Here is a 143,325-nt window from a genome sequence, read left to right on the forward strand (position 1 = left end):
AGCCAGGATGCTTACAAGGTCTCCATTTCACACTCCGACCTCCATGAAAGGTTGGCTGGGGAAGGGAAACAGGAATCCACCTGAGGTCCTGTGATCTCCACGTTTACCAACCAGGTGATGGGCATCCAGGGTCCCTGGGCAGAGAGGGCACAGGTGCAGAGGGACAGCATGCTAGACACCTGGACACCTAGAAGTCCCTTCTCAGAGGAACTCAGAGGCTAAATCGACTTACAAGAGTCAAGGCACTTTGTACTCAGTGACCTAAACAAACAGAAACCAAAACATCTTGCAGTGCATCTGGGGCAGGAAAGTCTGAAAAAACTGGCACATTAGGGATCATACCTAAAACTCATCAGAATTCACTTTTCGGATGTCAGATGGTCACCATGGTTACCAATACGAATGTTATTGTTTTTGTAAATATTGAAGTCAGTGTGCTGTGGCTCAGAGGGAGAGCGCTCACCTAGCATGCGTGACACACTGAGTTCAATCCTCAGCACCATGTAAAGTAAAATAAAGACACTGTGTCCACCTAGAACTAAAATATATATATATATATATATATATATAACTTTAAAAAAAAAAAAAGAAGGCAGGCAGCAATCACTGTGCCCTTGGGATCAGGCCTCATCCTCTATGAGGAACCAGGTAGCAGCCTCCTGGCTCTGGAAGCTTTCCTTCCCAGAGCCATTTCCCAGGCTTGGGTTCTGTGGCATCAGTGGTGACAGCAGAGGGAGGACTGATCATTGTCCTTGACAATTGCATGTTGTCCCACGGATCCTCATTACCCCCAGCCTTGCTGCCTGCTCAGATGCTGGCTCCTCCACCAGGCCCCTCCTGCTCTCTGCTTTCCTCACCCCTCGCCCGTCACGGCCAGGTCCACTCACACCCATCCCTGGGGTCCTTGTGCACTCTGCCCAGCTGTCACCTTTGGAGAAACTAGTTCACATGCTGCTGTGGCTTGGGAGGGGTGGAGGGTCCCCCATGCGTGGATTGTGGATAAAGGCTGGGTCCCCAGCTTGGGAGTATTGGGAGTAGTGGGAGCTGTGGATGGTGGGGTCTGGTGGGAGTCCCTCAGGTCCTTTGGGGCAAGAGGTACTTCTTGTGCCCCTCTCTTGCTGGTGCTTGCAGGAGAGGGGCTATAAAAGGAGCCACGGACACTGTGTCCACCCAGTCCTATCAGCAACTGGTTCCAGAAGAAACCACTGTCTTCCACAAGGGTCCCCATGGTTGCCAGCACCATTTGCCATGATGTCCTCCTTACAGCAGAGCCCGTGTGGCTGCCAGGCCCTTCAAACTTCACAACTATTAGCTGATCTCTCCTTTCTCCAAAGGTGGCCTGTCTCGGGCCTTTTATTACACTAATAAAAACTTGACTGATATGCATGGTGGGCGCTATTGTGTGTTCTTGAGGCCAGAGGTCCCTTGAGGTCAAGGACAATGTCGTGGTCATGATGTTTACCCTCATCCTGCCTTGAATCGACCTTGCAACACACCAGATACTTAATCCATATTTATTAATCAATGATTGAAAGAAGAAGATGGGTGCCTAGATATTTTCCCCCTCACCCACAAGCCCAAGGCAGAGAATTAGATACACATGTGTGCACAAAGCCTGCACAAAGATGTCCCCCCATAAGTATTCAGGAACACACTTGTTAAGGAGGACCTTGGTGCTAAAATTAATGTAAGATCCCTCTCCCTTTAGCAGAAAAACAGTGTGACTCATTGGGCTGAATCCAAGGGTGCAGTGCAGGGTGTGAGCTGGGGGAGACCTTGCCCTCAGCTTGTCAGGAAAGAAAGGAATCAGGTTATGGAGGCAGAGAAGAGGCAGGTCTTCTTTTTGCTGATCTGCATATTTGATCTCATTTTTTGTATGTAGGGGGCTTGGAGTCGGGTGGGAATCCTCGAAAGTCACTTCTGACATTCACATTGACCTGAAAAACAGGCACCCACAAGACACATCACTAAGGATGAAAGGAGACAGGCAGGTGCTGAGCCCATAGGTGTCAGGGCCCTTCTGCCCCCGGGCAGGGAGGAGGCTCTGAAGACCCCTCTAGCGTTCACCTAGCGGGGGTCTCTCCACCCACTCAGGAGGCCCACAACTCACCTCAGCGGAAACACTTATGTTCACACAGAATGTGATAACACAGGCAGCGAGCACTGCTCCAAAAATGATTATTTCAGAGAGCTGGAAGCAGACGGGAGGAGAGGCCATGAGGGCAGCTCTGGGACCCACACGTCTCAGCTGGAGTCGGGTCTCATGATGGACCATCCCTGGCTCCTGTGAAATCCCTGTCCCCTCCCAGGCTCAGGGGAGAATGTCTCCTGGGGCTTCCTGAGGCCAAGGGGGTGGAAAGAGTCGCTCTCTGACCCCTCAAGGCCAGGGCTACAGCAAGGAGAGGATGTGGCTGCTGGGCCAACACCTGGATGGTGGCTTCAGGTGACAGGGGGAGGTCTCAGGGAGCAAGACAGTGACCAGCTAGACTGTCCTGTGTGGGCAGTGAACAGGGCCCTGAGGGTGTGGACCAGTGACAGCGAGGACATGGAGATGGCGAGAGCAGAGGTGGCACCCAGCAGCGTGGGGCGGGCGGAGCTGCAGAAACAGGCTGCTGGGGGACTGAGGCACAGAGCAGGGTGGCTGGTGTTCAGGGCTGGGCAGATTCTGCCTCTGATGGCAACCTCCCCTCACTCTGAACCTTCAGGGAAAGTGGGCTCCTGAGACAACCTCGAAGTGGGTGACAGTGGCGTTTTGTTGGGGAAGGGATTAGGGCCACCACTCTGCCTTTGGAAAAGAGCCAGTGAGGTGGTCCCCATCTGAAGTCACTGAGCAGCAGCAGGAGGAGCCAGGGAAATAGAAGCCCTCTGCCTGTGGTTCCCGGGGGCCCAGGAGCTCGGGGTCCCCCCAGTCCTGGGAAGAGAGTTTGATTGGAATCCATTTTCCTCCGAGAGGCCAAGGAATGGTCCCAGTTGTCATTTGGGTTCCCCTTATATGAGGTAATAAGTAGGAGAGAAGCTCTGCGTGGCCCAGGGCAGGTGCCAGTCCCCGATGGCAATGACATCCAGTGGCATTGCCAACAGCCAGGAGCTCAGGACTGTCCAGCAGGCAGAGCTGGAGCAGTGGAGGCATCTGTGGGTACAGATGGGCAGGAAGAGCACCCAGGAGGCCAGTCTACGAGGGAGACGGGCACAGATGCGGATCATTGTAACTCAGAGCTGCCAGAAAGGGGCATAAAGGAGAGGGAGGGAAAGGAACCTCAGGGCGCTGGGAAAGGCAGGCGAAGGCGGCTGAATGAAGCAAGAAGGTTCACAGCAGAAGGAAGGACCCTTGTCGATGATGCAGGTGTTTTACAAATAGTTTTTAAACAAAATTCTTCTATTCGTAAAGGCTTCCGTGGGAATGGGGTCCTTCATGCCCTTTGAGCTTTCTTATTGGATGGGAAATGATCCAGGCCCGACACACAGTCCCAGAGCCCCCATCCTTGGGTGTCCCTGGGCACAGCTGTCCTGCAGTGCACCCTGTGCTCAGAGGGGACGACCTGGTGAAAGGTGGGGCTGGGGAATGCTCTCTTTCCAAGGTCAGGCATGGGCAGAAGTGGCGTTAGAAGCCACGTTTTCTGATTCCAAACTTCCTGCTGTCTGTGCCTCGTGACACTGACCCATGCAGGGACTTTGCCTGTCCCCAGCCTCCCCCGCTTTCTTCTCCTCAACTAGTGCTGGCTGCAGCATTTCTCCCCCTGGGCAGCGGGGCAGCCCTGGTGGGTCCCTTCTCAGCGGGGAAGTCCCATAGTCTCCTGTGCCCCGCTCTCTCTGGAAATGGGAGTCACTGAAGCCAGGGTGAGCGGGAGAGTGTAAAGGAGGAGCCTGTGGGGCCCAGTGGGACAGAGCCAGGCCCCTGGTGGGTGTTTAGACCTTGACCCTGGGAGCCATGGACTGTTTCTGGAATGGGAGGAGCTCCAAGCTCTTGTTCCTGAGAAATGACAGGGACTTGGTTGGTTGGCTCTCTGTGGAGGAGGAACATTGGAGGGAGACTGTCCCCAGGCGACCTTCTGGTTGAATACGAATTGCAGCTAATGTCCTCCCTGTACTCGGGACACACTGGAGTTGGCAGGAGCATTCGACCATTTGATGAGGTGGATTAGGAAACAGCAAACCTGTGCCAGCCTGGCCCTAGGAATCTGAGCTAGGACCGCGCAGGAAGCAGGAGACTCCTCTGCCCTGAGGAAGTCAGTCCCAGTGAGAGGAGGCAGGAGGTGAGCAGGACGTAAGTCCACGGGGTTGGGTGTGAGAAGACTCTTAAAGATGGGTAAGAAAAAAACAACAACACCACCACAACAAACAAACAAAAAAACAGAGAAGAGCAGGGTGCTGGGTGGATGCTGGGGATTTTAGGCACAGTTGTCAGAGTTTTCCGGTGTCCTTGCTGAGAAGGCAAGTACTCAGGAAGGACGTGGAGGGGGGAGGGCGGCAGACATGGTGGACCTGGGGGAAGAGCCTGCCGGTCACAGGGAACATTCCAGGCCTGGAGGTGGAGAGATGCCCCGGACGTTGAGAAACCTCAGGGGTTGAAAGCTGCATAAGTGGATCAAGCCAGAGGAGGGCAGTGGTGTCCAGGGCTGGAGGGCTCTGGGTGGCCAGAGTCTTGCGATTTGGTGAGGAGGTTGGCTGTGTTTTCTGAGGAAATTAGCACAGTGGAAGGTTCTGCGTGAGTGGAGAGCTGTTATGATCTTGTGTGTCCAAGTGTTCCTGGTGGGTGCTGAGAGGAGGCCAGGACAGAGGGAGGAGCAGGCGAGACTGTTTCAGTGAGTGACATGAGACTTGTCAGGGCATCGGCCAGCATGACCATGAAGAAAGTGTGTGTGTGTGGGAAACGGCTGGATTCTGGGTGCATTTTGATAGATTTTGATGGATGCACCAACAAGATTCCCCGAGTTCGTGTGTGTGTGTGTGTGTGTGTGTGTGTGTGTGTGAGAGAGAGAGAGAGAGAGAGAGAGAGAGAGAGAGAGAGAGAGAGAGAGAGAGATAGGGAGGTGTCAAGATTTCAAGCCTTGCCCCCAGCAACCCAGGCATGACATTGCCTTTGACTGGTCTGAGGGAAACTGAGTAGAGAAGGTTTGGGAAGTGAACCCTGGAGATCAGATCTGCACAGGGGAATTCTGGGCAGAGGAGTTGAGTCCGACTGGAGTGTGGGGAGGATTCAGCTGGAGCCGTGCATTGGGATATCACTGTCACGGGAAGATTGTTCAAGTCCCCACATTGGATGGGAGGGATGAGGCAGTGAGTAGAGAGAAAAAAGGAGAGGACCCAGTGGAGCCCAGGGACTGGAGAGGAGGGCCAGAACAGATGGAGCAGAGAGCGGGGGCCAGGGTGGGTGCGGAAGCCACATGAGGTCCTCAAGAGAGGGGTTGACTGGGACCTGGAGCAGAGCAGGTGTTGGGGAAGAAGTGAGGAAGTCTGATTTGGTCCCCAAAGGCTAGTGTGAGGCTCCCTGGCCAGGGCTTCCAGGGGCTATGTTTTGCTTTCAGTAGGTAGCCACGATCAGGAATGGGCTGTTCAGGTCAGTGCGCAGTCAAGGTCATAAACATTTACTTGTGAGCAGGCGCCCCCTAATGGAACCTGTCGGCAGTGCATGTTCTCTGGACTGTGTACAATATATAAAGGGCCTATGGAAATGGTCAGGGAGCTGGATGACCACCATTCCCAGCATGCCTTGGATCTTCATTCAACTGCCAGAGCCCCAGACCTGCTTCCTGGCCTGAGCCTCACCCTCTGCCCAACAATCAGGTTCAAGATGAAATAGGAGAGTAGAGAACTGGGCAGACAGTTCTTTTTGAACGTTTCTTTTCTTCTTCAAAGAGGATTTAGAAAAAAAGGGTGGTAAATGACAGAGGGGATAGAGAATGTGGTTCGCTGGCTTTTTGAGATGGGGAAGCACAGCGCACCTCTCTGCTGGCGGGAAAGCTCTGGTGAGCAGGGCAGGTGGACAATGTGGAGAAGAGGCTGGGGGTGGGGAGGAGAGCTCCAGTAGATGGGAGAGGACGTGGGAGCTGTGCAGGTGGAGAGACTGAAGTAACAGGGACATCAGGGGCCCACATATAGACACACCTTCTAGAAAAAGGACCCAGGTCCTTTCACAGGACACTCTCATACCCCCCCCCCCCCCAGCCCAAACCTATAACCAAGTCCTGTGGACACAGAGGGAGACACATACTCTGCCAAGAACTCACTGTCTCCCACAGAAAACTGAGTTTTATAAGAGCAGGTGTTTTTTTTTTAGGGGTATACTGGGGATTGAACTCAGGGGCATTCCACAACTGAGCCACAATAGCCACAGCCCTATTTTACATTTTATTTAGAGACAAGGTCTCATTGAGTTGCTTAGTACCTCACTTTTGCTGAGGCTGGCTTTAAACCCACGACCCTCCTGTCTCAGCCTCCCGAGCTGCTGGGATTACAGACGTGTGCCATGGTGTCCGTCAGTTTTGTACAATTAGAATGCGTGCACAAGCTTTCAAAATTGAGGCTGGTGCTCAGTCTTTCTGACAGCAGTAACCGGGACCGAGCCCTTCCAATGGGCAGTGGACCTGGTGTAGATTTCCCCTTAAAATTCCAGAGGCACTTACCATAGTCATCCTGAGGTGTTGGCTGTGTGTCAGGCGCCTGCTGATCTGCCTGGCCTTGGGTGCGCTTGCAAAACATGAATTGATAAAGATATCAGTTCAAAATAAGACCAAATCTTTAAAAAGTTCACCTAAGTAAGTAGCAACTCATGAACTGTGAAATACCAAGTTCAACACAGCAGAGCGTTCCGGCGAGGAATGGCCAAGAGGAAGTGTGGAGACAGAGGACCCTTTCCCATCGGGGTAAATGCGAAAGCGAAATGAAGACACTGCTGTCTGGCTGCACTAACACCACTGCCTTTTTTGGAAAGTCCCTAGTTTTCTGTTTGACTTTGTGGCTGTGACTGCCCAGGAAGTTTTCTCCTAACAGAGCAGTTCATAAAAACAACCCAAGTTCAATTTCACGTACATTTCCAGCTTCTGAAAGGTTAAGGCCTCCTGGCCTGATTGTCTTTGTTTACTCCAGAATTCTCCTGGGCCGTCTGTTTGAGTTTTGTTTTAACCACGTGACTTCTGAGAATTTCGCTGTTAGTTCCGTTCTGCCGGCTCAGTCCTTTAGAGACCCACCAAGCACTGACCAAAACCGAAGCCTGAGAAACAGACATTGTGACGGGTGATTCCTTTCTCAGGAGAGTTCAGGGTTATGAGTGAAGGAGGAGAATGGCTTTTGCACGTTCTCGGAAGGTGGTCTGGGCTAGACAGGTCACCTTGTCAAGAAGTTACTTCTGCATAAAATTAATAAAACAGTTATTATAAAATTAATAAGAGAGTTATTACAAGAAAAATGAGGTTGAAAGAGAGCAGCCAGGAAGTTTTGGGAACTGGATAGTTCTCATCTCTGCTGTTCCAATCAGTGCTGTGGTTGTTTAACCCTATCACTTACCAGTCCCGACTGATTGACACAGAAGCAACATTTTTCCCCCGAGGAAGAGTAAAAGGCCACCTCTGTCAACAGTGAAGAGATCTAGGCCTCGATGGTTCTGCAGGATGTCAGATGCCAGGGAATCTAACTGATTTTGTAAAGTCAATACTGAATTGGTGACCTGTTGGATATCTTCAATAATCTGCACTGACAATTTTTTCCTTTTTTATTATTAAATTTTAAAAGTTCTAATTTGTCACATAGGATGGCAGAATGCAATTCATTTTATATTACACATATAGGGCACAATTTTTGAAGTCACTGAATGTACATAAAGTATTTTCACAACATTCCTGTCTTCATACATGAACTTAGGGTAATGATGTCTAACTTAGTCCACCATCATTCTTACCCCCTTGCCTCCTCCTTTTCCCTCCCTCCCCTTTGCCCTACCTAAAGTTCCTCCATTCTTCCCATGCTTCCCCCTCTTCCCCATTAGGAGTCAGCATCATCATATCAAAGAAAACATTCAGCCTTTGTTTTTTTGGGATTGGCTTGCTTCACTTAGCATTATATTCTCCAACTCCATCCATTTACCTGCAAATGCCATGATTTTATTCTTCTTTAATGCTGAGTAATGTTCCATTGTATATATATACCAAAGTTTCCCTATCCATTCATCTACTGAAGGGCATCTAGTTTGGTTCCATAATTTAGCTATTGTGAATTGTGCTACTATAAACATCGATATGCCTGTGTCCCTATAGTATGCTATTTTTAAGTCCTTTGTGTATAAACTGAGGAGTGGGATAGCTGCTCCAAATGGTGGTTCCATTCCCAGTTTTCCAAGAGATCTCCATACTGCTTTCCAGATTGGCTGCTCCAATTTGTAGTCCCACCAGCAATGTATGAGTGTGCCTTTTCCCCACATCCTCACCAAAACTTATTGTTGTTTGTATGCATAATAGCTGCCATTATGACTGGAGTGAGATGAAATCTTAGGGTAATTTTGATTTGCATTTCTGTATTTGCTAGAGATGTTGAACATTTTTTTTCATATGTTTGTTGATTGATTAGTATCCTCTTCTGAGAAGTGTCCGTTCAGTTCCTTGGTCTATTTATTGATTGTGTTATTTTTTTTTTGGTGTTAAGGTTTTTGAGATATATATATAAAATCTCCTAGAGATTAGTGCTTTGTCTGATGTGCCTGTAATAAAGATTTGCTCCCATTCTGTAGGCTCTCTATTTACCTCACTGATTGTTTCTTTTGCTGAGAAGAAGCTTTTTAGTTTGAATCCATCTCATTTATTGATTCTTTGTTTTAATTCTTGTGCTATAGTAGTCTTATTAAGGAAGTTGGGGCCTAATCTGACATGAAGGTGAGAGACCCCCAGATCCCCCAACCCGGAATGGACCACGCGAGACACTGGGTGCAAACAGCAGGAGGATTTATTCTCACACAGGCGCCCGTGGGTGCACAGCAAAACCTCAGCCGGAGCTTCGGTGACTGGCACACCCGGGCTCGGGGGTACAGAGTTTTTATAGGAAGCAGGGGGCAAGGTTTCAGCCTAGCACAGTAACAGTTATTCTATTGGCTTATCTAAGTTCCTCTAGGTCCAGCCCCTTAGGTCACCTGGGGGGTAAACTTGTTTTTTTCCACTTTATGTTCTCAGAAAAGAAACCCATAAATTGCATCCTATTCTTTTAGTTCCTGTTTTTACTCTATTTGCTCAAGCTTGGCCTTCCCAGGATTATCTATATGGAACATCTGGTGGTGGCATTGTATAGAGCTTGGAGTGTTACGTGCAGCTGGGAAGTGCTACGTGCAGCTTGTGGGGTTTTAACATGGGGTTGTACATGGGAACATCCTGTAGGGCACAGGGGTTAGAATTCCTAACATTGGGTTTGGGGCCCTGTAGTCCTTCAAAGGAGATTTGGGCCTACTTTTTTCTTCCATTAGGTGACATTTTTTTTTTATAGCAACAAATAGACATTCCTAATCTCACTGTTCCCGTGCCAATCCCAGCAGATATCTCTAGACCTAGGAGTAAAGGAATAAACCAAAGGGCTCTCTTGTTTCTGGTGTGTGCTGTTATTGGCATAGGCAAACTTTGGTTGTTAGGTAAAACATCACTTCAAGGAGCAAGAGAGACCAAGGTACAGAGGCCAGTACAATTTTTGGTAGGCAGGGTAACTATGAGCCTCACAAAGGAAAAATGCCTCAGAATTTGGGGGACTCCAGGGCTGTGGGGCTGATACAAATGCATGTCTTAAGTTCTATTAAAAGAGCTATTGTCTTTTTTTTTTTTAAATGCCCAGAAATGGCTGTACTTTGGTTACAACTGTTTTTGCCAGGTGTTCAAGACCAAGCAGTTAAAATTGACCTTACTCCTATCTACTGTTCAAGAGTCATCTGAGTTTCCTGCCAGGGTCAATCTTGGGAACTTGAGAGCAGCCTCTTATCCTTTGGTGCCATCTGTCAGGATAGGTCAGGGTCTATGTGACAATGAGGTTTCCCTCGGAAGCATCAGGGATGTCTGCCTTCTTCAATGATCCTCTTTTTTTTTGCAGCATGTGCACTGGTTAGCTTTCTGTTCCTCAGGGTCTCATTGTTCCCCCTAATTGAGAGGTTATATGGCCCAGAATTGCAAAGCTCTCAGAAAAGCCCCCTGGATCCCTGGGTTCAAACTGACTCAGAGGGCAAGAGCTAAATATTAGCTATTTTCTTTCTTGGCCCTTTTATTTCCTTAAACTTTAATCCATAGGCTTTGGTCTAAAACCTCCCATCATATATGAGTCATTAGTAAATACTGGGATGGATTCTCCCGTCCACACTGCTGGGTGTACTAATGGTGGGTCTGGAAAATATGTCCAGTAAGTTTCTCCCTGTGTCCCAGTTACCTGGCAGCACAACAGAGCTAGCATTGCTACAGCATCAATGCTGGAGACTTAGTTCTTTCTTGTTGCTGGATCATCAGCTCAGTCTGCAGTGTCAGATTCTTCAACAGCTTCCATGAGGGTAGCTTCACCGTTGGGTTTCTCTGTGCCATCTTCTTTTCCCTCATCATTTGAAGCTTCCTCTTTTTGCTGGGAGTCTGGGCTGACATCTCTGGATTGATCCTCAGTCATTTGAACCTTGGCTTTAGGTCCTCGATGTCTGATGGCACGTTCAGGTACCCAAGTAGGACGAAATGCACCTTCTAGGAAAATATAAGCATGTCTTCTACCCCATATTATTACTGAATCTGATCCTCTCCATTGACCTGTTTGTAAATCTTTCTACCAAACTTGGCCCAAAGGACCTGTTGCTGTGGAAGACGTGTGTCACTCAGCTGCAGTGTGACCTTCTGAGTCACAGTTTAGACAATTTAAAACAAACAAGGAATGACTAAGGTCATTTTTGGGGGGTCCTATTTCCCCCTTTGTGTTTTTGTAACTGCAGCTTAATAGATAAATGAGTTTGTTCTACAATGGCTTGACCTTGAGGGTTTTAAGGAATACCTGTTTATGGTCAATATGAAACTGTTGGCACAACTGCTGAAAAGAAGAGCTAGTATAATCTGGTGAATTATCAGTTTTAATCTGTAAAGGACATCCTAATACTGCAAAGACAGCTAGGCAATGAGAAATAATATTCACGTATTTTCTTTTGCATGGGCTGTGGCAAAGATGAATCTGGAATAAGTATCTTCAATTACATGTACATAACATGGTTTGCCAAATTGAGGAATGTGAGTTACACCCATTTGCTATATCTGATTTGGTTGTAACCCACAGGGATTTACAACAGATGGTAAAGATGGAATATATATAACCCATTGTGGGCCTTGATGTACAATTTGACAAACTTGCCCTCTAGTAATATTAAATTTTTTACACAAACTAGAAGCATTTCGATGATGCAAAGAATGTGAAGCTTGTGCATGTCATACAAAGACATTTTCTGAAAAATAGCAACCAGTTTATCAATCTTATTATTATCTGATGTTATCTTATTATTATCTTATTATTATTAAAGGCCCTGGGAGATTAGTGTGGTCCCATATATGGCCTATAAAACATGGATGTGGACATATTTGAACTGTCTTCTGCAAGGTATGAAACAAATCAAATAACTCTTGTGATGGTATGTACCCAATAGTTGAAGTTCCAATAGTTTTTGTAACTCCAACTGCATATAAACTATCAGAATAAATTTTAGTTGGCCCGTTTGTAAAATGACTTAAAGCACAAATTAGAGCTTGAAGTTCTGCTCATTGCGCAGAAGTATATGGTGTTTGTATAACCTGTGTATGAACATGGCTATAAAAAACCTGCTTTACCTGAACTTGCTTGACCCATCAGTGAACACTGATAGTGGCCCTACTATTGGTTGGTCACACACAATTTTGGGGAAAATAAATGTAGTTACTAAGGCAAATTGAATAATTTTATCACCAGGATAATGACTTTGTATCTGACCAGGAAAATTAGCAAAAGCCAAGTATTAGAAGTTTGGAAAAGCCAATCATTCTGTTGAGTAGAATAAGGGATAATAACAACATTAGGTTCTGATCCAACCGGCTGTAAAACTCGCATCCTGCCTGAAATAACCAACTTAGCAACAAAATCATGAAAAGGAGTCAATGACTTTTGAGGAGAATGAGCTAAGTGGATCCATTCAATAACTCCCAACGATGGCCATATGGCTCCTGTAGGAGCATGAGCAGTGGGAAATATTAATAAATCTATGGGCTCCCATGGGCTAATTCTGGTAAGCTGAGCATTTTTCATAGCAAATTCAACCTTCTTTGAGGCCGTTTTTCCTTCTGTTGTGAGCTGATGAGGAGAAGTCAGAGAAGGTCCCCCCCCATAAGATCTGAAGCGAAGGATTCAAATCGGCAGTAGTTAGTTTTAAAGATGGTGTCAGCCAATTAATATCACCTAATAATTTTTGAAAATCATTAAAGGTATGTAATTCTTTGACTCTTTGTAAGTTTTGAAGACAAATTGTGCATCCTTCTATTATATTACCTAGATACCAAAAAGGAGATATTTTTTTGCACCTTTTTAGGTGCTTTGCACAAACCCATTGCAGTAAGTGAATTTTCTAACTGAGCAAAAACTTTTAAAAGTACATCTGTACTAGCAAAAGCTAAAAATCATATCATCCACAAAATGAATAATAAATATATGTACCAGGGAATTTTCCCCTTATAGGCATGATAGCCCATGCCACAAAATTTTGACAAAGAGTTGGACTATTACACATACCCGGAGATAAAACTTGTGATATTCAGCAACATCTCTTATCTGGTTCTTTAAAATTTATTGCTGGAACACTAAAAGCAATTTTTTTCACCATCATCTTGATGTGAAGGTATTGTGAAAAAAAAAACTACCTTTCAGATCTATCACCATTAGATGATAATCTAACGGAAAGGCTGTAAAAGAAGGAAGTCCTGGTTGTAAAGCTCCCATGGGCACAAGGCCATGATTAATTGCCCTGAGATCTTGCAACAACCTCAATTTACCAGACTTTTTCTTCATTAGAAAAATTGGTGTGTTCCATGGACTAAAAGTAGGTTCTATATGGCCAGCCTGAAGTTGTTCCTGGACCAACATATTGGCTATTTTAAGTTTCTCCCCCTGTTAAGGGCCACTGACAAACCCAAATTGGCTCTTCTGTAAGCCAGTTAATCTTTTCTGCTGTTTTTTGGGCCAGGAAGAAAGTCAGTGTCCCTACCAAAAATTTTAACTAGTCTTCGCTGGGGAGACTGGGTTATAGGTAAATACCTTCATGTGAATTCCCTCCAAATTTCCTAGGAGAAATAAATTTTTGATTAAGTCCCTGAGATGACACAATGGAGTTTGGTGTTATTAATAACAAACCCAAGCTGCTTAGAATATCTCCACCACATAAATTTACTGGCAAGATGTCTAGGATTTAGTTTAAAGACTCCAGAATTATCATCTTTATCCTCCCACTGAAGATATTGAGTCCTCTGTGCAGGTTGAGAAATTTGGCCAATCCCTTCGAAGCTGGCAGGTGCATTGGGTAAAGGCCACTTCTTTGGCCAGTATCTGCTAGAAATAACTGACTTGCCTGCTCCAGGATCAAGCACACCTCTGAAATTCTTAGGGTCAATTTTAAGATCCAATAGAGGGCGCTCCTGTCTAACCCATTGAGCCTAATACCCCTGGTCTGGGGACCCAGAACTTGGGTTTTCACCTGGGCCATTTGAGGAGTGACAAAACAAGAATATTAATGGTGCTATCACATCCCTTGGAGAAAGCTGAGTAATGCAGTTTGCTTGAACTATCATCTTCATTTCTCCTTCATAATTTGGATCAATCACACCTGGCAATAACCTGAATTCCTGTTTGAGTTAATTGCTTCATCCCAACACTAGGTGTTTTGTGGCAGCGGCCCGTGAATCTCTGTAGAGATTTGTCCTGGGCCCATTTCAGGAGTTAAAACTAGTCCCATGGCTGGCCAGATTCCTAAGCCCCTGGCTCCTGGGGTGGAAACATTCTGGAAGGATAGCAATGCTGGACCAGCTGGGCTAGGCTTGATGATGTCTGACTGTGTGCCTGCGGCTCCTCTTCTGGTGTAAACTGCGATGCTCCCACTGGCGGGGTCCCAGGTAGGCCCTGCCTCCAGTTTCCTGGCAGCGGGGGAGACCAAGCGGAGCCACAAATGGTGGCTGGCCACTTCTGCCATGCCTGCCGGAGCTTCACCATACCATGTGGTCACCTCTCCAATGGCGCCAGTGCAAATGAGGTGGATCTCCCTGGCTGCATGGTGACCCACAGTCCCTAGCCATGTTCCCACTCTTACTACAGTTAAAACAGTGCCTCTGAGAATGGCGTCTCCTAGATTGAGGCTGTAAAACTTGCTTTAAAGCCGCAGCGATAGTCAAACCTTGCAATTGCATCGGATCCACATCAAAGCAAAGGCGAATAAATTTAGAAACAGTTCCTTTTCCCCTGGCAGACTTTATTGGCATTTTCAAAAGCTAATTGTTTGACCAAAGCCTCAGATACATTTGAGTTACCAATGGTTCAATTAGCTGCTTGGTAAAGGTGTGCTACAAAATCTGAGAATTTCTCCTCTGGTCCCTGCTGGATCTGATTGATATCTACAATTTTTTTTGTCTTAACTTGGTAGTTCTCTCTGGGTTTTCCTAGCACATGAAATAATCTGAACATAAATTGGTAAGTCACAATTTAACTGTTGTTCTAAATCTGCAAATGGTCTGGTTCTAGTTAACATCTCTACAGGACTATCAATACCATGTCTGCAATTCTTTTTGTCTTGTTCAGTGCAAAAATCAGTCCAGTTTGATCTCCATAATAAAAAAATCACTTCCATGCATACAGGCTTTGGCTAGCCCAGATACACAGGCTTTGGCTAGGGTAATCCAGTCAGGAGGTGGTGATGGCTCACTACAGATTGATTCAGTCAGGCTCTGAACAAAAGGCAAACTTGGACCATAAGTGCAACAAAGCATTTTTCAGTTTCTTCGTAGTTAAAACTATGAACCACAGTGTAAAGATGCTGGTTTTGCTCATCTACCTGCTCAAAAACAGGAAAAAGCTGGAAACCTGTAACGTCTTCTCACTTTCTCCATCGGAATGGGAATCCTCCAAATCCCGGAGTTCAGCCTCTTCAGAATTTCTCCGTTCAGTTTCCTCCCTTCCATCTCGGATTCCCTTTCCTGAAACTCCATCCAGCCTGGTTCCCTCTCTAGCACGTGCCCCTGCCAAGGAGTTTCGAGCTGCTGTAACTTGAATAGTCTTAGGTCTCGCTCTGAGGCTTTCTGTCTGAGGTTTCTGAGCTGTGGACTGGGCATGACTTGACTCCGCCCTTAGTCCGCCCACAGAGAGGGAAATTTGTCTCGGAATGGCACAAGGCTGTTTGTCATGTTCAAAGTTCCTAATTGCATTTTGCAGCCCTTTCAGCAATTCCTTGGAGGACCAGTGGTCCTCTTCTTGGTCCATGAAAAGACACATTTCTAAGGCAGTCCAGATTTCCTGAATCTTCCCTATTGTGCTTCTAGGTAGTTCAGCAGAGAGGCAACCTTTAAACAGCTTTCTACTAGCCTCTCCCAAATATGCAAAGTAGGCGAATCTTCCTTCCCAAACCACTGGACAGATATCATTGACTATTTTTAGGAATTGAGTGAGTTGGGCTCTCTTGATCTGTTTTCCCCTAGGATTAATTGACATCTCCAGGATTATGAAGTAGATCTCTCTCTCTCTCTGAAGACTATGAATTCCCCATGATACGATTAGCGTCCCTTACTCTCCATCAGCAACCTATTTTCTCTCTCAACCCAAAAGACATTACTCTGAATTTTGTAAGTGCATTTAACCAATGTCTCCCCCCCAAATTCACAACCAGTGCCCCTTGTTCAGGCGCCAATCTGCCGCCCCCATCTAGTGTGGGCAACTGAACCAAAGTCACTCATGTAAATTTGGGGTGACACGAAAAGACCATGCAACACTAAATACCTTTCTATAAGCTTCAGGATGGCTTCCCCAGCTTCCAGCCTCAAGCTCCCACAAGTGGGGCAAGAGAAAGGCACAAGAAGCTGACCAGAGAAAGGGAGCGCATGTTCTGAAGTTGGCTTTCATTGGGGGACGCTGTTTCTTAGAACATCTATCCAAAAATAAAAATAAAAAAGGGCATTGGGTAGGCTTACAAAGCAACAGGTGAGCTTCATTCAACACCACGCGCCCCCCCGCCCAATGCCTAGAACCATGCCTCATTATCCGAGTGGAGGTAAAGCCCAAGTTATTGCAGGGTGCGATAATTGTTCAGTATCTCTTGCTCAGGATTTAAGGGTGTGCATTTCCAGAGCGGCTCCCGACACTCAATGTTGACAGCAGTACAATGTGCAATAGCAAAATTATGGAATCAACCCAGATGCCTGTCAATAGATGAATGGTTTAAGAAATTATGGCATATATATGTATATATATATATATACACATACATATATATATATAGATATATAGATACATAGATGTATATTCTATTCAGAACACTATGTATGTATATATGTACACACTATATATATGTGTGTGTATATGTATGTATATATATATATATTATATATCATTTACATTCTACTGAGTCATAAAAAAGATGGAATTATGGCATTTGCTGGTTAATGGATAGAAATGGAGAACATCCTCCTAAATTAGCCAAACTCAGAAACACAAAGTTTGAATGTTTTCTCTCATCTGTGGAAGCTGGAGTAAAATGAAGGAAGCGGGGAGAAAATGATAGGATAGAGAGCCAATAAAATATAAATCAATAGATGAGCCAACGAAGTCTAGTAGAGAAGAGGAAGGAGAAAAGGAGAGGGGAGAGAATTCGAGAGGGAAAAGAAGGGGGGGGTCATGACCGATTTTCATGCAAGTATGTGTTTGTGCAAATGAACCCAAATACTTTGTATAAATATAAAGGTCAAATAAAAAAGGAAACAATTTAAAATATACCAAGGAGGAAGAAAAGGTGACTAAGTAAAACATAAGCCACAGCCAAAACTCCTCCCAGTTATTGACAATGAGTGGGGTCACAATGGGTATCATGGGGCTTTCACCTGTGAAAGGAAATGTCAACCCTATGAGGCTGGAAGAATTGGGGACACAATGTCCTCAGGCAGCTCACATTTGAAACATTTCAGTTTCCAAGAGACTCCATAGGAGAATTCAGGAAAGACTTGGAAATTGGGTTCAAAATGGGTCTTGCAGGATGAATTAGATGGGGGCACAGGCCAGTTCCTCTGATCTACAATCTTCTGGAATATTCTGGCTTTGAGCAGCTCTAATTCAACCCTCCTCTTACTGTCCAGCCTCAGCTGGGTGTCCCATTCAATGCCAGCCACTCAACAAACCTCTCAGGACCTGCCAGCCCTGTCACACACCTGCCAATCACTTTATCACTGATAATCTGGCTACATGTCCCTAGCCCTGTGTGTACCTGTTGATGGTCACATCCTGTCTTGGCAATCATTGTCAAGTTTGGAGTGCTCTTACAGTTTGATCTGGAATGTTCCCCAAAGGCTCATGTGCTGACTTTGAAACCAGTCTTGAAAATCAGGGTTGGTTCCTTGTTCCTCCAGTGTTGAAGATTAAACATCCGAGAAAATCTGTGGCAAGAAAACTAGTTTAAAGTAGGTGCTCAAGTGAGTGTGGGGGGGTGTCCTGCCCCGTTCCCTCTTTAAAGTTTAGGGTTTATTTTTTTTATGCCCCCTCCTCCTCTTGTCTTGCCTATGTGATGACTAAAAGGCAGGAAGAGACATGCAGGGGGTCATTGTTTGTGTTGAAAAATTCGATCCCTCCCCTCCTCCTCTTGTCTTGACTTTGTGACCAAAAATCAGCAAAGGAGCCACCCAGGGGGTACTCATTAACAACTTCTTGATAGGAAAAACAATTTCCTGAAGGTACAGGTAAACTTGGTACCAGATTGTGGGGAGGGAGAAATGTTCTGGAGTATTAGCACTTTATTTCATTTTGAAATAGCCCCCATCTTCCCAACCCAGTCATTCATTATCGACACTACCTCTCCATTGCCTTGTCTCATTATCCCCACTGATTAAGGGAACCCTTACTGCTGTAAGGGGAAATGGGTGATGACCACTCTGGCTGCTTCAGGTGAAGGGGGCGGGGTAACCAGGGGCAAGCAGCATGGGTTTCCCTTTTTGGGAATGTTTGGGGTCAGTTGAGGGGGTCCATGGTAAAAATCTGGCTCAGTAAGAACAGATTGTAAAGTCATCTGGGAGGTGGGTGCTTCTATGAGAGAAACAAAAAGACCTGAGAACTGGAATGAGATTAACACAAAATAAATGTTGTAGCATCTGGAACATCAATAAATATCATGATGATGATGTTAGAAACCAGTAATTTTCACCAAGATGTGCAAGAACTAAGAAGTGTTCCATGACAAGTCCATTTAGGATATAGCCTCTATTTAGGAGTGTCAATCTGTAATGATATTAGTTACATTGCCAGAGTTATCAGGAATACAAATATAACACTTAGTTCTTCTAATGTCACAGATGCCCTCATAAGATGTAGTTAAGCTATCTAATGTCATCTGATTTTTGTAAAATACCTTTCTATTGGCAAAACCTCTATGCTTAGTAGAGAGCCTTTTATTTTCTTTATTTTTTCTTCTAATTAGTTGTACATGACAGCAGAATGCATTTTGGTACATCATACATATATGGAGTATAACTTCTCATTTGACTGGTTGTACATGATGTAGAGTTACACTGGTCATGTAATCATATGTGCACATAGGGTAATAATGTCTGATTCATTCTACTATTATTCCTACCCCCATATTCCTTCCCTTCTCTTTACTCCCCTCTATTTAATCCACAGTACCTCTACTTTTCCCTAGCCCCCCCACCCCTTACTGTGAATTAACATCCACATTTCAGGGAAAATATTTGGCCCTTGGTTCTTTGGGATTGGCTTATTTTGCTTAGCATGATATTCTCCATTTCCATGCATTTATCAGCAAATGCCATGAATTCATTCTTCTTTAAGGCTGAGTGATATTCCATTGTGTATATACACCACACTTTTTTCATTCATCCGTTGTTGAAGGGCATCTAGGTTGGTTCCACAGTTTAGCTATTGTGAATTGAGCCTCCATAAACATTGATACTGCTGTGTCCCTGTAGTATGTCAATTTTAATACAGAACACTAGGATTTCTTTAATTGCTAGAGATGGGTCAACTGGTGGTTCCATTCCAAGTTTTCTGAGGAATCTCCATACTGCTTTCCATACTGGTAGTACCAATTTGCAGGCCCACAAACAATGTGTGAGTGTACCTTTTCCCTCACATCCTCACCAATATTTATTGTTGCTTGTATTCTTTTTTTATTATTATTATTTTTATTTTTTAGTATTTGGCAGACACAACATCTTTGTCTGCATGTGGTACTGAGGATCGAACCTGGGCCGCACGCATGCCAGACGAGCACGCTACCGCTTGAGCCACATCCCCAGCCCTGTTGCTTGTATTCTTTTTTTTTTTTTTTTTTTTAAGAGAGAGTGAGAGGAGAGGAGAGGAGAGAGAGAGAGAGAGAGAGAGAGAGAGAGAATTTCCAACATTTTTTATTTTTTAGTTCTCGGTGGACACAACATCTTTGTTGGTATGTGGTGCTGAGGATCGAACCCGGGCCGCACGCATGCCAGGCGAGCGCGCTACCGCTTGAGCCACATCCCCAGCCCCTGTATTCTTGATAATTGCATTCTGACTGAGTGAGATAGAATCTCAGTGTATTTTTTTTTTGTGGGGGGAGGGGAGGGTGAGGTGGGTGCCAGGGATTGAACTCAGGGGCACTTAAACACTGAGCTTCATCCCCTGCTCTTTATCTTTTGTATTTTAATTAGAAACAGGGTCTCATTGAGTTGCTTAGCACCTTGCTGTTACCAAGGCTGTCTTTGAACTCATGATCCTCCTGCCTCAGCCTCCCGAGCTGCTGCAATTACATGCATAAACTCCATGCCTGGCTCAGTGTAGTTTTGATTTGCATTTCTTTAATTGCTAGAGATGTTGAACAGTTTTTCATATATTTGTTGATTGATTGTAGTTTTTTTTCTGTAAAGGGTCTGTTCAGTTCCTTAGCCCATTTATTGGTTAGATTATTATTATTTTTTTGGTGTTTAGATTTTTGAGTTCTTTATATATCCTATATATATGCTCTATCTAAGTTGCATGTGGTAGAGATCTTCTTCCATTCTGTAAGCTCTCTCCTCACGTTATTGATTGTTTTCTCTGAATTCTTATTTTTCCAAATGAATTTATTGATTCTTTATTTTACTTCTTGTGCTTTAGGAATCTTGTTAACAATGTTGAAACGGTGAAAATTTGGGCCTACTTTTTCTTCTCTTAGGTGAAGAGTCTCTGTTGTAGGGCCTAAGTACATGATCCACTTTGAGTTGAGTTTTGTGCAGGGTGAGAGGGTTTAATTTCATTTTGCTACATATGGTTTTCCAATTTTCCCAGCACATTTTGTTGAATAAGCTATTTTTCTTTCTTTCTTTCTTTCTTTCTTTCTTTCTTTCTTTCTTTCTTTCTTTCTTTCTTTCTTTCTTTCTTTCTTTCTTTCTTTCTTTCTTTCTTTTTGTGGTGCTGGACTGAACTCAGGGCCTTGTGCATGTGAAGCAAGCACTCTACCAACTGAGCTGTATCCCCAGTGAAAAGGCTATTTTTTCTCCAATGTATGTTTTTGGCACCTTTGTCTAGTATGAGATAAATGTATTTATGTGGGTTTATCTCTGTATCTTCTATTCTGTACCACTGGTCTATGTATCAGTTTTGGTGCCAATACCATGCCATTTTTGTTACTATGGCTCTATAGTATAATGTAAGGTCTGGTATTGTGATACCTCCTTCTTCATTGTTCTTGTTAAGGATTGCTTTGGCTATTCTGGGTCTCTTATTTTTCCAAATGAATTTCACAATTGCTTTTTCTAGTTCTATGAAGAATGTCATTGGGATTTTAATAGGACCTGATTAAATCTGCATAACTCTTTTGGCAGTATGGCCATTTTGGCAATGTTAATTCTGCCTATCCAAGAGCATGGGAGATCTTTCCATCTTCTAAGGTCTTCTTCAATTCTTTCTTTAGTGTTATGTAGTTTTCATTATAGAGGTCTTTTGCCTCTTTTATTAAGTCGTTTCCCAAATATTTTTTTGAGGCTATTGTTAATGGGGTAGTTTTCCTAATTTCCCTTTCAGAGGTTCATTACTGATGTATTAAAATGTATATGATTTATGGATGTTGATTTTATATGCTGCTACTTTGCCGAATTCATTTATTAAATCTAGAATTTTTCTGGTGGAATTTTTTTTTGATTCTCTAAATATAGAATCATGTCATTGGAAAATAGTGATATTTTGAGTTATTTGTTTTCTATTTTTATCCTTTATTTTTTTCTTCTGTCTAATCACTATGGCTAGAGTTTCAAGGACTATGTTGAATAGAAGTGGTGTAAGAGGCCATTCTTGTTTTGTTCCACTTATTAGTGGGAATTATTCTAATTTTTGTCCATTTAGAATATGTTGGCCTGGGGCTTAGCATAGATAACTTTTACAATGTTGAGGTATATTCCTACTATCCCTAGTTTTTCTAGTGTTTTGAACATGAAGGGGTGCTATATTTTGTCAAATGCCTTTTATGCATCTATTGAGATAATCATGATTCTTATCTTTTTTTTCTGGCTTCAAAATACTTCAGAGTGGCAATTTTTTTGAGCCTAAAAACATTTCTATTATTAAGGACAATTATTTTAACAACTACATAAGATTTTCTTTTCTTTTTAAAATTTGTTCTAATTAGCAGAATGCTATTTTGATTCATTGTACACAAATGGAGCACAACTTCATTTTTCTGGTTGTTCACAATGTAGAGTTGCACCACATGTACAGTCAAACATGTATCTAGGATAAAGATGTTTATCTCATTTCTCCATCTATCCTATCTCATGACCCTTCCCCTTCCCACCCTCCCCTTTGCCCAATCAAAGTTTCTCCATGCCTCTCATCCCCCCAATTTTGGGTCAGCATCCACTTATCAGAACATTCAGCTTTTGTTTTTTTTTGGGATTGGCTTACTTCGTTTAGCATGATATTATCCAACTCTATCCATTTACTTGCAAATGCCATAATTTTATTCTCATTTTTTGCTGAGTAATAGTCCATTGTGTATAGGTACCACATTTTTTTTAATCCACTCATCTACTTAAGGGCATCTGGGTTGGTTCCATAATTTAGCTATTGTGAATTGTGCTGCTATAACCATTGGTATGACTGTGTTCCCTGTATTATGTTGTTTTTAAGTTCTTTGTGTATAGATGGAGGAGAGGGATAGCTGGGTCAAATGGTGTTTTCATTCCAAGTTTTCCAAGGAATCTCCATACTACTTTCCAGATTGGTTTCACCAATTATCAGTCCCACCAGCAATGTATAAGTGTACCTTTTATCCCACATCTTTGCCAACACTTTGTTGTTTGTATTATTGATAATTCCCATTTTGACTGGTGTGAGATAAAATATTAGAGTAGTTTTGATTTGTATTTCTTTAATTACTAGAGATGTTGAACATTTTTTCATATATTTGTTGATTGTATATCTTCTTCTGAGAAGTATCTGTTCAGCTTGATTTTATCTTTGAGTCTACTGACATGAAGAATTATGTTTATTGAATTCTGTATGTTGAAGCAACCTTGCATCCCTGGGATGAACCCCACTTGATTATGGTACACTATCTTTTTTGCATGCAATTTGCCAGAATTTTATTGAACATTTTTGCATGTATGTTTATCAGGGATATTGGTCTGAAGTTTTCTTGAAAATATTGTGCATTCCTTTGGTTTGTATCTTTGTGCATTCCTTTGGTTTGTATCTTTGTGCATTCCTCTATCCCTATAAATCTTAAATTGGGTCTTTTCATGTTATCCCATAATTCTTGGAGTTTCTTACCATATTTATTGTGTGGTCAACTTTATTTTTGAAATTATATATTTTGTTTTCATTGTCTGAGGTTCTGTCTTCTAGTCTGTTGGTGATGCTTTCTATTGAAGTTTAATTTGGTTTATTGTTTCCTTCATTTTAAGAATTTCTGTTGTTTTTTTTCAGAATCTCTGTATCTTTCTTGAAGTAATTTTTTGCTCTCTGATTTGCTGTCTTATCTTTTTATTGGAGTGATCATTTATTGTTTGTAGTTGCTTATATTTGCTGTCTTTATAATTTTTACTTCACGGATCATTTTAATCATGTACATCCTGAATTCATCTGACATCTCTTCTACTGTGCTCTCAATAGATTCTATTATTGTGGCATCTTGAGTTATCTGGGGCACTTTTTCCCCCACCTTTTTTTTTTTTTGGTGTTTTCCATGTCTCTTCCCCTCTAACAATGCAGATTCAAGGTATTACAGTTTCTACCCTATAATCTTATAGTGTCCCTGCAGGTTTTCAATACCTCAACTTTAAGGGGGAGATGTATGTTAACAGCACCCAATGCAAACAATATGCAGCCTTAAACCAAATGACTCCTATCTAAGATGATTGCAGTTTTGTCACACTAAATAGAAATAACGTGTTCAATTATTATCTGCAATATAAATAGTAGGTTTGCAAGAGGGTCTACAGTTTCTAATGGTGGACAAAGAGAGAGTGGAGGGGGTTGGAGGATGTTTATGAGGTAGGAGGTGAAAATTTAGAGTTGTTAGATCTTAGAAATAGTGAAGGAGGAATAAAAAAATTGCTATAAGCAGGAGAAAAGGGAGATCCTTGTGCAAGGATTTCTCCTGCTTCTGCAACAAGATGCTGGCTATTAGCACACTTAGCAGGGATTCCTCTGGTGTATCCAAACCTGCAGGGACTTTGGTGGTGGTCTTTCAGGACCTGGATGTTTTCTCTAGATGGAAGTGGTCATGACCCTAGTGATGTTGGGCTTCTGGGCCTCAGCCGATGTCACAAGATAGAAGATGTCCCAACTAAAGATGGCAGTGGCATCAGTGGAGGTATGTCCCAAGATGGAGGTGACCACTTTCAGAGATGGGGCTTAAAGGGTGGGCTGTGCGATGGCATTGGGCAGCCTGTTTGGGGATGTAGCTCTGTGGTGTGCAGAGCTTTGGCAGACAGCTGGCTCCAGTCCCTGTCCATTGTCCTGAGGTGGTGGCTACTACATAGGGAAGGCTACGGTGATGGCTGCAGTGTCCCAAGATGGAGGTGGGCTGGGGGAGCCATGTGTTGGTATATGGGGGGACCACAGTGCGGTCATTTCTCCTTATGGTTAGTTGGGTGGTTTTCCGGTAAGGTGGTGGACAGGGTGGTCCTGATTGTCTCTTTTCATAGTCATCAGGCACTCATGTCTAATAATCCATCTTTTATAGCCTCCAGCTTTATTTACTTTTGGTGAGGCTGACACAAGTGTACATTTAAAATTACGTTAAAACAACGAATGACTTTCCTTTTTAATTCCCACGTATGGCTCTATTTTACTTATAACTTCTTTTGTTATGTGTTTAGGACCAAGCTGGACAAATTGACCTTGTTCCTATCTATTGTTAAGAGTGAGCTGAGTTTCCTAAGGAGGTTACTCTTGGGAACTTGAGGGCAGCCTCTTAACTTCTCTAGTACCATCTGCCAGGGTAGGTCAGGGTCTTGTTGACCACACAGCACATCTTGGAAGCATCAGGGATTCCCCTCTCTGATGACCCTCCTCTTTGCAACATGTGCATTGGTTTGGCCTTCTGTTCTCCAGGATCTCATCGATCCCCCTGGTTGAAAGGTCGGGTGGCCCAGAGTTGCAAAGCTCTCAGAAAAGTCTCCTCATTCCCTGGTTTCAAGCTGATCTCAGAGGGCAAGAGCCAAATATTGGTTATTTTCACTCTTGGCCCTTTTATTTTCTTGACTTTAGTCTCCAAGTTTTTCCTCCAAGTTTTGGTCCTGAATAACCAGCAAGCAAGTTTCACCAGTCTTAAAGAAAGAGTACTGGGTTTTACATTTAATGTCTATATTATTCCTACAATTTAATTGTGATCAGTATTAGTGCTGGAAGTCAGCCTTATATGCTGTCTGTCCTACGGGGTGATGGCCTCTTATCTCAAATTAACTTAGGTTTTTATATTAGAAACTGTACTTTGGTAAGGCATTAACAGACAATAGTTATAATATTTACAAGAAAAATATGAAATGAAATCAATAATAGTAAAAAAATATTGAGTTTGTATAATAGCTAAGAATCAAGAAACATAATTTTTTATAATCCCAAATTTTTACTTCAAACTTTAGTTTGAAGAACACCAGCTTGGTCCATTGACCTCCTAACCCTTATATTTTAAAGATGTGTATACTCAGAACATGTGAATACATCTAGTATACAAAGAAGCCAGTAATAGCATCACAATTTCATTGATGTTCTAATATTAACCAAGTTTAGCTTTTAAAGAAAAACTCAGAATCTGTAGTGTAGGGTAATACTATGAAATAACAGTTGTTGTTTAATCAGAGTTGTACAAAACCGAATTCCTTTAAGATTAATTTTTCTAATAAAGTTTTACAGACACAAGAAATTATCTTGTTGGATAAGAGTAGATAAGTGTTTTAAGGCATATTTATTACTCCAACCTATAGAGGATGAAAATTTGGTTTAATCAGCACATTGATATTTGAACTTAGGAAAAAGCCTTAAATAACTTTGATTGATGTGCCAGTTATATATAAGCAGTTTGGTTACACATAAACTTTCTGAAATTTACCCTCCACAAATCTTCTGCAATTTACTTAGACATTCTACAACTTTTTACTTTACTACACAATGAGACTTTCTCAACATTTTTTTCTTCTACTTTCCATATTAAAATATATTTCCACATCTAGAACCTTCTTATATCTCTTTCCTAGCTGTTGAACCCTTTTCTTAATTCACATACAGAAATAAATCTTACAAATTTTCTGAATTTAGACAAATTACTCCAAATTACTCCATTTAACTAGATGAAATAATTTGTTTTTTATGGTACTTTAATTAAAACCCAACCAAAACCTCTTGTACTCTTTATATGTAGAATTGTACCTGATAGAATCTTAACTCTTACTAACCTTGATTTTAGTGAAGACACAGAAAGCATTCTCAAACCTTTTTCCACTTACCAATTTATTAAAACACATCTAATGTTTAAATATATTACATTTTGGAATTTAAGTAGTCAAGAGTACTTCATTTTATATTTAGCAGATGATGTTTTATCACAATAACTTTGCAAATCAATCAGATGTCTCCTCCAACAAGCACATTTGTGAAGATTGGTCCTATTTATATTAAATCTAATTTACTCATTTTAACTGTAAAAACCCAGATACCAGACAAGTACAGTTAACAGTATTAGCCATCTCTTCCCTGTTGAAGAGAAATCCTAGAAGCATGAATATTATATTATAGACCTTTTATGGAAACCAACACTCTGTTGATTGTCTGACCACCTAGAAAAATTTATGAGTTAGTAATTTTAATGACATTTTTACTCTCATCTGTTTACTTAATTTAAATTGAACCCTTTTTAAATTGACATGAAATAAAAGATATTTGGATCTAGTTCTCATTTAAATTTTAATTTATGATTGCTTCTTTATCCATATGCCAATTTTGATACCTTGTACATGGTATATGGACATGAGCACCTATGTAGACACAACAACACAATACACAGGTGTGCACACATACACAAAACAGACAGGAAACAAAGATCTTGTAGCTTTTTGCAGGTAGATCTCCACAGGTAGAAGACAATGCTACAGATGTTTATTAAAACCTCCATTAGATTTAAACTGTTAGAAGTGAAAATAGAGCCTATCAGACTTTTACATTATGGCTTGGATATGGGGCAGGCCTATATAGTTGGAAATGCTAGGTGTGAAGTCTGACAGCCATGGTGAACACTGAAATTAAAGGTTCAGGTGGCCATTTGTCCTCAATGGATATCAGATTTATTGCCAACATCACCATGTCTATGTTCTCCTTAGAATTTTGTAAAAGGAGATTTTTCTAATGTGTTTGAGAATGAACCGTTGGAAAATTGGCCTCTGAACAAAACAGAGTATAAAAACCTCTATAATTAAATAGAATAAGACTGAACAGAAAAATATCTTAATTTAGGTGCGCAGGACCACATAAATTCACCACAAAACCATGAGCTCCAAAATGTTGAAATTTTAAAAAGAGGAGTTGTAAACATGACACAGCCATAATTACCCTAGTAAAGGAGCATGCAGAACATCTTCATCAGATCAGAGTGCACTTTTGGGTCAGATTCAAGGCAGTTCAGATATTTTAAGAATGTCAGAGCCCTGACATCCTCAGGCTAAGATTTTCAAGGTAAAGAAGACTTGTATATATGAGATCATTCCATTTTCCTTTCTTTTGTTGTAGTGTATAGGGAGGAACCTGTTATGAAAGCAGGTGGTAGAATGTGAAAGCAGATAAGATACCTGTTGAGAACCACAGCCAAAGGGGCCCCAGCAAACTTCCAGCTGCCAGCAAACTTCCAGCTGCCGGCTGATGATTGGCTCACAGCGGCCCCAGCAACATCTAGCTGATTGGCTCCTCTGCGGTGATGTTCATTGGGCTGTTTCCCTGCCCTTCAGACTGCCAGCTGATGATTGGCTCACAGTGGCCCCAGCAACATCTAGCTGATTGGCTCCTCTGCGGTGATGTTCATTGGGCTGTTTCCCTGCCCTTCAGACTGCCAGCTGATGATTGGCTCACAGCGGCCCCAGCAACATCTAGCTGATTGGCTCCTCCACGGAGCTGCTCATTGGGGGACTTCTTTGGCTCCGCCCACGCAACCCAGCCAATCGGCCTCAAGAGCAGAAGGATTGTGGGAGGTTGGGAGGCTGGTGTGGGGGTGAGAGGCTTGTGGAAGCCGGTGGTGGCAGTTGGGCTCTGAGGGTTTTTTCCCTGAGGAGCTGTTTTGTTTGGCGTTTGTAGTTCTAAAACTAAAGTTAGTTTCTTTTGACAAGTGGCTCCTGAATTGTGCCCAGCCAGACTGCGGCAGATACCCATCATTTAGGTTCCACAGCAGCTTGAAATTAAAATTGACACCTTTTGTTTTCCTTTGGCCTCAAACTGGTTTTGGGTAATCACCTCTGCAATTTACATTTCAGATGCAAGCCTTGGAGGGATAAAGATCTGGCAGAAGCTATGAAGTAAGGGAAGGTACTGTTCTGAGCTTGAGAAGCAAAACCTCATACAGAGGGCATTTTAACCATGTTTTCTTTGGCAAAATCAGACCCTTATGGTGTGGTGTTATAGTTTATGTTTCCTCAGGAGATCATTTTCCCCCCATTTTGCAATCAGGCCAGGCGTGGATACAGAAAATTATGAGCCATAATCTCCCTTTAATAGTTTTGAGGATAAGGACTCCCTCTGGACAATAAAATGAAACAAATTCATGAAAGAGAACTCGAGTGTAAGGGTTCTGACTGTGGAAATACACAGGGCAAACTCCCAGGGGTAACAGTCACCCTGTTTCCCATGGTTGGAATATTATGCAGTTTCTCCTAGGAACTAATAAGATAACTAATACATGTGCAATGTCTAGCTGCTGTGACAATGCCCTGCGTGAGGAGGCTCTATGCTAGAGTCTTATCAGCCTTGACCTTGATCTAAGGCACATAAAAGTATTGGGAGTAAAGGAACTTGCTTGCTAGATAACTACAATGTTTCACAAGCTCTGGTGGTCCTGGACCTGCCCACCTAACATTAACTTCAGAAAGTGGGATTTCTTGAGAGCTACACCAAGCTCCTAACATTTCATATTGTAACTGTAGAATGTAACTGTGGAATAAGCAACTTTATTGATACAATAAACAATAATGTAGTTATGGCACTAATGACCTAAGGTAACCTATTGGTATAAATAAATGTGGCCACTTAGATGAGTAGCTATTTTTCTGCTCTGCATCTTGTCTTTGTGTCTCCTTTTATTTCTTGACACACAAGTGCCAAGGAACTTTCTCTTTGGCTAGGGGATATCTCCCCAGTATTGTAGCTTCTAGCTCTCAAAGCCTCTAGTGGCCAGCAGCTTCTGCCCCTCTTTCTATGGTTGACCTCTGGATTTAACTGCTGTCACACCAGTGTGGTCATAACATCTGTTTTGGGTGGCCATGAAAAAGATGCAAGCCCCCAGGTCAGCCACCCTTACCATGTGACTTGCAATCCCTTGGAGAACATGGGACCACTTTTTGTAATGAATCTTGATCTGTCTGTGTTGAACCCACCCTTTGTTAAAATTTGTAGGGAGGAAAATTGGGCCTCGCTTAGAAGGGAGGATCATAGCTGAATCTAGTTTATATTTTTTGGTGCCATTGGGGCTTTTTAAAACAAGGTCTGAGAAGTCCCTAGGCCTGCACACAGGAACCTTGGACTATTTCCTTCTTTTTTTGCAGAATAGGCTAAGCTGTAGAATGGTATTAAAATCTTTATTTCCCTCTGATGGCCATGATTCTCTATTGGAGAGTTGAAATGAGACCATGCTTGGCAGCAGAATAGCATTAGGGGTAAAGGATGGAATAAAGAGTTTAAGCTCACTGTGGCCAAAGGTATCTCCAGAGGGTGAAGAGGACATCTAGTGACTGCTGAATGCTTAATGCCCTCATCCCCAGGGCATCTAAGCCAAAGGTGGGATTGAAAGGCTGTGGGTACAGATCTCCCTTTTTGCAGTCCACGAAGCTTGAGGGGCACACAGGAGCTCAGAAATAACAATAGAGAATCCCTACAGTCTTGTAGAGCCTTAAGTGTGAACAGAGAGAACCCAGGCATTTCCTTATGAACCACTCCATGGCAAATGTCCTTCTCTCAAGTGCTAGAGTCTGATGGGCAAGGGGAGGGGAGTGCTCAGGAGGACCTAGCACGGGAGAGAGCAGTAGAGCTCACACAGAGGTGTATGTGTTGCTGGGGCATTTGCTCAGCACTGTTTGATCCACCAGTCGCCATTAAGATTCCACCCTACTAGGGCTGTTGGAACGGGAGGTTGGGGGAGAAACCTTTGAGATTCACTGGGGAGTTGCCCTGTCCAGAATCTCACAGTTGTTTCCACCCTTTGTACCTCTATAGGCATCTAAAGGCAAACTGGGATTAAGGACGCTGTCTAATGACGCCAGACAGCCACTGAACCTGCATGCACAGTGAGAAATGGCTTCAGCAGAACCCAACATGTGAGACCCACAGTACAGTGATTAGGAGCCACCAAGGCAGTGAATCCTGTCTCCCTAGTCTTGTAGAATGGTGGCTTGCTCCAACTGCATTTAATTGGCCGATGGGTGTCCATTATGTCCTCCAGAAAGAAAAAAAAAAAAAGGGAAAGCTGTGGGTGAGGAGGAGCTGACCTCACTGGTGATCCTGGATGAGCCCCCATCTGATACAGGTCTTGAAAATTGGGATTGGGTCCTCATTCACCTGTTCTGGAAGAGTGATCATTCAAGAAATGCCGAGGCCATAAAACAAGTTTTATTTAAAGAATGGGGGGGTGGAGGGACAGTGCTGCAGAGAGGAGGGGTCCAGAGGTGGTGGCCGAGAGAGTGGGAGAGGGGGTGTCCTGGCCCTTTATAGATTTTAGGTTTCGTTTCTTCTCATGCCCCTCCTCCTCTTCCCTTGCCTATGTGGTGACCAAAAGTCAGGAAAGGAGCCACCCAAGGGGTACTCATTCACAACTCCTTGCTGGGAGGAGCAAGTTCCTGGAGGTGAAGGTGACCTTGGTGCCAGGTTTCGAGGAGGCAGAAGTTCTCTGGAGGTATCAGCATTTATTTCCTTTTGAATTAGCCCCCATCTTCCTGACCCAAACATTCATTACCTACACTGACCATCTGTCCCTTGCCTGGTCTCCAAGGCTGGGTCAGGAGGCAGCCATGCTCAGAGTTGTGGCTTTGAGGAGAGAGGGCTCACCAGTCCTCTGGTCTCATTAATCCATTAGCCCATTGATGGGTTTATGACTGGATGAATGACTGGGAAGCGACGGGAACTACAGAAGATGGGCCCGAGTTGGAGGAAGTGGGTCACTGGGGGAGTGTCTGGAAGGTCACCTCTTTCCTGTGATCCTTCCTGTCTGCCTCTGCTTCCTGGCCACTGTGAGGTGAGCAGCGCTGCTCCTCCATGTTTTCCCGCCATGATGTTTTGCCTCACTAAAGGCCCAAAGGTATCCGGGCAAAGGACCTTGGACTGACACCTTGGTTACTCTGGGCCTACATAAATCTTTCCTCCTTTCATTTAATTTTTTCAGTTATGCTATCACAGCAACAAAAAGCTAACACAAGTGCCTTGTATCCTAGTGCCCAGCACACCAACCGCACACAGCAGAGACTCAACAATACTTGCTAATTGCTTAATTAGTGTAATCTGTTGGTTTACTTGAATTTAGTGGCCCATTTTTTAATCTCTCCCTTTCTCACAGACAGACTTTGGAAGGAGCTCCCATGGAATCCTACTGCAGCCAAGGCCATAAATTCTCCCTGGTGCTGGACAATGGACTCATTAATAAGAAAAGAAACTGCAAAGAGGACTTTGGTCCTTGAAAGAGAAACCTAATATATGTTCCTTCATCTGGAATTTCTGGACCAGCTGTAAGAACCAGCAGACTGAAGAAGGAACCCCGAAGACTCACCAGGACCACAAGGTAAGGTTCCCGGGAGTTCCTCTGAGAGCCTCCACAGAGACCGGGTCACTTCAGGAGAGACCTGGGCCCTAGACAGGACCTGGGAAGTGCCTCTTGGGAGCTGCAGGGAGTCAGGATGCTCCTGTAGGTGAGCAAATCCAGCCTGATGGGGCCTCTCAACAACCTGGCCTTGGAAAAGGGGGGCCAGGCCACCTGGGAGGTAACCGAGAGTCAGAACAGGTCCCTGAGGCTAGTTCCCATCTCTGCAAGGACATTGCGGTCTCCCCCTAGAAGCTGGAAACCCTGCATCTTCTGGGAGACCCCTTGAGTCCAGCCCTGGGTGCCTTGTGATCAGGATTATTCAGGGCCTGGAGCTGGCGATGCAGGGAAGACTTTGGACAGACCTCCTGCTGTGCTCCTGAGGTTTCCTGGCAGGAAGCAGAACTGAATGGGTCTCGGGGGCCCCTTACAGGGCTCAGTCTTCTGTGCCCATTGTCAGGTCTTCAGTTGTCTTGTTTTCCACACATAGAAGAATGAAGCCTGCTCTGAAAAGGAAGAGAGAACTAATCCATTGCCACAGGTCATGAAGCAGAGCCAGGCATGCAGCACAGTATTTGTCATGAAAACAAAAGCTTTGATTCTCATAATTCAAACCTCAGTGTCAGCATTTCCTAGCTGTGTGTCTGTGCTCCAGTTACTTAACCTCTCTCAGCCTCCAGTACCTCAGCTGCAAAATGATCATGGTAATAATGGGTCACTGGAGGAACCGGCTTCCCCCTGCAGGCCTGAGAGGCATAAGCACTGGTGGTGGCTGTGGTTGTTATTATGTCCCACTCCCCTAGGAACCCTGCCCTTCCTTCCCAAAGCCAGGAGGGCTCGGGTCTAAGAGGTTGCACGTGCTGCCTGCCACAGCCTCCGTCTGCACTGTGGAGTCTCCTGGTGGATCTGAGATCCCTTTAGAACAGTGACAGCACCTTGAAGTGAGCGTAGCAGCCAGGAAGGAGGAGTCTGAGGCCCGAGTCCACTACTAGAGCTGACCATGCACAGGCGGGCCCTTCCGGCTCACTGCCTCCTCTCCCTGCTTTGCAGAGATGTAGGTAAGAGCCACCTGAGCAAGAAGTCCTGGGGAATGGCTCAGCTGCCAGGTGGCAGACAGGTGTTTTCTTGAGCAATAGCAGAGCTGCATGGGCCTTGGACACCAGCTAGAAGGTAGAAGAGGGAGAGCTAGGAATTTCCTGAATTCCTGCAGAGCCCGCGTTTTCGACATTTGGGATCCAAGGAAAGGGAAGTCACAAGGACAAATGGGGGGTGTTTCTGAACAGTCATGGGTCTCAATCTTCTGCAGCAGCAGGGTCACTTGGAGAGCCTGTTAAGCCACAGACTGCTGATCCCCACTCCTGGAGTTTCTGGGGAAGTGGTCTGAGAATTTGCATTTCTAGGAAGTCCTGAGGTGATACTGAAACTGGTCTTGAAAATCAGGATTGGGTTCCCATTCCCCAGGTGTTTAGTTTTGAACACCCAAGAAACACAGGGGCAAGTCAACAAAAAGTAAATCTTATTTAACCACAGGACATGGAGAGGAGAGAGAGAGAAGGGGCGGGGGCACTCCTTGGGAGAGGAGGGGACCCAGTAGAACTTGTGCCCCTGGGAGTGGGGGTGCCCCGCCCCTTTATAGGTTTCAGGTTTCCTTTTCTTCTCATGCTCCTCCCACCATCATGCCCAGGTGAGCAGCAGGTGGAATGACCAAAGGTGAGAAAGGAGCCACCCAGGGCGCACACATTGAGAACCCCTTGCATTGGGAGGAGCAATTCCCTGGAAGATTTTTCCAAAAAGGCCATTGAGTTAGTGCAGGGGTCAGGTGCTGTCTTCATTTCCTTTCACATTTACCCCGATGTGAAAGGGTCCTCTGGCTCCACACTGCCCCTTGGCTGTTCCTCCCTGGAACACTCTGCTGTGTTGGGCCTGGTCTTCACAGTTCACCCATTGCGTTACTCAGGTGGACTTTTTAAAGACTTGATCTTATTTTAATCAATTATTTAACTTTATCCATTGATCTCTCATAAGCACACCCAAGGCCAGGCAGACCACAAGCAGCTGACACTCAGCCTACACCTGAGGATGACTTCGGTAAGTGCCTCTTGAATTTTAAGGGGAAATCCACACTGGCTCAAGGGCCCTTTGGAGGGGCTCGGTCCAGATCCCTGGTGTCAGGGAGGCTGAGGACCAGCCTCAATGTTGGAAGCTGTGCACACCTTCTAATCCTACAAATCTCAGCTTTCCATGGGGCCCAGTGAGTCCTTGGCAGAGTGCTCATGGCCCTCTGGGTCCACAGGGCTTGGTTACGGGTGTGGACTGCTGGGGGCGGGGGTGGGATGGGAGCAGGACAGTGGCCTGGGAAGGACCTGGGTCATTAATGCCTGGCACAGGTTTGCTGCCTCCAAATCCACCTCATTATATAGGTGAATGCTCCTGCCAACTCCAGTGTGTCCCGAGTACAGGGAGGACATTAGCTGCAATTCATATTCAACCTGAAGGTCGGCTGGGGACAGTCTCCCTCCAATGTTCCTCCTCCACAGAGAGCCAACCAACCAAGTCCCTGTCATTTCTCAGGAACAAGAGCTTGGAGCTCCTCCCATTCCAGAAACAGTCCATGGCTCCCAGGGTCAAGGTCTAAACACCCACCAGGGGCCTGGCTCTGTCCCACTGAGCCCCACAGACTCCTCCTTCACACTCTCCCGCTCACCATCAGGTGTTGGCCCAGCAGCCACATCCTCTCCTTGCAGTAGCCCCGGCCTTGAGGGGTCAGAGAGCGACTCTTTCCCCCGCTTGGCCTCAGAAGCCCCAGGAGACATTCTCCCCTGAGCCTGGAGGGGACGGGGATTTCACAGGGGCCAGGGATGATCCTTCATGAGACCCGACTCCAGCTGAGACGTGTGCGTCCCAGAGCTGCCCTCACGGCCTCTCCTCCCGTCTGCTTCCAGATCCCTGGGATGATCCTTTTTACAGTGGTGCTCGCTATCTGTATTATCACAGTCTTAAGGAACAAAAATGCTCAGGTGAGTTGTGGGCCTCCTGAGTGGGTGGAGAGACCCCCGCTAGGAGAACGCTAGAGGGGTCTCAGGGCCTCCTCCCTGCCCGGGGGCAGGAGGGCCCTGACACCTATGGGCTCAGCACCTGCCTGTCTCCTTTCATCCTTAGTGATGTGTCTTGTGGGTGCCTGTTTTTCAGGTCAATGTGAATGGCAGAAGTGACTTTCCAGGATTCCTGCCGGACTCCAAGCCTCTTAGATACGAAAACTGAGATCAAATATGCAGATCAGCAAAAAGAGGGCCTGCCTCTTCTCTGCCTCCATAACCTGATTCCTTTCTGTTCTGGGAAGCTGAGGGCAAGGTCTCCTCCAGCTCACACCCTGCACTGCACCTTTGAATTCAGCCCAATGAATCACACTGTTCTTCTGCTAAAGGGAGAGGGATCTTACATTAATTTTAGCACCAAGGTCCTCCTTAACGAGTGTGTTCCTGTACACTTATGGGGGGACATCTTTGTGCAGGCTTTGTGCACACATGTGTCTGTAATTCTCTGCCTTGGGCTTGTGGGTGAGGGGGAAAATATCTAGGCACCCATCTTCTTCTTTCAATCATCCATTCATTAATAAATATGGATTAAGTATCTGTTTGGTGTGTTGAGGGTAAACATCATGACCATGACATTGTCCTTGACCTCAAGGGACCTCTGGCCTCAAGAACACACAATAGCGCCCACCATGCATATCAGTCAAGTTTTTATTAGCTTAATAAAAGGCCCGACAGGCCACCTTTGGAGAAAGGAGAGATCAGCTAATAGTTGTGAAGTTTGAAGGGCCTGGCAGCCACACAGGCTCTGCTGTAAGGAGGACATCATGGCAAATGGTGCTGGCAACCATGGGGGACCCTTGTGGAAGACAGTAGTCCCTTCAGGAACCAGTTGCAGATAGGACTGGGTGGACACAGTGTCCGTGGCTCCTTTTATAGCCCCTCTCCTGCAAGCACCAGCAAGAGAGGGGCACAAGAAGTACCTCTTGCCCCAAAGGACCGGAGGGACTCCCACCAGACCCCACCATCCACAGCTCCCACTACTCCCAATACTCCCAAGCTGGGGACCCAGCCATTATCCACAATCCACGCATGGGGGACCCTCCACCCCTCCCAAGCCACAGCAGCATGTGAACTAGTTTCTCCAAAGGTGACAGCTGGGCAGAGTGCACAAGGACCCCAGGGATGGGTGTGAGTGGACCTGGCCGTGACGGGCGAGGGGTGAGGAAAGCAGAGAGCAGGAGGGGCCTGGTGGAGGAGCCAGCATCTGAGCGGGCAGCAAGGCTGGGGGCGTTTCCTGGGAGTAATGAGGATCCGTGGGACAACATGCAATTGTCAAGGACAATGATCAGTCCTCCCTCTGCTGTCACCACTGATGCCACAGAACCCGAGCCTGGGAAATGGCTCTGGGAAGGAAAGCTTCCAGAGCCAGGAGGCTGCTACCTGGTTCCTCATAGAGGATGAGGCCTGATCCCAAGGGCACAGTGACTGCTACCTGCCTTCTTTTTTTTTTTTTAAAGTTATATATATATATATATATATTTTAGTTCTAGGTGGACACAGTGTCTTTATTTTACTTTACATGGTGCTGAGGATTGAACTCGGTGTGTCACGCATGCTAGGTGAGCGCTCTCCCTCTGAGCCACAGCACACTGACTTCAATATTTACAAAAACAATAACATTCGTATTGGTAACCATGGTGACCATCTGACATCCGAAAAGTGAATTCTGATGAGTTTTAGGTATGATCCCTAATGTGCCAGTTTTCAGACTTTCCTGCCCCAGATGCACTGCAAGATGTTTTGGTTTCTGTTTGTTTAGGTCACTGAGTACAAAATGCCTTGACTCTTGTAAGTCGATTTAGCCTCTGAGTTCCTCTGAGAAGGGACTTCTAGGGGTCCTGGTGTCTAGCATGCTGTCCCCTCTGCACCTGTGCCCTCTCTGCCCAGGGACCCTGGATGCCCATCACCTGGTTGGTAAACGTGGAGATCACAAGACCTCAGGTGGATTCCTGTTTCCTTTCCCCAGCCAACCTTTCATGTAGGTCGGAGTGTGAAATGGAGACCTTGAAAGCATCCTGGCTATAGTTTTGTGCCTCTTGGAAAGAACCCCTGGGAGTATTCTTCAAGAAGGGATGTTAGTCCACAAAGAAGCAATAAGATTTTAGGAAATAAAAATCACCACTGCACGAAGCGCCATGGAGAACATGAGGGCACCATGGCAGATGAGAGGGGACCCAGCGCGCCAGGCACCGGGTGATTCTGCGAACAGAGGCTCCCTTGAAATTGTCCCTTTGCATCAAGGGGATTTTCAATCCCTGGAATTAGGAAATCCCAGACAATAAAAGTAGATCTTGATAAAAGAAATATGGGGCACATCATTTCCTAGTTCTAGACCAGCCCTACCTGCATTGTTCTGCAAACCAGGATATGAATACACTGAGCTCCTAAGAGGGGCCACGTCTCAGGCCATTCTCTGAGGGCTGGGCAACCATGTCCCCTCACTTCTCTCTCCACATCCTTCCTCATTGCTGCCTGAAGGGCTCCATCAGATTCCACACCATCTCCTTCTACAGAACCCTAGCCCTCGGCCCTGACCCCTGACTGTGTTCCCAAAGCCTCCTTCCTGACAGTGTGGACCTAGACTTCACTGAGGTTCTGCCAACAGGGCTCACCTCTGGAGCGTGGTTCTTGGAGAAAGCACCTGGGGCTTCTCCGGACAGGGGGCACCAGGCATGACCCAATGACACCCTGAAACCACCGTGGGGCTTGGGACATGCTTCTTGTGTGTCCTACACCTACCTCCCAGTATTCTATTCCTGCACCCTCCAGGGACCCCCCATCAACGTAGAGTGACAGGCGCCGTCTGTGTATGAGGAGACTCTGTCTCTCTGCACCTTCCCACAAGCCATCCATCTGCAGGATTCTGGCCCCTCCCTCCCCTCCAGAACTGCAGAACAGCACACTCAGTGTCTTTGAACATCTGTGGTCCACTCCACACCTGGGAAGAGAACGCACAGACGTAAGGGGGCAGAGATGTCCCCAGGATCATCAGCCAGCGGGGACCTCAGGCGGGACCTGCACCAGGACTCCAGAGGGCAAGTTTCCAACCTTATCTCACTGGCCCTCAACTGCATGTGACCCCCCAAACCTCTGTCTCCTTAAAGCACCGTCTCCTGGCTCTGCCCGGCTTCCCCAGGCTCCTCTTCATTGTCTCCCATGAGCAGACCTTTCCCCCTCGGGCCTCAGGACGCTGCTCCCCCTGGTCTGCTTCTCAGGCCCTGGACCTGAGCCCCTCCCGTGGGCTCCCAGGAGAGTCAAATGGGCTGATCAATGTCTGAAGGTGCTGCCAAGTCATCCCACCCTGCAGACCCGAGCCCCAGGCCTCTCCATCCTTCCCTTTGGAAAGAGCCAGGGCCATTTCCTGGTTGCTTTGCCCACACCTGGAACATTCCAGGGAGCAGGAGGACCTATGAGAGTCCAGGACTGCCACAGGAAGATTTGGGGGGCAAATCCAGAACACCTCCTGTTCCTGTAAATAAAGTTTTATTGAAACACAACTCTCCATTTGTTCACATGCTGTCCCTTACTGCTCTTGAGCTACAACAGCAGAATGAATATCAAGGCAGGGACCACAGAGCCTGTCAGGCTCAAATATTTACTACTGGGCCCTTGCAGAAAAGGTTCTGTAATCCCAGAGATCAATGATGATGATGATGATGATGATGATGATGATGAAGCCCCTTCTTTGTGCACCAGAATCATGATTGTGAGTCACTGTCACTTCCTCATGGTGGGGATGAGCTGGTTGAGATGCACCAAACCCCCATCTGCCCTGCCTGCTATGACCAGAGGCTTCCTGGCACATGCCATGAAGACAGAACCTGTAAGCACACAGTTGTGGTGCAGGGAGTGGTCAGGGATGGAGGAGCCGGACAGACTGAATGCCTGCACTGGCTAATGCAGTGCAAACTAGGGGGCAGGTTGGGACATGGTTTGTGGACAAGATCTCCAGGAATTATGGGTGGATGAAAATGCATAGTGGGATCGGAGCCAGAGGGATAAATTGAAGAGAGCTCACAGGTTTCTGTCTCAAGAAAACTGGGTGACAGTCATGTTCTGAGATGGGGAAAGGTATAAGAAGTCGTCAGGAGAAAAGCCAACACTCTAGTGATCTCTCCCTCATGAACTTATAGGAGCACAGAATCTCAGAGGAGGCTGAGAATTTAGAGAAAATTCAGTCTCATGTCCATTTGAGGCATGGAAATCCTCTACACTTGACCTTGAATTGCCATATCACATTTCTCAGAAGCCTGTTAGACCTGGAAATTGTCTGGCTCCACCCAGACTCACTGAAGTAGAACCTCTAGGCTGGGTCAGGCAATCTGTCTTTGCACAAGCCTCTCAGCCGATTCTGGAGCACACTCAGGTTGGAGAAGCACTGATCCATTGCATCTTCTCAAATGATTGTTTTATCTCATGTGAGCACCACTCTGGGTTGGATAAGGGTCCCCAAGGCCCATGTGTTAAAGGCTTAGTCCCCAAGGTGGCACTGTTGGGAGGAGGTGGAACCTTTACCAGGAGGGGCCTTGTGAAGACATCTTAATAACTTCCCACCTCTCAGCAGCTCATCCACTCCTGTGAGACCTAACCCACCCCAAGAGGCCAGCACTAATCCCTTCACAAAGGAATCCATGACTAGTCACTTCCCGCTAGCCCTCCTCTTAGAGGCCCCTCACCTTTCAATACAGTTACCTGGACAGAAAGTTTCTAGCATGTGACATTTCAAACTCTATCCAAAGCTGTCCAATAAACACCTGGTATGTGGACACAATATTCTGGAAAACAAAAGGAAGCAATTAACATTTTTTTAGTGGATCCCTGTCCTATTATTTCTACTCAAATCCGTTCCATCGGAATGATGTCACTTTGCATTCAAACAGTGCAGAGGAGGTTTATTTATTCTCTAGCAACAAGGAATCTGAAGAACCTGGGACTCAGGAGGTTTAGCAATTGCCCTAATTCACACTGACAGTCCTTGGTGCCAAACTGGATTGGAATCCATGTCCCTCTTCTCTAGAGCCCATGCTGTTTTGCCACTGTATCCTGTCATGGCTGCAGTGCTGGGCACAGGACACAAAGAAAGCACACAGTAGTGGCCATGAGGACAATGATGAGGTTCTTCTTTGTGTGCAGAATCGTGATGTTGCAAGCTACTCACTCAGAGAGGGAATGAATGGCCTTGACCCACCTGCTGGTCTCTTGCCCTTGATGTTGACCCTGGTGTTGCTCTTGATGACCAGAAGCTCCTTGGTGAGACACATTAAGGTGGACATGCAGGACCGTGGTTCAGGGAGAGTCTTTTCATGGCAAGTAGGTGTGACAAGCAAGAACTAAAAATAAAAAATAAAATAAATCCAAGGATAGACATCAGGAGCCCTGCAGCCTCCAAGGCCTAATGGGGCTGAGTAATTGATTTCTGCAAATTTTTATTCTACAAAACACAATCTCAGGAAATTAAGCAAATTGCCAGTAAACAGCGAGGTAATAAACAGCATTTCCTCCTGAACCACGTGTCCCTCACAATCGGCAAAAAACCAGCAGAGCAGAGAAATGGGAGGGCGAGACCAAGACAGGGCCCCAAAGTCATCCTTGGAAAACTTCCTAAATCTTTTGGACTTGACACAAAGAGCCTTCCCCACCCCAGGGAGTGGCCAGGATGTGCCAGATAAAGGGGACTTGACTAATATCCCCAGGAACCTGGGAGCTCTGGAGATCCTGAGGCCGCTTTGCAGGCACAGGGGGCCCTGGGATAGGCAGAATGGTGAGGGGGGAGGGGTCTGGACATGGATTAAGGGCAGGGTCCTGGGGAAGAAAGGGCTAGTTGCAGTTCTCTCTGGCAGGAGCAGGCAATGAGCAAGGATCAGAGGTGTCCACTCCTCATGACAGGTGACTTGCTCTGCTTTGCTGCACTGAACCTTTGGTGACCCTTGTGAATCCTATTTCTGAACACTTCTGCCCCAGAGAACTGGCTTGCTGAGTTCAGCTCATGGAAGCTGTGAGCTCCTCTGGTGCCCCAGCAAGCACCACCGACTCAGGGGCTGGTTCATTCATTGTTTTCTCTCTCAGTTCTCAGGGTAGAAGTGGGAGATCGGAGTCCCGCAGGGCTGGATCCCTCTGAAGGCGTGAGGGGAAATCCACTGCAAATGTCTCTCCTGGTTCCTTCTGATGCGTGGTCACATCTGGTGCTTCCTGGCTCACAGGTGCAACTCCCAGCTCTGCTCTCACGCTCACATCATGCTCACTCCCCAGGTTCAAGTCTTCCCCTGCATTGCATGGAGTTCATTCATTAAAAGAAGAAAAAGTCAACAACAACCAAAAAGACCTGATATTACAGCTCAAAGCCCTAGAAAAAGAAGAACAAACCAATATCCAAAGAGTAGAAGACAGGAAATAATTAAAATCAGGGCAGAAATCAATGAAATTGAAACTAAAGAAACAATTCAAAAAACTGACAAAATAAAAAGCTGGTTCTTTGAAAAAATAAATAAAATTGTCAAACCCTTGGCCACTTTTATGAAAAGGAGGGAGAAAACTCAAATTAGTAAAATTTGCGTTGAAAAAGGAAATATCATGACAGACACTGTTGAAGTGCAGAAGACAACTAGAAACTATCTTGAAACTTTATACTCCAATAAAATTGAAAACCTTGAAAAGACTGACAAATTTCTGGAGGCATATGATCAACCCAAAGTGAGTCAAGAGGGCATACACCATTTAAACAGATCAATTGCTAGCAAGGAAATAAAGACACCATCAAAAGCCTACCAACCAAGAAAAGCCTGGGACCAGATAGATTCACCAGCTGAGTTCTACAAGATCTACAAAGAGAACTAATATCAATACTCCTCAAATTATTTCATAAAATAAAAAAAGGAAGGAACCTTTCCAAACTCGTTCTATGAAGCTAGTATCCTCTTGATACCAAAACCAGGCAGAGACAGACACATCAAGGAAAGAAAATTTCAGAGCAATATCCCTGATGAAAATTAATGCAAAAATTCTCAATTAAATTCTGGGAAATTGCAGACAAAAACATATTAAAAAAATAGAGCACCATGATCAAGTGGGGTCCATTTAGCGATGTAAGATTGGGTCAAGTCAATAAATACAATTCATCACATTCGTAGGTTAAAAATAAGAATTATATAATGTATATATTCTGATCATGGACCTAGACAGGGAAACTCCCGGGTGTGTGGGGTAACTGGCTTCCTGATTCCCATGATTGGAATTCCCAGCAATTCCCTGCTGAGGATATTAAGATAACTATGCAGATGCACTACCTGGTTTACATAGTGACACCCTCTGAAGGAGAGAGGCTCTGTGTTTGCATTAACCTGGACCTTATCTCAGCTAGCACTCAGGGTGAAAAGAATATGGTTAAAGTATAGTCACTGGTGGTGGGTAATATGTAACTTTTTGGGTGATTAAAAACATTGGCAGAGAAGGGTAGGCAGACCCCTTTTGTCTACTATCCTTCTGTCTGTCTGCACCTTCTTTGTGTGTCTGTCTATCCTTTGCGCGTCTCCTCCACAGGTGTTCCTTTACTGTATGATTATATCAATTGATGCAGAGAAAGTATTTGACAAAATACAGCACCTTTTCATGTTCAAAACATTAGAAAAACTAGGGATAGTAGGAACATACCTCAACACTGTAAAAGCTATCTATGCTAAAACCAAGGCGAACATCATTCTAAAAACAGAAAAATTGGAAGCATTCCCTCTAAAAACTGGAACAAGACAGGGATGTCCTCTTTCACCACTTCTATTCAACATAGTCCTTGAAACTCTAGCCACAGCAATTAAACAAAAGAAATTAAAGGGATACAAATAGGCAAAGAAGAATTCAAACTATCATTATTTGCTGTTGACATGATTCTATACTTTGTAGCAGGATATAACATCAATACCCATAAATCAAATGCATTTCTATACGTCCTCTGAAAGAGAAATTAGGAAAACTACCCCATTAACAATGGGGTAGTTTTAAAAAAATTACTTGGGAATCAACTTAATAAAAGAGGTGAAAGAACTCTACAATAAAAACTACAGAACACTAAAGAAAGAAATTGAAAAAGACCTTAGAAGATGGAAAGATCTCCCATGCTCTTGGATAGGCAGAAGTAACATTTTCAAAATGCCCATACTGCCAAAAGTGCTATAGAGATTCAATTTGATTCCAATTACAATACCAAGGTCATTCCTTATAGAAACAGAAAAAGAAATAGTGAAATTCATTTGGAAAAATGAGACCCAGAATAGCTAAAGCAATCCTTACCAGGAAGAGCAAAGCATGAGGCATCACAATACCAGACCTTAAACTATACTACAGAGCTATAGTAACAAAAGCGGAATGGTATTGGCACCAAAATAGACATGTAGACCAGTGGTACAGAATAGAAGGCACAGAGACAAACCCACATAAATACAGTTATCTCATATTGAACAAAGGTGCCAAAAACATACATTGGAAAAAAGACAGCCTCTTCAACAAATGGTGCTGGGAGAACTGGAAATCCATATGCAGCAAAATGAAAATAAACCCCTATCTCTCACCATGAATAAAACACAAGGAGGATTAAGGACTTGGGAATTAGTCCAGAGACCCTGTGCCTAATGGAGGAAAAAGTCGGCCCAAACAGTCATCATTTTGAATTAGGCCCTGACTTCCTTAACAAGATGCCTAAAGCACCAGAAATAGAATCAAGAATTAATAAATGGAATGGAATCAAGCTAAAAATCTTCTTCTCAGCAAAAGAAACAATCAATGAGATGAACAGAGGGCCTACATTTTGGGAGCAAATTTCTGCCACACTCACATCAGATAGAGCACTATTTCTAGTATATAAAAAACTCAAAAAAGTACACCAAAAAACCAAACAACCCAATCAATCAATGAGCTAAGGAGCTGAACAGACACTTCTCAGAAGAAGATATACATTTGATCCACAAATATATGAAAAAATGTTCAACATCTCTAGTAATTAGAGAAATGCAAATCAAAACTACTCTAAGATTACATCTCACTTCAGTCAGAATGGCAGTTATCAAGAACACAGACAACAATAAGTGTTGGTGAGGATGTGGGGGAAAAGGCACACTAATACATTGCTGGTGGGACTGCAAATTGGAGCAGCTAATCTGAAAAGCAATCTGGAGATTCCTTAGAAAACTAGAAATGGAACCACCATTTGACCCAGCTATCCCACTCCTCAATCTATACCCAAAGGACTTAAAATCAGCATACCTACAGGGACACAACCACATCAATGTTCCTAGCAGTTCAATTCACAATAGCTAAACTGTGGAACCAACCTAGATGCCCTTCAGTAGATGAATGGATAAAGTAAATGTGGCATATATACACAATGGAATATTATTCAGCAATAAAAGAGAATAAAATCATGGCATTTGCAGGTAAATGGATGGAGTTGGAGAATATAATGCTAAGTGAAGTTAGCCAATTTCAAAAAACCAAATGCTGATATAAGGAGGATGATTCATAGTGTGGTAGGGAGGGGGAGCATGGGAGGAGTAGACGAACATTAGATAGGGCAGAGGGGTTGAAGGGGAATGGAGGGGGTGGGGGAGGGGTAGAAATGATGGTGGAATGTGATGGACATCATTATCCAAAGTACATGTTTGAAGATACAAATGGTGTGAACATACTTTGTATAGAGATATGAAAAATTGTGCTCTATATGAGTAATATGAATTTTAATGCATTCTATTGTCATATATAACAATTAGAATAAAATAAATAAAAAACAAAACAGCTGATATGATAGAATTTGAGAGTAGAATGGTAGTTAGCAGAGGCCAAGGGAGAGTTTGGTGAGGGCAGCAAGAAACTCTGGTGATCTATTGTACAAGATGGTAACTAGAGAGAAAGTAGATAATGTACTGTATGTTTCAAAAAATGGAAGAAATAATTTTGAAAGTTTCCACCATAAAGAATTGAAAAGTATTTCAGGAGATAAATGTGCTTAGCCTCATTTAAACATTATGTAATACATGCATGATAAAAAAGAATGTGATACATCACATATATACCTTTTTTTGTTTAGTATTTTGGGAAAAAGAAGTAAATTTAAAATTGAAAAAAATCAATGAGTTTGTGAGGAAAAAAACCACAAAGGACGAATGTTCTCTCTGATAAATAGATGCTGATCCATAATGGGGAGGGGGGAGGCATGGAAAAATGGAGGAACCTTGACTGGGCACAGGGGAGGAAAGGTGGAGAGGGTGCATGGGGGTGGGAAAGATGGTGGAATGAGATGGATATCATTACCCTAGGTACATGTATGACTGTGCATATGGTGTGACCCTACATTGTATACAACCATAGAAATGAAAAGTTGTGCTGCAATTGTGCACAATGAATCGAAATGCATACTGTTGTCACATACACCATATTAAAAAAAAGAATGGGGCCATTCATACCAAAGCAAACTGTGGGCAGCTTCAAGGAGGTTGAGGCAAGGGCGAGTTTTATGAGCAAAACGAGAGAAATCCACATAGGTGGCTTGGACACAAAGTTCACTGGTTTTGGAGATCCAAGGCAGGAATTGGCTTGGCTCAGTGGTGGAGGTGCCTTGTTGGCCAAGGGTTCCATCCAGATCATGTGGTCTGTATTGTTGCAGCCTTAGAGATTATTAGAGATAGACTTTGTGCCAGAAATACGTACATATGTATCAACATGCAGAACCAGTTGTGTGTGCAGAATAGGAAGGAATTTCCATTGGAAATTTCAGGAAGTCCTGAAACAGCACTGATGTCAGATGAGCAGGCATGAAGTCTTCCTCTCAAACTTCCTGGCTCTCACTTTCTGTGGACTGACAAGACCAAAGGTGTCAGCAACGACTGCACACTGATAACCTTGACCCAAGCTGCAAGCACAAGTCTGTACAGCAGTGACAGGAATAAGTGTCTCTTGGAGAAACCACTGGAACACAATGAAGTCCCCCTGTGAGGAAAGTCCCAGAAGGCTGAGGGCTGCAATCAGCACATGACGGGATGATCAAGGCCGCCCCATGCTGCTGTCCTCTGCCAGAAGCCCTGCTGCAGGCTCCCAAGCCAGGCCCAACTTTATGCTCCAGCCCTGCTGCCTTCTAGCCTCCCACAGTGGCACAGGAAGTGAGTTCTTGGAGGAGAAGCTTTAAGAGAGCCCAGGATGCCCTCAAAATCTCCCTGTCCTCCCCACTGAGAATACCATTCTAATTCTCCCACTTGAATGGCATGTCCCACTTGGAGGTAGACAGGGCAGGGATCGTTATCCATGTCCATTAACTAGATGAGGAGACTGAATTTGGAGAGGTTAGATGCTACCATCACACCCTCATGGACAGAAAGTTCTGGAAGAAGGAGCTGAGCCCAGGAACCTTGAATTCAGGCTCTCCTAACTGTACTGAGCTCTGAGTGCCTCGAGTGTCCATGCCCATCACCTGCCTTGCATCATGGAGTGCTATTTGGGACTCTCATGCAGGGTCCTGGAGCAAAGTGAGGTGACCAGTCACAGAACTGGAGCAGGATCCCAGGTCTCCTGACTCCCAGCACCAAGGCTCTGCCCACCACACCAACCTACCCTTGGTTGTTACCCTTGGTTGTTAGGCAGAGTGAGCAGTGAGTTTGGGCAACAACATGCCCAGGCAATGACCTCAAGGAGAACGTGTTAGAAGGTGATGATAATGAGACAGAGCACCCTGGAACAAGGAAGGGAGGAAGGGAGGCTTTAGACTCGGCTCACATGGGTCAGAGCATCGCAGCACTCAGTGCGCTGGGCACGTCCACTGGGATGGGGAAAATGTTGGAAAGAAGGAAACAGTTTGCATATTTTCTGGAACAAAATGTGTAGAACTTGCAGACTGAGGGATGATCCACCTCTGAATGGATGGCTGTCATTTTTAATGTTCTGCAAAATGGATCATTCTTTTTTGTCTGCATAGTACATTGCCTCTGGATCCCTGTCTGTATTGGCTGAGAAGGACCCCAGCCCATGTGTGGTGAGTTCTGATGCCTTCTTTGGTGACCCTGAGTGTTAATGTTTTCCCCTCCCAATCATGGAAAAGAGATCATGGCAAGAAAATCATGGCAAGGAAATTTCGATGCATCATTCCTACTTGGCAATGGCCCTCAGCACGGGGGGAAGCCAGGATGAAGGGTGTGGTCAGGCAAGTGACCACAGGAGCTCCCTCCTGGTGGGAGTCTGGCAGAGTGAGGAGTGGGCGTCTCAGTTCTGGCCTGCCTTGGGCAAGGGAGCTGGCAGGAGCTCCCAACTCCACTCAGTCCTTGGTTGAAAACTGCTGCTGAGGCCACCAATTCCCAGGTGCTTCCTGTCTGCCCTGCCCAGCAGTCTCCTGGCCAAGGGAAGCCCTCAGGCTTGTGATGAGGCTGGAAGACAAGTGGCGGGGGTGGAAATAGGGCCACTGGGACCCAGGAAGGACCTCAGTAGCATTGACATAGTATTCTCAGGCCTGAGGAGCAAGGGGGAGAATAACTGTTCCCCAGTGAGCCGTGACCCTGTCCTCCCTCGGGACTAACCGAGCAGGCAGGGAGGGCTGGCAGGGCCCAGGGTCTCTACCCAGACCTGTGTGCAGGTGAGGTGCTCCCTACAGACAGGGCTCCTGCCGGCTCTAGGATGAAGTGACTCTGCTGATGTAACGTGGCATCTAGAGGATGCAGCAAGCCACAAACCAGGCCAAGTATTGGCCTCTGGAGTCCCCGGGGTGGGACAGGATGTCCTCATCAAGGGTGGGTTGTTGTCCCGGGGAATCAAGAGATGCTTTGTACCTCTATAGGCATCTAAAGGCAAACTGGGATTAGGGACACTGTCTAATGTTGCCAGACAGCCTCTGAACTTGATGCACAGTGAGAAATGGCTTCAGCAGACACCAGCATGTGAGACCCACAGTACAGTGATTAGGAGCCACCAAGGCAGTGAATCCTGTCTCCCTAGTCTTGTAGAATGGTGGCTTGCTCCAACTGCATTTAATTGGCCGATGGGTGTCCATTATGTCCTCCAGAAAGAAAAAAAATAAAAGGGAAAGCTGTGGGTGAGGAGGAGCTGACCTCACTGGTGATCCTGGATGAGCCCCCATCTGATATTGGTCTTGAAAATTGGGATTGGGTCCTCATTCACCTGTTCTGGAAGAGTGATCATTCAAGAACTGCCGAGGCCATGAAACAAGGTTAATTTAAAGGAGGGGGGGAGGGGGGAGGGACACTGCTGCAGAGAGGAGGGGTCCAGAGGTGGTGCCCGAGAGAGTGGGAGAGGGGGTGTCCTGGCCCTTTATATATTTTAGGTTTCTTTTCTTCTCATGCCCCTCCTCCTCTTACCCTGCCTATGTGGTGACCAAAAAGGAAAAGAGCCACCCAAGGGGTGCTCATTCACAACTCCTTGCTGGGAGGAGCAAGTTCCTGGAGGTGAAGGTGACCTTGGGGCCAGGTTTCGAGGAGGCAGAAGTTCTCTGGAGGTATCAGCATCTTATTCCTTTTGAATTAGCCCCCATCTTCCTGACCCAAACATTCATTACCTACACTGACCACCTGTCCCTTGCTTAGTCTCCAAGGCTGGGTCAGGAGGCAGCCATGCTCAGAGTTGTGGCTTTGAGGAGAGAGGGGTCACCAGTCCTCTGGTCTCATTAATCCATTAGCCCATTGATGGGTTTATGACTGGATGAATGAGTGGGAAACGAAGGGAACTGCAGAAGATGGGCCCGAGTTGGAGGAAGTGGGTCACTGGGGGAGTGTCTGGAAGGTCACCTCTTTCCTGTGATCCTTCCTGTCTGCCTCTGCTTCCTGGCCACTGTGAGGTGAGCAGCTCTGCTCCTCCATGTTTTCCCGCCATGATGTTTTGCCTCACTAAAGGCCCAAAGGTATCGGGGCAAAGGACCTTGGACTGACACCTTGGAAACTCTGGGTCTACATAAATTTTCCTCCTTTCTTTTAATTTTTTCAGTTATGCTATCACAGCAACAAAAAGCTAACACAAGTGCCTTGTATCCTAGTGCCCAGCACACCAACCGCACACAGCAGAGACCCAACAATACTTGCTAATTGCTTAATTAGTGTAATCTGTTGGTTTAGGTGAATTTAGTGGCCCATTTTTTAATCTCTCCCTTTCTCACAGACAGACTTTGGAAGGAGCTCCCATGGAATCCTAAGCAGTCAAGGCCATAAATTCTCTCAGGGATAAACAAAGTCTCCCTGGTGCTGGACAATGGACTTATTGATAAGAAAAGAAACTGCAAAGAGGACTTTGGTCCTTGAAAGAGAAACCTAATATATGTTCCTTCATCTGGAATTTCTGGACCAGCTGTAAGAACCAGCAGACTGAAGAAGGAACCCCGAAGACTCACCAGGACCACAAGGTAAGGTTCCCGGGAGTTCCTCTGAGAGCCTCCACAGAGACCGGGTCACTTCAGGAGAGACCTGGGCCCTAGACAGGACCTGGGAAGTGCCTCTTGGGAGCTGCAGGGAGTCAGGATGCTCCTGTAGGTGAGCAAATCCAGCCTGATGGGACCTCCCAGCAACCTGGCCTTGGAAAAGGGGGGCCAGGCCACATGGGAGCAACTGAGAGTCAGAACAGGTCCCTGAGACTAGTTCCCATCTCTGCAAGGACATTGCAGTCTCCCCCTAGAAGCTGGAGACCCTGCATCTGCTGGGAGACCCCTCTGAGTCCAGCCCTGGGTGCCTTGTGATCAGGATTATTCAGGGCCTGGAGCTGGCGATGCAGGGAAGCCTTCGGACAGACCTCCTGCTTTGCTCCTGATGGTTTCCTGGCAGGAAGCAGAACTGAATGGGTCTCGGGGGCCCCTTACAGGGCTCAGTCTTCTGTGCCCATTGTCAGGTCTTCAGTTGTCTTGTTTTCCACACATAGAAGAATGAAGCCTGCTCTGAAAAGGAAGAGAGAACTAATCCATTGCCTCAGGTCATGAAGCAGAGCCAGGCATGCAGCACAGTATTCATCATGAAAACAAAAGCTTTAATTCTCATAATTCAAACCTCAGCGTCAGCATTTCCTAGCTGTGTGTCTGTGCTCCAGTTACCTAACCTCTCTCAGCCTCCAGTACCTCAGCTGCAAAATGATCATGGTAATAATGGGTCACTGGAGGAACCGCCTTCCCCCTGCAGGCCTGAGAGGCATAAGCACTGGTGGTGGCTGTGGTTGTTATTATGATCCACTCCCCTAGGGAACCTGCCCTTCCTTCCCAAAGCCAGGAGGGCTCGGGTCTAAGAGGTTGCACGTGCTGCCTGCCACAGCCTCCGTCTGCACTGTGGAGTCTCCTGGTGGATCTAAGATCCCTTTAGAACAGTGACAGCACCTTGAAGTGAGCGTAGCAGCCAGGAAGGAGGAGTCTGAGGCCCGAGGCCACTACAAGAGCTGACCATGCACACACAGGCGGGCCCTTCCGGCTCACTGCCTCCTCTCCTTGCTTTGCAGAGATGTGGGTAAGAGCCACCTGAGCAAGAAGTCCTGGGGAATGGCTCAGCTGCCAGGTGGCAGACAGGACAGGTGTTTTCTTGAGCAGTAGCAGAGCTGCATGGGCCTTGGACACCAGCTAGATTGTAGAAGAGGGAAAGCTAGGAATTTCCTGAATTCCTGCAGAGCCAGTGTTTTTGACATTTGGGATTCAAGGAAAGGGAAGTCACAAGGAGAAATGGGGGGTGTTTCTGAACAGTCATGGGTCTCAATCTTCTGCAGCAGCAGGGTCACTTGGAGAGCCTGTTAAGCCACAGACTGCTGATCCCCACTCCTGGAGTTTCTGGGGAAGTGGTCTGAGAATTTGCATTTCTAAGGTCCTGAGGTGATACTGAAACTGGCCTTAAAATCAGGATCGGGTTCCTATTCCCCCGGTGTTTAATTTTGAACACCCAAGAAACACAGTGGAAAGTCAGTAAAAAGTAAATTTTATTTAACCACAGGACATGAAGAGGAGAGAGAGAGAAGGGGCGGGGGCACTCCTTGGGAGAGGAGGGGACCCAGTAGATCTTGTGCCCCTTTATAGGTTTCAGGTTTCCTTTTCTTCTCATGCTCCTCCCACCATCATGCCCAGGTGACCAGCAGGTGGAATGACCAAAGGTGAGAAAGGAGCCACCCAGGGTGCACACATTGAGAACCCCTTGCACTGGGAGGAGCAATTCCCTGGAAGGTCTTTCCAAAAAGGCCATTAAGTTAGTGCAGGAGTCAGGTGTCTTCATTTCCTTTCACATTTACCCCGATGTGAAAGGGTCCTCCGGCTCCACACTGCCCCTTGGCTGTTCCTCCCTGGAACACTCTGCTGTGTTGGGCCTGGTCTTCACAGTTCACCCATTGCGTTACTCAGGTGGACTTTTTAAAGACTTGATCTTATTTTAATCAATTATTTTAACTTTATCCATTGATGTTTCATAAGCACACCCAAGGCCAGGCAGACCACAAGCGGCTGACACACAGCCTACACCTGAGGATGGCTTCGGTAAGTGCCTCTTGAATTTTAAGGGGAAATCCACACGGTGTCCACGGCCCATTGGAGGGGCTTGGTCCAGATCGCTGGTGTCAGGGAGGCTGAGGATCAGCCTCAATGTTGGAAGCTGTGCACACCTTCTAATCCTACAAATCTCAGCTTTCCATGGGGCCCAGTGAGTCCTTGGCAGAGTGCTCATGGCCCTCTGGGTCCACAGGGCTTGGTTACGGGTGTGGACTGCTGGGGGCGGGGGTGGGATGGGAGCAGGACAGTGGCCTGGGAAGGACCTGGGTCCTTAATGCCTGGCACAGGTTTGCTGCCTCCAAATCCACCTCATTATATAGGTGAATGCTCCTGCCAACTCCAGTGTGTCCCGAGTACAGGGAGGACATTAGCTGTAATTCATATTCAACCTGAAGGTCGGCTGGGGACAGTCTCCCTCCAATGTTCCTCAGAAAAAGTCCTCCACTGAGAACCAACCAACCAAGTCCCTGTCATTTATCAGGAATGACACCTTAGAGTTCCTCCCATTCCAGAAACAGTCCATGGCTCCCAGGGTCAAGGTCTAAACACCCACAAGGGGCCTGGCTCTGTCCCACTGAGCCCCACAGGCTCCTCCTTCACACTCTCCCGCTCACCCTGACTCAGTGACTCCCATTTCCAGAGAGAGCGGGGCACGGGAGACTACTGGGACTTCCCCGCTGGGAGGGGACCCACCAGGGCTGCCCCACTGCCCAGGGGGAGAAATGCTGCAGCCAGCGCTAGTTGAGGAGAAGAAAGCGGGGGAGGCTGGGGACAGGCAAAGTCCCTGCATGGGTCAGGGCCACGAGGCACAGACAGCAGGAAGTTTGGAATCAGAAAATGTGGCTTCTAATGCCACTTCTGCCCATGCCTGACCTTGGAAAGAGAGCATTCCCCAGCCCCACCTTTCACCAGGTTGTCCCATCTGAACACAGGGTGCACTGCAGGACAGCTTTGCCCAGGGACACCCAAGGATGGGGGCTCTGGGACTGTGTGTCGGGCCTGGATCATTTCCCATCCAATAAGAAAGCTCAAAGGGCATGAAGGACCCCATTCCCACGGAAGCCTTTACGAATAGAAGAATTTTGTTTAAAAACTATTTGTAAAACACCTGCACCATCGACAAGGGTCCTTCCTTCTGCTGTGAACCTTCTTGCTTGATTCAGCCGCCTTCGCCTGCCTTTCCCAGCGCCCTGAGGTTCCTTTCCCTCCCTCTCCTTTATGCCCCTTTCTGGCAGCTCTGAGTTACAATGATCCGCATCTGTGCCTGTCTCCCTCATAGACTGGCCTCCTGGGTGCTCTTCCTGCCCATCTGTACCCACAGATGCCTCCACTGCTCCAGTTCTGCCTGCTGGACACTCCTGAGCTCCTGGCTGTTGGCAATGCCACTGGGTGTCATTGCCATCGGGGACTGGCACCTGCCCTGGGCCACGCAGAGCTTCTCTCCTACTTATTACCTCATATAAGGGGAACCCAAATGACAACTGGGACCATTCCTTGGCCTCTCGGAGGAAAATGGATTCCAATCAAACTCTCTTCCCAGGGCTGGGGGGACCCCGAGCTCCTGGGCCTCCGGGACCACAGGCAGAGGGCTTCTATTTCCCTGGCTCCTCCTGCTGCTGCTCAGTGACTTCAGATGGGGACCACTTCACTGGCTCTTTTCCAAAGGCAGAGTGGTGGCCCTAATCCCCTCCCCAACAAAACGCCACTGTCACCCACCTCGAGGTTGTCTCAGGAGCCCACTTTCCCTGAAGGTTCAGAGTGAGGGGAGGTTGCCATCAGAGGCAGAATCTGCCCAGCCCTGAACAGCAGCCGCCCTGCTCTGTGCCTCAGTCCCCCCAGCAGCCTGTTTCTGCAGCTCCGCCCGCCCACGCTGCTGGGTGCCACCTCTGCTCTCGCCATCTCCATTTCCTCGCTGTCACTGGTCCACACCCTCAGGGCCCTGTTCACTGCCCACACAGGACAGTCTAGCTGGTCACTGTCTTGCTCCCTGAGACCTCCCCCTGTCACCTGAAGCCACCGTCCAGGTGTTGGCCCAGCAGCCACATCCTCTCCTTGCAGTAGCCCCGGCCTTGAGGGGTCAGAGAGCAACTCTTTCCACCCCTTGGCCTCAGAAGCCCCAGGAGACATTCTCCCCTGAGCCTGGGAGGGGACAGGGATTTCACAGGAGCCTGGGATGGTCCATCATGAGACCCGACTCCAGCTGAGACGTGTGGGTCCCAGAGCTGCCCTTATGGCCTCTCCTCCCGTCTGCTTCCAGATCCCTGGGATGATCCTTTTTACAGTGGTGCTCGCTGTCTGTATTATCACAGTCTTAAGGAACAAAAATGCTCAGGTGAGTTGTGGGCCTCCTGAGTGGGTGGAGAGACCCCCGCTAGGAGAACGCTAGAGGGGTCTCAGAGCCTCCTCCCTGCCTGGGGGCAGGAGGGCCCTGACACCTATGGGCTCAGCACCTGCCTGTCTCCTTTCATCCTTAGTGATGTGTCTTATGTGTGCCTGTTTTTCAGGAGGAATCGAATTTCAGAAATTACCAAAGAAGACAGGAGTCCCACTTCAAGACCTCTTGATAGGAAAACTGAGATCAAATATCCAGATCAGCAAAAAGAGGACCTGCCTCTTCTCTGCCTCCATAACCTGATTCCTTTCTTTCCAGACAAGCTGAGGGCAAAGTCTCCTCCAGCTCACACCCTGCACTGCACCCTTGAATTCAGCCCAATGAGTCACACTGTTCTTCTGCTAAAGGGAGAGGGATCTCACATTAATTTTAGTACCAAGGTCCTCTTTAACGAGTGTGTTCCTGTATACTTATGGGGGGACATCTTTGTGCAGGCTTTGTGCACACATGTGTCTGTAATTCTCTGCCTTGGGCTTGTGGGTGAGGGGGAAAATATCTAGGCACCCATCTTCTTCTTTCAATCATTCATTAATAAATATGGATTAAGTAACTGTTTGGTGTGTTGAGGGTAAACATCATGACCATGACATTGTCCTTGACCTCAAGGGACCTCTGGCCTCAAGAACACACAATAGCGCCCACCATGCATATCAGTCAAGTTTTTATTAGTGTAATAAAAGGCCTGAGACAGGCCTTCTTTTTTTTTTTTATTGTTGGTCGTTCAAAACATTACACAGTTCTTAATACATCATCTTTCACAATTTGATTCAAGTGGGTTATGAACTCCCAACTTTACCCCGTATACAGATTGCTGTATCACATCAGTTACCCTTCCATTGATTGACATATTGCTTTTCTAGTGTCTGATGTATTCTGCTGTCAGTCCTATTCTCTACTATCCCCTCTCCCCTCCCCTCCCCTCCCCTTTTCTCTCTCTACCCCTTCTACTGTAAATCATTTCTTCCATTTGTATTATCTTGTCTTACCCCTCCTTTCCTCTTATATATCATTCTCACTCTCTTTCCCTCCCACCTCTCATCCCTGTTTAATGTAAATCTTCTTCTCAAGCTCTTCGTCCTTACCCTGTCCTTGTTTACTCCCCTTATATCAAAGGGGTCATTTGGTATTTGTTTTTTAACGATTGACTAGCTTCACTTAGCATAATCTGCTCTAATGCCATCCATTTCCCTCCAAATTCTATGATTTTGTCGTTTCTTAATGCAGAGTGAGACAAGCCTTCTTTGGAGAAAGGAGAGATCAGCTAATAGTTGTGAAGTTTGAAGGGCCTGGCAGCCACACAGGCTGTGTTGTAAGGAGGACATCATGGCAAACGGTGCTGGCAACCATGGGGGCCCTTGTAGAAGACAATGGTCCCTTCTGGAACCAGTTGCAGATAGGACTGGGTGGACACAGTGTCTGTGGCTCCTTTTATAGCCCCTCTCCTGCAAGCACCAGCAAGATAGGGGCACAAGAAGTACTTCTTGCCCCAAAGGACCTGAGGGACTCCCACCAGACCCCACCATCCACAGCTCCCACCACTCCCAATAGCCCCAAGCTGGGGACCCAGCTGTTGAGATCACAGCCAAAGGGGCCCCAGCAAACTTCCAGCTGCCAGCAAACTTCCAGCTGCCGGCTGATGATTGGCTCACAGCGGCCCCAGCAACATCTAGCTGATTGGCTCCTCTGCGGTGATGTTCATTGGGCTGTTTCCCTGCCCTTCAGACTGCCAGCTGATGATTGGTTCACAGTGGCCCCAGCAACATCTAGCTGATTGGCTCCTCTGCGGTGATGTTCATTGGGCTGTTTCCCTGCCCTTCAGACTATGGACCTGCTCATTGGGGGACTTCTTTGGCTCTGCCCACACTACCCAGCCAATCGGCCTCAAGAGCAGGAGGATTGTGGGAGGTGGTGAGGTGTGTGTGGGTGAGAGGCTTGTGGAAGCCGGTGGTGGCAGTTGGGCTCTGAGGGTTTTTTCCCTGAGGAGCTGTTTTGTTTGGCGTTTGTAGTTCTAAAAATAAAGTTAGTTTCTTTTTGACAAGTGGCTCCTGAATTGTGCCCAGCCAGACTGTGGCACCCAGCCTTTATCCACAATCCACTCATGGGGGACCCTCCACCCCTCCAAGCCACAGCAGCGAGTGAACTAGTTTCTCCAAAGGTGACAGCTGGGCAGAGTGCACAAGGACCCCAGGGATGGGTGTGAGTGGACCTGGCCGTGACGGGTGAGGGGTGAGGAAAGCAGAGAGCAGGAGGGGCCTGGTGGAGGAGCCAGCATCTGAGCGGGCAGCAAGGCTGGGGGCGTTTCCTGGGGGTAATGAGGAGCCGTGGGACAACACGCAGTTGTCATGGACAATGATCAGTCCTCCCTCTGCTGTCACCACTGATGCCACAGAACCCAAGCCTGGGAAATGGCTCTGGGAAGGAAAGCTTCCAGAGCCAGGAGGCTGCTACCTGGTTCCTCATAGAGGATGAGGCCTGATCCCAAGGGCACAGTGACTCCTGCCTGCCTTCTTTTTTTTTTTTTTAAGATATATATTTTAGTTCTAGGTGGACACAGTGTCTTTATTTTACTTCATGTGGTGCGGGTATTGGACTCAGTGTCTCACGTATGCTAGGTGACCACTCTCCCTGTGAGCCACAGCACACTGACTTCAATATTTACAAAAACAATAACATTTGTATTGGTAACCATGGTGACCATCTGACATCTGAAAAGTGAATTCTGATGAGTTTTAGGTATGATCCCTAATGTGCCAGTTTTCAGACTTTCCTGCCCCAGATGCACTGCAAGATGTTTTGGTTTCTGTTTGTTTAGGTCACTGAATACAAAATGCCTTGACTCTTGTAAGTCAATTTAGCCTCTGAGTTCCTCTGAGAAGGGGCTTCTAGGTGTCCAGGTGTCTAGCATGCTGTCCCCTGTGCACCTGTGCCCTCTCTGCCCAGGGACCCTGGATGCCCATCACCTGGTTGGTAAACGTGGAGATCACAAGACCTCATGTGGATTCCTGTTTCCTTTCCCCAGCCAACCTTTCATGTAGGTCGGAATGTGAAATAGAGACCTTGTAAGCATCCTGGCTATAGTTTTGTGCCTCTTGGAAAGAACCCCTGGGAGTATTCTTCAAGAGGGATGTTAGTCCACAAAGAAGCAATAAGATTTTATGAAATAAAAATCACCACTGCACGAAACGCCATGGAGAACATGAGAGCACCATGGCAGATGAGAGGGGACACATGGGCAGGCACTGTGTGATTCCAGGAACAGAGGCTCCCTTGAAATTGTCCCTTTGCCTCAAGTGGATTTTCAATTTCTGGAATTAGGAAATCTCAGACAATAAAAGTAGATTTTGATAAAAGAAATATGGGGCACATTATTTCCTAGTTCTAGACCAGCCCTACTTGGACTGTTCTGCAAACCAGGATACGAGGACACTGAGCTCCTAAGAGGGGCCACGTCTCAGGCCATTCTCTGAGGGCTGGGCAACCATGTCCCCTCACCTCTCTCTCCACATCCTTCCTCATTGCTGCCTGAAGGGCTCCATCAGATTCCACACCATCTCCTTCTACAGATCCCTAGCCCTCAGCCCTGACCCCTGACTGTGTTCCCAAAGCCTCCTTCCTGACAGTGTGGACCTAGACTTCACTGAGGTTCTGCCAACAGGGCTCACCTCTGGAGCGTGGTTCTTGGAGAAAGCACCTGGGGCTTCTCCGGACAGGGGGCACCAGGCATGACCCAATGACACCCTGAAACCACCGTGGGGCTTGGGACATGCTTCTTGTGTGTCCTACCACCTACCTCCCAGTGTTCTATTCCCAGCTCCCTCCAGGGGCCCCTCATCAACGTAGAGTGACAGGCGCCGTCCTGTGTATGAGGAGACTCTGTCTCTCTGCACCTTCCCACAAGCCATCCATCTGCAGGATTCTGGCCCCTCCCCTCCCCTCCAGAACTGCAGAACAGCACACTCAGTGTCTTTGAGAATCTGTGGCCCACTCCACACCTGGGCAGAGAACGCACAGACGTAAGGGGGCAGAGATGTCCCCAGGGTCATCAGCCAGCGGGGACCACAGGCGGGACCTGCACCAGGACTCCAGAGGGCAAGTTTCCAACCTTATCTCACTGGCCCTCACCTGGATGTGACCCCCCAAACCTCTGTCTCCTTAAAGCACTGTCTCCTGGCTCTGCCCGCCTTCCCCAGGCTCCTCTTCATTGTCTCCCATGAGCAGACCTTTCCCCCTCGGGCCTCAGGACGCTGCTCCCCTGCTCTGCTTCTCAGGCCCTGGACCTGAGCCCCTCCCGTGGGCTCCCAGGAGAGTCAAATGGGCTGATCATTGTCTGAAGGTGCTGCCAAGTCATCCCACCCTGCAGACCCGAGCCCCAGGCCTCTCCATCCTTCCCTTTGGGAAGAGCCAGGGCTATTTCCTGGTTGCTTTGCCCACACCTGGAACATTCTGGGGAGCAGGAGGACCTGTGATAGTCCAGGACTGCCACAGGAAGATTTGGGGGGCAAATCCAGAACACCTCCTGTTCCTGTAAATAAAGATTTATTGAAACACACCCTCTCCATTTGTTCACATGCTGTCCCTTACTGCTCTTGAGCTACAACAGCAGAATTAATATCAAGGCAGGGACCACAGAGCCTGTCAAGCTGAAATATTTACTACTGGGCCCTTGCAGAAAAGGTTCTGTAATCCCAGAGATCAATGATGATGATGGTGATGATGATGATGAAGCCCCTTCTTTGTGCACCAGAATCATGATTGTGAGTCACTGTCACTTTCTCACGGTGGGGATGAGCTGGTTGAGATGCACCAAACCCCCATCTGCCCTGCCTGCTATGACCAGAGGCTTCCTGGCACATGCCATGAAGACAGAATCTGTAAGCACACAGTTGTGGTGCAGGGAGTGGCCAGGGATGGTGGAGCCAGACTGACTGAATGCCTGCACTGGCTAATGCAGTGCAAACTAGGGGGCAGGTTGGGACATGGTTTGCGGACAAGATCTCCAGGGATTTGGGTGGATGAAAATGCATAGTGGGATCGGAGCCAGAGGGATAAACTAAAGAGAGCACACAAGTTTCTGGCTCAAGAAAACTGGGTGACAGTCATGTTCTGAGATGGGGAAAGGTATAAGAAGTCTTCAGGAGAAAAGCCAACACTCTAGTGATCTCTCCCTCATGAACTTATAGGAGCACAGAATCTCAGAGGAGGCCAAGAATTTAGAGAAAATTCAGTGGGGGACGCGTAGGTTTGATAAACCCAACCTGATCTTTTATCAAATTGGGAGCCATCTTGCCACAAAGCCATGAAAAGCTAATTTCGGCTTTACTATAAATTACTGCAAATTCTGAACCTGCTTGGAATGCCTGCCCGTGCCTTGAACTCACCCATGCCTGGCTCTCTGACCAGATAGCAGCCCTCTCTGAAACTTTAGTGACACCTCATAAATATTGGCCTTCCCTGGCCAGACAACGACCCTCTCTGAGGCTCTAATGGTCCTCATAAATTCTGATGTTGGGGCCAGCAAAAAATGTAAACTACCATTAGTGTGATGCTTGTCAGAGTTCTGTTATCTGTAACCCCCCTTGTGTAACTTTCTGGGCTATAAAGCTGGGCTGTAGGAAAGCTGGGGCTGCTGTCTTGTTCCTGCCGTTTTGGGAGGAAAAGGCAGTCCGGCCGGTCGAAATAATAAGCTTGCTTTAATTTGATTTTAATTGGAGTCAGTGGTCTTTTCTTGCATCCTGGTCTAACAGGTTGAGGAGGAAATGCTGTTTATTACCTGGCTGTTTACTGGCCATTTGCTTAATTTCCTGAGATTGTGTTTTGTAGAATAAAAATTTGCTGAAATCAGTTACTCAGCCCCATTAGGCCTTGGAGGCTGCAGGGCTCCTGATGTCTATCCTTGGATTTATTTTATTTTTTATTTTTAGTTCTTGCTTGTCACCCCTACTTGCCATGAAAAGACTCTCCCCTAACCATGGTCCTGCATGTCCAGCTCCCACCTTAAGGTATCTCACCAGGGAGCTTCTGGTCATCAAGAGCAACACCAGGGTCAACATCAAGGGCAAGAGACCAGCAGGTGGATCAAGGCCATTCATTCCCTCTGTGAGTGAGTAGCTTGCAACATCATGATTCTGCACACAAAGAACAACCTCGTCATCGTCATCATGGCCACTACTGTGTGCTTTCTTTGTGTCCTGTGCCCAGCACTGCAGCCATGACAGGATACAGTGGCAAACCAGCATGGGCTCTAGAGAAGAGGGACATGGATTCCAATCCAGTTTGGCACCAAGGACTGTCAGTGTGAATTAGGGCAATTGCTAAACCTCCTGAGCCCAGGTTCTTCAGATTCCTTGTTGCTAGAGAATAAATAAACCTTCTCTGCACTGTCTGAATACAAAGTGACATCATTCGGATGCAATGGCATTGAGTAGAAATAATAGGACAGGGATCTAGTCAAAAAATGTTAATTGCTTCCTTTTGTTTTCCAGAATATTGTGTCCACCTACCAGGTGTTTATTGGACAGCTTTGGATAGAGTTTGAAATGTCACATGCTAGAAACTTTCTGTCCAGGTAACTGTATTGAAAGGTGAGGGGCCTCTAAGAGGTGGGCTAGCGGGAGGTGACTGGTCATGGATTCCTATGTGAAGGGATTAGTGCTGGCCTCTTGGGGTGAGTTAGGTCTCACAGGAGAGGATGAGCTGCTGAGAGGTGGGAAGTTATTAAGATGCCCTCACAAGGCCCCTCCTGGTAAAGGTTCCACCTCCTCCCAACAGTGCCACCTTGGGGACAAAGCCTTTAACACACGGGCCTTTGGGGACCCTTATCCAACCCAGAGTGGTGCTCACATGAGATAAAACAATCATTTGAGAAGATGCAATGGATCAGTGCTTCTCCAACCTGAGTGTGCTCCAGAATCTGCTGGGAGGCTTGTGGAAAGACAGATTGCCTGACCCAGCCTAGAGGTTCTACTTCAGTGAGTCTGGGTGGAGCCAAAGAATTTCCAGGTCTAACAGGCTTCTGAGAAATGTGATATGGCAATTCAAGGTCAAGTGTAGAGGATTTCCATGCATCAAATGAACATCAATTGGCAAAAACCAGCAGAGCAGAGGAATGGGAGGGCCCCAAAAGTCATCCTTGGAAAAACTTCCTAAATCTTTTGGACTTGATAAAAGGAGCCTTCCCCATCCCAGGGAGTGGCCAGGATGTGCCAGATGAAGGGGACATGCGTATTATCCCCAGTAACGTGGGAGCTCTGGAGATCCTGAGGCCGCTTTGCAGGCACAGGGGGCCCTTGGATAGGCAGAATGGTGAGGGGGGAGGGGGCTGGACGTGGATTAAGGCCAGGATCCTGGGGAAGAAAGGGCTAGTTGCAGTTCTTTCTGGCAGTGGGCTAGGATCAGAGGTGTCCAGTCCTCATGACTGGTGCCTTGCTCTGCCTTGCTGCACTGAACCTTTGGTGACCTCCATGAACCCTATTTCTGAACACTTCTGCCCCAGAGAACTGGCTTGCTGAGTTCAGCTCTAGGAAACTTTTCGGGGGGCGTTCTCTGTGCTCCTCAAGTGCCCCATTTAGGCACTACTGAGTCCGGGTCTGGTTCATTCATTTTCTCTCTCAGTTCTGCAGGGTAGAAGTTGGAGATCTGAGGCCTGCAGGGCTGGATCCCTCTGAAGGCATGAGGGGAAATCCACTGCACACCCCTCTCCTGGTTCCTGCTGATGCGTGGTCATGCTCCCTGGCTCACAGGTGAGCCACCCAGCTCTGCTCTCACACTCACATCATGCTCACTCCCCAGGTTCCAGTCTTCCCCTGCATTGCATGGGTTCATTCATTAAAAGAAGAAAAAGTCAACAACAACCAAAAAGACCTGATATTACAGCTCAAAGCCCTAGAAAAAGAAGAACAAACCAATACCCAAAGAGGAGAAGACAGGAAATAATTAAAATCAGGGCAGAAATCAATGAAATTGAAACTAAAGAAACAATTCAAAAAACTGACAAAATAAAAAGCTGGTTCTTTGAAAAAATAAATAAGATTGTCAAACCCTTGGCCACTTTTATGAAAAGGAGGGAGAAAACTCAAATTAGTAAAATTTGCGTTGAAAAAGGAAATATCATGACAGACACTGTTGAAGTGCAGAAGACAACTAGAAACTATCTTGAAAATTTATACCCCAATAAAATTGAAAACCTTGAAGAGACTGACAAATTTCTAGAGGCATATGATCAATTCAAACTGAGTCAAGAGGGCATACACCATTTAAACAGATCAATTTCTAGCAAGGAGATAAAGACACCATCAAAAGCCTACCAACCAAGAAAAGCCTGGGACCAGATGGATTCACAGCTGATTTCTATAAGATCTACAAAGAAGAACTAATATCAATACTCCTCAAATTATTTCATAAAATAGGAAAGGAAGGAACCTTTCCAAACTCATTCTATGAAGCTAGTATCCTCCTGATACCAAAACCAGGCAGAGACAGACACATCAAGGAAAGAAAGTTTCAGACCAATATCCCTGATGAACATTAATGCAAAAATTCTCAATTAAATTATGGCAAATTGCAGACAAAAACATATTAAAAAAATAGAGTACCGTGATCAAGTGGGGTCCATTTAGCGATGTAAGATTGGGTCAAGTCAATAAATACAATTCATCACATCAGTAGACTTAAAAATAAGAATTATATGATGTAGGTATTCTGATCGTGGACCTAGGCAGGGAAATGATCCCCAGGAGAGCAAACTCCCGGGGTGTGTGGGGTAACTGGCGCCCTGATTCCCATGTTGGAATGCCCGGCAATTCCCTGCTGAGGCTCTTAAGATAACTAGGCAGATGCACTACTACCTGGTTTACATAGTGACACCCTCTGAAGGAGAGAGGCTCTGTGTTTGCATTAACCTGGACCTTATCTCAGCTAGCACTCAGGGTGAAAGGAAGATGGTCAAAGTGTAGTCACTGGTGGTGGGTAATATGTAACTTTTTTGGTGATTAAAAACATCGGCAGAGAAGGGTAGGCAGACCCCTTTTGTCTGTCTGTACCTTCCCTGTGTGTCTGTGTCTGTCCTTTGCTCGTCTCCTCCACAGGTGTTCCTTTACAGTATGATTATATCAATTGATGCAGAGAAAGCATTTGACAAAATACAGCACCCTTTCATGTTCAAAACATTAGAAAAACTAGGGATAGTAGGAACATACCTCAGCATTGTAAAAGCTGTCTATGCTAAAACCAAGGCCAGCATCATTCTAAAAGGAGAAAAATTGGAAGCATTCCCTCTAAAAACCGAAACAAGACAGGGATGTCCTCTTTTACCACTTCTATTCAACATAGCCCTTAAAACTCTAGCCACAGCAATTAGACAAAAGAAATTAAAGGGATACAAAGAGTCAAAGAAGAAATCAAACTATTATTATTTGCTGTTGACATGATTCTATACTTCGAGGATCCAAAAACTCCACCAGAAAACTGCTAGAATTAATTAATTCAAAGTAGCAGAATATAACATCAATACCCATAAATTAAATGCATTTCTATACATCAGCAATGAATTCTCTGAAAGAGAAATTAGGAAAAATACCCCATTAACAATAGCCTCAAAACGAAACAAAACAAAACAAAACAAAACAAACTTGGGAATCAACTTAATAAAAGAGGTGAAAGACTTCTACAAGGAAAAAACTGACAGAACACTAAAGAAAGAAATTGAAGAAGACCTTAGAAGATGGAAAGATCTCCCATGGTCTTGATAGGCAAAATTAATATTGTCAAAATGGCCATACTACCCAAAGTGTTATATAGATTCAATGTAATTCCAATTAAAATATGAATGTCATTTCTTATAGAAATAGAAAAAGCAATAATGAAATTCATTTGGAAAAATAAGACCCAGAAATGCTAAATCAACCCTTAGCAGGAAGAATGAAGCAGAAGGCATCACAATACCAGACGTTAAACTATACAACAGAGCTATAATAACAAAAACAGAATAGTATTGGCACCAAAATAGACATGTAGACCAATGATACAGAATAGTAGACAGAGAGACCAACCCACATAAATACAGTTATCTCATACTGAATAAACGTGCCAAAAACATACATTGAAGAAAAGATAGCTTCTTCAACAAATGGTGCTGGGAAAACTGGAAATCCATATGCAGCAAAATGAAGATAAACCCTTATCTCTCACCATGAACAAAACTCAACTAAAAGTGAATCAAGGACTTAGGAATTAGTCCAGAGACCTTGTGCCTAATAGAGGAAAAAGTAGGCCCAAATAGTCATCATGTCGAATTAGGCCCTGACTACCTTAACAAGACTCCTAAAGTACAAAAAATAAAATCAAGAATTGACAAATGGGATGAATTTAACATAAAAAGGTTCTTCTTAGCAAAAGAAACAATCAATGAAGTGAACAGAGAGCCTACATTTTGGGAGCAGATTTTTGTCACACTCACATCAGATAGAGCACTAATCTCTAGGATATATAAAGAGCTCAAAAAACTTTACACCAAAAAAACCCCCCAAACAACCCAGTCAATAAATGAGCTAAGGAGCTGAACAGACACTTCTCAGAAGAAGATATACATTGGATCAACAAATATATAAAAAATATTCAGCGTCTCTAGTAATTAGAGAAATGCAAATCAAAACTACTCTAAGATTTCATCTCACTTCAGAATGGCAGTTATCAAGAACACAGACAACAATTAGTGTTGGTGAGGATGTGGGGGAAAAGGCACACTAATACATTGCTGGTGGAACTGCAAATTGGAGCAGCCAATCTGGAAAGCAGTATGGAGATTCCTTAGAAAACTTGAAATGGAACCACCATTTGACCCAGCTATCCTACTCCTCAGTCCATACCCAAAGGACTTAAAATCAGCATACTATAGTAGCACAGAAACATCAATATTCATAACAGTTCAATTCACAATAGCTAAACTGTGGAACCACCCTAGATGCCCTTCATTAGATGAATGGATAAAGAAAATGTGGCATATATACACAATGGAATATTATTCAGCATTAAAAGAGAATAAAATCATGGCATTTGCAGGTAAATGGATGAAGTTGGAGAATAGAATGCTAAGTGAAGTTAGCCAACCTGAAAAAAACAGATGCTGAATGTTTTCTCTGATATGAGGAGGCTGATTCATAGTGGGGTAGGGAGGGGGAGCATGAGAGGAATAGATGAACTTTAGAAAGGGTAGAGGGTTGGGAGGGGTAGGGAGGGGGCTGTGAGGGGGGAGTAGAAATGATGGTGGAATGTGATGGACATCATTATCCAAAGTACATGTATGAAGACACAAATGGTGTGAATATACTTTGTATAGAGATAAGAGAAATTGTGCTCTACATGAGTAATATGAATTATAATGCATTCTATTGTCATATATCACAAATTAGAATAAAATAAATAAAAATAAAACAGCTGATATGATAGAATTTGAGAGTAGAATGTTAATTAGCAGAGGCCAAGGGAGAGTTTGGTGAGGGCAGCAAGAAACTCTGGTGATCTATTGTACAAGATGGTAACTAGAGAGAAAGTAGATAATGTACTGTATGTTTCAAAAAATGGAAGAAATAATTTTGAAAGTTTGCACCATAAAATACTGAAAAATATTTAAGGAGATAAATGTGCTTAGCCTCAGTTAAACATTACACAATACATGTATGATAAAAAAGAATGTGATATATCTCATATATACATTTTTTGTTTTGTATATTCATAAAAAGAAGTAAATTAAAAATTGAAAAAAAATGAATGAGTTTGTGAGAAAAAACCACAAAGGCCAAATATTCTCTCTGATAAATAGATGCTGATCCATAATGGGGAGGGGGGAGGCATGGAAAAATGGAATAACTTTGATTGGGCAAAGGGGAGGGTGCATGGGGGCAGGAAAGATGGTGGAATGAGATGGACATCATTACCCTAGGTACATGTATGACTGTGCATATGGTGTGACCCTACATTGTATACAACCATAGAAATGAAAAGTTGTGCTGCAATTGTGTACAATGAATCAAAATGCATATTGTTTTCACATATACCATATTAAAAAAAAGAATGGGGTCATTCAGACAAAGCAAACTGTGGGCAGCTTCAAGGAGGTTGAGGCAAGGGTGAGTTTTATGAGCAAAATGAGAGAAATCCACATAGGTGGCTTGGACACAAAGTTCACTGGTTTTGGAGATCCAAGGCAGGAACTGGCTTGGCTCAGTGGTGGAGGTGCCTTGTGGGCCAAGGGTTCCATTCAGACCATCTGGCCTGTATTGTTGCATCGGGGGTGGAAATAGGGCCACTGGGACCCAGGAAGGACCTCAATAGCATTGACACAGTACTCAGCAGGCCTGAGGAGCAAGGGCAAGAATAACTGTTCCATAGTGAGCCGTGACCCTGTCCTCCCTCGGGACTAACCAAGCAGGCAGGGAGGGCTGGCAGGGCCCAGGGTCTCTACCCAGACCTGTGTGCAGGTGAGGTGCTTCCTATAGACAGGGCTCCTGCAGGCTCTAGGATGAAGTGACTCTGCCTGATGTAACGTGGCATCTAGAGGATGAAGCAAGCCACAAACCAGGCCAGGTGTTGGCCTCTGGAGTCCCCTGGGTGGAATAGGATGTTCTCATCAAGTGTGGGTTGTGGTCCTTGGGAATCAAGAGGCCAACATCTACTGGTCCGTAAATCGGTCACTGGGCATCGTTACCTCTGTCATGGATGACCACTAGTGTAGTGGTGCCCAGAGGCTTTGAATTCCCACAGGCATGGGGCCAGATCTTGTCCCCGTTTACATTCCCACCAAATGTCCATGAGATCTTTGCACATCTGCCCTGGGAATGAAGTATGGACTTTGAAACAGGCCAAGCCTGCAAAGGTCATTACCATCCCAGAGCATCAGGCCACACTCACAGTGTAAACAGCGACTTCAGCTGTGGCTCAAGTTGACCAATCAGCGATGGGCTCGTGGACTTTGACATTTGTCTGCAATAGCACAATTGTAGGTTGTTTTCCTTCCTTTTCTTTATTAATGCGTCATGTTTATACATCATATTGGGGTTCGTTTTGACATAATTATACAGGCCTGGAATATAGTGTGCTCCATTTCCTCCCCTAGAACTTCCCCTTTCCCTTCCCTCTTCCTTCCCCTATTTCCTCTCCTCTACTCTAATGACATTTCTCTCTATTTATAGTTTTAAAAAATCAGTGCCTTTTGGATACACACAAAAGTGAAATTCACGGTCACATTCCTGTCTATACATAGGAAAGTTGTCAGTTTCATTCTCTCTTTTCCCACCCCTCATCCCCATCCTCACCTTTTCTGAGCTTTTTCAAACATACTTTCAGCTTTGCATAAAGCTGTGTCTCCTGAATTTTAATTCCAAAGACACCAAATCAAACTCTTTTGTACTTCACAGCCTCCATATTGATCATTGCTTGAATCCAGGTAGCAGGCATATCACCCAGAAATAGCCTGGCTTCCTTCATGCAGGATCTAGACCGGAGGATGGGAAGCCTGGGCCTGGGTCTGCAGGGTGGGGTCACTTTGCAGCACCTTCATAGGTGGATCAGCACATTCGACTCTCCCCAGGGCTCTGCACGGTGAGCGTGGGTGTGTTGATGAGCAGCCCAAGGGCAGCGTCACGCTAGAGGCACGAGGGGAGAATCGGGAGAAGCTGGAGCAGAGCCAGGAGAGAGAGGTTCAGTGGGTTGGGTCCAGCTGAGGTTGAGAGAGAAAACAGAACACTAACTGGGCAAGAAGGAGGGCAACTGGCACCGAGGGCCAGCACAGAGGGGCAGCAGAGAGCGGCATGTGCCCTGACCTCTCCCGGCTCTTTCCACCTTATGCCGCTGCTTCTTCAAGGAGCCCTGGACTGGCCCTCTGGAGTCCTGGTTCTGGTCCTGGTTCTGGTCCTGTCTGTGTTTCCACCTGGCTGATGACCTCGGGGGAAATCTCTGTCCCCTCTACCTCTGTGTTTCCTCTACCCAGGAGCGCAGTAGGCCACAGATCTCCGAGGTCACTTGCGGTCTTCTGCTCTGCTGTTCTGGAGGGGGTGGGGTGGCTGGAGCCCTGCAGATGGATGGCTTGTGGGACGGTGCAGAGAGACCACAGTCCCATCACACACAGGAGCAGAGAGCTGCCACCCTATGTTGATGAGGGTCCCTTGGAGGCTGAGGGGACTAGAACACAGGCTGATAGGGTAGATGGTAGGACAGAAAGGGAACATTGTTCCAAATGCCTCATGGTGACCCTGCTGCAGAGGTGAGCCACGTTGGCAGAATCTCAGTGAAGTCTAGGTCCAAACTGTCAGGAAGGAGGCTGCGGGAACCCAGTGGGGAGGTCAGGGTGGGCGGGGGGGTGGTGGAGTTCTGCAGAAGGAGCTGGTGTGGAATCTGATGGAGCCCAAGAGGGGGCAATGAGGAAGGATATGGAGAGAGGGGTGAGGGGACGGGACGTGGTCACCCAGCCCTCAGAGAATGGCCTCAGAGGTGCCCCTTTGGGGAGCTCAGTGTACTTGCACCCTAGTGTGAGCCACTCCTTCTCCTCTGTGCCTCCGGAAGGCCACGGCTCTTGGCCTGAGTATGATCCTAGACAAAAGAGGAGGGTCATCAAGCACCGCATGGCTGAGAGTGCTTCCCCCGGCCTCCCCAAGACTCTGGCCAAGTCAAGGGGACAGTGAACGTGGGCTGGACTGGAAAGCCAGATGAGTGTTACCTGCAGAAGCCCCGACTCCTCCCACAGGCACTCGGAACCGGGCCAGGGGGTGTCTCCCTAGGAAGTGCTCTCTTCTGCTTGTGCCAAAGGCAGCTGTTCCCTGGAACGCTGGTCAGCAAGGGAACAAAGCCCCGCGAGCACCTTGATGCTTCTGTAGCTTGCGTTTCAGCACCTGCGGTGACAGTCCTGGCGTGCTCCTGTCCAGCCCGCTGCCAAGGGACTTTCCCTGCCACTTACTAAGTTTCAATAAACCTCATGTCTCCCGAGCAGTTTCCGGGTATTTTTTTTTGGTCTCTCAGCAACCCCGCCTCACTGAGGTCAGAACGGTCCTGGCTTACTAAACAGATAAGGAAACCAGGCTATTAAATGACCTACACTCCATTTGTCAAGAATCTATTTTTATTGCCTGTGATTTCCTACTCAGTTCTAGGAAACGAAAGTCCACCTGAGGTCACACTGTTCCTGATTAGTGGCTGGGCATCCTGGGCTCCTGGTCAGAGACAACGCAGAAGCAGAAGGGGACAGGTCTCTAGACACCAGGACCTCTAGAAGCTACTTCTCAGAGACTAAAACTACTTGTAAGAATACAAGCATGTTTTGTATTCAGTAATAAAAAAACAAAAAAAAAAACCATAAAGAACCCCCCAAAAAACTCCTGTATTGTTTTCGTAACGAAGGAAAGTTTGACAACTCTGGGACATTACAGATTGTATCCATAAGCTGTCAGCGGGTCACATTTTGGATGCCAGTTGGTCATCATGAATACTAATATTTATTTCTGTAAATATAGAAGTTATGGACACAGTCACTGCTCTTTGGAATCAGTCCTTATCCTTTGATGAGTAAAAATGTAGCCGCCTCCTGGTTCTGGAAGTTTCCTTACCGGAAGCTGCTGCATTCCTGAGATCCGTGGCATCCGTGGTAACAGCACAGGAAGGACTAGCCATTTTGGGGGGTGGCTCAGTGTCACCAAGTGGCTTCCAGACTCTGTCTGCTCATTACACTGAAGTAAGTCCTTATGCCCCCCCATCTGGGTATGTCTTTCCCACCAGGCTGGCTCTGGGCTCTCCTCATCCCTCGCTGGGTCGCTGCTAGAATAAGTCACGCTCACCCCTGGGTTCCCCCTGCCCACCCCCACGATGCCCTGTGTGAGAGAGAATTGCTTCCATGCTGTTCTTCTGAGGCCACAAGTTCCTGTAAACCAAGGACGGCCTCATGGTCCCCGACATTCCCGCTCCTCCTCCATGAATACAGCCTTAAACATACCATGGGCTGAATTCTCACTTATTAAACAAATGAACGATTGAACGAGTGGAAATTCAGTGTATAGAAATTTGTTCTTCCCGCCCACAAGGTCACAGAAAGGGAGCTTCGTGGGTTTGGGCGTACAAAGGCCCCTCGGGAGTTCCTGTGGCTGGGGAGGGCTTCTTTATCAAAATCCACCCGAATCTCCCATCTTGGGCTTAGTGGCAGACAGCGGGATCTACCAGGCTGAACTGAAGCCTCAGGTGCAGGTGTAGCAGGAGGAGAGACCTTCCCTCGGTTTGTCAGGGGAGAACCTGGGTGCGGAAGCCTGGGGTGGGCACCTCTTTTGTTCTCTGTACATGATGATCACCAGGATTTTAGATCTTGCTTTCTGGAGGGTTGGAGCTCATGGGAAGAATGCAGCATCCAGTTCTCTCATCCTGAGAAGCCTCCCAGAACCCCCCAGGACGGTGAGGGACACTGAGGAGGGCGGAGGAAGGACAGGAGGCGGGGGACCTCAGACACTGCGACTCCTGCCTCTGGCTGGGAGACTCCTAGGCACTTTGGGTGCCTTCCACCCTCGGGAACCCCAGGACTCACATTTGTCTGGACAGCAGGCCAAACGTGAGCCATTCTGAGGAGACCTCTGGGCAAGACAGAGCTGCAAGAGTCAGAAGACCAGGAACCACCCTGAAATCATCATCCCGGGAGCTGGAAGCAGACGGGAGGAGAGGCCGTGAGGGCAGCTCTGGGACCCACACGTCTCAGCTGGAGTCGGGTCTCATGATGGACCATCCCTGGCTCCTGTGAAATCCCCGTCCCCTCCCTGGCTCAGGGGAGAATGTCTCCTGGGGCTTCCTGAGGCCAAGGGGGGGAAAGAGTTGCTCTCTGACCCCTCAAGGCCGGGGCTACTGCAAGGAGAGGATGTGGCTGCTGGGCCAACACCTGGACCGTGGCTTCAGGTGACAGGGGGAGGTTTCAGGGAGCAAGACAGTGACCAGCTAGACTGTCCTGTGTGGGCAGTGAACAGGGCCCTGAGGGTGTGGACCAGTGACAGCGAGGACATGGAGGTGGCGAGAGCAGAGGTGGCACCCAGCAGCGTGGGGCGGGCAGAGCTGCAGAAACAGGCTGCTGGGGGACTGAGGGCACAGAGCAGGGCGGCTGGTGTTCAGGGCTGGGCAGATTCTGCCTCTGATGGCAACCTCCCCTCACTCTGAACCTTCAGGGAAAGTGGGCCCCTGAGACAACCTCTAGGTGTGTGACAGTGGTATTTTGTTGGGGAAGGGATCAGGTTGTCCCTTTGGCTTTGGAGAAAAACTTAAGTGATCCCCACATTGAGCCAACTGAGCAGCAGCAGGAGGAACCAGGGAAATAGAAGTCCTCTGCCAGGGAGCATGTCCCTTCACGTGACACTCCAGTGCCTCCCCCTTCCTGTCCCCCAGACAGGTAAGGAAGCCCTGTGGATGCAGGAAGCAGATATCACCCTGCAGAGATCTCATTGGAAAACAGACTTTTAAATAATAACAGTATTTTTTTTTTATATAAGCTTTCACAATGGAAGCTCTCACTGAGTCTTTCTAAGACCAACAGACTGGACTGAGTCCAGCCGAAGGGCAGCCCACTCAGCAGATTTTCCCTCACAAATCAAGAGGGGCTTGCTGTAGACACCCTGAGGCCCGTGCACCCTGTACTGTTGGACACCTGCCGGTCTGCCTGGCCTTCTGTTTAAACAGAGAATTTCCCTTTCCCTTTCCTTCTTCACTGCTCTGGGTCAATTATTTATTAATGTGGCATCAGAAAAAAAAAAAAAAACGCACAAAGCAAAACAAAGCCTGAGAACAGAGCTGGTCGCTGTGGGTGACAGGTTGGCCCATCGCACACAGAAACAGGAAGGGAATCAGCGCTTCCATCGTTGCCAAAAGCATGCCCTGAGCTGCCAACCCTGACCTCGGTGGGGGGTTGTCAGTGTTAGGTTCCCCGGATTGTCACTCTCGCTATTGAGTCAGTGTTTGCTCTGGTAACCAGCATGCCTGTCATCTCAATGACTTCCAACAATAGATATTCATTTCTTGTTCCTGGAACATGAAACTGTTGGTCAGTTAAGATTCTTCTTAACTGATTTAACTTCAGGCCAAAATGTCCTGCTCAGGTTCACCACTGTGTTTGCATTCTGTGGCGCATGTGGGAGGGGGAGCTCCTACCTGGGACATATTTTCCTATGGCAGAGGACACAGGAGCTGAAGAAGCTGGGTTTAACTCTGTGATTTCGCCTGACGCTCTTGCTCATGTGGTCCACGACACATGAGGAATGGGAAAGGGAGGACCTGTTACCAGAAGCCCAACTCTGGGGTCCCAACAAGTCAGGTCCAGCCACTTGCTCCAAAAACTAAACGGAAAATGTATCCATGAAGAAAGCAGGAAAGGAACTTTGATTATATGGCATCCTGGGAAGACAGGTGCGACCAAGCAACTCTGCCCTGCCTTTGGGGTACTGAGATTTGGGTTTAAAGAGGAAGAACTTGGGTCGGGATGAGAGGTCAGCATCATTAAGCAGTGGTCAGATGGTGGTCTGGTGGATCATGATTTCAGTTTTGGTTGTGTGAAGCAGCCCCAGAGGGGTCCTTATTGCACGAGGAGGCAATCTCCACTGGCTGCTCAGGATGTATGTCTAGCAGACCTGTGATCCTGCAAGGGGGTAGCTCATTTCCCTTGGGATGATCACTCCAGCTTAGGGGTGCAGTCTCATCAAGAGACCATCTGCCTGCAAGGCTCCCCTGTGCCTGGAAGGTACAGGGCAATGACTAGAGACTTCTAGGTGCCACTCCAGGGGTTTGGAATAGGAGACCGTGAAATCTGGCAGCGCAGAATATCCCTGCACATCTTGAGAATGCCTTAATTAGTCTGATCTTGGTGTCTTCAGCCTTGAAGGGGATGGATTCCCAGCTGTAGATGAAGGCTCTGTGAATGAATAACACGCAGAGTTGAGCAGAAGGGATGGACTCCCCCCTCCCTGAAGTTAATATAAAGAAGACATGAAAAGCAGAGATTCCAAGCCTTTTCCTGCTTTTGGTTACTCTGAGGGCATCTGCTGGCCCAAGTGAAGTGCCTTTAGCAGAAGCAGCTTCTAATTCTCTGTATGGAGCCTGTCTAGAGCAAGATCAGGGCATCTCTGAAACTCAGAGTAGCCTCTCAGAGACTGAAGCTCTGGGAAATAGTTGGGTGGAAGGAATTGGAGAGTGACCCCTGGGTATGGAGGGCACTGTGTGCATACTCACCCACAGTTGATAAAGCACAGGGGGTGGGTGAGTTAGGCTATTTTGGGGTTGAGGTGGGCCCTTGATGCATTGAAACACTTAGGCTGCAGTAACACAACTGTACTAATAACCGTACTGTGCTTCAGACACAGAAAACTATCAGGAGATGGGGAATTATTTGGAGATGGAGTCGTTGCAATTGCACCTAAATTAAAACGAGGTTATTATGGTTGGCCCTAATTCAATATGACGGATATTCTTATGGAAAGGGGAAATGTAGACACCGGAACAAATATGAACGTGAGAGTGAGTGCCAGGTGAACAGGAGGCAGAGATCACGTGATGCAGCTTGGACCCAGGAGCACCAAATGGTCTTTAAGACTGCTTTGGTAGCACTGATGACCAAACTGCAGCTGTGACCCTAAGAGACTAGCTCTACTTACCACTCACTAATCAGAGCTCTTGCTGGCCCCAAAAGTTCAGTGGAATTTCTTTTAAAATAAGAGGGTGGATAGACTTCTCTGTCCTAATAAAAGCCCCGATCTTTCCTTTGGTCCCCGGACATAGCAGAGGCCACCAGGCCTGTGCTTGTGTGTCCTGGGTAGCAGCCCTGTTCTTGGTTTATTCTGAAATAAAAGTTCCTTTATTGGAGATTCATGTCTATGTGGGTGCTGGAGTTTGACAGATCCTTCCTGGGATTTTCCTGAAGCTGAACTTGGCAAAGCAGTTCTGTGTGGCAGAATTATCTAAAAGTGGGCATCACAGGGGTTGGCCAAGGTGCAGGACAGCAAAGCTAAGCGATTCTCTTATCCTTGAGGCCTGATCATCTCTGATCCTCGCCTCCTCCTGCCAGAGAACTGGAACTAGCCCCGTCTTCTCCAGGACCCTGGCCTTCCTCCACGGTTCTAGGTTCCCTCTTGCTCCTGCCTTCAATTTCCTTTTCTTCTCATTTCAGAGCCCCCCTGTGCCCCGGCAAAGCCACCCCCAGAATCTCCGGATGCTCTGCATAGTATTTGAGAGGACAGTCAGTTCTCTACTTCATCAGGCACCTTCTGACCGTTCCTTAGGGGGGGAGGCCCTTTCATTTGTCAAACTCACAACCATCTAAAGAAGTCATCACCTGAGCCAATCTGCCGCGTCTTGAGAACTGTAGACGCTTGCCTCTTCTGCAGTGTTCTGTCTTGAACTCCCAGGCCGCCTGTCACTTGACTCTGTCCCGTGTACTGTACCACTGCCGATCTTGTATTTGTGTATTTTTGTTTATGAGCCTCTGAGCCCCTGGGGTCTGGTTTTTATCTGTGTAGGCTGGTGCTGGGTGTTTAATGAATGAGGGAATAGATGCCCGAGACTGGGGAATCCAGGGCAGGAGCCACGGAGAGGCTGACCCACTGGAGGACTGGGATTCGTACTCGGGGAAGAGGGGCTGAAGGACAGTTGAGGAGATCCTGGAATACCAGGGCCTGGCATTTACCCTCATTCTGTCGGTGCTGGGAGGTCTTGCAGGGCTCTGAGGCGGGAGTCATCGGGTTGACCAGGGGTTCCCAAACTCTCTGCTCCCAGGACCTCTTTACACCCTTAAAAAATTATTAAGGACTTTCAAAGAGCATTTGTTCATGTGGGTTGATATTTACCATCGTAAAAACAAAAGTGGAGACAGTTTAAAAGTATTCATTTTAAAAAAAAAAACCCTGTGTTAGCTGTTCACAGAAATAAAGACCTTTAATGAAAATGACTGGGTTTTCCAAGATCAAAATCAGATTGGGGAGAAGGGAGGCGCTGCTACCTTTTCATCTCCCTGGTGCTAGGTTCACAGCTAAGCTCCCAATGACAGAAGAGGTTAATAAGAGAAAAAGCACACACACCTCTTTAATGTCAGTTTTATTTGCTGTGGGAGCCTCATAAGGAAATGAAGATCTTACGACACTGTAAACCTGTGTGTTTTTGTGCTTGGTTGGAGGAGGAAGTGAGAAGTCATGGAGAAGCACGATTGGATAAAAAAGGATGATCTAATGGCCATAAACCCAGGCGAGCTTAGCACGGCCTGTTTGTTCAATCTCCTTGCCAGCCCTGTGTGCTCAGAGACAGGCTCTTCCTTTTTTCTGGGCACAGGGAGGTCCTTTCAAACGAGGTCCTCTCTACCTGCTTGGGGAGGGGGGAGAAGGTGAGAGTGACCTTCCCAATCCTTCTGTTTTCCCAAAGGCCCAGGTGCTGGATTTCGAGGTCGTGTGTCCTGAACCCCATCAGGTTTGTGCCATGTCTTTCACTGAGAAGGAAGCTGGAGTCCCACATCTGGCTCTCTGTTTGATTGAGAGAGTTGGGAAGGCAAGCATCTAAATAGCTTGCTCACATATCATGGATGTTGTTCTTTCTGGTCTCCGTTGGCCTTGTGGGCAAGACAGCTCTTTGCTGAGGGGTCTTCCTGTGCACTGCAGGGCGTTTAGCATCAACCCTGGTTTCTACCCACAGGATACAACAGCACCCCTCCTCCAGCTCCAGCTGGGCTACCACCGACGTCTCCTGACATGGCCGAATTCGCCTCCTTCCTCTTGCTGAGAACCACAACGCACCAAAACCCAAAGCTCAAGGTCATTTCTTCATGACTTCTTTCAGTGTGGACTCTGAAACCCCATCAATAAAATCCACAAATTCTCTTCCACATGGACTGTTCGCATCCCCCCAAATTTACAGGTTGAAATCTCTGTCACCTTATTTATTCAGAAGTAACAGCACAGAAAGGCCTGGTCACTCCAGAGGACGGGTCACTCTCTCCGGGTGTCTTCCCTGAGAGAGCTCCTGTATCACACCAAGAAAACCCTTCCTGTTCTTTAACGGCCCGGCAAGAGGCTTCCTCCGACGGCCTCGCTCTCTGCTCTCCTCACCCCTTGCTGCATCGCTGCCAGACTTCATCATGGCCACCTCTGGGTTTCTTCTGTACACCTGTCCCCCCTACCCTGCCCTGTGTCACAAGAAATCGTTCACACAGTGTCTTCTCTCCCTCTTTCTTTTTTCTTTTTTGTGGCATTGGGGATTGAACCCAGGACCTTGTGCATGCTAGGCAAGAGTTCTACCACTGAGCCACACTCCCAGCTCCTTCTCTGTTGAGACAGGGTCTCAGTCAGCTGCAGAGGCTGGCCTCGAATTTGTGACCCTCCCGCCTCAGCCTCCTGAATGGCTGGGGTTATAGGTGTGCACCACCATGCTGGGCATAGGGTGTGCTCTCTTTGGAGGCTGGAAGTTATGAAAGGTCAAGGACTATGTCTTGTTTGCCATTGTTTATCCCACTCCTGCCATGAACAGAGCCGGGAACATATCAAATGCTCAGGACATATTTATTAAAGGATCAGTGATTGAAAGCGTGAAGACTGGGGGTCCAGATAGGTGCTCCTCTAACCCACAAGCTCCCACGCAGGACACGTGTGCACGAAGGCCCAGGTGTGGCTGCACACATGCACACAGAAGCGTGTGCCTGAGGGAGGACCTCTGGGTTAAAATCCATCTGAGATTTCCATCTTTTTAGCAGAAGAGCAGCAGGGTTTCCCAGGCCGACCTGAAGCATGAAGCCCAGGGTGTGACCAGTGGAGAGAACCTTCCCTCAGTTCAGGGAAGGAAGAACCTGGGCATGAAAGCCCAGGAAAGGGAGCACTTCTTTTTGGACCCGGTGAAAGATGCTTCTTGAATCTTGAACATGGCTTATTTGGGGCCTTGGCCCACACTGGAGTAACTTGGCACTGAGTTCGGCGGTTCTGGGATGACCACTGGGTTTGTTGCATAGACATTTGGGATGACCGTGCCCACCTGGAAAACAGGCACATGCTATGGTGAGGTTAGGGTTTGTTTTCCAAGGTTTACCTGCTGGGAGCTTTGACCCCAGTATGGTGGTGTTGAGGGGGTGGGACCTCTAGGTGGTGGGGCCAGGGGAGGGGGCTCCATCCTCATGAAGAGAGCAGGCTGGGTCTTACAGAAGTGAATTGGATTTTGCAAGAGGGGTTTGTTATAGAATGAGGCTACCCCACAGGCCTGGCCTCTTCTGCACTAGGGGTTTCCTTTTCTATATTTCTGCCATGTTGTGATGCAGCCAGAACGTCTTTGCCAGCTCTCTGGTTCAATGTTGTTTGAAACCTTCAGTCACCAGAAACGAAAGCTAAATAAACTTCTTTATAAGTTACCCAGCCTCAGGTGTCTTGTAATAGCAACAGAAAATGGACTAAGACAACCCAGGACTAAGGGCAAAGGAAGCACAGGCCTGTGTGGAGGCCCTGAGATGCTGCATGGCTCCCTTGCTCCTGGATAAGGAATGGGAAACACAAAGACCCTCTGCTTCCATTGTCTTGGGGAATCTGTGCCCTGGGACTCACATTGTTGTAGTGACAGCAGGCCAGCTGGCAGCCGAAGTGGGAAGAGGTGCACGCCACGCAGAACTCCAAGAGGCAGAAGAGCAGCAGCACAGCAGAAATAGCAACCCCAGGGCTCTGGAAGCAGAGGGAATCAGGAGGACACGAGTGTCGGACTGGACATCCGGCCGACCCTGTATCATGGCTCTGTCGTGGACCATCTCTATGGCTGTGGGGACGTCTCCCGCTGCCGCTTAGTCTTAAGGGGAAAGATGTCTCTGGGCTTTTGCGAGGCTCATCTGTGGTGGGAAATGTCATTTGGCCACTCCTCCCCAGGGAAGAAGGGACTCTAAGGAAAGGAGGGTCATTGTTTAGGGAAACACCTTGAGAGGGCATTTCAGGGGCGTTTTCTGAGCAAATGGGTTTCTAGAAGAGAAGAGACAGAACTTCCATGTCAGAGGGGTCACCCTGGCTACTGCGCTAACAAGAGCTGTGACATGAGACATGCAGTGTCTTAGCTAGAGTGGCCATGGAGGAAGGAAGGGACCACGGCCTGATTCTGGATACACTTTGAAAGAAGAATCAAACTCAATTCCCTGAGGAAATGGCTGTGTGGCGGCATCAATGATTATTCCAAGGTTCTGTCCCCAGATCCTGGAGAGATGGCACTGCCTTTGATTGGAACAAGGAGAACCAAGTAGAGAAGGTTTGGGAAGTGAAACCTGGAGGTCAGGTCTGCCCATGGGGACACTGAGTGCATGGGTTGACTACCGATGTGACAGACTGGAGTGTGTGGCAGGGGAATCCGCTGGAGCTGTGCATTGAGGTGTCATTGTCACAGAAAGGGGTTAAGTCCCCACATTGGATGAGATTGAAAAGGCAGTGAAAGAAACAGGAGAGGATCAACCATGGGGTTTGCGAGGTGGAGGGGAAATCGGCTGGCCAGAGCGGGGCGTGGCCAGAGCGGGGCGTGGCCAGAGCGGGGCGTGGCCAGAGCGGGGCGTGGCCAGAGCGGGGCGTGGCCAGAGCGGGGCGTGGCCAGAGCGGGGCGTGGCCAGAGCGGGGCGTGGCCAGAGCGGGGCGTGGCCAGAGCGGGGCGTGGCCAGAGCGGGGCGTGGCCAGAGCGGGGCGTGGCCAGAGCGGGGCGTGGCCAGAGCGGGGCGTGGCCAGAGCGGGGCGTGGCCAGAGCAGGGCGTGGCGCCAAGGGAGGGCCTCCGACTGGGTTAACTGGGGGCTGGGAGCAGAGCAAGGTGTTAGAGAAGTGACAGTGACTCTGAGAGTCTGGGTGATTTCAGAGAAAATGGGAGAGAATTGGAGACGGTGAGCAGAGGCATGTTCTGTGAGGAATTTTCTGCAAAGAGCACTAAAGAAATAGAGTGGTAATTGATCGGGGAAGTGGGACCAAAGGAAGTTTTATTTATTTGTCTTTCAAGTTGAAAGAAATAAGACCCAATCTCTGTGCTGATGGAAATGCTCTAGTAAGGAGGGACTAGATGATGTAGAGGGCAGATGGGGGAGAGGGGGAGGGGGTGGGGGAGGACTTGGGCAGTTTTGCAGATGGAGGACAGGATTTACAGGGGACACAGCTCATCTATGGCTGGCCTGTTCGGTTAATTAGCCACGATCCCCATGTGGCTACTGAGTACGTGACATGTGGCTATTAATCAAGTAGAGATGAGCTGTTAATGCAAAACCACACACTGGGTTTCAAAAACTCAGTGCTCAAAATGCAAAATAGTGACTTCATGATCTTCTACCCTGATGGCTTGTGCAATTGAAAATCTGGATATTTTAGTTTTAACAAAGTCTATTATTGAAATTAGTTTCCCCTGATGTTTTTTTTTCCCCTTAATGTGTCAACTAGAAAATTTAAAATCCCATATGTAGCTTACATGCTCTTCCCCCTGAACAGTACCAGTGATAACACAGGTTAGGGAATTAGGGTCCAGGGGCCCAATCCTGCCCCCTGCCTATTTTGTAAATAAAGTTTTATCAGAACACAGCCATGCTCATTCATTTGATGTTTTCTGTGGCTGCTAAAGGTCTGCCATAGCTGCAACAGAAATCATTTGACCTGTAAAGCTCAAATACACTCTGGTGCTTTGCAGAAAGCATTTGCCAACTCCTGCTCTCTGATAAGGGGTAGGGGACTGAGAATGTGAGAGGAGGAGGGGCAGGTTGGGTGCATGAGCCATCCTGCTGACAACTCCCAACATGGACCCAAGTATGTACTATTTTATAAAAGCAGTGACCAACATTGAGAAAAGTCAGGGACTTTAAACTTTGATTCCGACAGCAGCTTCTTTGCCCTCAATGCTCGGAGAGGGAAGCTTGATTGTCGGACTCTTTCTGGCAGTTTCCTGGGTCAGATCCAGAGGACCCCGGTTGGGAGGGATACTCACCACACCCCAGTTATAATAGGGAGGATGATAATGAAGGTCGGCATAAGTTCCGACGAGGCTTATATCCGTGATGAAGAGTATGATTCCCACGGCGGAACAGATGGCGCTGAAGATGTTCAAGCCCACGCTGCTGTTCAGCTGAAGACGACACAGAGGGTCATGGTGGGAGGAGAAAAGGATTCTAAGATAAGCAGAGACTCAACAAGTGCCCCACCCCAGCCTGGTATTTTTATTGTGTTAAAATGTTCTTAACTTCAAATTTACCAATTCAACCATTTTAAGTGTTATAGTTCAGGGGTATTAAATCATTTATATTGTTATACAACCATTACCACCAGCTGTCTCTGTACCTCTTTTCATCAAAAAGTGTTTCTTAAGGTGAATCCCAGGAGCCCTTGTTCTCCAGCAAGTAAAGAAGTGTTCTGTTTAAAAAGGCTCTGGGGTTTAATTATGGCTTTAAAAAAGGGCTGTGTAGAATAAAGATAAATATATATATATATATATATATATTTTTTTTTTTTTGCAGGATTTCTCAGAGCCTTTGATGAGAATGGTGGATATTCCAGAGAGGGGGAAATAAAAGAGATGGTCCCAAGTTCATCTAACTATCTTTACAGAGCATATTGCTGGACAAGTGTTCCCCAGGTTCATCTTGGGGAACCCCCTACCAACTTAACCGGTAGGAGACCGGCAGGAATCTCAGTGCAGTGTCTGGGCATGTGATGGGCTTGGGTGCTCCATGATTCTGGCCCATGTGCAGAAAGATTTTTCCCAGACATTTTAATGATCCCTTTGGAGATTTTCAAATTCATCTCATCTGATTTAGGGACCTGGTCCCCTGAGACCCCAATCGTGGAAAAACCTGCTTGTCAGAGAAATAAAGGTACCATCTTGGTCCACGGGGGGAAGAACACACTGATGTTTCGAGTTCAGCTGGATGGATTCCTCAGGGAAGGGGGTGCTGGAGACTCCCTCGGCCCCCCAGGATTGGCCAGAGCTCTGCTTTGTGGGCTGCAGGCATGCTTGGCTCCTTGCTCAGTAGAGGGGAGGCCAGGACTCTGGGGAACACTGTGTCCCCTGTGAGGGCCTCTGGAGGACACTCTTCATTCCCTCCCACCTCTCTCCTGACTTTAACTGAGCTGACTGTGTCGTTCCTTCCCTCCTCTGAGTTATCTGGGATTTTCCCACTTGGTCTCCAGGGCAAGGCTCACGAGGCCTCACGCAGGGGCCAGCCTGTGCGTGGGAGCCCTGGGTCTGGTCATAGGAGGTCAAGGAGGGGGAAGGATGGCATGGTAACCTTTTCCCTGGCCCCTGTCCTCCATAGGTCCCTGACCGGGAGACACAGTCTGAGGACGTAACTCACCAGGCAAGAGGAATTGGGCTGATTTTCTGCGGCCACCGAGAAGGATCCTGAAATGATAAACTGGTGCAGAAGAGAGGAGGTTTAAAAGGGGTCGAGGGTGAGAGCACCCTGCTGCCTCAGGTGTCTGGGATTCTGGGAGCACGCACTGAATTCCTTGGCAGGGGCCATCGGCTCAACATGAGGGACAAAGTGAATGAGCGGATTGGCACCGCGTGACAGGACAGTGAGGTGATAAAAACAGGTGTCAGGATCTAGCAGAGCTGGTTTGAAACGGGAACTCATATGATCTTGGGTAAGCTATTAATTTCTCTAAGTCTTTATTTCCTCTTCTGAAAAATGGGGAAATTTGCTTCTCTTGTAAGGCATCATTGTCATGAGATAACTTATACCCTGCGTCTGGCACGTAGTGTATCCTGCACATAGTAGATGATCAATAAATGTTAGCTTATTTCCTTGTCTTTCGTTTCCCTACATGTGCACTTGGCTCTCCAGTCTTTGTGTTATGTTCTGTGAGGTCTGGGGCTCTGGAAGGAAGAGGGAAAAGACTGCCAGCATCTTCTTTCTGCCTTTACATACAAGCCCTGAAATAGTCTTTGCCTGTCTATAGACCTGGACTGTATCTTTTGGGTTATTTAAGTAAATGCTGCGCCTCTGATGCTGAGGATGGTGGTGCAGACTGTGTGCATTTCCTTCCAACCCTGGTATCCTGCAGGCCTTGGGCCTGATGGGCTCACTTGCCATCCTTTGCCCAGTGTGGTGGCAAACGTGCTCTGAGAAGCATGAGCTAGGATTTGCTGAGTGCTATTTTTTTTGGAAATGTTTTCAGTGAGATAATTTACATACTATGCAATTCATCTATTCAAAGCATATTATCCAACTATTTTCAGTATATTTATGGAGTCCTTGTAACCATCACTATTATCTAAGTTGGGAACAATTCAGCAACCCCCAAAGAGCCCCACACCCACTAGCAGCCATGTCCTGTGACTCTCTCCCCCCGCCACATGAAACACCTTTGAAGCCCTGCATCATTTAATTGCACGACAGCTGACCTCGTGGTCATTTTCCCCATTTTAAATATGGGAATAGAATCTTGAGGCACGTGCCCCGAGTGGACGCTGTTGGCTCTTGTGAAAGCTCATTCTGCCTGTTCCTGCTTCCTACGGGGGATGCTCAAGTTTAAAGCAGATCTCAATTTCACGGCCCTCCTTTACAGAGACTTGACAGGAAGGGAGGAAAGGGCTGGGCCTGGCGTGTACGGCCAATCCTGAGGGGCCAAAGGAAGGGCCTGGGCTTGGGAAGAGGACATGAGAGACCGTTGGGAAGTAGAAGCAGAGTCCTGGCCTCAGAGAGACAGGGCAGAACCCTCCAGAGGAAAGGGGGAAGGCTGTGGGGACTGCAGGGCCCTGAGCCACCGGGAGGGCGGGGGGACGACAGCAAGGCCCACCACAGGGGCCCAGGCAGCCCCTGCGGCTCCTGAACACTCCGTGGAACCCGATGCTCGTGGCAGGCGGCTGCGTGGCTGTGATGTTACCATAGCCCCAGACTCCACGGGGGTCCGGGTGTGGGCACAGGCATCTGTGGGTCATTGGTGGTGGTTGGGGGGGAAGGGGCTGGTTTCCAAGTGTGGGTCCGTGCAGAGGAGAGAGCCCAGCCTAGGACGATGAGCCGCTGGAGGGACGAAGAGGAGCGGGGGCTCAGAGGGAGACACAGCTCTGTGGTCCTGAGGACCCTGTGTGGCCGTGAGGAGCGGGGACGGCCCTCGGCTACTTAATTTAAATGCTACAGGACACTTAAGTGATATAGGACAGGCTGGCAAGGCCGACATCTAGGTTACTGTGGCGTTTTGCTGTTTGTGGGAGAAGTCACGGCTGAGTCACAGGTGGGTGTGTGGGTCCAGGGAAAGGCTGTGTAAGAGAAGAAGGGAGAAAAAGAGAAAGGTAGGTGTGTGTGTGTGTGTGTGTGTGTGTGTGTGTGTGTGTGTGTTTAGGATGCCGGCGAGAGGAATGAAAGAGTCACAAAGGCTAAGCTGGAGTAGAGGAAGCACTGGGGTTCTTAACCTTTTATGGAGCCACAGATCACCCTGAGAATCCGATTAAAGCTATCGACCTTTCCAGGAAAAAAAAATGCATGTCTACTCTACTAGATATTTTGCCAGGATGGGGCCTCCAGAGCACCCCCCCCCCACTTGAGCACACAGACACTTGCTCTGCCCTGGCTGAGAGCCTCTGCTCAAAATTGGCAAGTGTTTTGTTGCTGGAGCTCAGGCTTTTGGGACCCTGTGGAGCAGCACCTGAGCACCTAGTCCCTCACGTCTCTTTTGCAAGTGGGTGCGTCTTTGTGAATTAGGAAAAGGAGCCATCTCTGGGCCGATGAACTCAGAGAAGTTTCCCTGGTCGCAGTGAATTAGGAAAGACGACCTCTTTGGGTGAATGCCACCCACAAAGCTGTAACTTGATATTAAGGGTTGGATTGTGTCTCTTTTCCAAATTTCATATGCTGAAGGTCTAACTTCCAATACCTCAGAATATGACTGTATTGGAGGTAAGGCCTTTAAAACGGCTAAATAAGGATAAACGTGGTCATCAGGGTGGGCACTTGTCCAATTGGTGTTCTTATAAGAAGAGGAAATTAGGACACAGGCCCAGAGGGGACCCACCGGAAGGCACAGGAGGAGGAGAAGATCTCGGGGTGAACCAATCCAGCTGACACCTTGGACTTCTGGCTTCCAGAATTGGGAGGTAACATTTCTATCCTCTAGGCCACCCAGTTGGTGACACTTTGTTGCAGGAGCTGTCACAAACTCTGCACTTGGTGGATGGGGACCTTCTGCAGGGGACAGGCTGCACACATTGACGAGGTGGCCCTGAGCACGTGGGCACCTTCTGGAAACTCAGTTGTGGGCGACTGGAGTTCCTTACCCAGATGCCTCCCCAGAAGGGGAAGCCTCCATAGAAGGAGATGGGCACGTAGTAGCCAGAGAGCACGGTCACCATGATGGAGCCCAGGCCGATGTGCACCAGGCCAATGAGGATCTGGAGGGCCTGTGGGAGAGTCACAAGGAAGCTTTTGTGTCTGAGGCTGGACCCTGTCCCCTGCCTGAGCCTCTGTTTTATTTTAGTAAATGTTTGGTTTTCCAGGTCTCAAAGGTAATGTGGGAAATACGAAAAGGAAACAAGATCTACGCACCATTGACTCCCACCTGGAGAAAACGAACATTTACATTTTGCTGTATAACCTTTTGTTATTCCTTTCCAAATATATACCTTGGTAATAAGATACAATACACAATATACCCCAGAATTGCGTTGGAATAGATTCTGGAATAGATTCTCCCCTACAGCCTTCAGGGGGAGTATGACCTCGACAACATGTGGTCTCAGATGTCTAGTCTACAGAACCGTGTACCCTATTGTTCTAAGCCCTCTACTTTGTGGCATTTTGTTATAGCAGTTCTAGAAGGCTAATACATATACATTTTTTCATAAATGGCATCTATCTATCTATCTGTATCTACGCATCTATATGTATGTTGTATACCACAAACATGGTATGGTAGCAAATATAAATATATTATTTCCTTAATTTTATTCAAATGATAGCAATTATAGACAATGTCTGATCCTTACTTTCTCCAGTGAGCAGTGCACCTTTGAGTGTGTCTCTGTCGTTACATAAAGAGTCTCCTTGTTCTTTTCATAGCTCCACTATATTTGATTCAATGGATGTACAATCCAGTGATTTAACTGGTGTTCTGTTGATGGCTATTTTAGTTGTTTCCATCCTTTTGTTTTTACAGACTGTTCTGCAATGAATATTTCAGAAATATTCATTTCTTGTAGGCGTATTTGGAGAATGAAGAATCAGAAATGGAATCACTGGGTATTTTGTAAATTTTTCAGAGACAAATTGCCCTCCATGGAGACAGTATCAATTTACACTCCCATGAGCAGTATTGGATTGTGGGGCCAGGATCGGGACTTGGGCATTCTGGATGAGAATTCATGCATGTCATCATTAGGCCATCCAATGAAATGGTCCTCCCTTGTCCTACCCACCACCACTTCTCAGGGTTAGTTGTGGATGTTTGGTTGTCTAACTTTCCTTTGTCCGCTCTACTGGGTGAAGGTTTGATTTCATCACACTGGGCTTTGACTCCACTTTGTGGCCTACTTTGTCCCTGTGGGACTCCATTTCTTCCTGAGACACTGTGGACCCACATGGTCACTGCTTTATTTCGTCGTTGTTGTGGCTTTTCTTCCTCTGTCCTAAAATGCCTACATCAGAAAATAAAAGGCCTTATACTGAGGCCCTTGGGGTGGTCACACAGCTGAGTTTTCTAATAAGCGTGGGTTGGGCACGGCCATCTCAGCTCCCACCCCACCTGCTGGATGAGGTGCATTTCCCAGAATTCCCCTTGGCTCCCCAACATCAGCCCGTGGCCACTGGCCTGCAGATTGAGATTCCACTTACCCCTAAGACCTTGCCTTCTTTCAAGACTTTCTGGGGAACCAGGCCATTCACAATTGACCCGAAACCGGAGGGGTTCCCAGGAATTAGGTGGACTTGAGGCTGGTTGTTTGGATATAGGGGCACCTGAGACGCAGCTCCTGGGAGCACAGGATAGCCATTGTGGGGTGCCACCACAAACACAGAATTGGCCATGGGGCCTGCTGGAGTCGTTGAATTCATGCTGTTAAAACCCAAATGTGATAGAGTCATTATTTATGCCCTTATGCTTATGTTTAAAAAGAACTGTAGAGGCTGGGGATGTGGCTCAAGCGGTAGCTCGCTCGCCTGGCATGCACAGGGTGTTGGGTTCGATCCTCAGCACCCCATAAAAATAAAATAAAGATGTTGTGTCCACCCAAAACTAAAAATAAATATTAAAAAATTCTCTCTCTCTCTCTCTCTCCCCCCCCCCCCTTAAAAACAAATAAAAATAAAAAGAACTGTAGAAAAAAAGTAATTGAGAAGGACTTTGGCTTCTGCTCATCTGAGCTTCTCAGAGGAGTTTACTAATCCCCTTTTAGAGATACGACTAGACGCCAGGTACGGGCCAGTTTAGACTCCCAGGCAGTCAACGCTTTACAAGTGCATCTCCTTTAACCTTCTCCATTGGCAGGTTTCACTGATGAGGAAAGGAAGGCCTGGCAGGTTTGGTGCCACCAGAAGGCAGAAGCTCTGTCTTTTCATTTTTGTGTGTCTAGCAGTGTTTGGCGGGATGCTCTGTGTATACTAGTTGTACCCAATAGTGGAATGCCGGAACTGGAAAGTATCTAGTTGGAGAACGGAGAACATTGAGCTCAATTCTCTGATTTTCTGGAGAAGGAAACCAAGAGTGGGGAGCAAAAGTGCATTCTCCAAGGTCCCAGTCACATACACGTTAGCTGAATGGAGGTCGTCCCTCTCAAGGACAGCACAAGGCCAGTGCAGCAGATGCTCATCGAGGGGATTATGTTGCTTAATTTTCTAGGCCACTTATAAATTCTGATGTGGCTTTAACATTCTCTCTCTTTTTTTCTCTTTCTTTTTTTTGGAGCAGACCCATGAAAGCTAATCCCATCAACCCTGCGAGGGCCTCCATCCACTCTCAGATTCCCACAGATCTCATTTGGCAAAAAGCCTTACTTATCACTGAACCTCAGTGATCCATAGAAACCACTAGATTCAGCAAACTCACCTTGCTCTGCCAGCAGCCACGACGTCTCTCTTGCTCCTGTCTCCAGTTCTTTGCTGCAGGAAGCTGGTTTTCCGAGAGAGTGAACGCACTGCGTGCAGTTGGGTGGTACGTATAGAAAGATACAAAGTCCTCCTGGGTGCAGGCCAGGTCACCAGGTGCTTAAGAGCTCAGGTTCCCCATTTATGATTGCTTCCTGTTTTAGTCCATGAACCAATGATATACGGTTCGACTTCACAAGTGTTTGCTGGTATCGACGTGGAGGAGAAAGGGTGGTGCTTGGTGCTCTGGGAGACGCAGGAATGCCCAGAGCAGTCAGGGCCCGGGGTACTGAGCCCTAACAGAAGCCAGAATGATATAAACACCAGCGTTGAGAGATGAGTGTCTCCCATGAGAACAGAGGAGAAAATGACACATTGGATTTGAAGACGTTGGAGATTCGGAGTCAACGAGGTGCAATGGGAAAAAGGGTGGAGTCACAGCAAGAGATTAGATCGAGTCGGATCTAAGTCAGAGCCTACAGAAAATCAGACAGGCATCCAACAGATCCGTGACGTCGGTCCTGTGAATTTAACATGCCCTGTGGATAAGAACTGCTGCGCCAGACCATGAAGCTCTGTTGGACTAGTCCAGAGCACACTGGCCTTTGTATCCTCGTTGCCATACGAAAGGCACTCGATAAATGTGCATCCACTGAGCAGCTGAAGCTGGTGGGATGGACAGAACTCTGGGAGCTGGTCAACAGGAAGAGCAGGGCAGGCAGAGGCTGTGGAAGAGGGAGGAGAGAGGCCGCAGGGCGTGTGTTGGGTGTCTAATAGTGAGGGAGATTGAAAGGAAAGAAGGGTAAAAAGTAGAAGGAGTCTAACCCGTAGACGGAGTCTTGACCCTTTTTTTTCTGTGAGATTTCTGGATCTTTGTCCTTCAAGTTTTAAGAGTTCTTTACATGTGAGGTACATTAGCTTTTCATTTGTGGAACATTTTCTCCAAGTTTGACAATTGTTTTTTGACTTGTGTTGTTTTCTTTGTCATGAAAATTTAAAAATTTTGTGTAGTAATACTTCTCCCTCCCTCCTTCCCTCCCTTCCTCCCTCCCTCCCTCCCTCCCTCCCTCCCTCCCTTCCTTCCTTTTTTGGGTACGGGGGATTGAACCCAGGGGCACTCAACCACTGAGACACATCCCCAGTGCTATTTAGTATTTTATTGAGAGACAGGGCCTCACTGAGTTGCTCAGGGCCTCACTGTTGTGGAGGCTGGTTTTGAACTTGTGATCCTTATACCTCACCCTTCCAAGCCGCTGGTATTATGGGTGTGCCCCACAGCTCCCGTCTAAAATGTATCAGTCAATCTTTTGTCTCGTTTCCTATGACTTTTGAGTTGATGTTAGGAGGTTTTTCCTAACCCCAAGATTACATAGGACTTCACCTGCACTTTCTTCTGATATTTCTATGGTTTCACTTTTTATGCTGCCATTCCTAATACACTTAGAGTTTTTTTCTTGTGAATGGCATGAGATACAGACCTAATTTTATACTTTCCCCAAAGGCTACTTGGTTTGTCCCAGAATAATTTATGAAACAGTCCGTTTTTAACTCTAGTGCTTCGAAATGCCACCTTTGTCACATGCTAAATTTCTTTACGCATTAGGGTCTAAATTTTGTCTTTTTCTTCTGTGCCGCTGACCTGTTTGTCTCTTCATGTTATCACGGTGTTTTAATTAGAGAGGCTTTAAAGCACACTTTAATGTCTGTTAGGGTGAGTCTCCCTTGTAATTTTTTTTTTTTTAATTTTTCTGGCTATTCTTGCATGTTTGTTTTTCCAAATGAACTTTAGCATTATTTTGTCCAGCTCCATAAAATCACCTAACAGCTTTTTTGAAAAGTTGAATGCCGTGAACCCACTTGTGTTGAAGGAAGTAATAAGAGGCAGCTGAGCAGGAACAGTTAGCTGACCAAGCCCTAGTGCATGGTTCTCTTGGGGACACGTTGAACTGGCTCTTACAGAGGATGGAATTTTCCATTTCTTTATTGACTTCCTAGAAATGGTGCCAACTCCCTAGAAGAGCCTAGAGACATGGGGGAGAGGCATCATATCCAAACCTCCAAGAGCAAAGACTGCTGATGCCCCAGCCCTATCGCCTTGGTCCACTCTGGACGTCATCTGCAGACAGTGTCCATATCTACAGATAATTCTCTTCTCTCTTCCTGAGGATGCTCTGGTGGGGGCAGGCCAAAGGTTCTGGAAAGTTAATACCCCAGGACATTTTATTAACCAATAAAATATGGGTATGCTGAATAATTACTCAAAATTCCTTGCTCTCCCACTAACAAGGCTAGTTCTGGGGTATGTTTCATCTTTCTTCAACACAATCCAGCCTTGGTTGCCCCCAGTAGTAGCACACCCATGAACACATGATTTTTTTGGCTTTGCTCCTTCCTCCCTGACTTTTCCATTCACTCCTTTCACAGTTGGTCTTGGGATCACTCCTCTAATGAACTACTAGCATGCAAATCCTCATGTCAGCGTCTGCTTTTGGCAAAACTCAAGCCAAAACTCAAGCACTCATTGTCTTGGTTTTTGAAATAACTGCCAACAATAAGGGAAAATAAGAGACTTTTAGGATTGAAATAGATTGTGGAGGTTACATGTCTAGTTTAACCCTTCCCATCCTCCAGATGGTGCTCCTTTCTCTTCTGTGGGCTTCCCTCCAATGCTAAAAATGTCCAGGGATGGAAAACTTGTTGCTACCCTCAGTTCCCTTGCTGAAAGTTGTGGATGAGTTATCTTTCCCTATCCATCTAGAGAGAACTGAGCATTTCCAAAAGACTCAGTCTCTTTACACTGATCCTACCTGCGATGGTTAATTTTATGCGTCAATTTGACTGGGTCCAGGGGTGCACAGATTAGAAATGATTCCTGGATGCATCCAAGAGTGTGTTTCCAGATGAGACTAGCGTTTGCACTGGTGGACTGACTGAAGCAGATTGTTCTGACTGTGGATGTCTTCAGCTGATCTGTTGAGGGCCTGAATGGAACTCAATGTGGAGGAAGGAAGAATTCACTTCCCCTGCTTTTTATTTTTCCTGTTTTTCTACTTGAACTGGGACATCTCGTCTCATGTTCTGCCCTTGGACTTGGATTTACACGATTGACTTCCCTAGTTTTCAGGCTGTGGACTTGGGTTGCATTATACCATCAACTTTCCTAGATTTCTGCAGATGGCAGATTTTGAAACTTGTCGCATACCAAATCACATAAGCCAGTTTCTATCCGTCTATCATGTATGACTATCCCCCCCCACCACATTGCTTCTATTTCTCTAAAGATCCACTCGTGAGGGGCATGCTTGATGGCTTAGGCATCCTTTCAGGCAAAATGTGTATAAAATGCATTATTATATCAACTCTGGCTCCAGAAGAAAACAGAAGGAAGTCTTTAAGTGTTAAAGCATGTAGTCACTTGATAGAGATGTGGGCAGGGTCTTGGGAAACAAAAGGGATGGGAACACACCTGGGAACCAATAACAGGAAGGAGATATTATTTCCCCTAAGCCTTAAGGAGCAAGGGGTGGGAATCATGTTACTGAAGCCAAAGACAGGAGCTGCCTAACAGAAAGCAGGGCCTTTGATAGAGGGACGTGGCTACTGTCAAGACTGTGACCAGGAATAGGGAGGGCAAATAAGTACATTGACTTCCCTCTCCGTCTGACTTCTGACTTTATCAGATGAACACAGCTAGGAAAATAAGAACCAGTGAGTGCAGATGGTGTGGCCAGCCTCCCACCCTGCAGAGCAGGGCAGAGGAGGACTCGCTGGCCGTCCTTCATCTTCCTCTCCGGAGCTCCTCTCCATCCTTCTCCCTATGTCCCTGGGGACTGGTCCCGCATGCTTTGTTAGATGCTTAAATCAGGTCAAGCATATCCGTCTCCTCAAACGTTTACCATTTCTCAACCTGAGGATATTGCTCTGTTCATGTTTTCTCTGCCTTCTGCCCACACTTTTGTAAAAAGTCTCCATATTAAATGTTCTTCAATTATCCCAAGTGGATGTTCCATCTGAGTCTTACCTGACTGCTGTAAGCACAGTAAATGGATCTGGAGGACAGATGGACACGACCCTCCCCTGCCCCACAGGGGAGTCTATGACTTGGTTTTCATAGATTACACAAGACTCTCAAAAACTACATGATGAATTTCCTCCCCCCTGAAGAAGACCTGGCTTATGTTTAGGGCAACTGTGTGAATGGGATCAGAAAAAAATCAAGCATTTCTTCTACTTTGGATATAAAGGAGTGTACATAATTTTCAACTTGCCCAATAATTTTAAAATTGTTTTTCCCTTGTTAGAGTAAATTCTTTCCCCTCTTGTAAAACTTAGTAAATGAAGAGCTAAAGTTTGGGGTGTCCATGAGCATGCTGGAATAGCAATGGATTTTGATCTTTTTGATTTTAAAGACTTGTATCTTCAGGGTCTGCATATTTCCCAAGGAAATGACATTGGGAAGAACTGATGTCTACAAATGCAAATAAGCTCAGTTTATAGATTTCTAGAACTGTTAACTTTAAAGGTGTAGAGTTTCCTGTTTCCAAAAGGAAAGCACTGTTTCTATTGTCAAAGCATTAGAGGTACAGAAAGTGTCTGTTCTTCAATATTCATTTTATCAAGGACAATGAAGAAAATGTTTCCTTTAGGAAGTGACATTTGTATTGGATTGATAGCCCGCACTTAGAGGATGCCAAGGAACAAAGGCTGTGGTCTTTCACAATGGTGGTGTTGCATTTTGATTGATCTCAAGAAAATATTCAGTCCTTATAAATAAATATAAGAACAGTTTTCAATGACTTCTAAGAAGAAAATAATAAGAAAGCATTTAAAAAATGTTTAAATGCTCAGCTAAAATTGAAATGTACGTCCTCTAGTCACTGTTTACAAAGGCAAATAGTGAGTTACACTCTGTAACTTGTACAAACCTGCCGGCTAGGTTAGGAAAGTAGTGGTCAGGTAACTGAATCTTCTAACGATTTTCTATGTGTAAAAAAACGACTTCTCAGGTGAAAAAAGTAAATAAGGAAGTTGTTGTTTAAAAAGTAAAGATCATACTCTGGAAACTATAAAATCAAATCATCCGTAAGTACTTTATGAAATAAAAGTTTTTCAGGATTTAGTTTTTAAAACATAAATTTTTTTCTAACCATAAATAAAACAATATAAAATATATGCAAATATTATGTATGTACATACATTTATTCATATGAGAAGAGACAGCTCACCATAGATGTGATGATTCAAGTTCTCTATCTAGCTAAAACATCAAGAGCAATAGTTTGTGAATTGACAATGAGCCAACAATAGCTAAATGAGAATTAAAAGAGAAGACAAATGCATCATGTGACTGCAGCAAAAAAGATTTTTTTTTTGTTACTGACTGTAGGTTTATTACATGAAAATTAAATCTCAAATATTGGGTTACACAGCCAGCTCAACTGTGCATATTCTAGAAAACTATGGCAGCCTTTCTGTTGCCCCATTAATTTCCAAAGATGTTCTTAACTCGGAGTCTCTTCCTTCCTGGGGACTAACATCAGTGACTTCCATGGTAAGAGCTCACTGGTCTCTTTTGTGTCCAGGGCATTTTGTGGCTTATGAAAGTGCACAGTCTGTCTTTATTGGTTTTTGGTAAGCTAACATTTCTGGAAAGAGTCACTATAATGGGGCAGACCAGTGTTTACACTACGCAGGGATGGACTGTCACCCAGTCAAGGTCACAGCAACTCTTCTTTGAGACAAGGACTGCTCAGCAGCACTGTGCCCTGAGAGTACTGGTCAGAAAATGAGGTTAGATAAGGCCCTGAAGCAAGGAGCACTGTATGTGGAACTTAAAAAATAATTTCCAAACAGGTCAAAAGAATGGCATAAAACTAGAAAGGAGAGTCCTGCATGCATTGTGAGATGCTTAAATCAGGTCAAGCATATCCGTCTCCTCAAACGTTTATCATTTCTTTATGGTAAAAACTTTCAAAATCCATCTTTTAGCTTTGTGAAGTGTGCAGTAGATATTATTGTGATCTATAATGATCCTAAAATACAGTCCAAAGTTAAATGGTGTTAGGAAACTGGGTATCTTAAAACTGGTGTTCTCTCTTTTCTAAGTACATGATAAAATTTGCTGGTGATGATTTTACCTGGCGTTTTCTTTGTGGGAGGGTTTTAAATCACTATTCAGGTCCTTTATTTGTTCTTACTTTTGGGTAATTATGTCTTTTTAGGGAATATGTTCACTGCATTGAATATTACTAGTGTATTGATGCATTTATTTCTGGAATGAGGTTGTATTATTTTTTAGATTTTTGTGTTATTTATAATTGGTACATCACAATTACACAGAGTGGTGGGTTTTGTTGGGGCACATTCACACAGAGAACAATTTGATCAATTTCATTCCCCAGTGCCCCCGCCCCCCTTCCTGTATCCTATTGGTCTCCCTTCTACTTTCATGACATCCCATCCCCCCCAACCCTGCCCTTTTTTTCCCCCTCTCCATCCTCCACATATGAGAGAAAACATAAGATGATTTGCTCTCTGAGTCTGGCTTATTTTGGCCTCTATTCGTCCATTTTCCAGCAAATGACACAATTTCATTCTTTGTGGCTGAATAATACTCCATTATGTATATATACCACATTATCTTTATCCATCCATCTGTTGATGAACACCTGGGCGAATTCCATAACTTGGCTATTGAGAATTATAATACCTTCAAGGTCTTTGCTGATATTCTTTGCTTTTATTCCTACTAATGGTAATTCATGTGTTTTCTCTTGTTAATCTGTTTTTCAAGAGGGTTATCAATTCTACTAATTTGTTAAAAGACCCTATGTTTGTTTTTGTTGATTTTATCTCTCCATTGAACATCTGCTATTTTTCATTAATTTCTACTCTTAATTTTTCTTCTACTTAATTTTTAAAGTACATTGTTGCCTGTGTTGAATGCTTAGCTCATGGATGTTCAGTCTTTCTTCTATAATATTTGTATTTAAAGGCATTGGTTTCTCTTTAAGTACTGTTCAACACAAAAATGTTTTCTAATTTCTTTTATGAACCTTCTTTGAATCATAGGGTACTTACAAATGTATGCTTAACTTCCAATTATTTGAAAGTAAAAATTATTTATTAGGGGGCTGGGGTTGTGGCTCTGCGGTAGAGTGCTCGCCTAGCATGTGTGAGGCCCTGGGTTTGATCCTCAGCACCGAGTAAAAAATAAATAAAGATATTTAAATATAAAAAAATTATTAATTTGAATTCTAATTTGATTTTAATTCTGCCAAAGGATACACTGTATAATTTAAATTTCTTGAAAAACTTGAGACTTAAAGACCCCAAACTTGATCTATTTTGATAAAGATGCCACTTGTACTTGGAAACTGAGTATTGAGTAGTATTAATTAGGTCAGATTGCCTACTTACCTTGTTTAAATATCTTTAGTAGTTTTGTGTCTGCTTCATCTGTCAGTTACCGAGGAGGTCTATTAAAACATCCAAGTCCAATTATGGATTTGTGTATTTCTTCTCTTATTTCTGTCATTAAATAATTAGGTGCATTCAGATTTAACATTATCATAGGGAACTTTTGGCTTTATTTTCATTTGGTTAATGTTTGGATGGTATATATTCTACTTTTAAAAACTTTCAAAGTTTTTGTTTAGAATATATATCTTGTAAGCATTCATAGCTATGTCTTTAAAAAAATCTAGTGTTGTAATCTTTGCCTTTTAATGAATGTTTTAGCCCATTTCCTTTTAGTGTAATTATCGATATAATTGAATTTCAATCTTCAAGGTTGCTATTTTTTTCTATTTGTCCCATCCACTCTTTGTTCCTTTATCTTGTTATTCTTCTTCCTCCTTGCCCTAATCAAGCATTTTAAATTATTCAATTTAATCTTCTCTATTATCTTTTCCTAGGTTATCTTTTACTATCATTATTTCATTATTTTAGGCATTAGATATCTTTAACTATCATAGTCTATTTTAAATTTATGGTTCTATGTCCCAAAGAATGCATGAATATAACAACATTTTAATGACATTTAGTTTCATCTCACTCTTTTGGTTATTGTATTTGTTCTACACACACAGAGAGACATATATACATACATACAAAAATGCTGGAGTATCTATAAAAACAAGTTGTGCCATTTCTGAGGTAGCCTCCAAATGCTAGATGATAAAGAAAGTACCTCTCCTCAGATTGTGTTTTCAAAGTAGGTGTAAGGGCAAATCTGATATCAGTTACTCCACATTGGACCTAGTTATAAGTCCTAACATATGCTATAAATTTTAGTCAAAAATCTATATGATTTAAAAATTTCCTAGAAAGATACATGTAGAATTACTCTTTTTATATCCTGAAATAAAAATCACATATAATAAGACTACATAACTTAAAAGAAATCAACATAATGCTTATTTGTAATGTAAAAGGCAAATAAAATCAATTTGTAATAATTATCTACTTGATTATATAAAATTTTAGGTCAAAATGTATTAGAAGATGTAACAGATTTCTTCTGTACATTTTTATAATAATAGCTTTGTGTTTAAAAAAAGATTAGAAGTCAAATGACAGTGTCATTTGACATGTTATTACATGGACAGGGAAATTAAAAAGTACCTCATGAAATGCTTATCTTCTAAGAGATCCTATCAGATGCTGAAATATGAACACATGTTCATATGTTGACTGTATGTTCAATTTCTAGTACTTACCATGGTCTTGGATGCTGGTGTCTTCAAACCTCAATGGATATTGATGTGGGATTGGAAGAAGAAATAGTCACGTGCTGCATAATGACATTTTTGGTAGAGACAGAATACATATGAAATTATAACAGAGCTGGGAAATTTCCGCTGCCTAGTGACTTCACACCTGTGGTAACGCAATTCTGACATGTTTGTGGTGGTGTGGGTATAAAAACTACTGAGATACCAGTTGTAGAAAAGTATAGCATGCACAATTTCAGCACGTTATACTTGATAATAAATGACCACTTTACTGGTTTATGCAATTGCTGTATTATACTTTTTATCATTATTTTGGCTAAGTGAAAGACAGCTTCAGCCAGGTCTCTCTTAGAGCATTCCAGAAGCAGGCATTGTTACCACAGGAGATGGTGGATTTGTATGTGTTTTTGCTTCAGTGGGAGAAGATGTAGAAGACAATGCTATTGGTAATCCCGACCTTGTGTATGCCTAGGCCAATGTGTGTGTTTGGATCTTAGTTTTTAATAAAAATGTCCCCAAACAAAAAGTTTTATTCTTAAACCAGAAAAAAACTTATAGAATAAGTATATAAAGAAAATATTTTTGTACAGATGTACAATGTATTTGTGTTTTAAGTTGTGTTAAGAGTTAAAAGTTAAAAAAAAAAAAATCAGGCACTATGGTGCACGCCTAGAATCCCAGAGATTTGGGAGGCTGAGGCAGGAGGATTGTGAGTTCAAAGCCAGCCTCAACAATTAGAAAGGCCTGAAGCAACTTAGTGAGATCCTATCTCAAAATAAAATATAAAAAAGGGCTGATGTGGATTGATCCTTAAGCACCCCTGGGTTCAATCCTGGATACCATAAAAAATATTTAAAATAATCAAAAGTTTATAAAGTAAAAATGTTATAGTAAGCTAATTTATTATTGAAGAGATATCTTTGTTTTGTGTCACCGAAATGCAAGTCATTAATAGAGTCGACAGTAGTGTATAGGGATGTCCTCAGCCTTTACAGTCACCTACCACTTACTGATTAGCTCAGAGCAACTTTTGTTAAATGAAATTAAATGAGCTCCTGTGTCTGAACATGGTCTTTCTGTGGATTATTTTTTCCCATAATTTATGAGGGTACACAGAGTCTTGTATGGTCAAAAAAAAATAAAAAAAAGAAACAACCCAAAACCAAAAGCAAACAAACAACAAACAAAACCCTCAGACCAACAAAAGAGCCAAGAGCCACTTAATTCTGAGAGTTCTCTTAGGCATTGGTGGCCTCTTGGGTAATTTTGTGCTGACTCTCAACTGGTAGCATTTTGCTAAAGTGCCTTGATATGCATTGACACTTGCTGGGGCAAGTGTCAGGAAACCTGAGACTCCCGGGCTTCTCCCCGTCCAGCGCTGCAGTGTTGGGGTCTGCAGGCGGTGACGAGGTCTTTCTCCTTTACCTCCTGCAACCTCTGAATGTCACACGTGGTGCACGGGCCTCCCTGCATGGCCACCCAGCTGCGCCTCCCTAGCTCTAGCCTGGTTCTTCTGGAGTGGGTCTGCAAGTCCTCTGCACATCACAGAGTATCAGTGGGGCTGAGAGTCTTCCTGCAGACACCTGCAAACACCTGCACTCTGCCAGCTTCAGAGAGGAGAGCTGTTCAAAGGCCACACTCCTCCTGAGGGATGCTGAGGGGAACACCCAGCCCCTCCAGGAAGTGGGGGAGGTAGACGCTCCTTATAGTGAAAGCACAGCTGCACGAGTTTCGTGGGCTGTTATAGTAAAACGTCACCAACGGAGTGGCCTAGAGTAACAGAGATCTGTTGTCTCGGCATTCTGGAGGCTAGAAATCCAAAATCAAGGAGCCGTCAGGGCCATGCTCCCTCCGAAAACTCCCTCACCTCCTCCTGCCTTGTGGTGGTCTTCTGGCCATCTCTGGCACTTCTTGGCCTGCAGATGGGCCACACCAACCCTCCCTCTTCAGAGGGGATTCTGTGTGTCTTGCATCCTTGCCCTCTGTGCTTGCCTGTCTCAGGGTCCAAATGACCCTTTCTAGAAGGACACCTGTTGTGCTGGATTAGGTCCCACCCTGATAACTTTGATTTGATTCTCCCTATCCAGACTCTATAACTAATATCACATGCGGAGGTAACGGGTTAAACCTTTAGCCTCTGCTCTGAGTGACAAAATCAAACCCATTATAGTCCCTCCCAGCAGATATTTTCTGCTTTGAGAGGTGGGCTCCTGTCATCAATACTGGGAAATCAGAAAACCCCTAAGGATCTCCTATACCACACTGTGGCTGGTATAATAACAAGAGCTGATCAATGACAAATCACAACAGTTTGCTGAGGGATGACTGTGAGTTAGCTGCTATTCTAGGCTGTGGCGATGATGTACTATTGTTTAATGCTCCCGTCTTCTCTGTGGGCTGGAGGCTATTATTTCTATCTTACAGATGAGAAGAACCAAAGCACAGAGAGGCCAAGGGTCTTGCTATTGCTACATTGGCAATATCATGCCTGCTTCCAAAGTCAGGGTATTTTCTTCTCTCAGATGAAGGAGTCCTTTGTTCATGCCAATCTCCTCAACCTGAGGAAAAGGCTGTACTCTCCCACTCCTCCAGACCCCAGGGGTGGGGAGTCTAGGTTTATCTATGTTAACTCCTACTGGCTCTGAAAATGGGACCAGTCAACTTGCCGGCAACGTATATCCTTTATTGAGGAACCAGGAACCGGAAAGGACTTTATTAGAATGTTGGTTTTTTCCATGAAGCATCTTGAAAAAGAAATGACAGTATTCTTCTCTGATTCACCATCTTGTTTTTGACAGGAGTCACAGTGGTCCACTGGACTTTGAGGAGACAGTGTTTTCCAACAGGGATTCCTGAAGCTGGGGGACCTGGGGCGAGGGGACACAGCGATAGGATCGTTATTATCTCTCACACAAGAGCTTGGTCCACGGAGTCAGAACAAGACAAAACGACCACGGCAAACCAATGTGCACGACCAGAATGTGGCCAGCTGAGAGTCCACGGAGAGGGAGAGGACAACCCTTACTCTGCCTGCCTGTCTCATCATCAGACCTGGGACCCATCGGGCGCCGGAAGCTTCCATGAGCTAGCGCAACCACCTTAGGTGAAAACTTTACTCAAAATGACTTTTACCTTCAGGTAGACTCTGGTGAGTCCTAAGTTTCCTCTTGAGTCCTCTGCTTCAGTTGTCGGGCAGAAGAGAAGGGAGTGGAGAGCCAGCCAGGTGGCTCAGAACACAGGATTGAGGGACTCACTGCGGAAGGTGTTCTCATGGGCATCTGTCTTTTCCGGAGTAAAATTCTCATGTTTTGATTTTTTGTGTTTTAAATCCACTGTGGAATATTTTGCTGTATAATCACACACACACACGCACGCACGCACGCACGCACGCACGCACGCACGCACACACACACGCGCACGCACCCACACACGTACACACTCACACAAATTTTAAAATACCTGAACATTTTGAAAATAGTCTTCTAATCAAGTGAAATCAGGATCAGTATTGGAAGTTATGGCAGCGTGGTGGTGGACACCTGTAATCCCAGTGACCCGGGAGGCTGAGGCAGGAGGATTGCAATTTCAGAGCTAGCCTGGGCAACTAAGCGGGGACCAAAGCAATTTAACGAGAACTTGTCTCAAAATAAAATATAAAAAAAAGGCTGGTGGTGTGACTCGGTGGTAAAGTGAGCAGAAGCAGCAGCACTCCAAGATCTTACTTCTCCAGGAAGACCCAGGGTGAGACTCACGAATGCACACCACATTAATCAACTTCCTAAGTAGCTTTCAAATTCAACTTCTTTTCCTTAAACTCACCACATGGCAGGCCTTCTGGAACAGAAGCCTACTTACTCCTGTCTCTAGCCTGGGTTTTTTCCCCCTTAGTCTATCTTGGTCCTCCTGACAGGACGCCTGGGACACTGTGGTTGACTCCCTGTGGTTGACACCCACTGCGCATGACTTGGGTGGCTCACTCACGGCCCACCATGCCCTTTGCCAGCCTTCGGCTCAGAGGTGGGCCTCGGGAGTTGGGAAATGGGATGCCAAGACGGGCTTGCGGCGGCTTCCGGGGAAGAAAAGGGCAGCTTCTCCTGCGGGAAGTGACCAGGTGAGACAGCCTGGGGATAAAGATGACGACAGCGTGTAGGAAGACAAGGTGGGTCAGGGTCTCTGATCATTTGAGCTCCTCAATCAGTCGAGCCAGAAGCTTTCCCGGCTTGGGACCTGCTCTTTAATAGATGATGGATTCCTGATGGAATCAGCAGTGTGATTTGGGGCGGGGAGGGGAGCACTGATCTGTAATTTGCTGTAGAAAATATTTTAACGAAAATACTTACATACCCCAAAAGTCTGATCAAGACACGTGGCCGTCAAAAGCCCTTCAAGGGCACCCTGGTGCCTATAGACGAAATCCAACTTCTTGGATAAGGTAGTTGAGCCCTCCCATTAGGAGGTAGTCTCAATTTATCTCTCGCACTTCATTTTCAACTACTTTCCCTCCTGTAATACCAGATAGGAGTTCTGCAAACATGTCATCCTTTTGACTGGAGGCAGAGTTTTAAGTGGACATAAAAAAATGCAGATTTACAAAACTACACTGAGGTTTCATCTCACGCAGGTCAGAATGGTAGTCATCAAGAACACAAATAATAATAAATGCCAGAGAGGATGTGGAGAAAAAGGAACACTTTGACACTGTTGGTGGGACTGTAAATTAGTACAACTGCTATGTCAATCAGTATGGAGTTTCCTCAAAAGACTAGGTATGGAACCACCATACGACCCAGCTATACCACTTCTTGGTATTAAAGCCATCTTATTACAGGGGTACATGCATACCCATGTTTATGGCAGCAGAATTCACAATAGCAAGCTATGCAGCCGGCCTAGGTGTCCATCAATGGATGGAATGGATAAGGAAAGTGTGGTATAAATACACAATGGAGTCTAATTCAACCATGAAGGACAATGAAATTATGGCATTTGCAGGAAAATGGATGGAACTAGAGATCATCATGTTAAGCAAAATAAGTCAGACTCAGAAGGTTAAGGGCCGTATGTTTTCTCTCCTAAGTGGAAGCTAGAGAGGAAAAAGGAAAACAAAGGTGGGGGGTGGATCTCCTACGAACCAAAGGGAGATCTTTGGAGGAAAGGGACCAAGGGATGAGAAGTGGGGAGGGAGAGGGGAAGTGCTGGGGAGTGATATTGGCCAAATTAGGTTGTTATACTGTAGGTAGGTCCAAATATGTAACAAATCCCAACAATACGTACAACTATAATGCACCAATAAAAAACGTGGGGAAAAAAGAAAAAAATTGCAGACATCCCTATCTTGTTCTTGATCTCAGAGAGAAAGGATATTCAGTATCTTTCCATAAGGTAATTAATGAGCTGTGGATTTTTATAAATGACCTCTTCATGTTGAGGAAATTCCATTCTATTCCCAGTTGGTGGAATTTTTTTTTTTCTGTCATGAAAATGTATGAGATTTTTGTTAAATTCTTCTCCCGTGTCTATTGAGATGATCATGTGCTGTCTTCTGTTCTGTTAGTATGGGGTATGACCCTGGCTGGTTTTCAAATATGGAACCAGCTCTGTATTCCTAGGATAGCTCCTAATTGGACATGATGTATAACTGTTTTCATATGTTGTAGGATTCCATTTGCTAGAGATTATGTGATTTTGAGGATTTGCACATCCTTATTTATCATGGATTCTAGTCTATAGTTTTGTTATTCTTTCCTATTTTATTAGTGCATTAGAGTTATACACAGTATAACTCTAGGGTTCATTTGGACATAATTATACAAGAGCATGTAATCTAATTTGCTCTAAATCAGCCTACAGTACTCCCCCTTTTCCTTCCCTCCTCGCTCCCTCTGTTCTCTTTACTCAACTGGCCTTCCTTCTAGTTAGTTATAGTTTTTTAACATATACATAAAGGTGAAGCTCACTCTGGCATATTCATATATGTAAGCAGCAGAGTTTGGTCAGTTTTATAGTTTATAGTTTCCTTTTGTCATGCGTCTGCATTTGAGCTTAGTAGCTGGGTAACCCTAGCTTTGAGGGATGGCTTGACCTGATGGGGCCCACATGCCCACTCTAAGAATAGCCACACATGGGCGCCTAGCACACTCTGTGGTCTACCACACCTGCCTGAACTGCTAGGGAGTCCCCACTCTCTCATGACCCACGGAGAGAGTGGTACTGCGGCAAGTCACAACAGCACAAAAGCTCCCTCTTCTTACCAAGATTTGGCTCTTTTCTCTGAGCAAATGCTTCTTGCAAACCCTTGACCAATTAATTTCCAGAGTTTTGAAAAAGTTGGTTTTGACAACGTTTCCCGTGTTAATGTTCACTTTTCTGGAGGAATGGATTTTTTGGGGGGGAGTGGACTGGGGGTTGAACTCAGGGGTACTCAACCACCGAGCCACATCCTCAGCCCTATTTTGTATTTTATCTAGAGACAGCATGACTTACTGAGTTATTTAGCACCTCACAGTTCGGAGGCTGGCTTTGAACTTGCAATTCTCGTATCTCAGCCTCCCAAGCCTCTGGGATTACAGCATGCCTGGCTGGAGGAACGGATTTTTTTGAGGGTCTGTCTTTTCTCTGACAGAAGCACTCTCTTTTATCTCCCCTAAAATCTTTATTTTTATTTTATTTAAACAAACTAAAACTCTTTGTTATCTTTGTCCTTTAAAACAAATTTGAATCATTCAGTCTAGAGCATTCAGTCTCCACATACCCCGTGTCTGGCCAGAGAAGCTTCTTTCAGTCTATTTTTTTCTATTAATCTTCCAAGAGATGTAAGTCCCAAAGACCAACTTCTCCCACATTGTTTGGCCAGGGAAAGTTGTTTTACTTCAATTTCATGTATTACAAAGCAGAATGACATTTCACTATGTTTACAGCTACTCTTGACCTGACTTTAGAAGCAATGCTATTTCTCGATTCCAGCTAAACTCTAGAACCTCAGATATGGTTCTTAATAGAGACTTCATTGGCAAGCCTGAAAACAAATTACTCACTCATTCAATGATTTCACGTTCAAATGCTTTCCTGATCACATTGAGACTTATGATTGAGAGGACCAGTTCTGCCGCGGTGGTTAGGAATAAAAATTGTAGAAGCATCATGCCAGCCATCTGGAGGAGAAAGATAAGAAACATTGCTCATATGAATGAACCGTTTCAAAATGATCCAAGGAAGACATTTGGAAAATAGGGAATACACATTTATCCTAATAATTTCACACAACTATGATGATCTTGAGTATTTTTTTGGTAACAAATAAATGCATTTCAAAATTAACCAACTGTTTATCTGTGCACCAAACATTATATATTATGCACGTTAATTCTACCAAAGGTCCCACAAGTTGGATGCTTTTATTTCTGCTCTACACATGATAAGGTTAGAAGTCGATGCATAGAGCAGGACTGTGCTCTGTTGGCCTTCTTTCTTCAGGATTTGGCTCTGGATCTCTCTCTGTCTCTGTCTCTCTTGAATGACCCCATGCTCCTCCTGTTAGTGTGCACCCAATGACAGGTTCTATTTTCTCTCATTGACAGGCCATGGACTGTAATGCTGTGAATTAGGTCGAACCAGGTTCTCTTTCTTCCCACTTAATGACCACGACTCAAAGTAGAAGTTTCTTCTTTCTTAGAAATAGATCAAAATGGCCTTGGTGTCTCTCACTGTCCTTCCCTCGAAGCTCCCTATGTGAAGAGCACTGAGGGGAAAGTGAGGAAGCGGGAGACAGGCGAGCGAGAAGTGAAAGACGGAGACCAGGCAGAGATCCACACAGAGTTTATTTGTCAGAGCTGACGAATAAAGGCCGTCTCTCCATAGACGGGGAGAGGCGAAACAGGCTTGGGGTTCGGGACTTTTATGGGGTGGGCTCAGAGATTAGAGCTGATTGGGTCCTAATGCAGGTGGTTAAGGGTGGGTTGGTAGGAGGGAGTGGTGGGCCTTTCTCAGAAAGGCCGTTGGGTGGGAAAGCTAAACTTTTTCTTACGATGGTGGCTGTCACTTAAGATGGCCATCCAGATGCCGAGTAAGGACCTGACATTCCCCGTTTTGGGGGTTGTTATTGGACCCCTGAAGGGACGGGGCGTAGATCAATCTCCTGTAGCTTCTTCCTGCTGGGAAGGGGTGGTGTCTGGACCCTTGTTAGGGGCTGGGGTGTCATTGAGGCAATGGTGATGATCAGGAGGTGCTGGGCGATGCTGACTCAGCCCAATTTTGGAAGTCCGGTGACAGAAGCCGGTTCACCGTTTGTTAGAGAGCCTTTGAATCTGGTCTTGAATCAATCTAATGACGCAGGGGGCAAGCATCAGCAAAAGGCCTATGACAAGGAGAGGTCAGAAAAGGAAGTGCCCACTGCACAAGGGGGTTACTCAGCTGCCATCCTGAGTTCCAATGGCAGTGGGAAGCTTTGAGGCATGAAGGAGATCGGAGATGAAGGGGGCATTAGTAACTGAGGTTCCCTCGGTGGTAAGGAATCTGCACTCCTTCCAAATAGCAGAGTGGGAGAGAAGTACGTGGAAAGCATATTTAGAAAGAAGTATAGACATGGAGGGAGGCTCTCTTTGCCAAAGTGAAGGCTCTGATGAGGGCAACTCGTTCAGCCTGCTGATTGGATGTCTTATTGGGGAGCGGAGCCCCTTCCACAACAGAGGTTAGAGAGACTATAGCACACCCTGCCCGGGGACCTCCCTCCTGAAGGCAGGAGGAGCCATCTGTGAACCTTACACCATTTGTATGTTGCCTGGAGCAAGGGGCCTTCCTGTATGTGGGAGGGATGCGGAAGAATCTCCTCCAGAGTTTCAGTGCATGGATGGGTGAGAGGAGAAGAGGTGGAAGAGTCCTGAGGATCCGGAAGGAGAGTAGCAGGGTTTAAAGGTGAGCACGTATGAAAAGTAAGACTGGGATCTTCCACCAGGGGAACCCAGATGAGGCCAGGAGAAGAGTGCTAGGTGAATGGAAGAAGGGGTGTGGTCATGTCCTGGGCCCTCAGGCCAGGATCCCAAAGCAGCTCAAATCCCTGGAGGGAAGAGCAAGTCCAAGGGGAGAACATGACGGAGTCACTGGCATCAGGGAAAGAAGAGTGGCCCAGGACTAATCACATCCCTGGGATAAGAAGCGGGTTTATTGTCAGGAGCCTGACGAGGCTGCTCTGCAAAAAGAGAGGGACAGCAAAAGCAAGGAGGGAGGGCAGGTATTGTGACCGGGCCAGAAATGGAAGTGGATTTTGAGATGGATGTGAATGGGCTCGCAGTGGGAGGCGATGGAAGGACTTGAAACATCCCAGACAGTAGGTCCACCTCAGAAGGGGTAAAGGGAGGCACTGACAGTCAGAATAGGGGATGGTCATAAGGTAAGGGTGAGGACCAGGGGAGCGGCAGGCGAGTCTGGATGGAAGCGTATTTGAGGGGAGAGGAAAGCATAGCCCCCAACCTTGTGAGGATGTCCCTTCCATAAAGGGAACAGGGCCCTGTGGAATGACCAAAAGGGAGTGAGTAAAAATTAGAGACCCAAAAGCGCAAACCAGGCCAGGTGTCTGTAAGGGCTGGTAGGTTTACCCTCTACCCAGACAACAGAGGTCATAGAACGAGTGGAAGGCCCCCAGAGCCCCTTGAGGACTGAATATGTAGCCCTGGTGTCGAGGAGAAGAGCACTAGGTGAATGGAAGAAGGGGTGTGGAGGAGGAAGGAGACAGGAGGAAGGAGACAGGCCTAGCTGAAATACACAGAGTTACCCCGGGTTCCCGTGGAGTGATGGTCGTGGTCGGGTGATGGGGACCTGGGCCTCCTCAGTCCTCTGCAGCCAGTCCTAAGAGTTGGAAAGAGGAACCAGAAGGGCTGCATGGCCGGGGGCTACTGTGGCTCAGGGACAGTCAATGGCCTGGTGTCCCTCCTGATGGCATTTAGGACAGGGGTCTAGAGGCTTGCGAGACTTGGGACATGTACGAGCCCAGTGACTTGTCTGACCACGTTTAAAACAGAGTTTGGGTGGCCCCCAGGGACCCTTCCGTGGGCCAGTGGAACCAAGGACCATGTTGAGGCCAGACAGATGGCTTGAATGAGGTCTTCTGTTTTTGGGCCTTCTAGTCTCTCCTGTTATACACCTTAAAGGCCACTTCCAGAACCTCAGCTTGGGGAGTTAGGGATCCCCTCTCGAGGCACCTTAGTTTGGCTTTAATATCAGGAAAACTCTGGGAGAAAAAGTAGGTCATTAGTGGTTGTCTCCCATCTGGAGTCTCAGGGTCCAGGTTGGTATTTTAGATCGTCCTTGGTCAGGGCGTCTGAAAATGCTGAAGGGTTTTCATTCTTATCTTGGAAGATTTCCTGGAGCCTTTCATAATGATAGCCTTATGGGCTGCCTTTCTCAGTCCTGCCATGAGACAAGTAATGAGCTGGTTTCTACCACTTACTCTTCCAGGCAGATTATAATCCCAATGGGGGTCTCATTCAGGGACTGCTTCTGTGTCAACCGGATGGGCAGGGGAGGTCTGGTGTGCCTCATCAGCATAATTTCATAATTGCTCCCAAACTCGCCGGTATGGACATTGTGGGGAGTCAAATCATACGACTGGGTCAGATGTATGTGGTGGGACTGGAAGTATAGGACCCAAGCCACTTTTCCACCTGTGAAAGATCTGACAAAGACAAAGGCGCATGAACCCGGATGACACCATTGACCCCAGGCACCTCATGTGGAGGACAGAGATGCTGGTTGGGCAGTGGCAGCCTGTGAGCGTGTAGCAGGGAGAGAAGGGTGGAGGGCCCGAGGGGACAGTTGCTGCAGTGGCTTCATCAGAAAGAGAATTGTGGTAGGTTGGGGGCTCCTTTGCTGGGTTGAAGGAGGAGGGGTCCTGGGTGGGATCTTCTGTCCCTTTGGAAGCAGGCATAGGGGAGGTGAGAGCTAAGAGGACTTGCGTGGGAAAGCAAGAGTTGCAGAGAGAGGGCTGAGACCGTAGAGAGGAGAAGGCTTGAAAGTGTGTTTCCTCTTTCCATTTTCCCAAAAGCTCACAATAGCTGAAAAGATCCCTGATATTGGGATCTAGAGTGCCATTAAGTGGCCATTTAGAGTCCAAAGAATGTTGAGGCCAGATCTGAATGCATAAATGGATACATTTTGGGGGATTTAGGTCTGGAGAGAGAGAGAGAGAGAGAGAGAGAGAGAGGCCCTAGGTTAACCAGGAGGCAGCCTAGAGAACTATGGGAGGGAATGGATGTGGTAAGATATAGGAGAGTTTAGAGGTGGGGCGTCCCCCAGTCTCTCTCTAGTATCACCCAATCCAGAGGAAGGTTACACTCAGAGGATTGTCACCATCACTGGGTAAGCATAGAGAGAAGGGCCCTTAGAGGCCCAGCTGGGACTACGTCCATAGAGATTAACCCAAGGCTGAGAAGTCTCACCAGGAGCAACTCCCAATCACCCTTGATGGTTTTTTTTCTCAAAACCCAAGACCCAAATAAAAGACCACCTATAGACCTGGTGGACAGTACGGATCAGCCGTAGCTGTGAAAGTTGTGGTGGGGGTGCCCCCGGCCACATGGTAACCCTGGGAGTGCCAGATGATCGAAGATCACTTCCCAGGGCCCGTAGGTCATTGAGATCAACCGGGGACAGGGGTCTTACCTGAAATGTCTGGTGGTGGGTGCAGAGAAGGCATTCAGCAGAATGCAGCGCCTGGTCCCAAAATGGAATTCGGGTTGGGGCCCAGGGAGGCTCCGTGACCCTCAAAGAGGGGAGCAGGCACACCCAGGAACCTGATCCTGGGTTTCGGCATCAATGAAAGGAAAGCGAGGGACCCGGAGACAGGGGAGCAAGAAATGAAAGATGGAGACCAGGCAGAGATACGCACAAGAGTTTGTCAGAGCTGACAAATAAAGGCCGTCTCTCCATAGACAGAGAGAGGCAAAACAGGCTTGGGGGTCAGGACTTTTATGGGGCAGGCTCAGGGATTAGAGCCGGGAGGGTCCTAATGCAGGTGGTTAAGGGTAGGGTTGGTAGGAGGGAGTGGTGAGCCTCTTTCAGAAAGGCCCTTGAGTGGGAAAGCAAAGCTTTTTCTTAAGATGGCGGCTGTCACTTAAGATGGCGGCTGTCACTTAAGATGGCCGACTAGAGGCTAAGCAAGAACCTTACCGACTAACCTAATTGGTAATTTTGAGAAGGAACCCAGTTCTTTCCAGGTCCTCTTTTTTCTTAGAATGGTCTGCGTTTTCAACGTGCAATCAGAATTGTCTAGCCCCATTAGGGAGGCCTATGTTCCAGAGCCTGTTTCTAACTAGGTGGATGAGCTTAATCCATGAAGTGTAATATTATTAGCAAGCTCGTTTGACCAAAGACTTCAAACTTAGTGTCTAACTGTAAAAAAATCAATAATAATGTGGATAGCTCTGTCTACATCTGCTTGATTCTCGTGCCTCATCTCAGTTGGTTCATAACATGAGAGAAGTAGATGGCTACTTACTGGCCTGTATTCATTTTTAGGGTGTCCATAATAGAGTACCCAAACAGGGTGGCTTGACACGGTAGCAATTCATTGCTTCACAGTTCTGAAGCCTCAGATTCCCCAATCTCTGTATTGGCAGGACCATACTCATTGTGAAGCCTCTGGAGAGGACCCTTTCCTTCCTCTTCAGATTCTTTCCTTGGCTTATAGGAGCATAATTCGCATCTCTGCCTCTATGTTCACATGGCCAGATGACTCCAGGACAACCCTATTTGAACTTAGCCAATTTCGTCTGCCATGACTCTATTCTGAGGCATTGTGGGTGGAGGATTTCAACACATCTTATTTTTTTCCACTTTTTATTTATATGATAGTGGAATGCATTACAATTCAACATATCTTTTTGCAGAACGTACTTCAACCAACAACCGCCTGCCTCTAGTCCCTTCAAATTCATGTCCTCCCAGTGTGCAAATTAGATTCCCTTGATTGGAACACCTTGGAAAGTTTTAACCTCTTCCAGAATCACTTCTAAGTCCAAATTCTATCCCAAATGTCATCAATTTGAAAAGCCCCCAATCATAATTGAAGTCAGTTAAGGCAAACACTCAGTATAGTTCATCCTGGGGCAAAATTTCTCTCCCCCAGAGGCCTTGTGAAACCAGAAAACCAGTGATTTTCTCCCAAGATACAGTGGTGGAGCAGGAATAGGGTACATTCCCAAAGGAACAAATAAGAAGGAAAAAGGGGTCATAAGTCCCGCACAGGTCCACCACCCGACAGGGTAAATTTTGTTAGATTTCAAGTCCTGAGAATCATTCTCTGTGTCCATTTTTAGGGCCTGCTGGTGAAGGCCTTTGCTCCACCAAGGTGGTGGCCCCACACTCTCAACCTGCTAGGTCTGTGGTACTCTGACATTTATTGTTGTTTCAGTTTGTACCTTATTAAAATGTAAATATTTATGACATAAATCTTCTTTTCCCCTTTATTCCTTGATTTTTTTTCTTGCTGTGTAACTAATGTACTAATCCATTTTATATTATTTTTTTTTCTGTACCAGGGATTGAACCCAGGGGGTGCTTAACCAGTAAGCCATATCCCCAAGCCCTTTTTAAATGTTTTATTAGAGACATGGTGTCACTGAGTTGCTTAGGGCCTTGCTAAGCTGCTGAGGCTGGCTTTGAACTCATGATCCTCCTGTTTCAGCTTCCTGAGTTGCTGGGATTACAGGCATGAGCCACCATGCTTGGCTATTTTTTAAAAATTATTTATTTAATTTTTTAAGATTAATTTTTAAATAGTTTTTATGCTACCTAATTTTAATACCAACTAAAAGTGTGTGTCCATTTTTATTTTCTTTGAAACAGAAGTGAATGGGTTCATGCCTCCATTATTGACTTGTATCATTAACTCCAATAAAATAATAGGTTTCTCCCAATATTTGAATTTATTTCTCAACTTTCTATATTGTTCTTGGGGTAATTTTTCTTCTAGTGAGTAAATATTATACCACTCTTGTTATGATACTTGATGACAAGTTTTGATATCTAGTGCAACACACTCTTTTGCACTTTGCAATCATTATGTGGCTTTCTTAGCAGTTTTCACACAATTATTCTTCAATCCTTAAGTATTTTAAAGTAATTTGACTGCATTACTACACAAACTTGGTTAAGATTCTAAATAGACCTGGAACACGATTATATGTTAATTTGTAGAAACTCGCAATTTTATTATATTGAGAACTTGCAATCAATAATATAGTTTTTTTTTTAAGGCATTCAGTTCTTAATGCCCTTATTACATTTTCCAGTTCTGTTATTTTAATTAGGTTATTTCATTGTTTTCCATTTCAATGTCTAAGTGGTTATTGATAGTATAAAGATACTTTATTGATTTTTGTGGGTTTTTCTTTTGTCCAGCTACCTTACTAAACTGTTTTGCTTTCCGGTGTTCTTTTGTGGCAATTTTTTGGAGATATTCCAAGTATCTGGTCATTTTATCTTCAAAAAATGACAAGTTTTTTTTTTATCTGTCTTTGAGGTCTCTGATGTTTTTGAGTTTTGAAGGAAAACTGAATTTTTAGTATGATCATGATGAATATTTGAAGGACACTTTTGTATTCCTATGCCAAAGATGGACCTCACTCACTTCAACGTATATCACGGGAACAATGGGTTTTCATTTATATCTAAAATTTTGATGAATATTATTAAAATTGGTACTTACATGTGACCAAATGTATTGAATTCCTTTTGGCTCAAATATTGCAACCTGAATGCATTCTATGATCAAACCAATGATAGCCACAAAGAGACTTACGATGTTCATTACCATTGCAACAGTAAGCTGTAATAAACATACAAAGAAAACACTGGTCATGGATAGCAACACATAGATTTTGATGAAACAATCAGTCTATCAGACAGGCTGGAACATTGGAGTTGAAGTTTTTCTTTCTTTTTGAACTACACTTTCTGGAACCTTAAATCTTACAGTGGTTGATAGCAGGACTCCATCTCAAATTTGTCTAGAAGCCAGTAGGACAAAATTTTTTTTTCTTGCCCAAAAGGCATTTATTCATTTGAAAAATAATATGCAATGCCTACCACGTGCTAAATAATGTTCCGGGGGAAAGAATTAGATCCATTTTCAAGAAGCTTACATACAATCTAATGGGGGAGATAAATTACAATTTTGTTTAGTGAAATTTAATAAGTGTCACGCTATGAGTACTTTCAAGTTTAGTTCTGTCTGTGTCACTCCTTCTCTGGAAATGTGGCTCTGCTAATTAAAGTCTTTCAGTAGTTCCTAACTCCCGGAGAGACAGTGAACAAACTCTTTTGAATGGCATCATGGGCCTGGTGTGAACTGTGAAGGAAGGCTGGGCTCCTTGTGTGTATTTTTATATGCATGTGTGAGAGACAGGTACGGAATCAAACCAATGGAGGACGTGTGATTTGATGTTAGTCATTAAAGGAAAGAACCTAAGTGGACATAGGAATTTTGGGTGGTTCAGCAGGCAGTTCATTGCCTATTTTAAGACTATCCTCACTGGTTTTCATTGGCTTGGTTTAGGTTTTTTTTTTTTTTTTTCAAATAAAGAAGTTCTGCAAACTTATCCTGGGAAAATCAGAGGAAGAGGGATGGGGAACAAAGATGATGGCGCAGAGGAAGACTGCACTTTCTGGTTTCTCTGCAGCTTGGAATTGAAGCAATGGGATTATGGCTTCTTGATAAGGTAGGCAACCCAGGAACGTCAGTGTAACAGAATACTGGACATTCAGAGATCAGAGAGACCCAGAAATTCTGGGTGTATCAGACAGAGTGTTAGGTCAGGAGTTTAACAAAACACTTAGTACAAAATAAATCAGCCAATCGACATCCCTGCCTCAGTCTGACAAGATGGCAATTTCAGGAAGCTTGCCTGGTCTCAGCCTTATAAACAATTTCCCCTACAACAGGAGCAAGACAGATACATTCAGGGGAGGACAAGGGTATGCTTACTAAGAAGGGCCTAATTGCTAAGACAGCTTAAGTAAGACCCTGCACAAGCAACAGAGACAAGATTCCCAGACCTAGGAAAACAGGATGATTTAGACCGGAGCCCATCCACCATAAACTCTGTAAAACCAGTTTCAATTAGGAACTGTCCGACTGTCAGCCAGGTCAATATGAGCGCAAGTTGCTTATAGGTGATAAGAGGCGATTCTTGAGCAGGACCTTCTAACAATCTCCCTCTTACCCCAATAAAAGCTGGGACACAAAGAAGCAAGTTGGTTGCTTCTCTCCTCTCTGAGAGGATCACTCTCTCCCATGAGGTTGCTTTCCCTTCTTCTTATTTCTCTTCTAATCAGCTTTGCTATAGTTTTACTTAATCCCATGCCGGTGCTTGAAATCTTCTTTTGCCAAGACACAAGAGATGAGAACGCACCCGCAAAAGATCTCTGCAACTTGCTTTCCCTCTGAGACTAGTGGCTCACAGGCAGAGAGTCAGGTGGGCAGCAGAGTGTGTGAGACTTGCTGTGCCCTCTCCATCCAGAGCAGTTTTCAACCTCCAACCCCCCAAAGAGAATTCTTAGAAGGTCTCTGAGACCCAGACACCCAGCAGAGACAGGCATCTTTCTGGCCCTCAAGGTGTGTTTACCTAATCTCTCCAGAGGAGGTACCACCCACAAAGTTCCAAAGTTTCAATTAGACACCAGCCTCCAGAACTTCCCGTGAACAACCCTGAATCAGCTCTGCCCTGGAGGTGCATTGACACAGGCCATTGCCCCCAAAATCCATTCCTTCCTACCTTGCCCAGGTGAGCAGGGAGCTGAGAGCTGCTAAAACCAGTTTCAGTCCCAGGCCACACCGGCCAGTGGCTTGGTGAGCAACACAAATAGGAGGAAAGGTTCAATAGCCCCCAGTCCTTGCTCTCTCTAAGGGGTGCACCGAGGAGAAGTGGAAAGAAGGCCAGTCTGGCTGAGGAGGTGAATGTCCAACCGTGTCCACAGTTTCAACCACCTCAGTGGAGACTAGTCTTCCATTTCTCATTAATAATTTGTTTGTCCCTGTATTTGATGATGGCTTCAGTATATACCTATGTCACCATTTGTTTCTTTTCTAAAATCAGTTTTTCCTTTATTATAATCTTTTTTTTTGCTTTGTTTTGCTTTTTAAGGGGTAGTGACTTTGTTTTTGTTTTGCTTTGCTTATTTGGTGTTTTTACTCCTTTCCTCCTTTCTTCTCCCTCTACTGTCAAATTCTCTTATTCTTTCTTTCTTTTTTTATTTTGTTTCCTTTTAATCCTCTTCTTCCTTCTTTGTGGCCTTCATGTGCCACCTCTCCTCTGCTTTCTCTATCTTCACCTTTTGACTATTTTCATCCTTCTTTTGCCTTCCTACCCCACTTCCTTATCCCTTCATGATCTATATTTTTAACATCTTTTAAAACTATTCAGCTTAGCCCTTTCGGGAATGGAAGAGGGTGAACCCACAAGATCGCAGCGGTTCTCTGAGAGCGAATTAAAACAGCAGTTTTCCTCTGGCAAACCCAGCCTATGATGCTCATATCTAAACGGCTGGGCTGAGCTCTGGGATAAACGATCTGGCCATGTGGGCGCGGGGTGGGCCGTGGGACTGATTAGGGCCAGACCGAACGTGGTCGCCACTGAGCCTAGAAGGGGCTGGAGGGTGTGGAGGATAGGCTGACGCATCCTGTACACCTCCCGCTAGCACAGGACTGAGGCCCTTGGAAAGAGGGGTGCAACAGAGTGAGCCAAGCAAGGAGTGGGTGGAACTCTGCCTACAGACTCCACCAAAAACATTTGACAGGTTTGGGTCAGAACTCAGAACAAATTGCGTGATATCTGAAACCCCAGAGAGAAAGGAGTCTAATTCAAAAAAACTTCAGCAAGAAAAAAACAAAACAAACAAAAATGGATTGCATCTGCCGCTCAATATTAATGGATATTTTGTGTCTCCCCACACTTTTGTGTTTTGTCAGTTATATACAATTTTAGAAATTTTGTCAATTAAATGGATCCCCGCTCACTACCTCTTGTCTTCTCCCCCATCTCTATTCCTTCTCTCTTTTGCCCGTCACACCTCATTTTTACTTCTGTATCTCTTCCCTCCCTCCTTTTCTTTCTTTTTTCCCTTTCCTTTTCTTGTGGGTCTATTGAATATTTCTTTAATCCCTTCTTCTAATTCGATTTAGCATGATACTATTAAACTCAATCTTCTCAGCCTATCCTAAATCAATCATCACCCACGTTTATCCTTGATCAACAGAGTTGTAGACATCAGTAGTAATAACTCATACAGCACATGTTGATATATGATTTTCTCTTACTTTCCCATCATTAGTAGAGGTTTCTCTCTTCTGTCCGAGTGGTACTGGTGGTTGAAGTTAACATTTTGATTATGCGGATCGGATGTGTTGAAGCTAATATATTTCCCCAGCCCGTAGTTTATCATTGAGAGGTAACCAGCCACTAGAGAACTCTCACATAGAAGAGGAAGAGGAATCCATATCAACAGTGTGCAAAAAAACAGAAAACATGAGAAAACAGACCAACAAGGTGCCTCTGAAAAGCTATCACTCCACCCCAAATAACTGAATCCAAAACATTAATTTGGATGAAGTCTTAGACAAAATTTAAAAAGTTGATGGTTAAAATGATCAACGAGCTAAAAGCAAATCTAAGGAATGAATTATGAGAGAAAATACAGGGAGTAAAAGAGCATTTCAAGGGAGAGATTCTAAAAAGAAACAAACAAAAATCTTGAAAGCATAATAAGTCCAATAAAAAAAATCCAGTTGAAAGTGTTACCATTAGATTGGATTATGTGGAAGACAGACCTTCAGGCTTCAAAGCCAAGGTATAGGCATAGGGTTTTGAAAATGAAGTCAATGATAAAGAAAATACAAGAACATGAAAACATGATCAACATATCCAAGAGGTCTAAGACCATGTTAAGAGATCAAAATTAAGAATTATTGGAATCAAAGGGGAATCTGAGATATAAGCTAAGGGCATGGAAAACCTTTTCAGTGAAATCATATCAGAAAGTCTTCCAATCCTTAGAAATAAGTAATCATTGAGATACAGGAGGCACCTAGAAGCCAAATGCCCAGAATAGCTAGCAAAATTATGAAAAAAGAGACAAAGCCCTTTCAAAAATCAATGTCATTCTAGGGTAACTGTGGGTGTACCCAGAACTGACCCCTATGGAGATGGAGTAACATCAGAGCTTAACACAGGGAGGGAAGAAATAGACTTCAATAAAATATTTCAGTCAGTAATTTAAAAAATCAAGCAAACAGCAATAACAAACTCTGGGGTACAAAACTGGTACCAAGACTTCCCACAAGACTTTAATTACCATGACAATTTTCAACAAAGAATTATGAGGCAGACAAAGAAACAGGAAGATTTGACTCCTATATCATAAAAAAAATGTAGGTAGCAGGAACTGCCTGTGAGTGTGACCAATGTAAAATTTAATTAATAGATGACTTCAAAGTGGTCATCAAGATGCTCAAGAACGAAAATAAGTCATGATCAAAGAAATAAAGGCAGATCTGAAAAAAACTATTGCAACAAAGAGAAGATACCAGTAAAGATATAAACTATTAAAAGCAAATGGGAATCATGTAGCTAAAACTTACAATAATTTAAGTGAAAAGTTTATTATTAGAGCAGCCAGCATGACTCATTAGAGTTGAATTGGCAGAAAAAAGAGTGACCTTGAAAACAGATGGATAGAAACCATGTGGTCTGAAAAGCATAGATTATGAAAAATGGAGAGAATAAAGAACGAATAAAAATGAACAGAACCTCGGAGAAGTGTGATATCATTAAGCACAGCAATATACGCATATGTGGAGCATCCGAGAAATAGGAGAAAGAAAAAGGGGCAGAAAGTACATTTAAATAAATAATACCTGAAAATGTCCCCAATTTATGGAAAATCATTAATCCAAACCCCTAGGAATCTTGACAAACTCAAGCAGGAAATACTCAAAGATCTCCACAAGTAGACATGTTATAGTCAAAGGCTGAAAGCCAACAAGGAGAAATTCTTACAAGCAATGAGAAACAATGACCAGATACAAGGGAAGGCTAATAAGATTAACTGCTGACTTCTCATCAAAAATATTTGAATCAAGAAGGCAGTGGGATAACATATTTAAAGTGCTCAAGGAAGAAAAAAAAAATGCCAACCGAGAGTCCTATTTCCAGCAAAGCTGTCTTCCAAAAATTAAGGCAGAGTTAAGACATTTCCAAAATCTGAAAGAATTTGTTGCCACCATTCTTGCTTTGAAAGAAATATTAAAGGAAATTGTTCCGACCAAAAGTCAGTGACCAGAGATGGGAACTTGAATTTAGGTGGAAAACAAAAAGAATTTTAAAAAGTAGACTGACTATACATTGATGAAAGACAGTGTAAATGCATATTTATTCTCCTTCTTCTACAAACTTATTTAAAAAACAATTGTATGAAACAGTTTGTACGTATTATATTGTTGGACCTATAACATGTGGAGATCAATATATATGTCAATAACAGTGAAAAGTAGTGGGAAAAATTTATTTCAAGTTAAGGAAATGATTCCAAATCCTACATTGAACAAGTAGAGAGAGAACCAGAATTAAAAATTAAGAAATAAATGGGAAATAACAACTGTAAGTATGCGCACGCTCCCTTTTCTTCTCTTTACTTCTTTAAAAGACTTTTACTTCCTGGAGCAACACCTAAGGGTATTGCTAAAAATATGGGCAAAAGTCATGAAAAAATGTTACATGAGAAGATGTTCACTTAATGGAAAATAAATCAGTGAAGGAGGCAGAGAGGAACAAAGACAGAAAACACGGAGGATAAAATAGAATGTGGGTGTACATCTAAGAACCTCAGCATAACATTAAATGGGAAGAGGTGAAAGAATCTACTCCGATCCAAGGCAGAGACTGTCAGACTGGACAAAGGAAAAGAAATCAGATTAGATGCTGTTTATAGGAATCAATTTAAGTTTGAAGATACAAGTAGAATGAAAGTACAGTCATGTGCCCCATACCAACACTTGGATCAATGATGAACCACACATATACAAAAGTGGTCCCATAAGATTGTGATGGAGTCAGCGCGTTCCCACTGCCCGGTGTCATTGTAGCAGGTGTAAGGCAGCACTTACTTGTTTTTGATGTAAACAACCCTATTGAATTTATAGTTCGTATGACCCACACAATGATGTACAGCGCATATTATTTGATAATGATAGTAACTGACGCTTACTGGGTTCTGTGCTTACTGTACTATAACTTTAATCATTATACTTTCTGCTTACATAAAAAAAATAACTATAAAGCAGTTTCAGGCGGGCCCTCCTGGAGGTATTCCCAAAGAAGGCGTTGGTATCATAAGGATGACTGCCCCCTCTGGGTTATTGTCCCTGGGATAAGATTCCAAGGTAGAAGAAAATGATGTTGACCCATGACCCCCAAAGCTGTGTTGAGCATAGGATCCTGCGTGTGCTTGTACCTTAGTTTTAAATAAAAATGTCTGAATTAAATAAAAAAGTTTTTAAACAACAAAAGCTTATCGAATAAGGATATGAAGAGAATATTTTTTGTACAGTTGTACAATGTTTTTGTGTTTTCAGCTAAGTGTGTGGTTGCTAGTTAAATAAAAGTTTTTGATTAAGGCAAAGGTTACAACAAGTGAAGGTTAAGGTTTCATTGTTGAAGGAAGAAAAATTATTGTCATAAACTCGGGGTAGCTTAAGTGTGCAGCGTTTGGGAAGTCTAGAGCAGTCCGTGGTCGTGTTTGAAGTCCTCACTGATCACCCAGAGCCACTTTCTTTCCTGTGAACTCCAGTCATGGTAAGCACTTTGCAGGTGTATCTCGTTGTACCTTCAATGCCATGTTCTTACGTAACTTTTCTGTGTTTAAATATGTTTAGGTAGAGACTGGATATCATGCAGAGAACAAGCATGAGAATTCCTGAGTGGCTCAGTTAATATCACACAATGTAGACCTTGAAACCAAAGAAGGGCATTTTATAACTGTGAAAGGGTCAACCTGTTAAAAACATGACAATACTAAGCATTTATGCTGTGATCCTAATCACTGGGACTGGTGAGAGTGGGGAGGGGAGTTCTAAGAGAGAGGGGGACTGTCCCTTTTTGGATGTGTTGTAACCACCTCCAGTTTAAATTCTAATGCTATTCTCTAGACCTGAGTTTGCTGAAGGCATCTCTCCTTTCAAACACTATTTTTTTCTTATCCCTGTCCTGAACTAAACACTTCTTCAAACTTCCCCAATACTTTTTCTCCCTTCCCACTGCTTTGACTCTGAGGTCAGAGTATTCCTTGGTTACACATCACCCTTTGGGTAGCTTGAAATGATTGATTCTATGGAAACTCTCACATCTGTCTCCTTATTGATCACATTTACTCTCTTTTCCCATACCCACTCCCACACAAAGATGCACTGGAGTGCATCCTTATAAAAATGGAATGAGTTTTTTTTCCCCATTATATCACTTGGAAAAGTTTATTTTAGGGCTGGGGATGTGGCTCAAGCAGTAGTGCTCTTGCCTGGCATGCGTGTGACCCAGATTTGATCCTCAGCACCACATACAAACAAAGATGTTGTGTCCGCCGAAAACTAAAAAATAAATATTAAAAAATTCTCTCTCTCTCTCTCTCTCTAAAAAAAGTTTATTTTACCCCAAAAGTTGGCCCAGGAGCAAAAATCTCTCTTGTTTGTGCCAAGCAACATTTTGATCTTTGGAGCTGCTCCAAACATTCTGACATACCTTATTTGTTGTAGGATTGCTCTGAATTACACTGCATGATCCAGAAAAGAGGAACTGGAGATAGAAACAAGCATTTATAAGTACCCATGACTTAATGACGATCCCCATAAGAAGTTCTTTTGCTAATGCAAATGGCATTCCTGTTATCTATAAAATATCAACGACCTTTCTGAGAAAAAGTGGCTTTAACAGGAAAAAATCCAGGAGTGCATAACTACTGAGCCACATTCCCAGCCCGTTTATTTTATTTTTTTTTTAATTTTGAGACAAGGTCTTACTAGGTTGTTCGAGGTCTTGCTAGGTGGCTCAGGGTCTTGCTATAAGTTGCTGAGACTGATTTTGAACTTGCAATCCTCCTGCCTCAGCCTTCTGAGCTGCTGGGATTATAGGTGTGTGCTACTGTGCCCAGTCAGACAATAATTATTTGTTGCTAATTTCTGCTATAAGCCCCTTTTCCAGGTAGTGGGGCTTAGGATCCTTTCTAGAAGAATTTCAGTAAGTGATGCATTGTATTGTTTCAGCTTAAATAAGTTCTCTTTATTATATTCCCTTCCAGAAGGTTGTCAGTGTTGGTAAAAGCCTTCCTTTTGAGAACTGTAGCTATGGGGAAGCCTCTGAGAAACAGTGTTTCTCAGTACAGCCGTGATTCCCAGGCCCCTTTCTGAGTGAATCGACTGTGCTGCACATCTCAGAGGTCTTTTCACCAAGAAGAGGGATTGGGTGACACTCAAGTCTTGTCCCCCTTAGAGCCCTGGCTTTGGTTGAGGAGTGGGTGAGGATTTATTGAAATCCTTTCTCCTGTATGGAGAAATCTGATTTAAGGCTAATTTTCTATTTCTGTTCAGTTGGAAACTCATTACAATAGGAATGTCAGCTGTGTTTCTGGGGCTTAGTGCTTCTGCATAAAATGACCTTGGAGTGATAAATTGATTGTGAATCCAATGCACTTGTGAACTAACAGTCGCTTGTTGGAAGTCATGGCTTCCGGTTTCCTTGACAATAAAGACAGGTAAGGGACATGTCTCGGGTGGATAACTTGACAACTACACCCATAGAAATAATGATATCCTTAACATGTCCACTTTAGGAACCTCTGTTTAATGTCTCCCAATTCCTCTAAGGCCCCCAGCTTTCTTCTTTTCCCTTTCCTTATATAGTTTCCCTAAAAAATTGTTTCTCTACTACCCCAGACATTAAGCTCAGGACTTTGGATTGTCACTCTGCAAAAGAAAAGCTTATAGTTATCCAAAGAGCCACTCTTTATCATTAATCTCCAGGATTACTTGCTCTGTATCTTTACTGAATGTACATCCCGCCCTTTCAAGGAATTTATCAAAACGTGCATCAAATATAAAAAAGACCTTTCCAAGTCAGTGTACAAACGAAAATGAACAATTTAATTCAGAGATTGGGTTTTTAGTGTATTGCTTGACCTCTGAGGAATTTACTTGATTCAGTAGAAAAAAATAAATAGAAATCAATAATACCATGGTTTACTCACAAATACTCCTGATGCGAATGAATAAATTGTTAACATAAGCATAGAGACAGGACCAGTACTGTGTTCCTGTTCTTCTAAAAAAAACAAAGAGATCCAGAGAATTCCCAGCGCCGAGTGAATGAACCCAATAATTATTTGTGAAGCCTGTGGAAAGAGAGAGCTAAAATGATTATCCAACCCTAATCTATCACAGGTGATTACAGCTTGGGTGACTGAGAAGTTTATTCAATTGCACCCTGGTGTTTCTGAAGCAGTGGATAGGGAGATGGCAGCCATTGTTGGGAGGTGGGGCCCTCTCATTTATTTGGACAGGAAGTATTTGCTTTTTTTCCATAACAGCCTGCAAGGATGATTCAGATCTAGTTTTCTGGTTGGTTCTAGTTAAATAAAAAGTGGAAGCCTCTTTGTCTGTTTTTTCAGGAGGACACATAATTAAAGGGAGAGATGTTACCCTGAGGGTCTCCAAGGCTCTTTCTCGATACCTCTTTCCCTCTATGGTTGGTTCTCTGAAGCTACCTCTAGCCCGAAGATATACCAACATCCCCAAATAGGAACATTTGACCTTGTCTCTTCCTCCCTTCTCTGGGACTTGAACTTTTTTTTCTTTTTTTTTTTTTTTTTTTTGCTGTATCCGTGTTTACACCCAGTGTTGAGCTGTGTCACCTGTCTGGACCACAGTTTTAGGCCTTATTGAAAAATGCTCCAAGGATCTCTAGTGATCCGTGATTTTATACAGCTCTCATGAGAAGGGTTTTCCAGGGACTGTGCTTAGAGCTGGGCCTTGTTCTTCAGTTGAAGTCGAGTTGCATGTAACATACCTCCAGCAACCGCTGAAGGAGTGGGAATTTTATGCTATTTTTTTTTTCTATTTTAGATCTATTTGGATAATTTTAAGTGGATTTCAGTGATTTAAATCTGTTTACCTCTGACTTCAAATTCAAAGGGGCATATAGGTTTCTGTTTTGGTGTTGAGATTATGGGAAAGGATATTAGAATTAGGGTTCTGCAGAGAACCCTGTTAGTTCCAGCCCCTACAGGAGATGGATACAGTAATTTCATTCTCCAAAGGCCATTCCGTCATTGCATTAAACCAGATGTGTCAGCATGGTGGGGAACCTGGTGAGACCAGTGAATTCCATGAGCACAGGAATCACTGCTGCCTGTGACTTGGCGTGAAGTGATCGGAAACAATGCCATGTGGAATACGGTGGAAATGGAATCTCACTGCTGGGAACTTCGACAGAAATTCCTGGAAGGAGAGTCCACACCCAGTGTTAAGTGACCATTCTAATACAAACACATCACTGCCCCATCCATGATGGAAATGGTTCCCTGGGATCAACCTCCCACCAAGATGGCTGGCTCATCTCCCTGAGGGAATGGGGCTATATCTGGAACTCAGCATGGCTCTCGGCTACTGGCACATGTGAAACTCAGTAGTGACTGGAGCCAGGTCAGCCTTGGTTAGTATAAGACCATATTGCTCAACTCTCACACAACCTCAATTCCTCATGCCCCCCCCCTTTTAATAAGTCCATTGTGCAGTAAAAGAGGGTGATATCCACAGAATCAGTCATACTGTCCATTCAATTATTAAAATCCTCCTGTCCTCAGGTTGCCCTTCGGTGGGTATTAACATAAGATACAAATATCTTCTCTTTACCCTGGTATTTCTGAAGCTGTGTTGAAAGAATTATGAGTCAGGGAGGAACCAAAGTGGTTAGAGAAATGGCAGCCACTGTTGGAGTTGAGATGTATTCATACACCTCTTCTCCAGACTGCCTTGTGACCAGTTTTCCAATCATGTCCTGTCCAAGTCCCAGAAGGTCCAGCCAAACCATTGATTTCTCCTTCTAAGCCAAATAAACAACCACAGGCCTTGCTTGAAATTCTGCCCACTGGTAAGATTTTCGTTCATCTCTGCCCTTCCGGGATGTCCCAGAAAAGGGCTGCAGTGCTGTAGCTGTCCACTATAGGGTAGTGCCTTGATATCAAGCAGAACCTTCTGTAAATCAGGCCTGAACTGTTTCTTCCTCTGACAGTTGATCAAAGGGAATTCCCTCTGATGCTGTAAATACAGGCTGGGAGAGAGAACACGGTTTAGTAGGAGCGAGAACCACGGGCATTTGGGCAGCTGTTTCGTGTAACTTGCTTGCTCAGGTCTGACCATGAATATGCCACGTCCACTTGATGATAGAGTACTTCTGGGCATGTCCAACTCTAGAGCTCGGTGAGCCAGCTGAATGCCAAGTCCATGGTGGATTCACATGGTAACGTTGGGGCCTATGTTTAAATATTCAGTCTGTACCAATGCCCATTAACAGGCTGAGAATTGTTTCTCAAAAAAAGGAAGTAGTTAACCACAGAAGATGGGCAGACTTTGCTCCATAATCCTATAATTAACCTATAGAAGTCTGCCAGAGGCTTCCAAGAGTATCCCTAGCTGTTATCAGCATTTCAAACCTTACTGAAGCTGCTGGATCAAACTGCCTGAGGGCAGAGTGGCTTTCCCAGCAGTCTAGATTTACTGCAGAATCTTCTCATGTTCTTTTTTTAAAAAAATAAATCAGTGTATTATATATTATATTAGGGTACCTTTTGATGTAATCATACAAGCAGGGCTCTGTCCTTCCCTTTTCTTACCCCCTTCCTCCCTCCTGCTGTTCACCCTCCTCTACTCTGTTGTTTTTCTTTTTTATTTACAGTTTTTTAATTAGTGCTTTATAGATATACATAAAAATGAAATTCACTGTGGTTTCTGACCCCACTCAAAACTAGAAGCTTGTTGGGTTACTTTGTAAATGGCCTGGAACAACATGCCCAAGTGAGGAACATGTTGACTCTAAAATTCAAAGAGGTCCCCTGGATGTGATGCCTCTTTTTTTGATTGTGAGAGAGGCCAGATGCAACTCATCCTTTATCTTAGAAGGGTTAGATTGACCTGCTGCATACTCCTGGACCCCTAGAAATCTGAAGTAGAAGGCCCTTGAAGTTTTGATTGAACTTATTTCCTGTGCCCTGGCACATAAAATGCCTTATAGTAAGTTTTGAATAGTTGCTACTTCTTACTCACTAGGCCCAGTCAGTATCAAAGAAATGGACCAGTGTGATATCTTGTGGGAGAGAAAGTGATCAAGATCTCTGCAAACTAAATTATGACATCATAGGGCTGGGGAGATGATCTACCCATGACATGACACATGAAGGCAAGATCTTTCCAGATGAAAGCAAACTACTTCTGGTGTTCTTAACTAGTGTTGATGAATAAATGTTAACTGCCCCCTAATTAGTAGCTACAAATTAGGTACAAGCGACATCTTCATTTCCTCAAGCAATTAAACCCTTACTAGTTCAGCAGCTGCGGTGAGAATCACCACTTGATGAAGCCTAGAAGAATAATCCACTATTATTCACCATGACCCATATGTCTTCTACATAGGCCAGGCAGGCCAGCTGAATGTGATGGGAATCACTTTCCCTGAAGCTTTCAAGTCCTTGATGGTGGCATGGGCTGATCTGCAGGAATGCAGCATTGCTTTTGGTTTAGTTATTCTGTATGAAGTCACTTCTAGTAGCTTCTGCGTGGCTTTTCCCACCATCATTGCCCTTACTGCACAGGTCAGGAAAAGAGTGTGGGATTAGACCAGCTGCTCAGGAGACCTATCCTAAAGAAGCATTCTGGAATTGAGTAAATCATCATAGGATGGGCTTTGGGAACCATAGGGCCCAGTGCAAGATAGGAGTGAGCTGAAACTTCGCTGACCACTGAACCCCTGCTCTTACTGGTGGACCACAATGTGATGTTCTGGGTCTCCTAAACTTGGTTCAGAGTCAGTCTCCAGTGTTTTCTGAAAAGTATAATTATTTCCTTTTTCCTAATGCATGGTAATTTTGGGGAAATTGTGGGGAAGACTTAGAGAAAGATTGATGGTGTCTACATTTTTGGCAGTATATGAGAGTCCCTCCTCAAAGGGACTCAGTCTCCCTTCATTTAAAGTTTTCTAGATCTTAAATAGTTGATCCTGGGAATTGCATGAGAAGCCCTAGTTCTGTTTGTATGATTCATGTTAGACTACTTGACCTAGGACTTTTCTGCTTATCCAGATCAAATAAGAACTTAGAAACATTTCTATATTTCAATTCTAGAACTACTATGATTAATTATCGAACATCATAGACCTTTGCATGTTAGACTATCCCGAATACTGTGCTGACTCCTTTTCTGCTTTGCCCAATCTGCAGTTGAGTGTGACAGCTGACTCCTGTCATCTCCTTGCCACCCCAGGAATCCAATTACTCCCATTTAGGTTTCTCAATTATGTGTCCACAGTTCCCCATATAAAATGTGCCCTATTAAAAGCAGGGATCATAGAGCTCTTAAAGAATTCTGGGGCTCCTCCTGCCACCATTTACTTCTTACAGTTGTGCCAACAGGTATTTCTTTGGGATCCTTCAAGGACAGGTGACTAGGTCTTAAATTAAAAATCCACTCCAACATTTAAATCTCCCTAAGCCTTTCAACTCTTCTCTATAGTTAACTAAGGCAGGTATTGCATTTCTAGCTCATTGATCATTTTGGTCCATGTTTTAGCCAACCAACCAAAACCAACCAAACAAAAAACCCGTGAGAGCCCTTTCTAACTCCTTAGCTACCATATTAAATGCATATGCCTGGTGGGCCCAGAGCAATAAATTCATCCTGACTCAAATTTATTCTTTCAACTATCATCCTACACCCTCAATATCCAAACATACCCCACAATATCCCCTAAACTTCCGTTTAAACTAGAAAATCCAATTCAAGTAGTTTTTTCCTAGTATACTGCCTCATGGGTTGCATTATGTATCTCTCTTTCAGAGGCCTGCTGGGACTTCTGGGTGGTATAAAAGCAAAGGATGATAGGATTTGCATGAGGAGAATCTGTATTTTCCTGCAAGACAACTGCTTCAGCACGGCCCTGACAGTGTCCTCAAGCAACGCAGGGCCAGGCCTTAGAGAGAGTGGAAAGACTGCTTCTCCCGGAAAAGAAAGCTCATTAGAATTTAGGGACTCAATGTCCCCAGATTCAAAGTCTTCTCACATATCCCTCTTGCAAGTCTCATTGATTAGGCAAGAATGGGTCTTGTGGCATACGTATGGATAATCAATGCCCTCACTTTAACAGAGGATACCCTCTGAGGCTGAGAATTCAATTTGCATTGTAAGTCATTCTCTTTCTGGATGAGATTCTGAGTTTGTGTTTCAGCAGTCTCAGTCCTGGGTCTATAGGAGTTCTGGGTCTTTCTCAGGTCAGTCTAGAAGTTCTCATATCACGTGTTCAGAAATTGAGCTGGGAATTCAAATCCCCGAGCTCATCCTTTTCTTCTCCTACTTTGTTTGGTGCATTAGAAGAGGCCAGCCAATCTCAGTTCACCCATTAGTTTGATAAAAATGTTAACAAGTATAATGTATGCGATCCCTCAGATCTTTCCTTCTTGCAAATGTTTTGACTAGGAGTGTCTAATGGTGATATTTTGTGGAACTGTATTGACAGATCACACCAACAACTATCAATGCTCTGTTTACTAGTGGAAATAAAGTCAATAACGTTTTACTTTATTTCATTTAATTAACTAATTGATTAGTTATCTTTTTGAGATGGAGGGTGTCTTGCTATGTTGCCCAGGCTGGGCTCAAACTCACCATCCTCCCAGCCTTAGCTTTCATTAGCATTTTAAATTCTAATCAATAGTCAATTCCAGAAACTCCAGAACCAGGTCATGAAACTCATGATGAAAATTCTTTTCCTTCTAGAACTGCTCTTGGTACCAGAATTCATTTTATTCAGTGTTCTTGAGAGAAACAGAGCCAAAAGGAGGAATATGTATATATGTCATGTGTGTGTGTGTGTGTATGTGTGTGTGTGTGTATGTATGTATGTATGTATGACTTATTCTAAGGAATTTACTCTTATTATTACAATGACTGGAAAACCTAAAATTTGCAGTGTGGGTTGGCAGACTGGAGACCCAAGAGAGAGCCAATGGCCAATTGTGTAATACCGGTTCAAATGCTGGCGTGCTGGAGATCTAGGATAGCCAATGTTCTCCCTCCAGTCAGAAGGTCAGCATGCTGGAGACCCAGGAGAGTTCATGGTGCTGATGAAATGCAAAGTCAGTCTGCGGGAGAATTCCTCTTGCTCAAGAGGGCCAGAGATACGAGCCTTTCCTTCCATTCAAGCTTTCTGATGTTTGGATGATGGAGAGCCATCTGCTTTACTTAAAGTCCACTGAGTTACATGTAACTCTTATCCACAAACACACTACAGGAATGACCAGAATTATGTCTGGCCCCATATTTGGGCACCTCATGTCAGCCAAGTCTTCACGTAAAGCTAACCATGACAGAAAGCCATGAAGTTGTCATAAGCCTCTCTCTTGAAGATGACACCAACCTTGAGGCAACACGAAGGCATGAATTTATTGGTGACTTCTGCCTTGATTCTGATAGACGCGGAATGGCAGTTAGGGATAGGACTGGATGACTTGCCCATAAACATGATATCCAGTTTCAGCTCTGAGGTTTGGGAATTTTCCTGGCGAAAGCTTTCATATTCGTGGCTTCGGTCCAATTCGAATTCAAGTCCCACACACATTGGTGGATACTACAAAAGGGTACACCCGTCCGAGGTCAAGGAGTAGTGAGAGGGAGATCATGCGTGCATTATATGACTGCCTTGAGTTGAATGTAGGGGGAGCATGTGGACAACACTATAACCCAGTGTCTCTAGCTCCTTCTGGCTTGGGGACATCATCTGACTAATGCATTAGTGCTTTGCTTCAAACAGTTTACAAAGGCTGAAAATGAACTTCTCAAATATAAGCAACCTCAGTTGTATTTCTTAGAACCCTGGGTAGATTGGGATAATGTTGAGATATTCAGAAATGGTTTGTGGATCCATAATGTTTCTGATTACCTCTAGTGTGATTGTCCTCACCTCAGAACATTTTTTATCAATTTTCCTTTCTTTTGGGGAGTTCTTTGTAGATACAACCAATGTCTCTTTGTATTAGTAAGAAGTGACACGAATAATTCATTAACCCCAGTAGCACTTATTCCTTACCCCCAGTGCTTTGGTCTCCTTTAGTAATGCAAATCTCCTTGGCATGTTAACTATGGTATTGTATAGAAATTACAGGAGATGAATGAACTCTTTTTCTGTAGAGAAACATAGAGAAAAAGTAATACTGATTATTTTTGAGAAAGTCACTTAACTCTTTTTTTCCCTGTAGAAAAACACAGAGAAAAAGTAACACTAATTATTTTTGAGAAAGTCACTTAAAATGGAAGCCTCTGATTTTTCACTATTTCAAAATCATTTCGAAGAAGTTTTACATCAACCCTCTGGTATTGGTCTGTGCTAGACAGCTAATCACTTCCGGGAAAACCAAGAGCTACCTCTTCCGCCACGGCCCTTAAGTGAGACAGAAGATGCTTTTTGATGTAGTGACCTTTAGTTCATTAGTTCCACCTTTTGTTTTTGGAATTACTGGCTGTCCTAAGTCCACAGGGGTCACTCAGGTGTGAGTTTCTGATTGCTATGTTATGTCCCCCCTATTTGGCCACAGCTGATGGCCGAGGGTTGGATATCCAATTTTAATTGTGCCAATAGATATTTCCCTTCCCAGGAAACTGAGCAAACTGCATTTAGCATCAAGACAATAGAGTCTTAGTATATTTGGGGCTTGTTTCTTGAACAAGAAATAGTAGCACTGCCACAGTCTGCTGTGTGGAAAGAAGAGGGGAGAGGCACTCACTGTAAAGAGATGGAGGGAAAGAACTTCCCTAAAAATTCAGATGACTTTCATTTCCCAGATTCCAATCGCTTTTTGAGGACTTCGAGACATACCTGCATCTTTAAAATAAATTCCCCGCCCCCTTGCCTTTCTCAATCAGAAGATATTCCTCAAGTGAGAAGTGTGGTAGTGTTCAGAACAAAAGCTGAAACTCCAGGCTGGGCACAAGAGGTCGTGTTTTGCATCTTAAGTTCATAAAGATGCCAGAGGTCATGTCTACTGATGGCTCAGAGATGTGGCTGTGATCAATTACTGTCCCCAGTTACTCTTTCTCCTTTCCTGAGTGGAGGATTCTGTACCTTCACCGATTGCCTTGTGACTTGCCGTGTTCCCCTTTCCACTTCTTGGGAGAACTGGAACTCTACCTTGCTGATGGTGTGACATACTTTGCTGGAAATGCACATGCTACATCTGAGCCAAGGCCTTATAAGGTATTGTACGTTTCTATCAGCTTTATTGCTCACTGACCTCTGTTGTGAGAATATCCTAGGATTTTGCTATTCTTTAGTGTGGACCTCGGGAAACACAAAAGAGCAAGCCTGAAGTCTACTCACGACAGTGGGCAAAGCTCTAGTCAGTGGAAAAATAAATGCTGTTTCTTGCATTTCTGAAATTTTGTGGTTGTTACATCAGCAACACTGACTAATACTCTGGTACTTACTAACACTCTGGGCAATGTAGAAAGAGAATGTGGGAGAGAAGACAGCATTGGGGGAGTACTGGGTTGGTGAAGCCATAGGTGGATAGAAGAATTACACTTGGAGAACAGGGGGTTCTTCAAGATTGTGAGTCTAGCTTTAACTCCCCTGTTAGTGTCTGTTTGCCAGCAGATATGGTGGCTTGTTCTTGTGTTGGATGAGCAGAGGAAGAGAGAACTGGGAAGAAGTCTTAGGGAGAAAGTGATCTTCAAATGAGAGAAGGCCAGGATTAAACCGTCTCTGCAAGATGTAACTAAAATAAAAAGATTTTGGGCAAAAGACCCTACTGGGATGATAGTTGAGACAAGGGGCTGCAATCTTGCAGAGAATACTGTTCATATTTAAGAGAGGTGGCAAAGACAGTCAAAGAGGAACTCACTTCCCAGCAACATAGCTGCACTCCACCCATTTGAATATGGTCAATTAAGCAGAGAGGTTTTCTAGTCAACGGAATCTTAAACCCTAAGAAACAATATGAACTCTCTAAAAATAATGTCCTTTCTAGCTGGGTTCCCCAAATTCACCCAACGTAAGTAGCTGTTTTGCTTACTATTAAAGCTCATATAACTCTAGGGTCCCTACATGATTCACTGTCTTTTTTTCCAGAAGAAATCAAGAAGGTAGTTGGTGTAGAAAAAAAAAATGGTGTGCCTAGAAATCCTCTTCTTAAAAGAAAGCAATACTGCCGTTGGGAATGTTCGGGAAGGTACACAAAAGACAAAGAAACCAGGCTAATGGGGCCTCCACAGGCTGTGTGGGGACAAGTGCATGGGGTACTGCATACATGGCATACGTTAAGGGCGTCTGAGTGGCAAACTGCTCCCCCATGCTAGCCTGTGAATCGCTTACCCCGTAGGCACAGCCCTGGGCGCGAGGCTGCACATTACAGTCCCTGCTCTTGCTCTATGGCCTACTCTGAGACTGGTCGCTGCAGGGACAGCTGGCCAGAAATTGTATAGGTGGCCGCCTGTAATCTGCCTAGGTACTGCCTGAGTATATATACCTGGTAACTGCGCAATAAAGTCAGACCTGCTTCCTGCTTGGTCTCCGGAGGTCTTGATTAGTGACTCCGCAGCCACATTCTCCTCTACCCTGTTCTGTGGATCTCCTCGCTGGACGAGAGAGAGCCCATGCAAGGCTGCCTTGCTGGAACTCAGCCAAAAAGAAAAAAGCAAAACTCATAACAGTTTAGAATGGCTTGTTTATGAATGTGCACAAGTTCATTATGCTACACAAAAGAAGCTTGTTAACAGAGGTGACTGTAACACCTATTACATGTGAACATATTAGCTATCTGTCTCATTTTTCATTGGTTTAAAGTGGTAGGGGGGTGCAAATGTGCATATTCTATCACTGCCTTTAAGTGCTTATCCGTTTTTAAAGCACAAATAGGTATATGGCTATGTAAGCATTGAAATGTAGAAGCATGAGGGGTGGACTAAAAAGTTGTGAGTGGGCTACAGGGTCCCCTAGCAAGTACCCCCAGCATCGAAGAGCTCGTTAGCACTGTCAGCTTCCTACATTTTGCAGGTAGAAGGGGAGGGCAGCCATAATTACCAAATTTCATTTATAAACAATCATTAATTTAATCACTAATTTAAGAATAGGTCTGGCCTGACGCCAAGCGTCCTGCAGAGAAGAACTGCTCACACTGTCTGCCACCACTCACTCGGTCACTGCAAGCCCTACATCTATACATTAGAATGGAGGCTTAGAGGGCATCCTCTTTTCTGATTATTCAAATTAGCCAGTCAGTATATTTTAATGGTGGGATAAAGGGGTTTATAGGCAATGATGGCCAGGCAAAACTAAAAGCCTTCATTCTTTCTTTTTTCTTTTTTCATTTTTTTGTATTTTATCATTGAAATTCTTTATTTTTCCACAAAGATATTCTCAAATACTGTTCTCAGATTGTGGGCCTATGATATTTTCATTGCTTGGAAGACATCCATAGAATTATATTGCTCTTTTGATATTTGTCTTTTAGCATGCCATTCCCTTGTACGTGAATCACTTCTAATTGAAGTTTCTCAGTGATACCCTTTGGACTTTGAAACATGGAAATTTTCTTTTGTGTTTGCATCAAAGTTGAAAAAGTACTGCTCACTCAGTAAATGTGTCTACTAAAAATTTATGGGAGGGCTGGGGATGTGGCTCAAGCAGTAACGCGCTCGCCTAGCATGCGTGGGCGCTGGGTTCAATCCTCAGCGCCACATTAAAAAAATAAAATAAAAAAGATGTTGTGTCCACTGAAAACTGAAAAATAAATATTAAAAATTTTTTTTTCTCTCTCTCTCTCTCCTCTCTCTCTCTTAAAAAAATTTTACGGGAAAATATTAATCTTACTTTCTTTTAAACTTCTTACCAGATGGGAAGAATATACAGCATCTTTACATTAATTGTTATTAAAAAGGTTAATTGTCATCAAAATGATTATTGCATTTTAAGTTTCATATATACGTACTTCTTTTGTAATTGCAGATTTAACTAAGAGACACTATTAAGTATGCAACATAAGCTAATTCCCAAAACTGTTCAAATAATGTTTGAATGTCGGGAGCTGCTCTGGAAATACACGCACCAAGCCCTGAGTAAGAAATGCTGAACAATTATTGCACCCCACAATAACTTGGGCTTTACCTCTGCTTGGAGAATGAGGCATAGCTTCAGGAGTAGGTGTTGCCCAGTGGGGTCGAGTTACACTTACCTGTTCCTTTGTAATCTTATTTATAATCATATATAATTTTATAATACATATAATAACATGTAATTATATATACTTACATTGGTACTCATATATAATCATAAATCCTTTGTCCTTTTTTGGATAGAATGTTCTCAGAAACAGTGTCTCCCAATAAAAGCCAACTCCAGAAGGTGTACCCTCTTTCTCTCTCGTCAGCCTCTCGTGACTTTCTCTTGCCCCCCTTGTGGGAGCCTGAGGCTGGGAGCTGGGGAAAGCCGTCCTAAAACTTATAAAAAGGTATTCCATGTCTGCGTGGTATTTGTGTCACCCCAAATTCACACGAGTGACTTTGGTTCCATTGCTGGACGTGGGCAGCAGATTTGAAAACAGTTATCACTCAGAAAAATTTCAATGTCAACACTGAGCTCACAAAAATCATAATAAAATGATAAGACTCCCAAATCATGAAACTGTTTGTGATCTTATAGGACAAGCTGGAATATTAAGCTTTTAATTCTCACAGTAGTTCAGTACATAAGGGTGAGTGGGATTTACCAAAAACATTGGTTCAATTTTCCACATTGTACCTGCTTATGAATCATAAATGAATATTCATAAGACCTTCATTATTCTAGGAGGGAATAGAAATCCATTTAAGAAGCCTCATCAGTATAGTGGAAGAAAAAACAAAAACAAACAAACAAAAATAACCCTAAGAAGTATTGCTAAAGGGCTGTGGCTGTGGCTCAGAGGTAGAGCGCTTGCCTAGCATATGTGAGGCACTGGGTTCGATCCTCAGCACCACATAAAAATAAAATATATTATGTCCCCCTATAACTAAAAAATAAACTTAAAAAAATAGAAGAAGAATTGCATAAAAAGAATAGAAGCAGTCACCCCATCCCTCGAGCTGGCTTTGCTCAGCAGAGAGGGAATTTCCTGGCTCACATACCCACCTCCTAGAGACCAGGGTGTACCACCAGCCTCCTTATCTTCTCAGGACTCTGATGGAATGACCAGCTGCAGTTTCATCCCACTCAGATCTCTGTGGGGACTAGCAAAGCCGAGATGCCTGGAGATGGAATAAAAGGAAGAGGGACAGGCACTGTAAGTGTTAGCCATGTGCTGGGGATCACAGTGACCCACGGACACCGTCTCAGCACAGGACTTCAGCAGACCTCCCTGCTGAGGATCTAAGTAGTCTGCACAGCTGCAGCTGTCACTACTGAGGTCACCCCAGCGTCTGTGACTTTGGACCTCAGAAGTTTGTTCTAGAGAGAAGCTGAGCAGCTCTTGTTGCTGAGGAAACCAACCACTTTTGCATCTCCAGGTGCCTGAGACACTGCCCTTTCCTTTCCTGCTCCCTGGAGCCAATCAGGGCTTCAGGACTGTTACTGCTGTGGCTGCCTGGACCAGGGACCCAGCCAGCAGCATCGACAGTCCCCAGGTACATGGAGTCACCACTCTTTTCTCTCCCTCCTACCTGGAGTGACCTAGGTTGTTCCTGCCATGGTCACCCAGACTCAGGGATGCACCCTAGTGGACTCTGCATTCTCTAGGTGCCTAAGCCAACACCCCATGTCCCCAGAGCCACTCCAAATGTGGCCTGTGCAGGTTCTCTGGAACCCAGTGTAGATACTGCACATGAATATCCTCAGGGTCCTCTGCTGCAGGCTTTGACCCACTGCTCGGAGCCCCTGATCCCTGAGGCCAAGCAATTGCATGCTGCCTACCTTTGCCCCCAGAGCTGGCTTACCTAAGAAGTTGGCCCCAACCTCAATCCTGGTTAACTGCTGTTCCTCAGTGGCATTTAAATCATGCCCATTAACCTGACTGATGTGTTGTTAAGCTTGGATACACTCACTGTTTCCCTCCACGAGCTCCACTTTATCCTTCTTCCCTCAAAGCCAGCCCAAGCCAACCAGATCAACTATCCAACAAAACAGGCAGAAGCTAAAGGCTCAGGGGTAGAAATGGGAGACATTTCCGAGTTGATGTGGGACTTTTGTTGGGGGGCTTGGACTGTTATGAAGCCCTCTGTTGGTCTCCTTCTGATAGCTCATTATTCTTTTCCTTGCCCCTTGGGTCCATTTCCACATTACAGTCATCCTATCACTTAGAAGGCTCCCCACTGTATTCAGAACAGGGTCGAAACAGACAAGAGCCTTTTGAGAGGTGCTCTCCGGCGTCCTTTCTAGTGTCATCAAAACAACACACCAGTCATTTCTGATCAGTTTCAGTTCCACCAATTCATCACATTTTTTTGTACGCTTGGGTCATATTTACATTTTTAACTGTAGTCTCTAAGTATTGTGCAGAACACAATTTTAGAGCTGGGTGAATAAAATGACGATTGCTGAATACATAACATCAACATGCCAAAGTTTCTCTGTTCCTGCAGTCTGCAAACATAACCACACCAGCTTTCAGTAAAGGGTATTTGAGATTAAAGATTCTAATTCTAAGGGCTCATGCCACTCATGCAATTAGCATTAAGAGAGAGAGAGAGAGAGAGCTTAGAAAATGTGTGTTACATGTAGCCACGATTGTATTGTCACCACTGTCCCAAAGAGCAAGCTGGAACTCCAAATAACTTTTAATCAAATTAACATGGTATGTCTGGAATAAAATGACTTAAGATCCTGGCTATGTGACACACACACACACACACACACACACACACACACACACACACAGCGCAACAAAGCAAAGCAAAGCAAATCACTTCAGGAACCCTGAAAAAAATCTCCAGGTGAAGAACAGTGATCTCACAAAGTAGTCAACGTCTAGGCTCAGGGGGACATCCTATAGCATCAGAGTGACCGTGGTTTCAAATGCTGAGAACGCTGGTCTGGTCTGTAACCGTGGGCATCTCACCAAGCACCTTTCCCACCGCGTTTACTTACTTAGAAGATTCTCCCAGGTAAAGCCGAGCAGGGCGCTAAGACGCCTGAACCATGCTGCAGTGCGCAGGAGGAGCGTGGATGTCTCAACTCAAGGGTGGTTAGCAGTAAAACATTCCTAGCGACCAGAGAATCCAGGACCCAAGTCCCAGGGGACAGGACCTTAGACCGGGTCTGAGTCCCAGTGACACTCACGTCATGCCCCGACCCCAGGGCCAGAGGGACGTGGTTCCGGAGGCAGCGGCCTCAGTCCCGGGCCTCTCGGATCCAGGAGGGTGCTGTTTCCTCGGTGGTTCCTCTTCATCTGCCTCCCGAGGTTCTAACGCTGCGGTTGTGGCCAAGAGCGCCACCACCAGAACGGATCACGAGGGACCCGCGCGGGCAGCCCAGGCGTCACCGGGATGTCGCAGCCCCAGGATTGGCTGTGGGCGTGGGCTGGCAGAGGGGCCGCCCTGTCCTGGGGGGTCAGCTTCGCGCTCTGTCCTTGCACCTGCGCACACCCAGGGGAAGAGGCGGGGTGGCCCCTCACTGACGCAGAGACGCCCCCTTGGAAGGAGCCTCAGTCTGGGAGCTCCCCACCCCAAGCCCCTTCCCCAGGACGTGGTGGCCACCAGGCTCCGCTGAACGTCTTTGGTCCTCGGTTTATTTTATTGTATTTTACCTTGCATGTTTATGCTGTGGAACTTGGAATATCAGCGCTGCTCTTAGGATGATCCTCTAGCATTATCATCAGGTGCTTTAAAACGGACTTCAATTTACTCGGAACAAGTAGAAACAACTGAAGTTCATTTCTCACATTTCCAGAGGCTGGAAGTGCAAGGTCAGAGTACCACGGTGGAGGAGCTGCCGTCAGGGACCTCGTCCAGGCCGCAGACCGCCAGCTTCTCATTGTGTCGTTACCCAGTGGAAAGAGAGCCAGCTGACCTTTTGGCCTCGTAAGGGCACTAATCTCATTCATAAGGGTTCCATCCTCACCACCTAATCCCTCCCCCCTTAAGGACCCACTTCCTAATACCAGTTGAGTTAGTCTGCTTCCCATTGCCAATAAGACAAAACCACAGGCCTGGCTGTCATAAGGGAAAGAGGTCTATTTTAGTTCCTGGCTCTGGAGGTGCAAGGTGGATGGGCTGCACCTGGGGATGGACTTCTTGCTGAAGGAGTTCTGAAGAAGACCCACAGGGGGCACAACATCTCTGGGTGTCTCTGATCTCTCTCCCTCTTATAAAGCTACCAGGATTCAATCACAGGGGGCTCAGTCCTAAGGACTCTACCTAATACTTATCAATTCTCCAAGAACATGCCTCTCAACACCAAAGTCAGGCTAAGTTTCCATCCTCTTAATACCTCACAATATGGGTACAATTTCAACAAGTGAAACCTTGGGGAAACGCTCAGACTAAACCATGACACCATCACACCAGGAGTGCATTTGCACATACACATTTTTTTTGAGGGGGGCACAGATTCCAGATCATAATATGGGAACACTTGAGATTTGTTCTGTTTGTGACTGGGGGAAACCAAAGGTGTCCACTCTTACTGTTATTATTTATTATTGAACGGGATGATACTGAAAGAATGATAAGTATTGAAAGTTTTGGAAACAGGTAAAGTGACATGGATACAATAATTTATTTCGAAAAGTCAATGGTTTTTGTCAAAAGCTACTAGATATTATTTCATTGAAAAGATTGTGCATTTCTTTAGTTTGTACCTCAGAGCCTCAATCTAACCCTATGAATCTTTTAATGTTATCCATATTTCTTGAAAATTCCATTCATGGTCTCTTGACATGCTTTCTCTGATCAACTTTCTTTTTTCGATACCAGAGATTGAACCTGGGGGTTGGTGTTTAACCCCTGAGCCACATCCCTGGCCTATTTTCTATTTTATTTTGAGACAGGGTCTTACTAAGTAGATTGAGGCCTCGATAAATTGCTGAGGCTGGCTTTGAACTCCCAATCCTCCTGCCTCAGCGTTCTGAGCTGCTGGGATTACAAGCGTGCACCACCACCACAACCGGCCAACTTTATTTTCAAGATCATATACTTTGTTGCTCTTGGAGGTGATGACTCTCTTATAAAAATGTCAATTCTTCCAAAAACAACATTTCATGAAAATTTAAGTCAGGTTTTTTGAGAAACTTGATAAGTTAGCTCTAAAATTGCTAAGAAACAGAAGTTTCTGAGTACTTTTAAACTTAAAAAAAGGAGAATGAAGAAGGGTGAGCTTACTCTGTAAGTCAGTAAGATTTGTATGTGGAAGCTTAACCTGTGATAAAGAGAACAATAAAAATCAGTGGCAGGGGATGGAGCTCTTTTCTGAACAGAGATAAATAAACTTAGATCTCTGTCCATCATCACATACAAGGTGATACTAGGTGGATTGGAGCTTTAATTGTTAAAGATAAAACTCTGAAGTTAATAGAAATATAAGAGAATGTTTTAAAGTACGGAAACAAAGTTTAAAAATATTAACTGTTGATTGAATATGATTATTCATTGAATAATTGAAAATATTTGAATTTGATTACATTAAAAAAGAGGAAAAACTAGCCAGTGGCTCACAACTATAATCTCAGAAGCTCAGGAGGCTGAGGCAGGAGGATCACAAGTTCAAAGCCAGCCTCAGCATCTTAGGCAAGACCCTGTTTCAAAATAAAATAGAAAAATTCTGGGGATGTGGCTCCATGGTTAAAGCACCCCTGGTCCAATCCTTAGTATAAAAAAGAAAAGAAAAATAAAAAGTTAGCAATCACATGAACATGAAGAGATAATAAAAATTATTGGTAATTATAGAAATTCAAGTAGAAAAACAATGAGATACAATGCTTTACACCTAAAAGTTGGGTACCTCTAACTGGTGAAGGATGTAGGATTGCTCGTGCTTTGCTCAATGTATGTTTTTTTTCCAGCCTTTCTGGAAGAACTCTGGGACACTATTTAAGTCCATTGAATATGTGTAAATCATTTAATTCACAATTATGTTTATGGAGAATTTTCATAAGAGATGTGTCTGCAAATACTCATTGCAGGGCTGCTCTAGGGGCAGGGCTCTGGAAGCCCCCAGGTGTCCATCACTGAAAGGGCGTTATGTACAGGTGCATTTCATGTTGTACTATGCAACATTTAGAGTTAACAGTTAGGTGTGTTATTGAGAACTTGATATATTTTAACAATTGGGTGCTGAGTGACTAAGAGAAGGACATGTGCTTAAGCACAGAAACACATGTGCACATGCATACGATACATTCACAAGATTTAAATATGTGTAAACAGAAGAACGCTGGGCATTAAAAAGCACACACACAAAAGTGGGCACATGCATTAGGTAAGACAAGATGATGGGATAGGAATAGCTCTTGTCCCCCTATAGAGACATAAATTCTGGCAAGGACCCATGGTTGAGAACCCTCTCTGGAACCCCCAGAGTCCAGCTGAGATTTAAACAACCAGTGAAGCGAAAAACCAGAGAGTGGCTGCATTGGAAAGTTGAGCAGATCATTTGACTCTACCTATGACTTCCCTACCCCAAGGCAGGGTCCCCTCTGGCTGGTGATTTCTTCCACAGAGGAAAGTGAGAAGAAAGTGGACCTTAGTTCTCTTAGCTTTGTGAGATGCTGCCCAGGAGGGCCACTTCTGTTTTTTCCACACCCAGAACACTGAGAGGATGGCAGGGCTGAGTTGTTTGGGGACAGGTAGGAGCAGGAAAAAAGTGGATGCACAGAACTGGCCTGTGGTTCTCCAGAGCTGGTGCTGCTAACCAGCTTGCAGACTCCACCTAGAGGCCTGCCTATGAAACTTGCAGGCTGCCTCACCTGAGCATTCCTCAAACTGCTGATGCATACCCCAGGCACCCCAGAGACCTCACCGTGGATGGCGCCCCACATGTCTCCAAGCACAGCCCAGAGTGAGCTCCTGCAGACAGCACTTGGATCCTAATAGCAGGTGTGGATCTTAATTGGCTTGACTCTACTTTGGAGGAAGGTGTATAACCTTCAACATCTGAGGACATTGACTTGGGAAAAATAAATGGGAGACTTGCAATATGAGGCTTGAATCTGTGGGATTAAGAGAAGGCAAATAATTCTAAAACTTGCCTCCAAGAAGGAACAAGAAAAATAGAGCGTGACATTCATAGAAAATGTGTGGGCTCGCTGAGAAGGTCTTTCTCTGCTGAAGTCAGTCAGTAAAAACTAGAGGAAGTCAGAGCTTCTTTGGATGGGAAGGCAGAATGACATTCTTCAAGGAAAAACTCCAAAGGAACAAACTACACCTCCAGTGGCTGACCCCAAAGGAATGGGCATCTATGAATTGCCTGATTAAGAATTAAAAATAATCACCTTAAAGAATATCAGTGACCTTCAGAAGAACAGACAACTCAATGGAACTAGGGAGTTTAAGAAACAAAAAATACTTAGCATGAATTTAATCAAGGAAGTGTGAGAGGTACACTGAACACATGAAATATTGACAAGAGAATTAAAATAGACACAAATAATTGGAAAGATATCCCATGTTCATGAATTGGAAGAATTAATGTTAAAATGTCCATCCTATCCAAAGCAATATATAGGTTCAACATAATCCCTATTAAAAACCCAATGGCATTCTTCAATAAATAGAAAAAACAATCTAAAAATTTTTTTTTTATGAACACACAAAAGACCCTGGGTAGCCAAAGGAATCTCAAGCAAGAAAAAAAAAACAACTGGATTTGTCCTTCCTGAGTTCAAATTCTAATACAAAGGTGCAGTAATAAAATAGTATAGTATTGAAAGAAAAACAGACATATAGATTGGTAGAATCAAAAAGCCCAGAAATAAACCCATATATGATAAACAATTTTCAACAAGGGTGGCAATAATACTCTATGGGGAAAGTCTAGGTTCTTTGATAAATGGTATTATTAAAATGAGATATTCTCATTATCTTACACCAAACACAAAAATTCACTAACTTGCTTAATTCAGTGGCACACACTTGTAATTCTAGTGATTCAGGAGGCTGAGGCAGAAGGATCACAAGTTCAAAGCCAGCTTCAGCAACTTATCGAGGTGCTAAGCAATTGAGTGAGACTCTGTCTTGAAATAAAAAAGGGCTGGGGATGTGGCTCAGTAGTTAAAGGCTCTTGGGTTCAATTAAAAAAAAAACTAACTTAAAATGGTCAATAGACTTTAAGACCTAAAACACTAAGACCCCTAGAAGGAAACACAAAGAGAAACTTTCCTGACATTGGTTTTGGCAATGGTGTTTTGTATATGACCCCTAAAGCATAGGCTACAAAATTAAAAATCACCAACTGGGACTTCATCAAACTGAAAAGCTTCTGCCCAGCAGAGGAAACAATCAACAAAATGGAAAGACAAACCCACAGAATTGGAGAAAATATTTTCAAACATACATCTGATAAAGGATTAGTACCTAAAATATAGAAGGAGCTTGTACAACCGAATAGAAAAAAAAAACAAAAATCAACAAAAGAAAAAAAATAAAAATAGACAAAAGATATGAACAGATATTTCTTAAATGAAGTCATACAAATGGCCAACAGGTATATGAAAATACAGTCAACATCACTAATTGGCAGGGGGATTGAAATCAAAATCACAATGAAATATCACCTCACACCTGTTAGGATGGCTGTCATTTACCAAGTCAACAAATATTGGTAAGGATGTAGAGAAAATGGTAAGGATGGAGAGAAGAGTGAACCCTTGTATGCTCTTATTGGGAATATAAATGATTACTGCCATTAAGGAAAACAATATGGAAGTTCCTCAAAAAGTAGAAATATAATGCTATGTGATTTAGTGATCTCATTTCTAGGCATATATCTAAAGGAATGGGATTTAGGTCTTGAAGACATACTAACACTGCCCTGTTCACTGAAGCATTATTCCTAATAGGCAGATATAGAAACAGACTAAATGTCCCAATGGAAAAATGGATAAAGAAATTGTGAGGTGTATGTATATGTCTTTTCTAAAATAGTAAAAGAAAAAAATCCTGTCATTTGTAGAATATGGTTGGATCTGGAGGATATTATGTTAAGTGAAAGAAGGCAGACAGAAACACTGTATGATCTTACTATGGAGAACTCAGAATCTTCAGACTCGGAGAATCAGAGAGCAGAGTGATGTTGTCATGGGCTGGCAGGGTGGGGAAATGGTTTGGTACTGGTTTGGTACCAAATGGTTTGGTAAAGTGCACAAAGTTTTAGTTATGCACAATAAGCAAGTTCTGGGGAGATCTATTCTACAGCCAGTGCCTATAGCTAACAATACTGTATTATATACTTAAAATTACCAAGAGGGTGGATCTTATGTCAAATATTATTGCCAAAACAAAAAATGGTAATAAGGATGTGGGAGGAAACTTGGGGAGGTGATGGATGTGTTTATGGCCTTGAGGGCAAAGTTAGCTTCATGGGTGTCTACTTTCCCCCATACTCATTGAGATGTATGCATTTAAATATATATAACTTTTTGTATGTCAATCATGGAAAGTGGTTAGAAATGTACATTGAACACAAGGGAGTGATTCTTTATCAGGGGAGATAATTAAGAATGGAGTTTACAGATAAAAGCAAACATTTCAAAAAAATTGGGTTAGGGATTTAACAAATCTAACGAGATAATATCAATGAACTGCTTCATTAAATTCACAGTTTAAAGAAGCCATCAACTGGACCTTCTAGAAGACTAAAGCTTCACAGTTGTTAAGAGAAGGTTTGGTGTTAATCTGGTAGGCATTAATTTGTGCAGTGTCAATCAACTTGATAGGAATGAGGATAATTGAAATCTGCCTTTTCCCTAATGGTAAGTTATGCCAATTTCAAGTGTTCATCAAGCAGAAGTTACTCAAAACTGGTGTATTTATAGCACACTATGTTTAGCACTAGTAGAGACACAGAGGAGATTACCCAGGCAGAGATGCTTATATTTTATGCTAATTTTACTCTTATTAATGAGATATTGATTTCCCTGAATCGGCATTTGAAATACAACTCTTATGGTTCCTGCCTGCCCCTCTCTTGGTTATTTTTATGTCTACTTTAGGGAAACTGTTCCCCATTTCTGGAAGTTTTCTTGGGTGAAATAATTCCTTAACTTGGAACAACCAGATCCAAAGTAGGAGAACTTTGCGTTCAGCATTCCCCATACAGAAAATATAATCAAAGTCAGCCATTCTGATTTTTATTCATAGAATGGGGAAAAAGGAACCTTTTGGACAGAGTTCATCCACCAACACATGTCTTCTAGAAAGTATCTTGGGCAGAACAGTGGTGCTCTTTCTTCATTCACTAGTTACACATTTTCATCCTGGACCGAGGTCATGATGATTCTTGTTCTTTAGTAATCCTCATGCAAAGGATTCCCTGTGCTGTGAACCTGAGGTGATTCAAGTATTAGCAAGCTGATCATTTACAGCTTCTGGAAAGTGGTCTTTTCAGTGATCTATATCATTGAATTAGTGGTCTACGTCATTGAATTATTCTACTAATTAACTTCCAGATTCTTCCCAATCATCTACAGATTCTGACCTGCTGAGTTGATTCAGAGACATGGCCAGTGGAATCTGGAGAAAGGACGCAATTGTGTTAAAATAAACATGACTTTTACCAGCATAGTCTCTTCCCTACTCTTTTTCAGCTTATTCTTTGTTAACAATATTAAACTGGTTATTTTGGAAGGGATGTTAATGGGAATGTTCTCTGCCAATTGAAGACATCCCTATATCCCTATCCCCTGACCAGGAAAGAATACATTCTGGGTTTAATCCTTGGTATGAATGTATGTATGTGTGTGTGTGTGTGTGTGTGTGTGTGTGTGTGTGTGTGTGTGTGTGACACACACACACACACACACACACAAGTAACAACCAAGTCTTATAACCATTAATAATCCACAGTAAACATAATCTGAGTGTTTAATTTTCAAGTCAAAGTAACAGAACTAAAACTGTTAAGACTGCAATGTATGCTTGTTACTGTGTGATGAAGGAGTTAAATGGAAATTAGTTCATGACTTCACAATAGCTAAATAAGGCTGTGTTTTGTCCAGTGCCAGGTGTACACTGCACAAAACATAATTGGATGTTTGACAGTTTCTCGGTGCCTTTCTCTTCTGTTTCCCAGCATTCCACCTGTCTTGGCTCTCTTGGTCCTCTAGGGCCAGCTTGCCTTGGGTGTTCCACACTGGACCTCGGATTGCCTTGCATTGCCCTCATTTCTTTACTCAATGTGGAACCTTTATTTTAATTGTCTGTCCTGTCAGATCAGAAGCTGACTCCCTTTCAGTCAGTTTGTGAATGCGACTGAATGCCAACGCTGCCATTAGCCTGTTCTCAGTGGATGGCTGGAATGGAGAAATAAATTATTTGTGAACCCCTGGTTTCACCCGGGGACCAGCTGTGCCTGATAATGGGATCTGCTCCCTCTCACCTCCCAACATGCTTTATTTTCCTCCTACTCCAACGCTACTAGGTAACAGGAATCCTAACTTTACTTGATAATTAGAAGTACAACAAAGTGAACTTATCTCCATAGGATTATCCTTCAAATATAATAAGGTGGGGCCAGAAAACCATGACCTCCTATTATATTTTCTCATGAATATGTGGGTACACACCCTTTTAATCATGAAATTCTACCTGGGGAATTATTTATTGTCTTTTTTTTTAAACCAAGGATTGAACCCAGGAGTGCTTAACCACTGAGTCACATCCCCCCAGCCCTTTAAAAAAATACTTAGAGATAGGGTCTCGCTAAATTGCTTAGGGCCTTGCTAAGTTGCTGAGATTGGCTTTGACTTGCAATCCTCCTTCCTCAGCCCCCTGAGCCACTGGGGTTATAGGTGTGGGGGCCACTGCGCCTGGCATCATCTATATGTAGAAAAATTTTGTCTGGAACTTCCCAGCTCACTTTTAGTGTTTAGGGGCAATAATAACTACAAAAACTTCCTACTGAGATCTTAATCCCTTAGCCTGGGCTCATAAGAGAAGCTGATACTTCCTAATTAATGGAGAAACGATACTCACATTATGCACTGTAGATGTTTCGATAGAATGCTTCATTCAGCCATTTAACCACGATATTTGCCAGGCACATCTCCAAGAGTCCAAATATCCACAGATAGACGGAGAGCATCATCCCACTTCGCTAAACACAAGAAGAAAATCTATATTCCTCAGAGATCTTCACATCTCTACAATTTTAAGCAACATAAGAGTAATATAAAATTGCAGATGACTTAGAAAACAGGAAAACTTATAACACTGGTACCATCACCTTAATAAAATGGTGATGATTCTGCCTGTTTTTAACGATATTAATTGTAATACTATATATGTATTGAGCATTTCCTACTAGATGATGAGGCCTCTGGGCTGAATGTTTTGTATGCATTATTCCATTGAATCGACTCAGCAGCCCCTTGTGCTTGAAAGCGTCTCAGGGTTGAAGGAAACAAGCCTTGGAGAGGTTAGAATAACAAAATCAGGGTCATTGATGTTGA

The 143,325-nt window shown here is 44.8% G+C and overlaps 2 protein-coding genes and 5 long non-coding RNA genes across 56 annotated transcripts; 2 read left to right on the forward strand and 5 right to left on the reverse strand.

Annotated features, from left to right (window-relative positions):
• Positions 1 to 1,500: 1,500 nt before the first annotated feature.
• Positions 1,501 to 7,018, reverse strand: LOC106145083 (uncharacterized). Its single transcript, XR_001229958.4, has 4 exons — positions 6,786 to 7,018; positions 6,624 to 6,687; positions 2,111 to 2,191; positions 1,501 to 1,937 (listed from the first exon to the last, which is right to left on the reverse strand). It is a non-coding gene; the product is annotated as an uncharacterized LOC106145083 (long non-coding RNA).
• Positions 3,978 to 35,322, forward strand: LOC120889553 (uncharacterized). 50 transcript variants are annotated; one of them, XR_013437499.1, is made up of 9 exons: positions 3,978 to 4,264; positions 23,878 to 24,022; positions 28,167 to 28,218; positions 30,118 to 30,427; positions 30,677 to 30,793; positions 31,451 to 31,672; positions 33,716 to 33,778; positions 34,633 to 34,707; positions 34,880 to 35,322. It is a non-coding gene; the product is annotated as an uncharacterized LOC120889553 (long non-coding RNA). The 50 variants fall into 50 exon arrangements; XR_013437498.1 differs by having other exon boundaries at positions 3,979 to 4,253; XR_013437507.1 differs by having other exon boundaries at positions 3,979 to 4,253; positions 28,167 to 28,208.
• Positions 35,323 to 38,251: 2,929 nt separating this feature from the next.
• LOC144377015 (uncharacterized) lies at positions 38,252 to 42,322 on the reverse strand. The gene is made up of 3 exons (XR_013437539.1): positions 39,974 to 42,322; positions 39,478 to 39,560; positions 38,252 to 38,606 (listed from the first exon to the last, which is right to left on the reverse strand). It is a non-coding gene; the product is annotated as an uncharacterized LOC144377015 (long non-coding RNA).
• A 5,922-nt stretch (positions 42,323 to 48,244) lies between these two features.
• On the forward strand, positions 48,245 to 54,198 carry LOC144377016 (uncharacterized). Its single transcript, XR_013437540.1, has 5 exons — positions 48,245 to 48,259; positions 48,916 to 49,156; positions 51,182 to 51,244; positions 53,514 to 53,588; positions 53,761 to 54,198. It is a non-coding gene; the product is annotated as an uncharacterized LOC144377016 (long non-coding RNA).
• A 12,446-nt stretch (positions 54,199 to 66,644) lies between these two features.
• On the reverse strand, positions 66,645 to 68,677 carry LOC144376726 (uncharacterized). Its single transcript, XR_013437191.1, has 2 exons — positions 68,356 to 68,677; positions 66,645 to 68,228 (listed from the first exon to the last, which is right to left on the reverse strand). It is a non-coding gene; the product is annotated as an uncharacterized LOC144376726 (long non-coding RNA).
• Positions 68,678 to 76,169: 7,492 nt separating this feature from the next.
• Positions 76,170 to 87,029, reverse strand: Ms4a8 (membrane spanning 4-domains A8). The gene is made up of 7 exons (XM_005331640.4): positions 86,634 to 87,029; positions 85,424 to 85,643; positions 83,872 to 83,994; positions 80,951 to 81,010; positions 79,588 to 79,725; positions 77,210 to 77,323; positions 76,170 to 76,649 (listed from the first exon to the last, which is right to left on the reverse strand). The coding sequence occupies exons 2-7, from the start codon at positions 85,640 to 85,642 to the stop codon at positions 76,545 to 76,547; spliced, it is 759 nt and encodes a 252-aa protein (XP_005331697.2). The 5' UTR covers position 85,643; positions 86,634 to 87,029; the 3' UTR covers positions 76,170 to 76,544.
• Positions 87,030 to 98,068: 11,039 nt separating this feature from the next.
• Positions 98,069 to 126,320, reverse strand: LOC120889554 (uncharacterized). The gene is made up of 5 exons (XM_078044864.1): positions 126,120 to 126,320; positions 119,686 to 119,829; positions 110,105 to 110,224; positions 102,441 to 102,557; positions 98,069 to 98,273 (listed from the first exon to the last, which is right to left on the reverse strand). Exons 1-4 carry the CDS (start codon positions 126,318 to 126,320, stop codon positions 102,441 to 102,443), a joined length of 582 nt encoding a protein of 193 aa, XP_077900990.1. The 3' UTR covers positions 98,069 to 98,273.
• Positions 126,321 to 143,325: the final 17,005 nt, after the last annotated feature.

The sequence above is a fragment of the Ictidomys tridecemlineatus genome, chromosome 4 (assembly GCF_052094955.1).
Source record: "Ictidomys tridecemlineatus isolate mIctTri1 chromosome 4, mIctTri1.hap1, whole genome shotgun sequence".
In the NCBI taxonomy this organism is placed as follows: Eukaryota; Metazoa; Chordata; class Mammalia; order Rodentia; family Sciuridae; genus Ictidomys; species Ictidomys tridecemlineatus.

What these genes read in the sequence shown, in the direction of transcription:
- Ms4a8 (XM_005331640.4), bottom strand. Translation starts at nt 85,642, where the DNA reads ATGAATTCAACGACTCCAGCAGGCCCCATGGCCAATTCTGTGTTTGTG. An exon ending in AAGAAGGCAAGGTCTTAGGG is followed by an intron (nt 83,995 to 85,423) that starts GTAAGTGGAATC and finishes ACTCTCCCACAG; the next exon opens with GCCCTCCAGATCCTCATTGG. An exon ending in AGCCCAATTCCTCTTGCCTG is followed by an intron (nt 79,726 to 80,950) that starts GTGAGTTACGTC and finishes TGTCGTCTTCAG; the next exon opens with CTGAACAGCAGCGTGGGCTT.
- LOC120889554 (XM_078044864.1), bottom strand. Translation starts at nt 126,320, where the DNA reads ATGTGTGTGGGACTTGAATTCGAATTGGACCGAAGCCACGAATATGAA. An exon ending in TGCCTTCGTGTTGCCTCAAG is followed by an intron (nt 119,830 to 126,119) that starts GTTGGTGTCATC and finishes CTCTTTCCACAG; the next exon opens with GCTTCACAAATAATTATTGG. An exon ending in TTCAATACATTTGGTCACAT is followed by an intron (nt 102,558 to 110,104) that starts GTAAGTACCAAT and finishes TTTCTCCTCCAG; the next exon opens with ATGGCTGGCATGATGCTTCT.